This window comes from Salarias fasciatus, chromosome 18 (assembly GCF_902148845.1).
Source record: "Salarias fasciatus chromosome 18, fSalaFa1.1, whole genome shotgun sequence".
In the NCBI taxonomy this organism is placed as follows: Eukaryota; Metazoa; Chordata; class Actinopteri; order Blenniiformes; family Blenniidae; genus Salarias; species Salarias fasciatus.
The window spans coordinates 30,051,191-30,194,240 of record NC_043762.1 but is presented as its reverse complement, the minus strand read 5'-3'; the positions used below and the strand labels follow the sequence as shown (position 1 = coordinate 30,194,240).

Here is a 143,050-nt window from a genome sequence, read left to right as displayed (position 1 = left end):
AAGATTAAGATTTGGAGTAAGATTTGGATTTGGGTTAAGATTTGGTAAAGCTTGGGTGAAAACAGCATTGAATGGGGGCACCGCCGCAGCTGCTGCTACATCGAGATTACCCCTTCGTGGGTTTGGGGGCAACCTGTCATTACGGTCAGTGGAGCGACGATGTAGATTCGACCGCAAAGGTCTGGATTGGAGTGAGAATTCAGGATCGGTGTTCGTAGCAAGAGGTGTTTTACGGGGTGGGGGAGCTGGCCCTACGCCCAACCCTGCAAGAGGGTTGCTATTTGACCCATAGCTGGGGGCACGAGGAGTTAAATTTAACTGGCGCACCTCACTCGCCAGTAAGCCTCAGTCCTTCGCATTACCCAGGGGGGACCACGAGGAGGTGGACTGTCGCCTGTTGATCCTTACCGGACATATGTAACCTTTTAAGTGGGAGATGAGCTGCCATACTCATGGCCCAGTTACACCCGTATAGACGGATCTTCCCCCCTTACAGACGGATCTTCCACAGGTCTGAAACCAATAAAAACTAACAGAGTGTGTTCGTGCTTAACCCTAAATAATATATAACAGCCTGAAAAGTACAACTGAAAAAAGCAGGACATTACCAACTGACAGAGGTGTTCAACAGCATGTCTGTTACTGTGACTGTGCATCAGTGCATAATGATGGATAATCAATGCAATGTGCTCTCTGTGCCCTGGGAAATGTGTCTGGAATGTGTGTTTCAACCAAAAAGACAAGGGGGAGTATGTCCCAATGAAAGAGACGCAGACTCTGCAAGAACTGAAGAGCAAATCTGAAAGAACTACAAAGGAAAAGATGACTGTTCAGGAATTGATTGAAGGGCAGGAGGAGGATATTCTCAAACTTCAGGACCATTGGAGCCCGTGTAATTAACTTTTCTGTCCATGCACACTGTTTGGTGCGCCCTCTTCAGTGATTGCACCCTGGGCGCTAGCCCACATAGCCCATAGCAAAAACCACCCCAGGCTGCAAGAATAGCTGTATAGCTACAAGCATTAGCCCCCATTGTAGTAAATGGCCATATTTCCACTGGAGGCTTGTGTTGGTGGCTTGACCCACCCGGCTGCTGCCGTCACAAATGATCCAACAGCAAGTGTCCGCATACGGCAGTCAACACGCAAAGGATTGGACTGAAGATGACAGACTCAAAATGCCACGAATGACCGGATGCTGGTCCTCCAAAATGAAAATTCCTCCTTGCACTCTGCAACGCATACGCACTTGGTGGGAATGGCAAAACCTCCACTGCAGATCTCCGGATCCACTTGGTTCCACTTAATTCTTGTAGCCATATATCTGTTCCTTTAGCTACTGCCACGAGGCGTAATGTTCCGCTCACCCTCACCATGTTCTGTTCTGTTCAGCGTTCTGTCTCCAGTGTAGAATGGGCTTCAGGCTGTTGATGCTTTCCCATTGTTTATTTGTAGGGTTGATGCAAATTTGAAGGTTCCACCTGATGAATGTGTTTTCCAGTAAAGTGAAATACACTGTAAATGCCAATTAGTTGGCATTACCTAAAAAAGCATGAAACTCGCTGCCTTGAAATAATCAAGTTATGTGTACTAAGTAGTTTAAAGTTGTATAAACCACTGCCCTATTTGGTATAGTATACTTACATTTGAGTTTAATGAACTTAATAACTACTGTACAGTTTACTTCAAAATTTAAGATGTACTTTTGACTTATTGCTGACGACTTCGGATTACTATTACAAATAACTATGTAATTTCATTCGCTGTATACTGCATGTGTATTTGAAACAACTTATGTATTTAAGTAGGTCTAACTAATGCGACATGTACAGCAACTAGCTGGCAGCAATTGGCAAGCAAGTGATTCATTGTACAGCATGCTTACCGTAAATTAAAGCACTGTGTTGTAACAGCTATTTCCACAGTACTGCATGACTCTGAGTAAACTTGAACGTGTTCTTCATGACCTTGTGACAGTCCAAATGAAGGGCTGACTCCCCAAGCAAGAGACAAAGTGCCTGAGATAAGTTTTCAATGTCATCCACCTCCATGTTTCCTTCCAGAATGACAGCAGTCTGCTCTGGTTCAAGGTATCATCCATGGCAGTTCTTTTCCACTGCACATGCTTGGAGCCAAACTTCTTCTTCCTCTCCTTTCCAGTAGACGAAGCCCACATTAGTGTAATGCTGCCTCCCACTGGCAAAGTGAATGTTGCTTTTTGAAGCTTTGAGTCAAGTGGATCATTCGCTACATGTGACCTAAAAAAAATTCATAAGACGTGTCCATTGTTGCGATCAAACAGACAGATTATGTATTTAAGTCAAGGAACCTATTTGCCTTTACAGTGTCGTTTGACGTGTGTGAAAATGGTAATCTGATGTGGTAAATTATCTGTAATAAATATAATCAATACTTTCTCATGAATGTTTTTTTTCTGTTTTATGTGTTTGACTTTTAGATTTCTCATAAAACAGTGAATGCATTTAGAATAAGCGCCACCCTAAATTATAAAGATCATGAAACTGTGGCAACGAGCGATAGGATTAATTATTGTTTAAAAATGTATTGAGGAGCACAACAACGGCACTCTGGGAATTTCAGCCACACCATTATTTAAAGCAAGAAGGCTCACTTATTTGTTGCTCAGTAGAAAGGCTCGAGACGTGGTTCGGAATGTAAAAATTAGGGATGTTCGATACCACTTTTTTTCAGACCGATACCAAGTACGAGTACTTCATCTTCAGTACTCACCAATAATGATACTCATACCGATACTTTTGATACATAAAATTTAAAATAATGCAATGACAGACCATTTTTGAAAAATGACTTTTATTTCTAAAAAAAATCGCAGCACAGCCACGATGTTTAAGTCCAAAATAATAGTCTGAAAAATAAAACAAACAACTCTGAGTTTTACATTCTTTTAAATGAAATTAAGTGCAAGAGAAAACAATTTCTCTGAGTTTTAAGTTTTTTTTTTAATGAAGTACAGGATGTAAATAAACAACTCTAAATTATACACTTTTTTAAATGAACTTATTTTAACGTTTTCGAAATGAACTAAAGTGCAAGATAAAACAGTTTTCTCTGAGTTTTACACTTTACATGAACTTAAAGGTGCTGTAGGCAGGATTTTGCTAGTCAATGCTATTTTTTCTGTGTTTTCTTTGGATTAAATGTTAGAGTATCCATTGATAATCCTTTAGGAGTGCAGCATAACTGCACTACCGCGAGGGCGCAGCGTTTCCATCTGTCTCTGTTCTGAGCTGAAAAGGAATCTCGACCGCTCCCGGTATCTTTGACCAATCAGAAGAGCCCCTGAGGCTCTATCCTGATTGGTCGAGGGGGCGCCGCTTTAAAGCTCTGTTTCTTGTGAACGCACACGAGGAAGTCCAGGCCCGCATATTTACCTGCTTCATCGGACATAACATCATCAAAACTCCCCGGAGGACACCGTCTGTTTCTACTGTAGTTCTTAAAAAAAGGCTTTGACCCCAGGCCCGCCGTGAAAAGGTCACAGGTGAATCAACCCGCCGGCACAGGCGGCCGTGACACTGCCGGCACCGCTCGGCACCCCGAGGTGGGCACAACTCCGGGTTTCAAATCGCCATCTTGGATGGGTCAAATCGCCATCTTGCGAAGGTAATCCTGCCTACAGCACCTTTAAGTTTTTAAAATTTACTAATTTTAATGATTTTTTATGAACTAAAGTCAAAGATAGAACAACCCCTGAGTTTTAAGAGTTGCTGGTGTTCTCTGTGCTGCTCTCGGATCGCTGCTCTTCAGTTTCTCGGTCTTCTGCAGAGTTTGCCGTCGAGTTGCTGCAGGAGTTTTTTTTTCCAGCACAACAGTGTCAGACTGTTGTCCACATGCTTTGTCCTGAGGTGTTTCAACAAATTACTAGTGGTAAACTAACAACATCGCCACCTCCTCTAGCAACTTTAGCATTGCAGAGTTTGCATTCTGCAAAGCTCGGCTCGCTTTCACTTATATAAAAGAATTCCCACACCGGCGAAGTTTTGGTGAGACGAGCAGCCGTTCTGGATTCATCCTGTTGTCTCTGCTCTGGATGTGACTCATGGAGAAGTCAATCCGCTGAAGTACAGCACTAAGTGCCTGTCAGCACCAACTCCCAGAGAGCAGGGCTTCTTCCTCTTTCGTGTTTAACAGCAGCTTGCATCCTATTCGGTTGCACTACCGCCATCTGCTGGTGAGGAGGGCTTACTACGTGTGGGATTTTCTTGCCTTGAGTATCGGCGGCTGGTATCGGTAGCCTTCATGAGTACCCGATACTTTGAAATAAGGCCAGTATCGGCCCGATATCGATACCTGGTATCGGTACTCGCACATCCCTAGTAAAAATACAGATTTTATTAAACAAATAGGTTTAAAATAAATATCACACATGCATTAAAACTTGGTCGGGGGGAAAAGGAAGATTTTCTCTGGCTGAGGCCTAGTGAATGGGTCCGAGCCAGTGCAGGGGAGAGACCTTCCAAAAGAAAAATAAATAACCAAACCCGAGGCAAACACACACAAGGAAATACCCCCACCACCTGGTGGCCTCCACCAGGCCACCAGCACCACCACACCGGCCTCCAGCCACTACGAGAGGAGAGAAATGAAACACCTGGTGGGGCTGCAATCAAAGCAACAAACTAGGGGTGTCCCGATCCGATATTGATATCGGATATTAGTCCGATATCAGCCAAAAAAACCTGTACCGGATTTTATCAGATTGCATCTAAAATCTCCAATATAAGTGCTCTGTTAAAGGAGCTGTTATAGTAGTTTATTTTTGGCGCAAAGGAAAAGTCATTTTGTGTGAAATAAAAGATTTTCTGGGGCTAATTCTGAAACCCGGAAGAGAAAACGCTCTGTTTCACTGAAAATCCCGCCTCTCCCACTGTGGACTTTGACTGACAGCGTACTTCAGCCAATCAGAGCTTCAAAACAAATACGCCATGCATTAGCTTCTCCAAGGGTTAGCTTTAGCTCTTTAGCTCTGGCTTCTCTACACGCAAAGACACATGAAAACGTCTTTTCCTGTGAGAAACTCACCAAGCGCAGACCCTTCAGACTCTTCAGACCCTTCAGACTCTTGCTCTTGCTTGATTGTTGCTTTCAGACGATGGTTAAAGTTTATCTCCGTAATCAGAGATACAAAAAGCGGCGAAAAAAACGCTTTGGGGTGTTTTTGATGAATACATCACTATATAACAAGGTTAAAACATACAAAAAGTGAATTTGCATGATACAGCCCCTTTAAGTATTGCATTTTTCGCTCCAACACTTCTGTCCATAGGTGACTCTGGTTCACACTCTCAACACAGTAGGTGGCAGTAATGCACCTTCACGTTGGTGCCAAAAAAGAAGAGCACCCGGATCCATCCAATAGAACGTCTCTGATCCAGCATGTGGCCCACGTGATGTGTGGCTACAGTGGAGAAGAGATGTCGGATGTTTGGCAATATTTTAACATAAACTCAGACAAAGACGTTGCAGCTGAGTGCAACACTTGTCATGCACAAGTCTCCCGTGGTGGAACAGAGCCGGGAAAGTTTCATATGACCAACCTCATCGCACATTTGAAGCAGCTTCAAAAAACCCAGCATGACGACCACAGAGGCGAAGAAACAAACGTACATGACTGACAGCTGAAGAGAACAACACCCTGCAGTCAGCCCGGCCGTTAGAGAAGACCTCAAAGCTTCTGACCCCCTTTGAAGAGCCAACGACTCTGGTCAGCACTGCCTCTGCTACCACAGCTGGTTTCGACCCTCTGTCCAGTCATCGCTACGGTTTCTCGGTAAGGACAGTGAATCAGGGGATCCCAGCTATGAAAGCTACCCTTCTGGATGCAGTCCAGACGGTTCAGGCACCGTGGCAACACTGCTGGATCCACTATGTAAAGACAAGTGAGGGAATTTATTTTAAATCTTTCCATTTATTTAGCCTAATCTGGTGTATATGAGAAAGACTGTACTGTTTACAGTGTTGGTTGTAGCCTCTGAGACTGTGTTGTGGCTGCAGAAGATAAGATTACAGGTTACAGAATCACTGTTTACATTATTGTGACTGTGTGACTGTTTATTTCTGTGAGCATGAATGTGTGGGGACTGGGTTTGAAAAACTCTAAAATATACATTATTACATTATTACCTCCGCCAGGAAGTTATGTAGTCATGTTGGTTTGTTGGTTGGTTGGTTGGTTGGTTGGTTGATTGGTTTGTTAGCAAGATCCTGGAAAAAGTAATGGACAGATTGCAATGAAACTTAGTGGAAAGGTGGGTCTTGGGCTAACTTAGAATTGATAAAATTTTGGTGATGATCCGGATCACTGTCTGGATCCAGGAATTTTTTAAAGGATTCTTTATCATTGAGAGATAGGGAGTCTTTCACATGGTTGGGCAGGCCCGCCGACAGGGGGGACAAACGCCTGGTTCACAGGACGCGCCGCTTCCGAAGCAGAAGTGGAAGCGCCGCGCACCGACTGTCAGATCGGCGCCCCTGTTAACCTCTCTGACGGTTCATACAGGAGGCCAGGAGGACAGCGCCGCGTGCGTAGCGGCTCGCGCCGTGGACCGCCAATTGGCAGAGCAGATCGCACCACACAGGAAGTCGGGAACGGAAAATACGAGAGAATCCGGTCAATTTTCAAATTAAAATGAAGTAAAATAACATAAATTATGTTGCTTTTCGGTTTTCCTTTTCAGATAAACACACACACACACACACACACACACACAGGGAGAGAGGGCAAGAGAGAGAGGCACCGCACGCTGCAGCGCTCTGCTCCGATCACACCCCCCCGATCACAATGTTGTGTGATTATATATGGTGTTCTTATGGTTGTTGGTGACTGATTTGAGCTGTGGAGGAGGTCTGCGCTCTGAGTGCCAATTTCTAGTTTTATATAGTTTACATTTATGCCACAAATGTGAAAAACCTGGGACATGCAAAAGCAGCATTAAAGGCAGCAGTGTGTACAGTAGAAGAAGAGCTGAAGGCCACGCCTCCATCTGGTGAAACTGTCCGAGCCACTGAACAAGACTCCACGGACCCCTCGGCAGCATCTTCAATGAGCTACTGGAGGAGAGCGGCACGGCAGCAGGTCCTTCTGGGCAGACCACCCCAGCAGACCGGCTGTTCAGCACAGCGTCAGTTATCACTGAGGAGCACAGGAGCAGGCTGACAGCAGAGCAGGCCGAAATGCTTCTCTTCTTAAAAAAAATCTCCACATCATGCTCGGACTGCAGAGTGGAGATGGAGGAGTCGTAAGGCTTGTCAGCGGTTTAGGTAACTGATTTATTATCTGTTTTCTGCTCTTATTAGAGTGATGTTTATTTTGTTCACACAAATTTTTTAGTGAAGACTAAGAGCCAGTCAGTGAAGCTGGAGCTGTGAACTGTTAGCTTTGAGCAGTTGGACAGTGGACAATATTGTGTTGTTGCTTTTGTTGTTTTCGTCCTCGCCGTCAGTTGTTCCACCATACAGACAGTAAAGAATAACTGAAGTGAACTGAAATTGTTTGAACTTTAAAAGTAGAATTTATTTTTATTGGATTTATTTAGGTTATTTTTCAGGGTCTTCTAATTTATTTTTCATTTATTTTAGTTAACTGTAGAACTCTGCAGGTTTTATGTTGAAGGTTAAAATGTATCTAACCAATCGGTTCGTAATGAACGATCAGTTTTTCTCATACCTACTGTTGCTGACTATTTTTGTTTGTGTAACATCACTTGAGCAAGCCTTTCCCAACATTTCACACCACAAAATAAGTAATAAAGTATGTATGATTCGTGCTGATATCGTATCGGACCAATATCAGCATCGGCCAAAACTCAAGGCTGCAATATCGGTATCGTATCGGAAGTGAAAAAGTTGTATCAGGACATCCATATAACAAACCAAAACTGAACAAAAACATATGAATAAGCATCAGCCATATGGTGATACACAACCCACACAGCTTTCACACAGCCATTCAATCATTCCTACTAAAAAGCGACAGAGCCCCGGTTTAGGACGGCTCCCCGGCCTGGAGCTGCAGCTGCAACACGGCCTGCACACGACCAGGTCATCGCTATGTAGCGTATGAAGTGTCGGATCATCGCAGCCGCACTGGCTACCGTTAAGATTGGAGGTGGTGGAGACAAGTGGCTGGAGACAAAATCCAGCTGGAGACAAAGCAGCTGAAGCTGCACTTTTCCCTTTTTAAATCCCAGCAGGCTCGGAAAGCTGTGCAGCTGGAGTCTCCTCATGCCCCCCCCCCCTGGACACACCCACTTTCTACCATAAATGGTCACTGCAAAGTACTACTGAATGTTGTGCTTGCTGATCGATGGATTTTCCTATCAGTTGTGGCCAAGAAGACACAGAAACTGTAACGGAGAGGGAAACAGAAGAGGTTGTGTTGTAGAAGAAGGCAGGACAATATATCTGCTGGTGAATCACGAATAAAAGAAAACCGAGTGAACAGCCACGAGCGACGGGCAGATGAGGCCTCGTGAACCACTGTTCATATTTTCTGAGGCCACTAGATGGTGCCATCTGGTCAAGAAATGTTTGAGAGCAGGTTTCATTGTCAGTCCTTCAGCCTCTGCTTTAAAACCAAGACTGTCATCTAGTGGCTTCAGGAAATAGACAGTAAGTAAAATGTATTCATATGCCGCTTTTTGTAGATCAGCAGTCACAAAGTGCTTCACAAGGTAGAAAAACATCAAATAAAGATCAGAAATGTAAAAATAACAGTGGTTGATGAGACCTCATCATCAGTCATGATGTTTGTCCAAGTATTGACACAGTGAATTAAGAAATGGTAAAGTAATACCTGGTGAAATTATTTTTCAAGAGGTAGTAACTAGTAATCTCATTAATATTTACTGAATGAAAGTAAGGAGAAACTACCAACTAATTACTTTTTTGAATAACTATCCCAACCCTGCTTGTCGGTGATTTGCATATTAATGCAAACCATTTAACAAATTCAGAATGAATCAAACAATGCCAGAGGCATTTGTTTGAAATAACACTTGAGGTATTGAAGTCGGTGACATGCCCAACAAGAAACCAAAATTTCATTTACACTTTCTGAATCAGCGAGAATTTATCTCATTTTGATAAATGAAGCTCTTGTCCCAGTAACACAAAATAAAATTAGTAGTTACTAAACGTAACTCCAGTTCTATGAGTGTGTGCGTGCCCACCTACGGGCTTCGCTATTGGTACTCCCCTCTGGCACCAGCCAATCACTGAGACAAATCCAAAACCGACACGCCAGTCCCCTACACACGCTGGCACACTGCCGCGCCCCTCACCAGGAGGATATAATCAGCGTGGGTATAATCAGCTTCCTTCTTCTGAAACAGCCATAGAAAAGGAAGCAAGACAGCTGGGCCTGCAGTTAGGCGGGCACGCACACACTCGTAGAACTGGAGTTACGTTTAGTAACTACTAATTCTACTTCTTGTGGTGCTGAGCCCACCTACGGGCTTCGCTATTGGTACTCAAAAAGACGGAGGCCGTAGGGATGAATGTACTCTCAGCTGGCGTGCTGACAGGATCGGCGCGGAAAATGGAAGAAAACAGGCCGTACGCCCAGAACAGCCACATCAACCTCCAAGACAAAAGCGGCAGAGAGCCTCGCGCTTCAGGCGCCGCCCGCAGACGTGTCCAAGCACCGTAACAACGGCAAGCAACGCCGGACGAGACAAAAGTCATAACGGCGGGCAGGAAACCACACCCGGTCTGCATCGCCCCCGGGGAAGCAGAAGCTGGACTGGATGAGAGACAACACAGTTAAGCGACAGAACTCGTGTTCTCGCTGAAAACCGACATGGCCACACTGTCTGTGCACATATCCATCAGATATGAACGCACAAAGGTGGACGCGGACGCCCAGGAAGCAGCCTGGCAGATGTCACCCACCGTGACCCCTCTGCACAGGGCCGCAGAGGCAGCCATGCTCTGTGTGAAATGAGCGCGAATCACTGCCGGCGGCGGGCGATTCAGCACCTCGTAGGCAGCTGCAATAGCGCCCCTGACCAGTGGGCGAGACGCTGGGAGGACAGCGGGGCTCCACGCCCCCTGGTCCCGAACCTCATAAACAGCTTGTCTGTAGTGCAAAACGTAGTGTGAGCTCAACATAGCAACGCTGAGCCCTGACCGGGCACAGCAGCTGCAGCTGAGGGTCGTCCCTTGACAAGTCAGGCAGGGAGCCAAGCGTCCTGATCCAGACCACTCTTGACCGGAAGTCCGCAGTGATCACCTTGGGATGAAAAGTGGGGTTAGGCCAAAGGTGCACTAAACCCACATCCTGACTGAACACTATGCAGGAGGGATGGACTGACAGGGCGCAGAGATCCCCAACTCTCTTGGCGGATGCCAGCGCTAACAGGAGAGCAGCCTTGAAGGAGAGAAAGCGGTCCTCCGCATGCTCCAAAGGCTCGAAGGGGGGTCCCTTAAGAGCCTCCAACACCGTGTGGAGGTCCCATGGGAAAACCACATGCCTTGGGGGGTGGCCTCCGACCACATGCCCCACGCAGAAACCGCTTCACCAGCGGAAGACTGCGCGCAGAAAAGTGGACGAAGCTGCCATGGCCCGCCGCAATGGCCGATGCAAAAACTGCGAGAGTGGATGCAGCGTGACCGCTGTCCAGCAGGGCCTGTAGAAACTCCAGCACCCCACCGATGGCGCAGGAGACCGGGTCCAAACCCCTCTCCAAGCACCATGACGTGAAGCGATGCCACCGAGACCTGTAGGCCTTGCCAGTAGAGGGGGCCCTGGTGCTCTGGATGGTGGAAACCACCGCCGAGGGGAGATCTAGTCCAACTAGTCTCACCCTCTCAGCTTCCAAACTAAGAGTCTCCTGCCCAGGACAGGGCGGGATTGGAGGGCGCCCCCTGCCTGCAGTAAAGCGTCGGGCCCGTTGGGAATCGGCCACGGGTCTCCGACTGCCAGCTGGACCAGGTCCGGGAACCACCGGGCGCTTGGGGTGTCCGGGGCCACCATAATCACATGGAGCCCCTGCACCCTCACCCTGCGTAGCAACAGGGCCAAGAGGCGGGTCGGAGGAAACGCATACAGGAGGCCCAGAGGCCAGACCCTGTGCGCGAAGACGTCCACCACGAGATGGGGTCCGTCTGACGACCTGAGCGAGAACCAGAGTGGGCACTGTGCGTTCTCTGCACTGGTGAAAAGGTCTGCCACCGGGTGGCCGAACCTGTGCCAGAGTCGGCCTGCCACCCAAGGAGACAGGCCCCACTCCTCGTGAAGCGAAAATCTCCGGGACATCCTGTCCACGCCGATGTTGAGAGCCCCGGGCACGTGTCGTGCTCTCAGAGAGGACAGGCGCCAGTCTGCCCACAGTAGGGTCTCTGCCTCCTTGTGATGTAGGGAGGGAGACCGCATCCCCCCCTGCCTGTTCAGGTACGCCACCACTGTGGTGTTGTCTGACCTGACGAACACATGGCTGTACCGCAGCCTGGCTTGGAAATGGAGCAGGACCCGCTGCACGGCCATCATTTCCAGCACATTGATGCGAATGGGCCCCGCCCACCGCGAGGTGGCCTAAGGTGCCTCCCCAACCTGTGAGACGCATCCGTGAACACCTCAACGTGATGCGACACGCAGCCCATGGGGACTCCTTGCAGAAGAAGAGCAGGATCCATCCAGAAGAGGAGATCCTGGCGCGCCTGGGGTGGGATCGAGACCTTTCTGCATCCGTCCCGTTTCCCCAAGCAGCGGAGGCGACTGAACCACCATTGGAGCCTGCGCATGTGCAGAAGGCCCAAGCGAACTACAGAGTGGGCTGCGGCCATCAGTCCCAGAGTGGTCCTGATCAGGTGGACCTGGGCTACGGGCACCTCTATCAGGGACCTCAGGGTTGACAGGAGAGACACGGCTCTCCTCGGAGAGGCGGGCCGTCATGGTGAGAGATCCAGCTCCAAGTCCAGATAGGCCATCTGCTGAGCTGGGGTGAGTGCGCTCTTGTCCCGGTTCACCACAAACTCCAGGAGCTCGATGTGGTGCAGGACCTGGGCCGTGTGCTACACAGCCTCCTGATATGAGGGCGCCAGTATCAGCCAGTCGTTGATGTAGGTGAGGATCTTCAGACCACGATGACGGAGGGGCTCCAGCGCGGCTTCTACACACTTGGTGAAGGTGCGCTTAGTGAGGGAATAGCCGAAATGGAGCCGGTTGTATTGAAAATACCGGTCTCCCACGGCGAATCTGAGGAAGCTCCTGTGTCTCCTCAGAATGGGGATGTGAAAGTAGGCGTCCGTGAGGTCGACTGACGTCATCCAGTCCTCGGGACGGCTGCTCTCCAGGAGGTGTTTGACCGTCACCATACGGAACCTCCTTGTGGCCACATGAGCATTCAGGAGCCGCAGGTCCAGAATGGGTCTCATCCCACGACTCTTCTTGGGGACCAAGAAGTAGGGGGAGTAAAAGCCTGAGTAAAAGCCTGAGTGTGCCTCCTCCGCCCTCAGCTCCGTAACCCCGCCTCGGCGTAGGAGTGAGGACACTTCAGCGAAGCTCCGCAGGGCGTCGTCGCTGAAGGTGGGGGGCAAGCTGCTGAGAGCCTCGGGCCGCCTCCTCCAGACGCTCGATGATGACCTGTATGTCAGGGCCGAAGAGAGAAGAGGTGGACAGGGGGAGCCCCAGGACTCCCCGCTGGCCCCACTCTGCGAGGGAGGAGAGGCCAAGCCACAGGTGCCTCATGGCAAGCTGGGCACTGGCCATGGTGCGGCCCCCGTTGATGGCGGTGGCACGGAACACGACCTCGGCCGTGTTCTGGATCTCCTCGATGTCCTCCGGTGACAGCTCAGATCACTCGTGGCAGTTCTTATCGATGGAGCCTAGGAGAAAGGTGACTGTAGCAGGAGGAGGCCCTCTCCTGGCTTGTAATAATTAACCAATCCCGGCAGGGGGAGCCGTGTATAAAAGTAGCTCATGCTCACTGGTGCAGCGCTGCCACTGAGTCTGGAGTAGACCCCGCCCCTGGGCTTCCTCACTTCCTGGTGTGAGCTGTGTGAGCCGTGCGAGCTGTGTTGTCTGCCTGGCTGCGTTTAGGGTCATTTCCCCCATTCATCTGTGAGTCAACTTACTTCTAAATGAGTGGCTGTCGCGAGGTCACAGACTCCCCACCTCTCCTACTGGGTGTGTTAATTAGATGATTTTTGGCCAGGAGTGGCTGATCAAGCTGCAGTGGAACCTGCCAGCTGTTTTGTCCTTCCAGGTTGCTGCCACGACCAGTGTTGGCACACGTAATTACGCCTGGTCTGCCTCTGCTCGGTGGAGTCGGCCGTCTGCAGTTTGCTGCACTCCAATCCACTGGCTGACCTCCTGAACAGAGCTTGAACGCTTGTGGAACGCCAGGCAGAGGACAGAAGCGATCTCTTTGCTTTATTATCTTTTCTTTCTGCTTTGATTAATTTTGTTTAAGACAAGCGTTGGTATATTTTGTTGTTTTTGTTATTTTTCATTTACTTTTGTTTTGTTTGGGTGTGGCACTTACAGGTTTGCATTTATTTATTTTACTTGTGAGTTGTGACTGCCCTCCCACTTGTGTTTAGTTGTTAATTATTTTCTTTTTTTGAATGCATGAATGTGAGGGAAAAACCTTTTTTTTTAACTCCCCGTGTCTTTTCCCTCCCATCCAGAAGCTGAGCACGACGGTGGTGGCATCGGTGTCCCTGGGTGGTGGGTCTCCCTCCCGTGTGATGTGCTACGCACCCCTTTTTGTTTGAGTGTGTTCACCTTTATTTTCAGCGAGTGAGAGTGTCCTCGTGTGTCGGGGGTGATCCCTCCGAGGCTTTCATTCCCCCTACTACCCGTGTCCCTCCGGTAAGCCTCAGCTTCTGATTGGGCTCCCCCCTCTTCCCCTTCTTTTAAGAGGAGTGAATGTGTTTTTGAAATTTAATATTTAATAAAGATATTTTTCTGTTGGCCAGAACCCACGTCTCCTGCTTCTTAAGTCACGAACCTGAGTGTCCTCATTTTTAGCTATTTCCTTGGGTGCAATTCCCAAGGTGGCGTTGTCTGGCTTCCTTTCATTTGATTCATCTCGCCACATCATGATGTTAGCTAATGCAAAGACCTGATTGCCATTAGCATAACCATGATCCAGGAAGCCCGCCATGCATCTGTCTCTCTCAGACGGCAGCATGGTTTTCTCGCTGGGCCAAGCAGAGGATGTGGGTAGCAGGCAGAGTCTCACGGAGTCCTCTATCACTGGGACTCCGGAGACCGGCGGCCAGTCGTCCACGCAGCAGTGCTCACGGTAGCCCTTCACCGCCCCCTTGGCGGTGAGCGGCGCACACCAGTCACGCTGCACGTTGGCCTGGAATGACGGCACGGCAGGACGCAGCACCGCAGTCCGGGACCGAGTCCATGACTGGGTTGCCAGCCCGAGTGTGAAGTCGCGCTGCGCCGGCTCCGGAGGCTGCGGCGAGAGCACTAGGCCGGTGCGCTCGGCGGCATAAGTGAAGAGCCCCGCGAGGTGTTCCACAGGCTCACGGGGGGCGCTACGACGGCTGGTTCTGGAGAAGCTGGAGAGAGAATCGTCGCCCGGAGCGAAAGTCGGTGAGGCGGCGCCCATGAATGCCGCTCACCGCTCGGATTCCTCGAGCGGCAGGGTGAGGCGAGCAGGGCAGGATGGCCGCTGGCGCTGATGCTGCCAGCCCAGGCAGGTGAAGCAGCGCTCGTGGTGGTCTTGCTCCAGGAGCGCTGCGCCGCAGCCGCGGCAGGAGAACGGCACAACGCCGGATGGCGACTTTTCGTGGGCCGGCTTGTGAACTTGCAATGTTGCATCTTCGTCTTGAATTGGCTTCGTAAGTCTCAAGGGCTGAGAAAGAAGAAGGAAGTTGAGCGCGCGCTGGTTATATCCTCTTGGTGAGGGGCGTGGCAGTGTGCCAGCGCGCACAGGGGATTGGCGCGTCAGTTTCGGATTTGTCTCAGCGATTGGCTGGCGCCAGAGGGGAGTACCAATAGCGAAGTCCGTAGGTGGGCGAAGCACCACATGAAGTAGAACAGAAAAACCGCAAAGCTCTTCATCAGGCGCTTCAGAAAACCAAAGTCAGCCATGTGGTTTTTTTAAGGCTATTAAAATGTCAAACAAGTAAAACATTAACACTGTTATGTGACATTTATTTACAACAAAACTTCTATAAAATAATTATTTGATTTATAGCTTGTGTCTCCATGGGAGATGTCTCCGATAGGCAGCAAATTCCCGATTCGGTGCTTCGAGTTTAACGTGTTGGCAACGCAAGTTTCCCCGGAGCAGAGAAAACTTTTCAGAGGCAAAAAACACAAGAAGTTTAAAGCAGAAAGGTTATCTTTCTGGAGAAAACATCTGAACACTGAAACACTGAGTCAAAGCTGTAGTGCCATAAATCAGGACACTTAGTTGCTTCAGGAAATTTTCTTATTAGAAAAAATAAAGATGAGATAACTTTTTACATTTTAATTTTTCTTTTATTTATAACGCCAGAAAGCACAGTGAATCAAAATCTAAACTGCCTGAAAGTCTGAACCAACACTCACTCAATACAGATATGAACAATTAAATAGAACGCTCAAGAGCTCTGCAGCACAACAGCTCCGATCATCAAGTTTCTCACCTGTTTCACAGGTTTTGATGCCCACAAATACAGCTTCAACAACCAAAAAAAATATGATGAAAACTAGGAAAAAAAAAATTTTACTTCACCACTGTGAAAACAGGACAATTCAATTAAAAACAACTTTCCCCTCCAGCATACACAAACATTTCAGGAAACCAACAGGTTCCTGCATGTTCATTACCAACAGTGACAAAACAAAAATTTTATAAATGATCAAATGACAAGGTGTGTGTGTTGTTCCACTCAGATCAGTAAAATCAGTGTGAAGCAGCATTTCTGCTGCTCCAGAGGAGGCTCAACACCAGGTCAGACTAGCCGAGCCTCGGGGAACGTTCTCTTGGTAGGTTGTTACAATTCGAACACATTCCCCCGAGGACCGGAGACGGACGCTCCAGTGGAACAGGAGCTTTGGCGCAGAGCCGCTTCTTCACACGCTTTACTGACCTTCTGCCAACAGATGAAATCCAAAACCCAACTCTCCATTTTTTAAAAACACCTTCATCTTGAAATGTTTCCACTTTGTTTCTTTTGGAGGGTGGTTTGTGTTGCCTTTCTTTACATTATGTCAAACAGTACAGTGAGAGAAAGGCCTTATGTACAAGCATGAAGCACATGTGAAACACTGAGAGGTTTGTCTTCAGGTCTGGTACTCTGGACCTCAGCAGCAGGGTTCTGTAACAACGATTCAGCTCCTCACGTCTCTCCAGCTGCCACATCAAGTGCTCGGGTGTAACCAGAACAAAATAAATATAAAATTAAGTTGCAAAAACGTACAAATGAAACACAAAGCTCAGGTTCTTAATTCAAGCTTCAGAACCGACTAGTCGTCTTTTGCAGACCGTCATGAGAACACTAGAGAGGAGTTAGATGGTCCCAACGCGATGAAGTGGAGGAGATGAAGGGAATAAATGTAACGGAAGTCGACCATGGAAGGTAGTTTGTCACATTATTGAACAGTTGACACATTTGGAAGAAAATTTACTTACAAAAAAAAAAAAAAAAAGCCAGAAAATTATTACAGTGCAACACAAACACTGCTGGTTTGGCTCAAAACGAGGGATCTGCTGGGCATTTCCCATCATGAGCATTATTTCTAACGTGTTTTATTTCTAAAGAAAAGCTGCCAAAGAAAAAAAACAAACAAAATACGACTAAAGCTTGAAAAAAATGCAACATCTGAACTTCAATGTGAGAAAGGAGACTGAGAACACATCTCGTCACCGAGACGACTTTAAACACCGAAACTCCTGTGCAGCATGTGAACGCAGAAAGTAAGGTGAAAACAGGGGATTTATCAAAAAACCTTCATTTCATGACCACAAACAACCTCGGGGCTTCCGACAAACTGAAAGACTCCAGATGAAATTTGGGTCAGATCCACGCTCACTGCAGCCACAGCCTCCTCCTCCAACACCAGAACAATAAATTAACACAAAGACGTTCGCAGAATTCCTGCTTTCAAAGCCGTGACAGGGGAAACGGCGGGTTTCGAGTTGCTCCAGGTTCATCAGTGAAAGTCGTGCAAATTTCTTCTTACAGCAACACAAGATTTCCCCTCCCTCTCTGTTTTTAAGTTTCTAGTCTTCAAGTTTTCTTTTCCCCTCTGCCACCACTTTGGTGTAAATCATTAAAGGTGCTTATCTGGCCGTCACGCTCCTGTGCGCCTTCTCAAAGTGATAGACTATTAGTTTGATTCCATTTTTTAAACCCATAAACTGCTGACAACTAAAAAAAAAGCATCTATCATCTGCTGCGTCACCTCATAGCGCCCACTGTGCGTTGGAGCCAATCACGGCCCAGCATAAATAAAGACAGACAACCAGACACATCCACGCCCTCTGGCAACGCAGACTCCAGCCGGACTCAAACCGTTAACCCTCACAACAACACCAGGCTCTGTATGGGTTTCTCGGTCTGGCTGAATTGGGGATTGCTTCACAGACGGACAGCAGCTATTCCTCTTCCATCCAGAACGCAGCGCGCCCGGTTATTAAGGCTTGAATCGGTTTAAATAAGTGTGCCAAGCAAGTTTGCCTCTGCCGACACGGACAAATAACACATTCTCTCCACAGCCACACGAGCAGCTGGCCGCGAGCCCACAAAGCATTAGTGCATCAGTCACAATCAAGCTCTCACTTTAAACGCTTCTGAAAGGCTAAACTCGTTTCTTTCCATGTCAGTTATTTAGCGCGATGGCTTGATCGATATCGTTCAGTCTGAAGAGTTCTGCTCATTTTATGGCATCAGAGAGATCATTATGAGCTGCAACTAACCGGCCTCCCTGTGCTTCTTCTTTACTTCATTTTCTAAATTAATAATATGCAATATAGTTGCTAGATTTCATTCTTCTGAGGCGGTTTTGAGGATTGAGTGAGGGTTGTGTCAGGAATATAACTTGCGCTAAGCTAAACATGCGGAGAACAACAAAAACTATTCTCAGACCGAGGCGAAGAAGCTGAAGCGATCCTGGATGGACTCTACACGTTCTGCTGCGGTGTAGCCATAGAAAACAAAACAGAAGATCAAAAAAAAAACACTACTCTGGTTCAGTTTAACATCTAACTTGACCCAAGCCTCATCTATGTAAACGTGAGTGAAGGTCCCGAGTCCCAGTCACCTGGATCCTCTGGCAACACGAGCAAATACAAACAAACTAACAACCTCGGTGACTGGAGCCGACTAAACAAATATAAACATTAAGACGGAGACGCTGGAATGTCGAAGAGCTCCACACTTCTCTCTCTCCCCTCAGAATCCGAGGTCCAGCTGGATTCTGTGCTCGAAGACGGCGATCAGCAGCATGATGCAGAAGCCCAGCAGGATGCCGGCGTTCTGCAGCAGGAAGTAGCCCCAGTGGCTGACGCCGTGGTCCCCGGCGTCGTTGTGCAGCATCTCGGGCACCTGAGGGCAGACAGGAAATGAACACGTGTTCAGACAGGAAGTGTTCTCCCGCCGGTCCTCTGGGCGGCAGTACAGCCGAGCGGCCACAGGGGGGCAGCAGAGGTTTTCCAGGGTCCCTGAGCAGCAGCTGTTCAGGACAGACCCCTCTCCGGCCTGTCTTCAGGGACAGGCGGTGTGACAAGAGGACAAGAGGCCATCTGGCTCTGAGGGCTGCGGGTCAAACAGCGACAGATGCTGCTGATGGACCAGGAGCCCCGTCCTCTGGTCCTCTGGCCCCCCGGTCCCCCGGTCCTCTGGCCCCCCGGTCCCCCGGTCCTCTGGTCCCCTGGTCCTCTGGTCCCCCGGTCCCAGACCGGTCCCTCTTTCTGAGTCACGCTCTCGGTGACGGACTTCAGAACCGAATGGACCAAACACTGAGCCTGAACCACAGCGGACTGAGGAGGCAGCCTGACTCACCATGTCCACCAGGGCCACGTACATGAAGAGCCCGGCCGTCAGCGCGAAGATCCACATGGACACGTTCTCGGCGTAGTGGCCGATCAGAATGCCCGTCACCATGCCCAGGTACGCCATCATGGCCGACAGCACGTTGTACAGGATGGCCTGGCGCACCGTCATGCCCGCCTTCAGCAGCACCGCAAAGTCACCTGATGCACACGGCGAGCAGACGTTTAGTAATTATTACACACCATCACACACACACACACACACACACACACACACACACACACACTACGGTCATTATCGTCAGCGGTCGGCAGGACAACACTCCAGTGAAGAAGTACAAGCTCAAACACAGAGAGGGAAAAACAATTTTATGGAAAAAACACTTATTCTAAAACCTTTTTCTTACTTATGACTTAAAAAAAAAAAAAAAAAAAAAAAAAAATGCAGCCCTTGTTTCTTACAAAGTCAGCAAAAAGTAAAAATGCATTTAGCCGGTGCATTTGATAAATGAAATCTGCCTAAACTGAGAATTCAACCTCCCTGTTGAAGATAATGGAGCATGTGGTTTAATCAGATTGAGGATAACCTTTAACAAAAGCATATTTTAGGCTACAATGATCTCAAAAGTTCAACACCGAGTCTTTTGTTTAGCATTCAGAACATCTCAATATGTAAAAAAAGATCAGAATAAAAGTCGACTGGTGTTTTTGATCATATAAAAAAGTTAACTTTGGTCCATAAAAGACATACAGCGGCGGTGTGTGTGCTCAGAGTGTGTTACTCTTCAGCATCGTGGCTGAGGCTCGCTAGTTTTAATCAATGCTCCTCGAGCTCAACTTAGAAGATGAAGGAGAATCCTTAAAGTGACACTAAGGAACTTTTCAACCTTAATAAAACATTTTAATATCTTTTGTGATGATACATCAACTTACAGCAGCTGAATGACCCTCTGTCAGCCTGAGGGCGTCAGTGTTGCTTCACTTGTTCTGAGCAGCTGTGAGGAGGGTGGTAGGAACCCTGCTCACTGAAACACTCCACATGTGCGGACTGCTTTATGGCATGCGTCACATCACGATAGAACATTGTTTATCCATTAGATTCATTACCTCGTCGCTATCCGTCCTTCACACAGCCACCGGAAACAAATGAAGGCGAGTTCAGTCCGACAGCACGCCACCGGGAGCAGCATGTTACCACGCCACGCGCTAGGCCTCATGGGAACTGTAGTATTCCTTCAGGCAAAACACTACCGCTTTGTCCACTGGCGCCGCCAAAATCAACGAAAACTGAAAGTTCCTTAGTGTCGCTTTAATGAGAGCAAACTGTGAGCCTGGAGCAGTGAAGCCTGTTACACACACATCTGCTCTCGCCGTCTGCATTTTACACACAGCTCCAAATCATCATGACCACTCGGTGCTGCCAGGTCAGTGAGCGATACGGACACTGCGGGCCCAGGAGGACGGTCTTACCCAGCTCATGCGGCAGCTCGTGGCAGAACACAGCCACGGACGTGCTGAGCCCACTGGACAGGCCCTCGGTGAAGGCAGCGCCTAAACACAGAGAGACGGCACTGAAAAACAGACTCCAGCGTCTAACCGTGAAGAAGAGCCACGTCTAAACCAGACATGAAGAAGTGCAGCAGAAGTTCCCAAAAGGAAAAGACAGGAGGAGATTCTATTTCCAGCTGTTCTGACCGGCAGAGCTAAAGACTAAAGACTGGTCCCCGGCTCACCGATGGCCAGGCCGTCGCTGAAGTTGTGCAGGCCGTCCCCCATGATGACCATCCAGGCCAGCGCGGCCACGCCGGCCTGCTGGAAGTGCTGCTCGGAGTAGGAGTGGGCGTGGCTGTGCGGGTGGTGGTTCTGGGAGTGGTGGTGGTGCAGGATGTGGTGGTAGTCGTGGTGGTGGTGGTGCATGCTGTCGGCCTGGCCCACCGTGTCGTGGAAGTGGGAGTGGCACTTGTTCTCGCAGTCCTCGTCGGTGTAGGCGGCGGCGGCGTAGCCCTGCGGCGAGACCAGCGACAGCTGCGGCGCCAGCATCACCTGCTCCTCCTCCGCCACGCCGCCGCCGTGCAGGCTGCCGGAGTGGTCGCCGAACGCCCCGGCGCCGTTCGGCTCAGCGTCTGGGGACAGAAAATACTCTCTGAACGCGCACAAGACTAACAATGGACGTCCGTCTGCAGATCTCCACTCCAACACAGCAGCTTCCTGGTTTGGCGTCAAACTGTTTACTGGCACAGAGAGCAGCGTCAGCAGGACGGCGCGTCTGATTACTGTTTACTATTACTGTTGACAGCAGACATGGAGAAAGTCCAGCCTAGAAATATCCTAAACAAGGATAATGGCCAGGTCCACTGCCGGTGGCTTCACTGGTCAGTGTGCCGGAGTCTGCAGATCCCGTCTCTCACCTTCGCTGGGCTTCAGGTCGTTCTCCTGCAGAGCGGGCTGCTTCTCCGGGTCCATGCTGTCGTTCTGCTCCCACTTCTTCTGGATCTGTGGACACACCAACCACCTGTGATTCCAGAGAAGCTCATCGCCTCAGCACTGGACGGACGCCTCAGCACCTCACAGCTTAATGGAAACACTCCTCACCAATTCTGTTTTCAATTGAGAAAATCATGAAGTATCAAACATACATATATAAAGTACGACTCTCCCCTCACAGCGAGAAGGCTGTGGGTTCAAATCTCAGTTTTCACTGACCCGCATTTGGAGGAGCGGATTGACCTCTGACCTTCTGCTTCTTGTCTTTGTACATCTTCCCGAGCGTCAGGAAGTGTTCGATCAGAAACATGAAGTAGACTCCGCCCAGAGCCGTCAGGCCCTTCCACACGGCGTCCAGGTCCTCCTCCTGCTCGTGGTGGTGGTGGTGGCCCTCGGCGCCGGCGTCCTCGTGGTGGTGGTGGTGGTGATGGCCGCCCTGGGACTGCCGGGGGGAGGGGGAAGCTTATCGCAAAAACACTCCAGCAGGGAATCTGAATCCGCCCCGTGAGGCCCTCAGAGGGACTCACGTGAGGGATGAGGTGCAGGAAGGCGTCGCCGCTCAGCGTGCCCACGGCCAGCGCCACCAGGAAGCTGAGCAGGAACTTGAAGAAAACCCTGTTCATGAGAGGGATGAGGACGACGCCCAGCAGCGACAGCAGGCTGATGATGGAGATGGAGATGAAGCCGCCGGCCCACGCTGCAACGCGACAACACGGGTTCTTCAAGACCGGCGCCGAGAACCGGGAACACAGAACTCCACCGCCAGCCGGGCCACCTTACCTGTGGAGATGTTTCTGCCGCTCTCCCCGGCGTTGCGCTCGGTGTGGTCGTGGTCGTGGTCGTGGTCATGGTCGTGGTCGTGGTGGTCATGGTCGGAGTGGTTGTGGTCGCCATGGTGATCGTGAGCACGTTTGTGGTGTTTATGTCCTGAGAGCAAAAGACCCAGCCTGAGTGAGCGACGGTTACGGACCGCTCCCCGGGACGGCTCAAAGAGCCGAGAGGCCGAGCGTCCCGGAGTCCTGGTCTCCACGGCGTCTCACCTCTGTCCTCGTGGACGATGCACGCTCCTCTGTCCAGCTGGTTGAGGAGCGCCGTGCACAGGAAGCTGAAGTCTCCCAGGGTGACGCCCACATCCTGCGACATGCCGTGCGAGGACAGGATGGTGGACGCGTTGAGGCACTGAGAAGAGACACGGCAACTTTACACACATGTCCAACCAGATCGGCAGGTCCACACAGCAGGGAGCCCAGTCTGGTACCTCCGCCGTGTCCACGCTGCGGTTCTGCAGCTGATCCTCATTCGTATGGTCATGGCTGTGGTCGTCATGATGGTCGTGACCGTGGTCGTCATGGTGACCGTGGTCGTGGTCATCATGGTGCTCGTGGTCGTCATGGTGACCGTGGTCATGGTCGTCATGGTGCTCGTGGTCGTCATGGTGACCGTGGTCATGGTCGTCATGGTGCTCGTGGTCGTCATGGTGACCGTGGTCATGATCATCATGGTGCTCGTGGTCGTCATGGTGACCGTGGTCATGATCGTCATGGTGCTCGTGGTCGCCATGGTGATCGTGCTCGTCCTGCGCCTGGCCCTCCCTGACCAAACCGGCCACGGTTGTCGCGGCGGGTTCCTCTCCGGCGGGACTGGGCCGGACGGAGCCGCTGCTCTCCGACGGCTTGACCAGCCGCTGGGCGCTGTAAACGACCGTGGCGTCCACCCTCTGAGCCGCGTCCACCGCGGCCGCGGTCTTCTTGTCGTACGGGTTGAGGCGGCTCTCGGAGTCGCCGCTTTTCTTCCCGGGCGGGTCGTCCTCCTTCTCCGGGCTCTTGGGAAACTTGTGCGGCGCGGCTGAGTGGGCGTGTTTCTGGTGGTGCGAGTCGTTGTCATCGTGGTCATGGTGGTGGTGATGGTGGTCATGGTCGTGGTCGTGGTGGCCCGGCTGCTCGTGGTGCTGCACCATAACGTTCCTGATGCGATCCAACCCCACGTTCTGCAAGAGGCGCTTCAACCCGGCCAGAGAGATGGTGCCATTTTCACCATACCTGCCGGATTTAATACAAAAAGAGAAGAAATCCTTACATGGCCCATTTCTACAGGTCGTTTTGATGGAAATATTAACCGACAGTGGCACACACAAGGGATTTCTGTAGATTGACAAACATCCAGCAACAAGAGCTTCACTGAATCCACTCAATGAAAATTAAAAAAAAAAAAAAAAAAAATCACTGCCCCCTAAAGTCATCCTTCTTTGCTGCCACAAGAGGGCGCCAATGTGCAGACAACCCAAACCACCCTAATTATACCAATACTGTACAGATCACCAAATCAGCACTCATGTTTCAGGGTTGAGTTAGAAGTCATGCATAAAAATGATGATATGGCCAAAATACCCACTCGCCTAATGATACTGCAAACAGTGCATGTTTTTATTGTTTGAAGGCAGGTTCTCTTTCATAGTCAAATGTTTAACCTGTTAGATCAGCTGCTGCAAAACTGGAAAGAAACAAAAAGACCAAAAAGAAACTAGAGAAATACAAACAAAGCAACACCGACCTGCTGAACAGCGCCTCCAGGTGCTGCCTCTGGCTCTGCTGGGCCCTCTGGGCGTCGATCACGGCGGACAGCAGATGCACACCGGTGCTGGCCTCCGGCGGGGACGGCGTGCACTCCGGACCGGCCGAGCAGCCGCTCGCCGCCAAGAGGAGCATCAGCGCCAGGAGAGCCGCGCTCATCTCCTCGTTCCTCATCTCTGCAGGGCAAACAGAAGGACATCACTGGCATTCCCCAATTATCTTTGTCAACTGTGAAAGCTAAGATTCTGATAAAAGTGTTGAAGAAAGTCTGACAAGCACTGTGAGACTGTTCTGCCAAGCGAAAAAAAAACCCTGAGATTATTATTGTTATTTGATGAAAGAATGTAGTTAAGCTGTGCTCTCCTGCACAGCTGCCGTGATTACATTGTTCACTGCGTTCTGCCATAAAGTTCTGCTGACCATGAAAAGTAACGAAGCTGATAAGAGGCTTTGTGCCTCGCTGCCTCCCAGCAGGCCTCTTCCCACCTCGGTCTCGAGATATGAAGTCCTGTGAACTGAGATATGCGACCTGCCTCTCTCAAACGACCCTGCCGCCTCCGCACGTGTCAAGAAACCACCGCTCGCCAAAGGGAAAATTTTCCTGACGCAGGTGGTTCTGATGTTGATGAATCACATCCTTGAAATAATCAACACTGAGTAATTCCTGAATTTCCAAATCATGACGACATCTTGATGACTGTCTGACCACAGAAGCTCTGAAGAAATAGCGGTCGAAAAACTGCCTAAAACCAGGTTAGTTTTTCCCTGTGATTGAACAGAAGATGGCTCAACCCAACATCCCACAGATGCTTCAGTTTACAGCAGTGAAAACAAACTGCATGGCTGTTTAATCTCATTTTAGCTATTCCTAACCGGTCCACACTGAACTGAGTGATGCTTCATAAAAAACACGTTTTACAATACGTTTTGTTTTATCTATAACACACAAGGAAAATTATTTTGTAGATTTGGCACATTAGTAGTGTTCATTGGAAGTTTGGGTTCATTAATTTTGAAAAGGACCATCACACATACTTCAATCACCTACACAAACGCAGTTAGGCAAAACAGATTATTTCGATTGAAGACTAATGATTCAAGGGGCTGTAATGAAGTTAAACCGGATCATTAGAGGAACGACTGAATGAATGAATGAACACTTCCTGCCCGGTGAGCATGCTGATGGACACAAAGGGAATAGGAGCTCATAGGACATAAATGGACATTTACTGTGTTTTGAGTCCAGCCGAATGTCAGAGCAGCTCACAACAGGTCGGTCCGTCCTAAACTCAGAGCAGTGTTCAGCACTCAGAGGAAGAAATGATAAAAATCATGGTTTTTTGAACGGAGTCTGGCGTGTCGTCCCAGACGGTACACGCGCGTCGAAAACGTCTGTTTCTAGAAAGGACGCTGAGCACGTGCGGTGGTTCAGGGTTACAGGAAACCCCCGAAGACGCTGGCCCGGCCGCTCACCGGCCGCTCACCGGGGACTTAGCCCGGCTAGCCGGCGTGCTGGCTGCGGTCTTTCGGTGAAGTCGCTTCGGGATGCTGACGGCCGGAGTCAGCCGGGTGGCCGCGGCCCGGGCCGCGTGGTGCCGCCAGAGCTCCGCCTGAAGGCGCCGGTAAAAGGATAAATCACACCGCGAGAGTCCGTCAAGCCGCCGTGTGGCTGTGTGTTCGTCCCGTGTGGCCGTGTGTTCGTCCACGGCCACGCCGTGTGTGTTGGGGCAGAAATGGAAGTAAACAGAACCACGTTGAGCCTCTGCGCTCAGCACTACAGCCCGGTGCCGGGTGCACAAAGGCGGCCAACGCGGAAACTGCACCCGGCCCCTGCCGCCGCCGTGTGGAGAGGACCGGGGAGGACCCGGGAGGACCGGAGATGGCACGGCGCGAGCCGGAGAGGACAAAAAACAAATTAGACGGCGTGGAAATAACTTACAGAACGGACGAGTGCTGCGTTCGGTTCGGCGCCGCGATGCTGTGGTCCTGGTCCGGACCGCCGCTGGCGAGGATGTGGCTGTGACGCCTTCAAGGACAGCCGGAAATATCAGCGCCGACACGAGACGCGGAAGGAGCCGCGGCCAACGAGCGGGCCTGAAGAGATGAATAATTCAAGATGTTTCTGTTTCTCACGGCCTTATATAAGAGAGGGGCAGAAGGGTCTGCATGAGGGGCAAATGCTGTGAGAGAGGTAATTCATACAGGATGCGTGTTTCTCTTTTCCTAATGTGAAGGAGACAGAAGGGTCTGGAAGACAAACAGATGGTCTCATTAAAGACAACGATTGGACAACGTTTCAATGTTTTCTTCTTGTGTGATCATAAAGAGTTCACAGATTATCCAGGTTGAAAGTGTTTCCACATTTTGCTTGCTTTGCCGTCTGTCACATGTTTGGTTTTCTGTCTTTGTTTGGTATTTTAATAAAATCCACGCTGCTGTTGTTTTTAGACCAGTGGTCAGTGGGGTCAGTTAGGAGGTCTGTGATTGCACTGGTAAAAATAGATGTAACATTTGTTGTCTCTTGCTCGTGCAGCCTCAGATTGAGAAGAGGTTTGCTGATTTCTCCCACACTGGCTCATTGTTATCAGGATGGTTATTAGGGGAAGTGGAGAATGTCATTCTTTATGTTTTGCCTCTGAAAGTTGTTCCTTTCAACTCGAATGGTGCTTTTTTAATGTTTTAAGCTGAAATCTCATAAATCTTCCACCTGAAATGTTTCTCTTCAACTGTCTGCCGTTATATTTATTTTCATTCACATTTTAATTTGTATTCACTGTGTTCGCTCTGCTCTTTTTGTTTGATTAAACTATGAACATGAAAACCAGATGAATGCTATGTGATACACACTAGAAAATATTTGGATGTTTTCTGTTTGTTGTCTATATAAAATGATACCAAGTGAATTTCTTTTAAAGGAAAACGGAAAAGGTGCGTTTTCAAATTGTGATGGCTAAATGATCAGTTCCAAAAATGTGAATATCATCCCCATTACCCACACGGCCCTGAATGCATCAGAGGAGGACCTGGACCTGCTGGAGACAGTGCAGGACATGTGACCGGGCTTTGCAGCACGTGACCATGTCTGCTTCTGATGGGGTGGCGGGAGGATCAGCCAGAGAGGCATAGCTGCCACCGAGTTTTCTCTCTTTCTCCTCCTTCCCTCAGACAGAGATCAGCGTGTGAAGGCCTGACTCCGTCAGAGCGGCCCTTCATGGATTAACATGAGACAGATGAATGAACTAATCCCTCTAAACAGCTCTAAACACAGCTCTCATGGCCTCTGAGGAGCAGGTGAAGGCCTGAGAAACCCCACCAGGGACTGGAACTGCCTGCTTCTGGCCATTCAGCGGGGTTGTGTCTCTTCCAGTGGATCTTTTTGTCTCTTTCCTGTTGTGGTCGTGTTGCATCTCCATGCAGTCAGTGCTTAAAGTTGGGTTAATTTCACACCTATCTCATTTGGAGTATCTTGTAGTTATACTGAGTTTCTCTTTATCTTTCTTTGGCTTTGCATTCAAATTTCTTCTGATCGACTTCTGATGTGGATTTCTTGGAGACTGGCAGAGGTGGGAGATTGGAGCCTGATCAGGTCATCTCCATGCCATGTTTTTGCTCTGACCATGTATCACACCAGGTGAATCTAATCAACCCTGCTCCTCAGCTTGTCTGTGGTACATGGTGAGGGCAAAAACGTGGCATGGAGATGACTTGATCAGGCTCCAATCTCCCACCTGGCTGTTACTGAAGCCGTCCTGTTGGGTAACCTCTGTGGCGTCAGGTGAGAAAAGCCCACCTCCTCCGTGGCTCACACAGAAACATGCAGAAATGATGGGATCGGCTTGTGAAACACACACCCTTGAAATAACAAGCAGGAAAGTGAGAATGGATGGATCTAAATAAATAACCAGCTGCCACCCAGGGCTAGGGCCCAACACACCCAGAAAACAAACATTCTCCTGCCTCCCTCTGATCTCTGTGTTGTCTTTTCTGCGTTCAAGCAGAAGTTCTCATTAGAGGAGGAATTCATCTCTTCAGTATATGACAGATTTCACAAAGTCAAATATATTTACAGACCAGTGCTTTACAAAGAAATTAAAAAATACATTAAATTTTTCTAAAGATATGCATTAAAACAAGCAAATAAGAATCTTAATAATATAACAGTTTAAAACTTCTCGTGTTCTCTCACACACTCTCATCCTCATCCGACTCATCTCATCCTTTATCATCCTTTAAACTGAAGCCTTAACAAAAGAAATGCCATTTGAATCAGTTTTCCAGGAAAATCAGCCTTCAGAAGAAAAGAAAATACGAGTAAAACAAATCCGATGCTTCTCTAATACGATAGTATTAATTCATGGATCTCACCAATACTCCTCCCATTACGATCATTAACAATGACGAGAACATGTCTGAGAAGTTCGTATTTCCATAACTCTGCTCAAATGTATTTCTATAGCACTTGAAAAACGGCTACAGCTGAACCAGAGTGCTGTACATTAACAGACGTGAAACATGAAGTGCAAGATAAATGAAATAGAAAGATCAAAACCGGTAAAAACAGGAGCAGAGTCTCAGACTCGGTGAAAAGACACCACAGACTTACAGCGTGACAGTTTTTCATATATTTTTTTTTTCAAAGATCAACAATAACTTTATATGCATTAAAGCAAAAATTAACTTTTTGTGTAGGGAAAGATGATCGTAGACACAGACGTGGACAAAATAGTTGGTCCCCTTCGTTTAATGAAAGAAAAATTCACAGTGGTCAGAGAAATAACTTGAATCTGATGAAAGTAATAATAAAAAAAATTCTAGGAAATGTAACTAATGAAAGTCAGCCATCAGTTTTCAGCCAGGCTTCAACAGAATTATTTAAAAAAAAAAAAAAAAAAAAACTCATGTCACAGGCCTGGACAAAAATGCTGGTCCCCCTAGAAAAGACTGACATGATGTGACCAGAGGGACATGTCAGTCCCAGGTGTGTCCACTAACGAGCCTCACAGGTGTCTCCAGTCTTGTAATGAGTCAGTGGCTCATATAGAGGGCGCCAGGGAGCCACAGGAAGTGGACCACACTCAACGTGGACCAGAGCAAGCAAAGGACAGAGTGTCTCAGGAGACTAGAAAGAACCTTCTAGACCAGCCCGTTAAAGGGGACAGCTGTAGACCGTCTCCAGCAGGCTGAGGTTCCTGTGACTACAGCTGCTCTTTATTCAGAAATTCAAGCCATGGGACTTTAGCCAGCCTTCCTGGACGCGGCCGCAGGAGGACAACTGAGGACAAATCAAAGAGACGGAAAATACGAGCGGTAACAAAAGACCCAGAAACACTTCTAAAGAGATTAAAGGAGAACTTCAAGCTGAAGAACGTCGGTGTCAGATCGACCGTCCATCCCTGTTTGGACCAAAGTGCACTTCATGGAGACGACCAAGGAGGACACCACTGTTAAAGACAAACCATAAAAAAGCCAGAATACATGTTGACAAGCCACAAAGCTTCTGGGAGAATGTCCTCTGGACAGATGAGACAAACATGAACGTTTCTGCCAAGGCTCATCAGCTCTATGTCCACAGACGGAGAAATGAAGCATAATATGAAGAACAGAAGACTGTCCCTGCTGTGAGACATGGAGGACGCTCTGTAGACTGTCCCTGCTGTGAGACATGGAGGACGCTCTGTAGACTGTCCCTGCTGTGAGACATGGAGGACGCTCTGTAGACTGTCCCTGCTGTGAGACATGGAGGACGCTCTGTTGACTGTCCCTGCTGTGAGACATGGAGGACGCTCTGTTGACTGTCCCTGCTGTGAGACATGGAGGACGCTCTGTTGACTGTCCCTGCTGTGAGACATGGAGGACGCTCTGTAGACTGTCCCTGCTGTGAGACATGGAGGACGCTCTGTAGACTGTCCCTGCTGTGAGACATGGAGGACGCTCTGTTGACTGTCCCTGCTGTGAGACATGGAGGACGCTCTGTAGACTGTCCCTGCTGTGAGACATGGAGGACGCTCTGCTCGGTTCTGGGTCTGGCACAGGCGGTCTGGAATCTGTGCAGCGTCCAATGAAATCTCAAGACTATCAAGGGGTTCTAGAGAAATGTGCTGCCAGGGTCAGGAAGCTTGGTCTCAGTCCAGGTCCTGGTCTTCAACAGGACCACGACCCAGAACACACAGCTGAACCCAGGACGGCTCAGAGGACACACTGGACTGTCCTCAGTGGCCTTCTGTGACCCCTGACCTCAACCCTGCCCAGCATCTGTGGAAGGAGCTGAAACCTGCCATCTGGAGAAGGACCTGGAGCAGTTTGCTCATGAGCACTGGGGCAGAACACCTGCTGGAAGCTGCAGGAGCTCAGTGACAGTTACAGGAATGGTTTGACTGCAGTGGTTGCCTCAAAAGGTTGTGCAACTGAATATTAAGCTAAGGGCACCATCATTTTTGTCCAGGCCTGATTCATGAGTTTATTTTTTTTAAATAATTCTGTTGAAGCCTGGTTGAAAAGCAGTGCCTGACTATCATTGGTTAAATTTCCTAGAATTTTTATTTATTACTATTTTTGTCAGATTGAAGTTGTTTCTCTGACCACTGTGAATTTTTCTTTCATTAAACGAAAGGTATTAACAATTTTGTCCAGAATCAGAAAAGATTTATTGGCCAGGTTTGACAACAAACTAGGAACCACGTCTGGACGTTAGAACTGTGGCTACTGTGGCAGACAATAAGGTTTGTGAAGAAGGTATTCTGGAAACAGATTTTCGGACCTTGTAACAAATCAAATTGCTCCTCGGAGCACTCCGGATAACAGCAGAAGCTCCTCCTCTGCCTCTAAAGGCAAAAACAATCTGCCACCCAGCCCAGAAGGAAAACAGTGGCCCTGGCCTCCACGGAGGCTGCCTGCTGGCTGGGTGTGTTTCTGTTGTTGTTGGAGTTCTCTGGGATGAAGTGACTGTTTGCCCCTGATTGATCCGACATCCTGCTGCTGGTGTTTGTTAGAGCAGTCACCTCCTCAAAAACTCTGCTGCAAAGGGGGGCTGTCTTGCAAAAAGTGGAAAAATCTTCGTCATCTCACTGAATTTATTTTGCTGTGCATCACTCTGAATGCCTGTTTACTGACGGAGCATCATCCAGACACCAGGCAGGCTCAGGCGGTTTGAAAGGCCTTGAACATTCAAATAAAAGATGGAAACCTGCCTGCTTCAGATGGCCTGAGAGGCCCGGGGGCCTGGTAGACCCTTTGTGGCTCAAGGTATAACTGTGACTCCACAGATGGTCCTGTTTTGGGTTCAGAGAAACATTCATCCGAGTTCGGGTGGATTTAGTCAGGGCTGCTTTCAGATCATAAAGCAGGTTTAAGCGGTGGTCCAGCACATTCAGATAGATTCAGGGTAAAGGGTGTGTTCCCATGGTTAAGCTGTTATCTGAGCTTTTCGCACCAGGCTTTCCCACTGCGAACATAAGCCTCTTGGCTGAAACTTCCAAGAAAAAGGTCAGAACACTTTCTACGAAAGACTGGCAAGAGAAAAAAAATGCCCTGGCTGACTTAAAAGAGTTTGACCTTCTCAGAAGTTAAAGCAGGTTGATAAGTGTGTGAACAGCCTCTTCACATGTCGATCACATGTCCCTTCAGCTTTAAAACATTCACACACGGGAAGCTTTCATCCTCACACAATAACACATCTACAGCAGAGGAGGCAAATCCACGATCTGACTGAACCCTGAAGACGTAACAAAAGAGCAGTGTGATCGGGAAGAAAAAACCCCTTCAGCTCCAACCGAACCACATCTCTCCACGTCAGCAGCACAGGGCCTGCTGGCGTGTGACTGGAGCGAGCAGCATTCCTGAATACATGACTGCAGTTCCTTCACATTAAGGAAAAAGTTATAATCGGGGGGGAAATGTATAATAAGAAACAATAGGCTATAAAGATCATTAATATTAATGGTTATGATCAAAATGTCTTGCAAATAATGTCAATTATCACTGAAGCATCAACCTTTTAGATTCCTGATCTGAGACTTTCAGACACTAAGAAAATGAACTGGCAGCTCTGACAGTTTGTGATGTGATTCTCGACATGGCCACTAGAGGGCGACCCCGGACAACAGAACTTTCAGTTGCCCCATTTCTGCACAAACCCTCTGGTTTGGCTCTTATCTGAACTCTGTGATCAAGTGATGGTTTCAATTCATTTTTGTCTGAATGTTAAATCTTTATTCACTCAATTCAATTATTTAAGATAAAACTTTTATTCTCTTTTATTATGTCAGAAATGAATTTTTCTGAGATTTTTTTTTTTCTTTTCTATTAGTGAGGAAATTAGCTGAATAAAAAAGCAAACAACACACTAGTCTATATTCCCACCTGATGGTCCCGGTTGGACCAGATTCTAATGAACAGAGCAAATAGAGCCACCACACACACACACACACACAGTCTTGTATTTCTATCCTTGTGGGGACCGTCCATTGACTCCCATTCATGTCTAGCCCCTAACCCTGACCCTTACCCTAACCCTAACCCACACCACAACAAAGCCTAACCCTAAAGAAATGTTTTTGCACTTTTACTTTTTTCAGTAACAACAACATGGTCAAGAAAACACTGTTTCTCCTACTTAGGACCGGAAAAAGGTCCCCACAAGGCACGTCGTTCCACGTTTTGCTATCCTTGTGGGGACATTTGGCCCCAACAAGGATAGAAATACGAGAACACACACACACACACACACACACACACACACACTCAAATTACTACCTCCGCCAGGAGGTTATGTAATCATGTCGGTTTGTTGGTTGGTTTGTTAGCAAGATCACGGAAAAAGTAATGGACGTATTGCAATGAAACTTAGTGGAAAGGTGGGTCTTGGGCTAACTTAGAATCCAATAAATTTTGGTGATGATCCGGATCACTGTCTGGATCCAGGAAGTTTTTAAAGGATTCTTTATCATTGAGATAGGGAGTCTTTGACATAGTTGGGGAGGCCCGCCGACAGGGGGGATGAACGCCTGGTTCACAGGACGCGCCGCTTCCGACGCGGAAGTGGAAGCGCCGCGCACCGACTGTCAGATCGGCGCCCCTGTTAACCTCTCTGACGGCTCATACAGGAGGCGTAGCGGCTCGCGCCGTGGACCGCCAGCTGTAGAGCTGGACAGAGCAGATCACACCACACAGGAAGTCAGGAACGGAAAATACGAGAGAATCCGGTCAATTTTCAACTTAAAATGAAGTAAAATAACATAAATTATGTTGCTTTTCGGTTTTCCTTTTCAGATAAACACACACACACACACACACACACACACACACACACACACACACACACACACACAGGGAGAGAGGGCGAGAGAGAGAGGCGCTGCAGCGCTCCGCTCCGATCACACCCCCGATCACAAAGTTTGATTACCGTATACATGGTGTTCTTCTGGTTGTTGGTGACTGATTTGAGCTGTGGCGGAGGTTTGCCTCTCTGAGGGCCAATTTCTAGTTACAATTTAGAATCACCAAGTAATTGTAAATGTCTGATTTTGGGCTGTGGATTGTAAACAGAAAGAACATGGAAACTCCCCTCAGAAAGGCCTCAGGCCCGAACCTGCACCAGAGATACGAGAGCAAACCACAGCCTGAAGCATCGAATGATGGAACCTGTGATCATCTGTGTGAAACTAGAAATACTGTCAGTCTGAACAGAGCCTGAGAGTCAACACAAATTCATGAATCACAAATAAATGATCGTGTCTTGTGACTGCAGTCATGAAAGTTGAGCTCCTAACCTCACTGTTCCTCCACTCATGAGCCTGTGGTTGCTTTCCTCCCCCTGCTTGTAGACTACAGGGAACCCTGTTTTTGTGAAGGACCACAGACTGAGGCTTGGACGTGCTGATCCAAAGAAAAGAAAGAAAAAGACAGAAAAAAGCCAGATTTTTTTCGACTGGATTGCTGAAGTCTTCTTTCAGCTCCTTCTCAGCTTCTGTCTGGACTGAGACCCGCAGGCCGAGGACGAGGCTAATTCGATTATGTATATAAAAGGGAATACTTAGAGAAATGCGAATCTCCTCCGTTAACTTTGATTTCTCAAACCTTTCAGTGTGATTCACTCCGATGCAGAGTGACCCAGTTATGGCGGAAAGGCGGCGGATTGCAGGCCCACTGCCATCGCACGGCGAAGAAGGTCTTACAGAATGTCTAAGAGTTTCATCAACTTCCTCTCTGAAGCCTTTAATGTGATGGATGTGATGAAATTCGTATGACAGGAAGTGATGAAAGCATTTTCTGCTCCAGATGTCTATTTTAGTGCCTTTTCTCCGTCTGAAGGAGCGGTGTCAAGCACCGCCGCCTCGTCTGTGGCGGTGCTGAGTGCTGCTTTGTGTTTCCCACTTCCTGTCAGACTCGTCAGCGGCTCATGAGAGACGCATGCATCGGCACAAGACTTCAAACGGGACTTCTCCTTCCTCTTACCTCGGATCAAAGAGGCCAAAGTGGAGGGTTTCTTTCTTTTTTCCAGCCCACAGCAGATCTGATGACTATAATATATTTATGGACAGAGCCCGGTTCAGCCGGTGGGTTTGACTCAGAGCTGTCCTGCTTTTCCAAATCAGGCCCTCAGTTAAAGAAGCTCAGTCCCTTTCCAGAAGGTTGATTTAGTCGGACGGTCTCTCCAGGGAATCAGGAAACAACAGGTCTGCTGTCAAAACGCCGCCTCTTGAAGGAGTCACAAAAGAAGTTGCTTCAACTTCTGCTTTCTGCCACTGATTTCAAACGGGGACGTTTCCCGTCATCTAGAAGGGTGAGCACACTTAATAATGTGTGGCGTCCTGGAGGCAGGAGGATGTCTCCATCTCCGTCCAGGTGAGCCTCAGCCGCTCCCAGACGCCACAGCTGCATGGCGGCGGCGCTCCAGAAGCTTCTCCCCGCCTGAATCAAGCAGAGGCTTCTCTGAACTGCAGCTGCCGGCAGGTCGTTCCGCCTCGACCGGAGAAACAGATGTTTATAAACCGGTTGTTCTCGGTCGGTGGTTTGACAAGTGTTCAGTTTCAGTTAAAAGAAAGAAAGAGCTGATGAAGTTCACAGTGTGTGATGGATGAAACTGCAGGAATCGATCGGGCTTTTGTTTTTATGTTGCTCAGGATTTTGTTGAATTGCTCAAAAACTGCACTGAAGAACACTTTCAAGAATAAGTTTCAGACTGTAAATGATTAACTGAATGGTGCATTCCTTTTTTTAAAAAAACATTTCCAGGATGTCCTGGTGTTTTCTGGCTCTGAACCTGCAGGAAAACCTGGTTCCTGGTCTGACCAGTAATCAGGCTCTGAATCACACGGAGTTTGACACTCAAGTTCAAGACAGCCTAATTTTATTTTTTAATGTGTGTGTGTGTGTGTGTGTGTGTGTGTGTGTGTGTGTGTGTGTGTGTGTGTGTGTGTGTGTGAATCAGTGAAACAGCATGAATTCTCTCAAAGCGAACGGCTTTCAAAATGTCACATTAAAACTAATGTAGAAGTTGAAACTCTGATGTTAGGTTTTGTGTTTTAATTTCTTTTGTTTGCTCCAGGAAACGACTTCGACTCAGACGCTTGGCTTCAATGAGAAGCTTTAAAGGTTTTGCTACAAACCAACTCAAAGTCAATCAATAATAATCAATCAACAATAATCAATAATCAGCTGGAAGAGCAGAAGAAGAAGAGACGCAGCAGCATGGTGCAGACTGAAGAGAGCAGACGGCGTGTTGGACCAACAGAAACAGTAAAGTCGTTTCAACAATGTGCTGGACGCTTCGTTTGAACGCAGAGGGAGGGGAGGATGGGCTCAGTGAAACGGAGTAGCTTACACCGCCCAGATTTTCTTAAGTAGATTCTGAAGGAATCCACCTTCTGTTATTTCTCCCGCTGCCGCCGTCTCAGTGGGGTTCAGCTCTGGAGTGAAGCAGCAGGTCTTTCTTCCGTCCCTCCGTTAGCTCTTCCAACAACCTGCAGCAGGTCTTCTGTTTTTCACCACGAGCCCAACGCCACGTTTTCCCTGCTCGGTCTCTTCCACGGTGTTTCCAGCGGGAGTTTAGCGGTCCTCCAGAGTCTGGAGGACTGTACTGTCTGAGTTTTAGCCTGTGAGGTCCATTTCTTCACATTCAGACCTGGAGGCCTCGTGGCAAACACTGATGGCTCAGGTCAAACGTCTGGCTGCTGAATGGCTTTAGTGGTGGCTCCACTTCCACGGCGGACTCCAACGTACGTTCAGAAACAGTTTCCTCCTGTACTTATGTAATGTCAGTTTAAGTCCAAACTTCTCATCTTAAAAAAGTAGAACAGTTTATTATGAGCTCAGATCGACCGATGGAGAAGCATCGGTGCTCTTTTGTATCTGCAGAAGCAAACTCAGAGTCTGGGAACTGGTGGCTGAAGCCATCAGTTTAGATTTCCATGTTTCAGTAGCGGGGAAGATCTGAGTCGACGTCATCCTCTCCTGCCGAGCCGACCCGCTCTGGTGACCGCCGCCTCCGTTTACCCGGCTGTACCGGTGACGGCCTCGCCGTGTCGCTCACTCCTCGTTATTCAGATCCGGCCTGGCTTCCCGTCATCGGCTGTACCGGCTCAGGCGTTCGAGGGGAACATGCTCATTATGCATGTGAGAGACGCCACAATGGCTTTTAGCTGAAATTGTCCGCCCACGCGAGCTGTTTTGGATTTCTCCCTCTCCGTGTTCCTGAGAAATGCACTCAATATGTAAACGAGTCTGACGCTCAGACAATTACTCAACTCAGTGGTTCAGTGAAATGTCGTGGCGTTCAGTGTCACATTCAAGCTCGTTCGTGTCTCTTTCTGTTTTTTTGGGTAATGTGGGTAGTTTTATTCCAAAACATCGAGACGAAACAGTCAGAGATCTGTGACAGTTGGTGAGGAACACACCGCGCTGCACACTGCCTCTCTGTGAACAAGATTTGTGTTTGTTGTCATGTTTTTGTCGACAGTGGAAACCTTCCATGAGGGTCTGCTTCCTGTTGCTCCGAGCAGCTGCAGCGCCGAGCGCACGAGAATGTTTCCATATAACCCAGGAACTGTTTGCATATCTTATCAGTGCAGTAGATATGGACTGACTGCTGCCAGCTGCAGCGACAGGAGCCACACAGATTTATGGCCGAGTGAGTGTGAAGGAAAAAACACGAGGAAACAAGTTCCTACCGCCAAAGAACAAAACCCCAAAACAAACCAAGATCACATCATTCCACCGTGACAGGGACGGGCGCTCCGAACAAACAGAGGCCTCAGACGGAGCCGCCGTCTTCCTGCTGCCACCTCGCAAGGTTACAAATTACTTATGGAAAAAGCCGTGATTAAATCCAGCTCTGAGCTGAACCGGCGGCGCCCTGCCCCGCTCTGTTTTCTCTCCACCGCGATAATGAAACACCGGGTCGGCAGCAGTCACGGCCAAGTCCTTGAGCAGCTGATGAGCGGCGACACAGCAGCTGCCATTACCGTTTAGCCTGATGGTGACTGACTGAACAGACTCCCAGCAGCCTCTCTGGTCGGAAAGCAGCAGCACCGACGGCACGGTGAGCTCGGACCGCGCTCTGGTGTGTGTGTGTGTGTGTGTGTGTACGTTTATTTAATCACACAGTGAGTGCTCTAATGAGACACTTCCAGCTCTTATCTTTCTCTGTCCTTATCATTTCTCTTTGGAGGAATGTAAAGTGGATTCCTCGCTTCCTTACAGACACTGTATTACCTCTGAGAGAATTCAGAGGCTTGTTTAGGAATCCAAAACAAATCAAAGACATATTTACATGGAATCAAATCAGCTCCTAATATCCCAGAAGGCCTGTCTTAACGTGTTTTTGGAAAAGTTTGCTATGCATAAACAGAAGAAGCCATTTTACTGCCTAACTGAGAAACAACTGGAGCCAACTGGTCTTTTGGCGGCGGCTCATAATCCAGGCTCAGTGGAGCCAGTATTTGTAAGAATTTCTGTTCCTCTTTGTTGAACATTCTGAATCAAAGCTGTGTTGTATCTTCTGTCTTTATTAAACGTTCAACAGAATGACTGCTGGGCTGCAGATCTCAGATGATACGAACATCAAAAAGCAGCTGTCGCTCTTGTTTTTCAAGAAATTTGTTCTGAAAAATGCCACGTATTTGTTTTTCCTTTAGATTGGAACCTGATGAAGTGTAGACTGTTCCTGAATTTCACTGTCGGGCAGCAGTGAGAGCTTCTGAAGCTCTTCGGAGGCTGTTTTCATCTCGCCGTGACTCAGTTTACTTAACCTGAAGGTCGATGGGAGTTCCACTCAGAAAGAGTTGCGGTATATTTTCAGGCGTTGCTTATCACTAAGTCGCAGCACTGGGAGTTTTCTAAGCCCCGACGCCGCTCTCCAACCATGTTATTACCTTTCCTTATCTGTCTCTGATCCGTGATTGCAGTGTGGGCGTTTTGTTTCTTACAGGTCAAGACTGAGTTGACTTCATAACATGCTGGCTGGTGGGTCAAATCAATACCAGCTGCTCTGGTAATCTGGCTCTGTGATCGGCGGCGTGGCTCGATCGATGGTCACCAGGAGGAGGGTGGAGGTGGAGGTGATATGACGACCCTTCAAAACAGCCGGCGTGCTTCTGGCGTCCGTCGATCGTCTCCCGGCCGTATGGAAGGATTAACGGCTCCAGCAGGCCCACTCCATTAACACATCGACGGTCCGATCGAGCTCTGAGCCCCGATGATGATCAATGAAGCAGAGGGACGGGGGCAGCAGTGGCTGATGGGAAACAGGCTTCAACATCTTCCCTCAGTTATCAGCATCACAGACTGAAAAGCAAAACACCTGCCTGAAGAAGCTAATGCTACGTCAGCTTCTGCTTTCGCAGGATGAATTCCTGCACCGGTCCTACTTCATGACTCTCATGTGTGGAATAAAGAAAAGCGCTCAAAGCTTAAAATCGTCCCAACAAATGGACAGTTCTCTGAGAGACGTTCTCGTTGGAAGGGCGAGTCTCAGAGAACTGGTCTGCTGGTAGATCTGGTAATCTGAGGGGTTTATTCTTTACCCCTCCTTCAATCAATCAATCAAGCTTTATTTATATAGCACTTTTCATACAAATAAAAATTGCAACACAAAGTGCTTCACAGTGGGTGGAGCAAACCCGCTCCACCCACTCCACTCACCACTCCGCCTTCCCCAAACCAAAGATACAGCACAAGAACACAGACCATCCCTCAGCCCCCCTTCCTCCACCGTAAACTAGTGAAGTGAGTATTAAAATAGAATATAAGGCTGGGCACAGATCAGTTAGAAGAGGAAACACACCCAGGAGCCGTCTACATCCAGAGCAGCGGGTCGCCCATGGCAACCAGGGCTCCAGCACAGGACACCCAGAGGAGACGGGGGAGATCCCCAGATCTCCACCAAGACCCCCAGCGAGCCCCGCCCCCGATGCAGAGGGTCCCTCAGAGGAAACGCTTGAAAATAACAACAGGTAAAAACATGAAAACTTCAGACTAAAAAGGCTAAATGAGGCTAAAATATAGAATAGAAATAAATACAACATAAACAAGATAAATAAAACAAATGAATAAGAAAGAAATGATACCAAATCAAGACCAAACTAAAAATAAATATCAGTTAAATATCAGTTCCATCGTTTACAGCCCCTCTGGTTTTGCATGAGTGTGTATCTATGTCTGTCAATGTTCGTCTCTCTGTGTGTGTGTGTGTGTGTGTGTGTGTGTGTGTGTGTGTGTGTGTGTGTGTGTGTGTGTGTGTGTGGTCTGAAAAAGAGGGAATAACCATTGGATCACAAAATGCTCCAAGCATTAGAGCAGTCAAATCAATTAACGGTTCAATACTCTTCCATGAACCAATCACATCACAGTCACAGTAACAAGCCAAGCTGCAGTAAGACAATCAGTAAAATCACAACCAGCACTTTAAATGTGGCTGCAGAACTAAAAAAATTAAAGGTAGTGCTAACTTATACTGAAACAGGACAACTTAACAGGTCAACATACTTCCACATAACATCTGTCCATGAAACAGCACACAGTGGAATAGCCCTAAAGTCATCCATCAGGGAAAGGTGGAAAACAACTTACGTTTCCTCAAGAACGCACAGAAAGGCGGGAAAACACAGAAAGACGCACAGGTTGGTCCACTCCAGTCTCCTGCAGACCAGGCTGGACATGTCCGGACTAGTTCAGGCTGCATCTACCGGGTCGCCAGCAGGTGGTGCTGTTGGACCTCTACCTGTAGGGCTTCCTCACAATTATCATAACCCTTGATTTTTTTTAATTTATTTATTTATTTATTTTTTTATTATTTTTTGCATTCACAAGCATATAACTAATCATCATATGGTTTATGGCCATTTTGTCTACTCCCATTTCATCTACTATGAAATTCCCATTTCATCTACACCAAAACTCCCATTTCGTCTACCCCCAGTTCGTCTACTACCTTTGTGGCAAACATTCCCATTTCGTCTACTTTTGTCTACTTGAACATTAGACCACCAAAATAACATTAATTGTGAAAGAAACAGGATATTTATTATGAACACTGCTACAACAGCTATTTATTTCCCTAACCCTAACCCTAACCCTTTCAATGCCCTAACCCTAACCCCTGAAGTTTGGTATTGAAAAGGGTAAGCATAGGTCAAAATATAGTATTACAGCAAAACCTGTGGAAAAGCAGTGAAACATGTGGGAAAAATACACAGTAGACGAAATGGACGTTACCCATCAGATGAGCTGGATTCACAGCTTTCAGGAGCTACAGAGTAGTTTTCTCTCTCTTCATCGATTCAACCCGCAGCTTTAACAAGACCTGAAAATGTTTTCTTATTCAGTTAATTTGCTGTTCAGGAAGCTTGAGGAGGAGCAGGGCCTCGCTGATACTGAACCAACTCAGCAACACGTGTGGTTGATGTTAGCTTGAATCCACAATGCCAGTGACTCCTGGGCAACCTTCAAGAAAATGTTAGTGTTCACAGGATTTTGTGAAACTTTTATTTAACCATGATTCTGATGTGATAATTAAATAAACAAAACCAAAAATTAGAAATGGAGAGACAGGCTACATATTCATAATCAAGTGAAACACCTCTCATAGAAATAACCCCTGAACTGAAGAATGGAAAGGCGTCTTCCTCGGGTTAGCGCTGGGTTTCGCACCGCGGCAGGCGGTCGTCTTGAATGCAGCATTCATTGTTGTGAGTTTTATTCAGTTTTTTGAAATTCATCAAGAGCAGACAGTAATCTTTGTGATTAAAGCCTGAGTGTTACAGAGAAGTTTAATTTGGATGTCATGGCAGCCTTTAATTATCGATGAGGGCGTGAAACGAGAGCGCAGGTTCCCGGCTCCGGACGTCCTCACACACTTATCTTCATTTAACTTTTCAGAAAGGCTTTAATCAGCTATTGTGGCTGGACAGGTTGTGTCAGAATTGAAATGTGGTTTTTCTTTTGAATAGATTCATGCTTTCAACTTTCAATTAGCGCAGCAGCGCAGTGACAGACGGAGGGAAAAAAAATCAATTTTCTTTTCAAGCTCTGATGTGAGCAAAGGAGGAACGAGGCTCGGGGCAAACGAATCCAACCTGAAGCTGAATGATCGTTTCTGAAATCTTGAGGCGAGCTCGCTTCGGCCTGATGTTCCTGATGTCAGGGTTTATTCTGAGAGGCCATGGTGCAGATCGGAGAATCCATGCACATCTTTTACATGAATCATTTGACATTTCTACCTTCTTTTTCTGTAAATCGGGTTTGAGCAAATCTTCCTGTTTCAGCAAAAGTTCTGCTTCAGCGGGAAGTTAAAGCTCGTGTCCGGAGTTTTTCAATTTTCATTCATTTTTCAACAGAGCTTCAATGTGTCAGTCTGGTTCGATACTACAATATAATATCAGCATAAAGCAATATAAAAACGTATTTATGAGCCCCGCCTTCGTCTCACAGACCCCCATGTTATCCGAAAAAGCGCCGGTCAGCTTCAGCCAATAGATTTCGAGCTTCCTCATTCTCCTGCTGTGAATCAAAGTGTGGAGCAGCCAGAGAGCACGTCGCTCGCCCAGCAGAGGAGAGTTAGCTCTGCAGCAGATATATCCACTGTCTGCTGAACATCCACCGTAAACAGCTCAACATGGAGGATGCTGCAGGACTCAGAGGCTCTCATTTTCACCCGACAGATAATAGCGTGCACAATTAAAGGGGCGTGGCTTGGTCGCTCATGGAAGCAGAGGGAGGGCGGAACCTGAGACGTTGGATTAAAGAAAACCTCTCTTTCAAAACTCCGGACACGAGCTTTAAATGTTCTTCTGGAGCCTGCTGCGACCTTTCAGCTGCAGTTTGACCCCTGACCCTACCAGTGCATTTCCCTCATGGAGACCGCCTCCCGAAGCGTTTCCCTCCCGACAGACGGTTTTCTGCTCCTCCAGCTTCTCCAGCCAGCAGAGAATTTCCTCCAGATGAACGACCTCTGACCCCTCCACTCACAGCCACATGCTGATCATTTGACGTATTTATTCTCTTTTAAACCAAGAGTGGGCATCTTTCACACATTTGGGTATTTATTTTGTTCTGATCGTGTTATTTTTTCTGTCAGTCTGACAGCTTACGAACCAACCATCAGATCGTCGCTGTAAAAGTTACGATTTTTTCCATGAGAAATATGAAAGCAAAAAAACTGTAAAGACACATTAAAAGCTCCATAAGTAATGAAGTTTGATTTCTTCACGCTGAACCTAATTTCTCCTGAAAGCAAATAAATCTCATTTTCTAATCCCTTGTTTTGAAAGACGACCCTCTATCTGCCACATAAAAGAGGATTTATACGGTTTAAGTCATATAGTTTTATGATAAGGACATTTTATGGACGGTTTATAGTCGTCTTTGGGGGGAAGACAGGGTCGGCTTATTAAAACATTATGACACTCATTAATTATGTAAAACCAGGTCCGCTGCACAGGAAGAGGACTCTACAGTTACCTCTCCTGGCCGGGGTGGATGCATGGAGGGCGGCGCTGCAGACACAGGGATCTCCTTACAATACTCACACACACACACACACACACACACACACACACACACACACACACACACACTCAGTCAGGCTGTTCGCTGTTTCTGCACAGATAATGTAAAGACGTCAACAGCTGATCCATAGTTCTGACGACGCCGGCGTGCTGCATGCTCTTTCATGGAGGATTCTGGTCATGAACAGTGTGGTTGGTGCAGAGGCTGTGGCTTCACGCGTCTCATCAGGGAATCAGGGAAGCTCCTGTAGACAATATGAGGCTGGAAGTTCACTGTACTGATGATAACATGCAGTTAAAGTAGGAACAAATGTCTTGGTGTTTGGTGCAGGTGTAGTTTTTACATAAAAGACGAAGATGGAAACATTTATATTGAAAAATCACAAGATTTCACAGTAAGTATATATACAGTATATACTCAACTCTGCTCATTTCACAAATGCAGATTCTTCAAAAATGACGTGATGCTATTTAAAAAGAGAATAAATGTGCTTTCCAACAACGTCTGTCACCATGAAGCTTTATTAGAACAAAGGAATAACACACCGAATACACACTGTTTGTGCTATGGTTGTATTTTTCCTGGTTTAACTTCTATTTTTATAAATATATATAATGTTGATATGTTTGCTAGATGAAAAAGAAAGCCCTGACTTGAATTATTGATGTGGAAACTGTTGATTCCAGGGTGTTTTCCTTCCGCTATTGTTTCATAATATGCATAACAGAAAACAGCCATATGGTGATGGATATTAATACAGGGAATACAACTTGAACCGAATGTATCAACATTTTAAAAACGCATGAATTGCCTTTTTAGCTGCAAAACTGAAAAAGCAGAAATATTCACTGTATAGCAGAGTTACTGTTGTCTATTAATGTCCAGATTATATTCAAGCATATCCCATTTAGGCTTCATTCATTTACTGCACTGAAATACATAATGACAGCATTCTAACCCGAAAAACCAGAGTCACTACTATAAACCAGGTCATACCGGAAACAGGAAGCTGTCAGATATGAAGATTAGTGACGTGCTCCACTGAAAGAGGGTTTCAAGGTTTGAAGGCCTTTTGAAGTCAGATCTTCACTTTGCAGAAAAGCTTTTCAAGAAAACATTTATTTTGAACATGATCAAGGTGAACTGTGCAGCAGAGATTCGTGCATTCAGAACCGTAAAAACACAAAGCTACCATGTCTGTATGAGGAACGTTCACATGGTCCTGCTAACCAGCTACCGGAGTCAGGCCCGGACGGAGGCCTCGACCTCCGAGTCCTCGACCTCCGAGTCCTCGACCTCCGAGTCCTCGACCTCCGAGTCCTCGACCTCCGAGTCCTCGACCTCTGAGTCCTCGACCTCCGAGTCCTCGGCGCTTCGGCTGCATCCTTCACTTCCTCAGAACCCGGGTCTGATCGCGCAGATTAAATGGCTCGTTAAGACCCTATCCCCATTACTGCAGGGATGTGTGGCGATTAGCAGGGGTAACCCCCCCCCCACTCCTGCATGGCCCTGCAGGACTGCTTGGATTAACCCCCCCTCCCCGCCACCACCACCCTTCTCCACCCTCCTCCATGCTCTGAGCAGCAGAGGGGCGGCCGACACTACAGATGGTGGAGGAAATTAGAGTCTGCACGCCATGATCAGGATCACAGCTAAGACCCCGAAACAGCCGGGCTCTCCTCAGGTGGAGGCTTCTGATCATCCGGGATTCAGAGGTTTTTTTTTTTTCCTGCTCATTTTACTTTTTTCCCTTCATTCCTCCGTGGCTTCGCCATGTCTTGGCGGTGGAGGAGTTTTACCATCAGAACCTGTTGCATTAGTTCCAGTAGTATCAGAGTGCTTCCTCTTGAACTATCTTAACACAAGACGTCCTCTCAGGGACGCCGCTGCGAGACAACACAATCCCAGCGTCTGCCGGGCTACAACCAACGCCGTAAGCCAATTAGAGATAACTATCATGAACTTAATCGAATTACCTTTGCTGATTTGCCATCCCTCTTTTTCCATTTAGGCCCCAGAGATTTGGCCCAGCCAGATTTATTGCTGAACCGCCTCCTATTCCTGAAGATGAGACAAAGCCCACCCAATTTGGTTAAAACAACCCAAAGCAGAGAAGCTCAAGTAGCTTCCATGAAAAATGCTTTTTAGTGTCGATTAACACTGATTCAAAACAGAAAACTCAACATTCACCAGCTGCTGAAGCTAAATAATGCACCGCCATTGTGGCGGAGTTTAACTTCATCAACCTGAAATGAGCCGCGTGACTCTATTCCTCAGGATTTCATTTGTTTCTAGAAGATCTACGCTGGAACGAAGCAGCTCCCGAATAAAAAATGTGATTTGTCCAAATTGAGGGTTTTACTGCTTTATCGAAATACGTCAGTTCAGACATTATGATTACATCGTTCCAAGATAAACACATTTGCATGAATATATTTTGCATGTATGATTTGCCACGGTGACATGAAATTAAGAAATGCAGAAGAAATCCACCTTTAAACATGAGAATTTTGAATTATCATTTGATAGAAATCTGTTGCATGCCCTTCAGTTGCCATAGTAGACCTATCAGGGTCTACAGTTAACAGTTTTATTCTAAAATCTGACATGACCTTTTTTTATCCTAATCAGTGGCCTGACCCTACTTTAGGAAGTACTAAAACCGCGTGGCCCATCAGACGAGCTGAATATGTGACAACAGGAACTGTCTGTACTGGAAGCATATGGCTGGAGGAATAATCTGAGGACCGCCGAGCTTCAGGTTTAAACCCCAAACAGGCGACCAAAGCTGATGAAGCTTAGGAGGAAATTAAGACAAACCTTCCAGCAAGAACATGGTTCCACTCGGCCTTCACTGAGAATGAAGCAGATCATCTTCATTCATTCATTCATTAGAAATGTTTCAGCCACCTGCTCATTAAAGCTGTTCTGATTGTAGAGACTGTTTAGTGTTTCCTGTGAAGGTCCTCATGTCTGCGGTGGTCGTGACTCTGGTCGGTACCGGTCTGCTGAATGTGGGCCAATGTGCTCAAACTGCATGTGCTGGAGCGGAGCAGTCGCTTGTGTTGGTGTTGTGGTGTTGTGTTGCTGTCCACAGACTGAATGTGAGTGTGAATGTGTGTGTGATCGGCGTTGGCCGCGCCGCGGTCCACTGACCACCGCTTCCTAATGAACCCTGCCCATCAGAGACGGATTGCCCTGCATTGTGGGTGAATGTGCTCAGAGTCTGGGCTGTGAGGCTTCAGGCTCTCTGCTCTGGAACAAGCTAACCCTCATGTCTCTTCATCTTTCTCTGAGGCTGAGACATCAGAACCCCCCCCTACCTGACATCCACCTGCTGAGCTGAGCTGGTGGCTGCTGCGCTCATTATCATGAGGCTGATTTCAGCCTTTCCGGGTGTTTCGTCCTGAAGCTTTGGTTCGGCAGCAGGCTGAAGAGGAAGTAAATCAGGAGGACTTCTTTATCTCTGCTCCGGTCTCTCCTCGCACACTGCCGGGTCTTTAACCTCAGTCCAGAAGCTAATCAGCAGAGCTGGGAGTGATTTAGAACGGGCTGGAGCCACGCCGCTGTCTGGCAGACAGCGATAGCGCCCGGGAGAGCCGGAGCCGCCGGCGTGAAACCGAGCATGTCCAACAGCACCGCCGAGGGCCGGCCGCCGCCGCCACTGCTGCTGCCGCCACCGTACATATATATAGAAAGAAAAAAACTCTGAGCATGACGGAGAGGCGACCAGCAGCTGGATGAGAAGGCCGCCTGCCAAACGGTCCGTCCTGGTGAGGCGCCAGCAGCAGCTGGAATCGAGCCGTCAGCCAAACTGAGCTGAGCAAATATTAATCCAGTCAACACGGAGAGTTTAATGAGTCGTGTCGGGTCCTGTTTGTACAGCCGGCTCAGGTATCGCCCACACAGCCACACGGCCCTGATAAGACTCGGTCAGATGTCCGCTCTGAATGTTTCCACAGGAAAAAGCTTTAATGGACCTGAAATGATTCAAGATTTCAGTCAGAAACGGATTTGGTTCAGAATCAACCATACTGGTTTCCTCTTTTGAATCTTACATTAAAATCTCATACATATCACACAATAAGACGTCAAACGTTATTTTAATGGAATCATGATGCCTTTTGCAAATATATCTCAGAATTAGACCTGAATACAGATGAGCGACCGCAGAGAGATGCCAACAATGTTTATTGGATGGACAGACTTGTTAAAAGGACACAAAAGAGATACAGGATATACAAAGACATAAAGCAACCACAAATTCACAAAGACATTATAGAGAAGAAAGGTGAAGCCAAATTTTCATGTCAATGCAACAACCTGAAGCCCTGTAAAGAGTGGAAATCAGTTCTGATGTGAAACAGAACATATTCTATCACTAAAGGTAAGGTTCACCAAAACAAACTCAGTCCATCACAGAGACGGACAGAAGACAGCCAGAGCTCACAGAATACCAAAAAGGATTAAATCTGGTGAAGAAAGATCCAGAATGAGCGGGAATGAATGAGAACCATTGTGTTTGAGAACATAAGTGTTTGTTGTTGTTGTTTTTCTTCTAAAGCCTGGCCCAGCGGCCCCTGGTTTACAACCAGCCTACTGCTTTCTCTCACATTGTCAATCATCGTCACAGATTTTGGGGAAAAGCTGAACAGACTCTGTCTGGATCATTGTCACGTGCTGTGAGTCTGTTTCTCAGGAAGGAGCTTCTCGTCCTGACAGGAGCTGCACTCCTTATGTTTCCCATCCACCGTGTCGCCTCTGCTCGGCTGCTTTTGTGTCTCTAGGTGTGCGTGCGTGTACACGCGTGTGCGTGCGTGCGCGTTCGGGGCGTGGAGGTGGAGGGGAGTGTTGCATCCTCTCACGTGACCGCTTGTCTGTCCTCTCCTCTCCTCTCCTCAGTCTCTCTCCATCTCTTTGTTGTGGCTGCAGCTGCTCTCTTTACGCACCGGCCGCCTGCACCGCCTGCACCGCCTCCACCCCCCGCAGCGCCCCGCAGCGCCCCGCAGCGCCCCGCAGCTCCTCCCGGGATCCGGGACGTGCAGGATCGCTGCGCTGAAGTCCGTCTGTCCGCTGAAGACAAGAGAGGAGCGCAGTCGCGGTTGCGGAGGAAGGACGGAGGAGAGGATGCTGCGGCTGCCCGCATCCCGGAGAACCCGGCCCGCCTCCGCCTTCTGAAGGAGTCCGGCGCCTGTCCTGCTCCTCCCGCTCCTCCTCCCCCTGCTCAGACCCTCTCCCCGCGGCGGAGGGAGCCGGGCGTTGACCGCAGACCTCCGCGCGCATCGCGTCTCACCTGCTCCGCGATCCGGCGGGTCGTCGCCGGAACCAGCGCCTCCAGCATGCGGCCCGGGCCCGGGAGGGGCGACGGGCGCCGCGGCGGGTTCGTCCGGTGCCTGGTGTCCGCCTGCCTCTTCTCGCTGCTCCTGCACCTGCCGGAGGCTCGCTCGTCCTACTACCCCCAGAGCGGGGAGTGCAAAGGCAAAGGCAAGGACTGCACAGGTAAGGCACGCGCCCGCCGCGGCTCCGCGTGCGTCTGCCGCGCCGCGCACGGCGATAGAAAAGGAGCAGTAAATTGGTATTTGGGCTTGGAGGAGCAGCTCCCAGCTCCCAGTGCTGCAGAGGAATCAGGCGGTCCCTGCTGGGTCTTCTCTTTGAATCCCGGGATCCTGGATCCTCCGCTGGCGTCTCGCGCGTCCGCTGCGCGCGGGTTTGGTTTGCATCGGAGAAGGGTCAGGGAGGTTTCTAATGCCAGCTCATTTAATGTGCGATCGGCCAACTGGTGCTTTTGTGATTGTATTATTGGTTTCCAGGTGAATGAAAGATATGAAATCGCAGTAATATGGAAGGTATCGGAGCAGGATCGATGATGCTGCCTGAGTGTGTGTCGGAGCTGGGCTGTGTGTGACTGGTCTGCTGTTCACACAGATGGGTGAAGTGGTTTCAACTCCAATTAGCTGTTTTCATACGGCAGGACATGAACATGAAGAACATGATTTTTTTTTTTTTTAATTCATGTAGTTTGCAACCTTCACTGTCTCTTTAAGTTTTTTCATTTACAAAACGGAAAAAAATATGCTTGTAGCATTAAATCAAATAGTATCTTCAGACGAATCAGGTTTAGTATGTTTATTTCCCCTGTTTAGAGTGGGACCAGTCAAAAGTTTCAGTTTCTTCAAAAGCAGAACATTAGTCTCATTCGAACTCCAAACAACACTGTTTATCTGTTTATTAGTGTTTAGACATGCAAAAAACAACATTAAACATAAAGAAATAAGGTGGATATAAAAGACAATTATATACCACAACTGCCTGAAAAAATGGAGGCCTGATGTTCTCACAACTCTTCATCCCTCCGTCTTTGATCAGGAGAGAGAAATGTTGTTATAAACGTCCAGCTGATCTCAGGGGTCACAGCAAGTGACACATATTTACCTCCACAGCCGTCATCAAGGCCAGATGCATGTTTTTACATTGTGGCAGGAAACTGGAGCATCCACAAGAAAGCCATGATGCTCAGGGTGAACATGCAGACTCACTAAAGGCCTTTAAACCTGAACTCAAGCCAGCAGTGTTCTGTCTGTACGGCAACGAGTCCAAACCACGTCACCACGTCACCACTTCATCACTTCACCACGTCACCACGTCACCACTTCACCACGTCACCACCCCACAAAGCGACCCCACAGCTGAGCCTGCATTAAGAAGGAGCTCAGAACCTGGAGCCACGGCTCCCAGTGTGAATATGCTCTCTGTTAATATCAAGAACAAGCGGAAATGTCTTTTTCAGTTCAGTCTGATTGTGTTCTCCGGCTGCGTTGGGTTGGACGATGCTGCAGCCTCCATCAGCTCAAGCCTTCACTCACTCTACAGAAACCTGGTGAGAGCATCTAACGGACTGCAACCCCCCACCTGGCCACCGTGCAGTGGAGACGGGGAAACAGGACGGCGGATTGATGGAAGCAGGTGGTGGAAGCCGCGTCTGTGCGGGAAATCTGCTTTAAATGAGGAAAGTCTGCATTCATACACACTGCTCCTGCAGACGAGTGTTGTCTTTATGTTGTCATGCACGTCTGTGAAACTCAGTAAATATTTAGATGAAGGATAGCTGGCTCTGGGTGTCGAGCAGCCCGGAGTGGATTTTGAAGTCGTTCTTCAGGAGGTTTGCAGCCGGCAGCTCTGAGTGTCGCCCGGTCGGTGGTTTGGGTTATTGGCTGCCTGCTGGCTTTCTGCTTCCAGCCGTTGGACTGGGTGGTGTCTGTCAGGCCTCAGCAGCGGATGCTGCAGGTAGCATCCTTAAAACACGCTGCATTTTCTGAAATGGGAATATGGAAGCTGTCTGCTCTGATCATGGCTGTTCTGAACTGGGTTTGAGATTTTGATGATACTGAAATCAGAAGTCAGTGCTTTTAATTACTGTGATGTTTTATTTTTAATGAGATTTTCTTGTCAAATATAATAGGATTTTGTAATCATTCATGTCTTTTTCTTTTTTTAACTTGCGTTTGGAGAGGATAAGCATCAGAAGCGTTTGTGCCTTCACTTGAACCCTCCATTCCTCTGAACGTATCGCCGGCGTGTTTCTGGATCGCAGTCCGCCCTGACAGGCATCACGTTAGCATCCTGCTCCGTCAATGTCCGATATTCATCAACTCATCTCGCTGTTCTGCTGTTCCTCTGCCATTAAAGATTCAGAGGGACAGAACGTGGTGTGAATGAGCAGGAGCCTCAGCCATGTTGCTGGATCGCTGGGCTCTGCCGCTCGCGGTGTTTACACTGAGAAACTGAGCGTTCTCCTCATTACAGCACAACGTCCTGTTCGGCAGGGCGAGGGACACATGTTCCAAGTCGCTGAACAAGCTGAGCACCGCCATCCTTTCTTCTTTTCTTCTCTGCAACACAGGAAGTGTGATTCGCTTCTCGCGTGGCGATAACCTGCGTCACACGGTGACGAGTCCTGTTATCCGAGAACAACCGCTGCTCGGCTGTTTGTCTGAGAAAAGGAAAGCTTTCGTTGTTGCAGGACGAAAGGAATGAAAAGGCTTTGGGCGCTGTGCTGCGTTCAGGGAACCGCTCTGGAGGAGCGTCAGATCGTCAGCGGCGTCGTTGCTGCTGAGCAGCGCGGCTAAAATGTGTTGGTTTGAATCCTCCTGTGGTTCAGTACATGGTCCTGTTTATCACAGCCTTCAGTTAGTCCTGCTGGTTGTTGTGACACAGTTCATGATGTTTCTTTTGGTTTGAATAAACTGCAATACAGATATAAATCAGTGTGTAATGAGGTCCATGGTTCCCATTTGTTTCCTTCCAGAAACCCTCCGGTGTGACTGGAAGAGGTTCTGGTTCTCCTGCCTTGGTCCTGGTCTGCCGCGGCCTTAGAATAAAGCTGGCAGACTGTCTCAGGAACCTTAAAACTGCAGTAACTGAATTATGATGGATTTCTCTGGAATGTGCCCAATGGTTCAGGTGACCTCGGAGCAGACGGACCCTTTAGAGCAGGGGTCCTCAAATACAAATCTTGAAAGTCCATACAAGCATGGGTCTGGGCTTCAGCGCCCTGTGGGACGGGGGCGGGGGGGCGGGGGGGGGGGGGGGGACATTGAGCGATGCCGAGCGATGCCGGGCAGCGCCGAGCAGTCTAGTTGGCCCATGCCTGGGACCGGCCCTGGGACCGGCCCTGGGACCGGCCCTGGGACCGGCCCTGGGACCGGCCCTGGGACCGGCTCCGGGACCGGCCCTGGGACCGGCCCCGGGACCGGCCGTGGGACCGGCCGTGGGACCGGCCGTGGGACCGGCCGTGGGACCGGCCCTGGGACCGGCCCAGGGACCGGCCCTGGGACCGGCCGTGGGACCGGCCGTGGGACCGGCCGTGGGACCGGCCGTGGGACCGGCCCTGGGACCGGCCCAGGGACCGGCCCTGGGACCGGCCGTGGGACCGGCCGTGGGACCGGCCGTGGGACCGGCCCTGGGACCGGCCCTGGGACCGGCCCTGGGACCGGCCCTGGGACCGGCCCTGGGACCGGCCCTGGGACCGGCCCTGGGACCGGCCCAGGGACCGGCCCTGGGACCGGCCCTGGGACCGGCCCCGGGACCGGCCCTGGGACCGGCCCCGGGACCGGCCCTGGTCCTGTACGAGGCAGGTCGAAGGTGCTGCCCGTCCCGTCTTGCTAGCAGCATGCACGCTCTCTCAGCCAATCAGCGCATCGTTGTCATAGAGATGACAGCCCATAATATCCTGTCACCCAGGCAACAGCCATTCAGCGCTGTCTCCCTCTTCTCTCAAACACACACATGCATGCACGTACACACACGCACACACACAGCACGCAGGGCGCTGAGCATGCAGTGACTGAACACAACAGAAGTGGGGACATGAGAGAGATTTAATAAAAATGAAACAAAAATCAGCGATAGAATAGCAGCGCATAGCGATAGATTGGTGATTAATAAAAATGATATATGTTTAAAGAAAGATTTTTTTCCTTTTTTTTTTTTTTTTTTTTTTTTTTTTTGTGGAAAAGTGCCATTTGCCCTGGGTCCGCAGCAAGGTGTGCCGCGGTCCGGTCGTGGACCGCGGTCCGCTAATTGAGGAACCCGGCTTCAGAGGCTTCCAGGCCCCAGGAGGAGGCCTGTCCTGTTTCTATAATCACAATAAGTGTTCCGGGTTCACAGAGCATGAATTATTCCTGATGCCTCTAGCTTCACATGAGCGCTCCTCGCCGCCGTCTGCCTCCTGAAACGTCTGAGACGCTCAGACTGAGGCGGTGGACGGGAAAGAGACGGTGTGGACGTCCATCCTGTCCGCCGCTCTGTTGGTCCTGGAAGAAGAGCAGCGAGGACAGACCAGACCAACGAGTCGTCATGTGACCATGAACTGGACCATTTAATCCTCTGCTGCTACTGCTGAGGTGGCTTAGGCCCACCCCGACACCCCCCCCCCCCCCCCCCCCCCCCCCCACCCCCCGTCCATCCTCTGCTGTAAATCCTCGTCCAGGTGTTTCAAGTGTAAATGAGCTGCTGAGATCTGAGAATCGGTCTTTTCTGGCTTTGATTTCTCACTCCGACTCATGTAGAGCTACGCCGTTCTCACGTCCAGGATCTTCCTGCCGGGATTCCTCTGGTTCAGATAAACTCTAACTAGTAGAGACATCCCATCAGCCACTGGAAACACTGCTCTTCCTCTAAATGCTGAGCTGTTAGAGGCCGAGGCTTCTCTTCACTGCAGTCAGGAATGCCGCTCACTCCATCCTTCCTGCCGCCACGGCGGCTCGTTTTACGGCTCCTCTGGTCCTCGTCTCTCTGGACGGGGCTGAATGTGAGCAGAGATGTGGGGAAGCAGCTGGAGAGGGGAAGTTAATGTTAAATAAACCTAATTCACTGTTTCCACCCTGAATCGTGTCTCCGCCATAAACCTGGTTCTGGCTTCCCTCCTGAAGACCACGGTGAAGAGGAGGGTCTTCAGTTTACCAGACGAGCGACCGTTCACGTTGCCTCCAGAGTCAGTGACAGCCGGGAATTTAAACAGACGTCTATCTTTATTTTTAAAGATTTCTGGTGTCTCCCAGTCCAGCTGAACTCTGGCCTGCTGGGTGTTGCTGCTGGTTTTTTAGGAGAGGAGAGAAGAACAATTGTTCAAAGATAAACACAGCGCGGAAATGTGGACATTTACTTCACACACACCATAAATCCGCATTAGCTTCTCGCTAGCAGCAGCAGCAGCACGGCGTTTAGAACCCGTGGCTCAGAACAGGTACGGCGCCGGGCAGCAGCCTTCCTGAGGATTATTCAGGCTCTGCTGTTCGCTCTTTAGGTACACCGCTGCAGCTTTTCTTTAGATAAATCTCAGGGAATGGCAGGTCCTCATGAAGCAGACTGCTGCGTTCTGAGTGTTTAATGAGCGTTTTATCCTCGTAATGAACCAAAAACAAACACATGATAAACGACAAGATGCTCCCTCTGCGTTCTGTCCGTCCCTGGAAGAAGGAAGAAGAAAGAACCATCCTGGATGTCGGTTCATCCACAGCCGGCGGGAAACAGCATCCATCATGCTTCTGGCTCTCACTCCCTCCTCCTCCAGGACGGACCCGGCGCTGTCAGGGATTCCATGCAGATCAGCTGATTGCCGACATCTCTGCTGTTTGAGCAGCAGCGGTGGGAGCTCCTCCGCCTTGTCAAATGTTTGTGAAAACTGAGACTCAGTTGATAATTATTTGTTCCTCGTCGCTCTAAAGACACTCAGTACTGACACTGCAGTGGGATTTCCACTGCTTCTGTTTTAATACGTTGATATGATAGATATGTCTACAGATGCAGGTTATTTTTAACTACTAAAAACTACTTTCCCTAAAATATTTACTATTTTCACAAAGCTATTATTTTCCTTTTTTTTACAGAGGCTCCTGAACTGCTCTGACTTTATATTCCTTGTATTTTTGTCTTTTTTTAAACTTTTGCCCATGTAAGAAAGAGTAATGTAAACTTTATTTGTTTGACCCATTGCTCTCGTAGCAGCTGAAGGTTTTTACTTAAAACTCTGGAAAAGTTGCATCCTGGCTTTTAAATGTCAGGATTGACACAGGCGACTGAGAAACAACTACGAACAGAGCAGCTCTGAGTAAACCAGAGCCACGAGTTGAAAAGACTCTCAAAGAGGAAACGCTTTGTTGAAAAATCCTTGAAATTTAAAGCTCCTAAACGGCATGACCGATTTTTACCAAACCTGGTAAGTGTGACCCTAATTTGTCACAAATGATGTGTTGTTACCAGGGACAGCAGGGCTGAGTCCTCCCAGCACAGAAACACAGCGAACACAAAAAAGATAAGAAAATTATTTTCTAAATAACTCACAACAGATTGTTTTAAGTTTAGATAAAACCAAAGGCAGCAGCACCAATCAGTCCAAAGGAAAACGTAGAATCTCTCTAAATGGGCTGATTTCTTACAGCCCAGCAGATACATTCATTTCCTTCTTGTCAGTGATTGACAGGTGTCATGTCCCGCCCCCGTGGTTTACTGAGCATTGTGGGCTAGCTTCAGTTAGCCCACAGCCGCTGACTTTTGACCAACAGCAGCGAGTTAACGCAGCGGGGCTGCTACTGGTGCCAGGGTTGGAAGGAGGGAGGAAAAGTTCAGCTATGGCGGCGTCAGCATGAAGGATTATTTGCTTTGGATAATTCATTAATAATTCATTAATGATTAATTTGATTGAATGCACTTGCCACGCTGTCTATCGAGATGGACTTCATCCAAAAACGACCAGACTTCAGCGACATGGTGGTTAACCTGTTTGCATCCCAGAAAGGCGTCGATGTGAGCTTCTTTTCAGATAAGGTCGGCCCACGTCGACCTGTTGAAGGACGTGACGCCTGGTTTTAGCTGAGGTCAGCTGCTGGACTGAAGACGTCTGGCTACATGTCACCAAGCAGCTGCAGCAGGCTGTCTGTGGGCAGTCGTTGAAGTTGGGTTGGAACACATCTGTAGAGCGTGTGTGCGTGTGACAGAGAGAGAGAAAGAGAGAGAGAGAGAGAGAGGGAGAGAGAGAGAGAGAGAGGGAGGGTTCATGTAGAGCACTAAAAAAGTATAGTGTACCTGTAATTGATGTAACTATGTATCGTAGGTGATGTTGCTTTTGCAGCTCTGTTAATTATTTAATCTGGATTATGCAAGCATTTCTAACATCCCCCCCCCCGCCCCCCCCCCAACACATTTCACCACCAGCCGCCACTGGTTGTTACTATTGCAACAACACATCATCAGTAGGGTAAAACTAACCTGTCTCACGACGGTCTGTCAGACAGGAGTCACATCCAACAGCAGCCTGTCCCGGGGGGTCAAGTCCTGTTTGTCTTGCATTGTGTTGGTTTTGCATATTTGTTATGCAGAGAAACTGACTGGTGAGCGTCATAAAACAGATTAAACTGCATTATTTCTGAAGTACAAGAGTACAAATACAGACGTAAAAACTCATTTTTATTTGACACAAAGCCTTCATGGTGGTGAAGAGGACATCATCTGCCGACTGAAGATCCAGTTATAGAACTTATTGTAGAACTGGACTCATTTAAAGTACAGATAGTGTCTTTAGGTTGAAGCTGTTCAGGATTTTAATAGTGTCAAAAATTAAAATGTTAATTTATGTGTTGCAGAATGTGGCGAGTCAGAATAAAAAATAAGAAAAAAATCCAACACAGTCATTTAGATTTACTTCACAAATGATGAAAAGGCTCACCCGGAATTTGTTTTAATACATTTCTTAACAACAGAGAGTTGCAAATTCTACAATGTTGTTGGCACGCGCACGCACACACACACACACACACACACACACACACACACACACACACACACACACACACACACACACACACACACACACACACACACACACACACACACACACACACACACACACACACACACACACACACACACACACACACACACACAGAGTGTATCTCCAGTATTTTTGTTTGATTGATTGATCCCAGTGAAACACAATCTGAACAGAAGGTGCTCTTGAAAGTTTGACCGCCTGCCCTCTCCTGTCTTTTTCTGTCTTTCCTCCGTCTGACCCAAAACATGAAATGCCGGGACGGATTATATTAGTGAAGGACAGATCGACTGTCCCCGGGTCTGTCATCGACGCCGGCTGTCCCTCCTCCGGCGCCGCTCCTCTCCACCGAGGACGAATTATCCAGCAATCAGTTTTGCCGGCTGCGTTTCGGGGCAAACCAATTATCTGCAGCGCCACAGGGTGACAGACGCCTTTAATTGTCTTTCACGAGGTAATAAAAGGTGTTTGTCAACCGCCTGGATGTGGACTTTTTAAAGCTGCTGTGGCTCCTGGAGTTTAATTAAGCCTGGAGGAGGAGAATGTGCTCTGAAGTCAAGGTGAGAGCGCCGCTGTCCGTCCGTCCGTCTGCAGCTCCTCCAGCATCACAGCCGCTCTTTCTCAACTTATTCCTAAACATGATAACCATACGCTGCCATCCTCATCCGTTATTCAGTAAATACAGTCGTTAACCTTGGAAATTAAATACATTTCTCAGCTTTCTCTGACATACGGAGAGTGATTCCCAGAAGAAATATGCATGATTGACTGGTAGTTTTTGAAATCAGTAAAGTCCATGTCTTGAGATATCTGCATTCATTCTATATGAGGACATTTCTCTGTTGTGGAGACAGAAACCTGCAGCTCCCAGCCGGCGGCCTTCAGCAGACGGCTTCAGTAACTCCCAGTCCTTCAGTCGTCACTGCTTGTTTTTTGCTCATGACCTTGTGAGGGGTCAAACCAATGTTTATTTTCTGTGCTCAGTATTTAAACGGAGCTGAAAAAGTCGAACTGACACAGATATCTGCAGCCTCTGGCTGGATGCATAAAAACCTACTGTCAGACTGGAGTGGACGGCCAAGTCTGCTCAGTGTGGAAATATCTCAGTGTGTTCTCGGGGTTGTAGTGCAGAGTCCGACAGCTGGAGGTCTTTCATCGGTGTGGCTTCATTCAGCTTTTCCTGCAGCTCAGAGTAACATTCAGACCCAGTGCAGGAGCCGCCGGAGCCTTTCTCTGCAGCTGCTGTTTCTGAGGTGACTTTGAAACGGTTCTGTTGAGCTGGAGATGCTATGTGTGTGCAAACCGGAAACCGCCGAGCCCCCGGGGAGGTCAGAGGTCATGGGAACGGGGTTCGTCCGTCAGACACTGAGCGTGAGACGATCCGTCGCCCGGCGCTGAGTTCACTCAGATCCAGTCTCAGATCCGGTTCGCCACTAGAATGTAAATCTTCCCGCCGTCTGAGCGGCGAGCGCCTTTGATCTCGCTCTCGTTAGCTCGGATCATTTTCACGATGATGGTGCTGCTCAAACACGACGCAGCTCTTCCTGCGCATCGTTTCATCTTTTTTTTCAGCCCACCATCACATCCACCACTGTCAGGTCAGGGGTCAAAGGTCGGCGTCTGTAGCAGATGAGCATCTTGCTGCTTGAATACACTTCCTGCAACACTAAAAAGCTGAAATGTTTACGTGACGATGGACACATTGGCTCAGTAAAGAAGTGAGCCATTTAAATAGCAGGTTAGTAGAGAAGTCGGTGTTTTTCACGATTGAATCCAGCTCAAGCTGAACAGGACGGCTGTAGTTGGAGTGATTGGATGGACTTGTGTCTTTATAAAAATCCATCATAATCATGATTATGTTCTTTTTTCTAAAGGGAAACTTCATTTGCGTAGATGTAATAAAAAAAGACACTAACAAGATTTTATTCATGGAAAATAAAATGAAACAAAGCTAAAGAAAGAAGTCTGGAGAATGGGGAAAATACATGAGATCTGGTTGAGAAATGGGTCGTAAACTGAGTTTAATGCTGCAGTTCTCTGAGGTTCTTCGAGCTTCCGGCTGGAGCTCAGGGAGTCTCTGCTCTTCGCATTAGAGCTGGCTCTTATGAGTGAAAACAGAACTGTGCTTGTTTTCTGTCACTGAAAACGCCGCTGTTTGGAAACAACTCCCAAGGCGGAAAGTTTCCGAAAATGCTATGGCTCTGTTGTGGTATAGACGGGCGAAAACGCCACTTTCTGAAAGCGCTCGGGTCCCGTGTTGAAACGCCGCAGACCGGGCCTCTCTTCAGGCTCACCTACACAAGCAGCACTTGTTAATCTTTTCCCAGCGTCTGGGCATCAAACCAAAGGAACAATTAAGACCTGGCGGCGCCTTCCTCTCTGCTCGCTGAGAAAATGAAAATGATTTCTGACATTGGCTTAATGCGTGGGCCGTCAGTTACGCGGGGCAGTGCTGCATGGCGCTGCAGATCGGGCTGAATGGCGGCTTTATGAAGCCAGAGGCCTCGTTCGTCAGTCTGCATTCTGCTGCTCTCCCCGGCGCTCTCTGGCTGCTGAAAAGAAGAAGAGCTCATCAAGGAAAAGAAGTTTTAGTTTTGGTTTTAACGCTGGGATCATGTCCTGATCATCAGTCCTTTCTCCTCATGGACAAATTCTTATACTTTGCACTGTAAAATAGCAGAACTGCTTTAGATGACCACCTGTCTTCACCCGAACAAGCAGAATCGTTTTCTTTCTGAGTGAGAGGCTGAACGTTGGGTCTTCATGCAGGTGGACCGAACCTGACCTGGAAACACCAGACAGGCTCTGAAAGCCACTGAACGTTATTCAGCTTCTCCATCATCAGAGCCTCCATCACAGGTTTCCCTGCGTCCCATGCTCACCGTGAATCACCTGTCCTCAACGTCCTCTCTACTTCATCCCTTTGTTATGCCCACATTTTGCACCTTTATGCTCATTCTGAGCTTTTGCAGCTCTCTGTGCTGGATCATGTCTCTTGGCTAATGCTGCTGTCTCTCTGATTGATTGATCGACTGCTCTAGTGATCCACGGCTCGCTGTCTGGATGTCTGGAAATGGTTTTTTGGCTGACAGGGATGGAAGGTGATGTATTTCCAGTGGGTTCATTGATGGTCTTATTGAGCTTCCCATCGTTCAGTTGGTACAGTCCGTCACTGACTAGACATGTTGGTTTTTAGGCTCTGTTAATGGATCGTATTGGTAAAACCTGCAGAGAGACATCCCAGGTTTTTGATTTATCAGAATGACCTGATGAAGCTGTGCTCGTCAGACACTGTGATGGAGTCACTCTGCCAGACCTGGACGACAGTGTATTTGAAGGGGGCATTAAAGGTTTTCAAAAATCAAGGCCTCGAAGGCGATTTGAGAAACAACTGGTGTTGAGCAAACAGGATGCTGAGAGTCTAAATGTGGGTGACTTGTGGAAGGTACCTGACAATATTGCAGAGTTACAGAGGCAGGATGTAACTTTGAAACCCTGTTTTTAAAAGATTGGTACTAAAGAAAATGTAAATGCCAATGTCACGGGTAAAGAGCAGTTCATTGTGGTGGGTGATGTGTTGTATGTCTGTATCAACGATCAGAAATGAACAGTTGTCCCTGCATCTTGCCGACAGTTGGTCATGCACCTCGCACACACACTCCCATGGGCGGGGCATTTTGGGCGCCATAAGACCTATCTGCGTGTGAGTTCTCGTTTTTACTGGCCCGGCATGTATAATGACATTCACACATACTGCGCCACATGCCCTACATGTCAAAAGATGGCACCAACACGCAAATCTGACAGGGCTCTCCTTCATCCACTCCCAGTCATTACCACTCCATTCCGCAGGATAGCAATGGACATTGTTGGGCCGTTGGTCAAGAGTGGGCGAGGTCATCAGTACATCCTCGTACTCTGTGACTACGCCACCCGATACCCTGAGGCTTTCCCATTGCACACCATCACTGGTCCTGCTGTTCTCTGTGCCTTGGTTCAGTTTTTCTCCAGAGTCGGGATCCCAGACGAAATCCTCATTGATCAGGGAACTAATTTCACTTCTCGGCTGTTGCAGATGTTTCACAAGCAGCTGGGGATCACAGCCTTGCGAACGACACCGTATCATCCACAAACCGATGGTCTGGTAGAAAGGTTCAACCAGACGCTAAAGAGGATGCTACAGAAGTTTGTGAGTGACACTGGAAGAGACTGGGACAGATGGCTGCCCTTTGTTCTCTTCGCTTATCGAGAAGTACCCCAGGCTTCGACTGGATTTTCACCCTTCGAGCTCCTGTATGGTTGGGATGTGCAAGGACCATTGGACTTGTTGAACAAAGCATGGACAGCAGAAGAACCCAGGTCCAGTGAGCAGGAGGTTGTCCAGTACGTGCTGCAAATGAGGGACCGCTTATCCAGATACCAAGAGGAAGCTAAGGAGAACCTGAAGGAAGCTCAGAAGAAGCAGAAGACCTGGTATGATCAGCAGGCCAGACAAAGAGAGTTCCAGCCTGGCCAGAAAGTTCTGCTACTGCTTCCATCCTCCAGCAGCAAGTTGTTGGCCAAGTGGCAGGGCCCGTACACCATCACCAGACGGATGGGGCCGGTCACTTATGAGGTGCAGCAACCGGACAAGAAGAAGTCCAAGCAGATTTATCACGTGACACTCTTGAAGGAGTGGAAAGAGGTTCCACGGAATACGCTGGATGCGGCATTGCTGGTGAGGAAGGTTGAAGAGGGAGAGGAGGATCCCGGTGTTCCTGTAGTGACCGAAGCCTCAGAACCTCTTGTGACCCATCTTCCAGCCGACCAGACTGCTGACCTTTTGAAGGTTTTCCGGGAGATGCCTGCACTCTTCAAAACAGAACCTGGGAGAACCACCCTCACTGAGCATGTGATCAGGCTGAAGGTCCACACTCCCATTCGCCAACATCCGTACCATGTCCCTCAACAGGTTGTGGCGCAGCTCAGGAAAGAGGTGGAATCAATGCTGGAACTTGGAGTCATCGAGCCGTCAACTTCAGAGTGGTGTAGTCCAGTTGTCATCGTCTACAAGAAGGATGGGTCCCTGTGCATTTGTATTGACTTCTGCAAGCTCAATGCCATCTCAGAGTTTGATGCATACACAATGCCCAGGGTGGATGACCTCCTCGACCGGATTGGCTCGGCTTCATTCATCACCACGCTGGATCTGTGCAAGGGTTACTGCCAGGTACCACTGGAGGCTTCCAGTCGGCCCTACACAGCCTTTCGCACACCTGCGGGATTGTTCCAGTTTACAGTGATGCCATTTGGACTGCATGGAGCTCCCGCAACCTTCCAGTACCTGATGGACAAAGTGCTTCAGGGCTGCGAAGCTTTCAGTGCAGCTTACATCGATGACGTGGTGATTTTCAGTGGCACAAGGGAGGAGCACATTCAACACCTAAGACTTGTGCTGGGAAAGATACAAGTGGCTGGCCTAACCCTGAATGTGGCGAAATGTGCGTGGGCCCACCATGAGACTCGGTACCTTGGCTATCAGCTGGGAAAAGGAGAGGTACGACCTCAAGTGGATAAGGTGGAAGCTATCGAGAAGTGTCCTCGTCCTTGAACCAAGAAGGAGGTGCTTGGTTCAAGGGCCTGGCTTAACCCTCAAGGTTCAAGGTCCTTCCTGGGCCTGGCTGGATGGTATCGACGGTTTGTCCCACAATTCGCCACAATTGCAGCACCACTCACTGCACTGACCACGAAGCATCAGAAGAATCCTGTGACCTGGACCAAGGAGTGTGAAACGGTTTTCAGCACTTTGAAAGTGCTCCTCTGTTCCTCTCCAGTGTTGCGTAGCCCAGACTTCAACCGCCGGTTCCTGGTGCAAGTGGATGCCTCGGTAGTGGGCCTTGGGGCTGTCCTTGCCCAAGGGGAGCAAGGAGCTGAGCAGCCTGTCCTGTACCTAAGCCGCAAGTTACTCCACCGAGAGTCCAGATACTCGGTTGTGGAGAAGGAAGGACTTGCGATAAAGTGGGCCCTGGAGAGCCTGAGGTACTACCTACTTGGCAGGGAGTTTGATCTGTAGACGGATCACCGGGCCCTCACCTGGATCAACTCGATGAAGGACCACAACAGTCCACTGACGCGTTGGTACCTTTCACTGCAACCATTTAAATTTGTGATACGGCACCGATCAGGAAGGAGTAAGTAACCTGGTCGCAGATTATCTGTCCAGGTTGCCAAAACTTTGTCAACCTCCGGGAGGAAGGGGATGATCTGACGGGGGTCCACAGCGCAGCGCAGGCACTCATTAAAATGCACATTACCACTCACGTGTGTTTTTTCCTGTTTGTCTGCTCCGTTCCCCGCATATTTGGACATTGTTATTCACCGCAGTAGTCGTGGGTGCACACTCGACCACTGCCAAATCATCCTCCTGCCATAATCTTATCACCCTGCAAACTTTTCACTAGTATTCACGTCCCATTCACGTCCTCCCACTGGCAGACCAAGCGCCATGTTCACTTCCTGTTTATAGCCCGTCAGATGGGAAACCCGGAAGTGACGTCATGATGACGTCACCGAAAGGTGCCGATTTCGGCATGAAAATAATTTATTTTCATTACTGACGTACTGGGAGATGCAGTAGTATGACTGTTTGTTTCTGTATATTTTTGAACAAATTATCCTGAATTTATTATAGGATTTATTATGTTTTGTGGGAGAGAACGCTGATTTTCATTGTTAATTACCTGGAGGGGAGGGGCCTGTGGTGTTAAAAGGAGGCCAACCTCCACCTGTGGGAGAGTCAGACTTCCCTCTGACTGAGAGAGAGTGGCAGCCTGCAAGCGTTGACTTTTGATTTGTTACACTGGAGGTAACAAAAGCCCAATATCTTTATGAGAATTTTCTTTTTTCTTCCTATTCTTTTTGTAAATACTGTAAAATAGTTTTGAGCTCGTCATTTTGTTTCCTCACTTTGGGATTACGCTCTGGGAAAATAAAAGAACCCTCAACACCATCTACCTTCGGCTGTGCCATCATTTTAACAACAAACAAGGATCCACATCACAGACACTCACATCTGACGTGAGTCTTCGGTTCACTCAGACAAAACCAGCCACACATTTCGAAGCAGCAGGAGCTGTGATCAGACTAAAGAGTGGAAAATGCCACACAGGAGCACCGAATGTGAATCGAACAAACACAGCTGCTGTCTGCAGTAAACACACCCAGAGCTGTACACCTCCTCCGGGGATTCTGGAGGTCTGAGAGTAAACAGAGCGTCACATCAGCTGGTCGGATGATAAAACGTTTCCTCCTCCTCCGCCGCTCGCTCCATCTGCCTCCCAGGGAAACTTCAGTCTGGAGAAATCAGCATTAAACACCTCCAGGTTTCCTATGCATCTCTGCAACAGCATTACCTGACCGATTACTGTTTACAGTCACACCAGCTGAATTCTGCAGCGAGTGTTTAAATCCAGCAGATCTGAATGTAAAGTTCAGCAATCTCCCTAATTGAGCTAATTTCCCTCATCTTCACGACTCATGAGACGTCGTCAAAGCACAAACACAGACTTGAAGATAGTGGTTTTCCTCCCATGTTTCTGCTTCGTAGTGCAGCGACTTCAAAACCCACAGTAATAACTCTGCCTCCACGAGAGTGACGAGCCCAGTGCGAGCCTCTGGAGCACCGTCACAGCATCACGGACCGGAGAGAACGGCCACACCGTGCAGTAGGGCTGTCGCGGTAAACTGGTATTGACGATAATCGTGGTATTAAAAAAATGAAATTTCAGTATCGGGTTCAAAATGCGCACATGATAATATCGTAAAGAGGATCTAGAGCCGCTTGAAACGTGTTGAAGTGTATTTTCAAAATCTGCTCCTGTTCTTCCGCCCTGCTTCGTCTCCCTCCTGCAGCCCCCCCCCCACATATAAATGCAGCGGTAGCAGCACGGCTCCTAGCTAGCGTGACTCCCAGTTAGCGAGCGTCACGAGTGAACTAAACATGTCGGCGGTGGCCGACAACGACAGAGAGACGCTCTATCCTAACCCAAAAAAAGTGTGTTTAGCAACACTGACTGCACGTTGAAGCTAGCCGGGTAGCAGTGGGGCCCCATTAGGTAGGTTCCAGACGTGTCACTGTAATGTGTCCGGGGGGTTTCAAGTTGTGTCGCTGATATCCGCTGTCTTCTCCGCCGGCCCCCTTCCAGCAACTAACCGGTGAGTCCTCAGAAAAGGGCCCCATGCGGGGGATTTTCGACACATTGTCGTTGCAGCGTCTAGTGTAGCGCCTTAAATTTGTCATTGAAATTGACTGATATCAGCCGTCCCTCGGGGCCCCCTTCAGCTCGGGGCCCTAGCCAGTAGCGGCGCCTCTGGCTGGAGAGAAGCAGCTGCTGCTCATTCTGCCTCCGATTTAAACAAACAAACAAACATAAATTCTCGGCAGTGTGGTGGTGGTACAGGATTTCACCCCAACAGGGTCCGAGGGTTTTCATAACCCACCAACCCGACGTAAATGACGCCTCTGCTGTGGATCCTCTGTTAATCAGTTCATCAGATTTTAATTAGTTGAGTGTAACTACACTTTTGGTTTGCAGTTGTACAGTTACTGTTCTCATATTGTTTCAACGCCTCATTTGACAGGTATTCTGACTGTAATTCATCTGGGAAAAGAGAGAAAACAAACAAAAATAAAATTAAAGATGAATCTGAATGTTTGTACCATTATTAGTTACATTTTTGCTGATATCGTGATAATATCCTTATCGTGATATTTTTTGCCCATGATAATCGTGAAGAGAAAATTTGATATCGTGACAGCCCCACCGTGCAGATTACCCCCCGCTGGGAGGAGTTCTGCTCTTCTGTTGTCTGTTTCTGTCACGTTGTGTGTGGATATTAAAAACCACGATCGATGAACGTGAAGAGAAAGTCACAGAAAAGGCCGGATCCATTCATACTGGATGTGTTTTTTTCATGTTACAGACAATATTCTAAGTATTTCTTCATCTTAATTCTAACACAGGCCAGTTACTGCCTTGCAAAACAAAACTGCGGAACAAAAATTGAATAAACTTGGTGCCAGACTATTAAATCGGCGCCCCTTCGAGCAGCAGCTCTGTAATCAAAGCCCGCCATGCCCGCCCGGCTCCTCGCCACACTGAGCCTTCAGCCCCGGGTCAGTTAGCCACACTCGGTTAATGTTTAGCGCTGCAGCTCGGAACGCTTCCTGCTCCCTGTGAAGCCTCTCCTCCCCGATCAGGCGGTGAAAGGCCTGTTTGTTTCCTGAAGACAATAAGAAAGACTCTGTCCTCATGGCACTGCTCACTGAACGCTCTCCTCGAAATGGTTTCCACAAAAAAAAAACCAACCTTTTCTGAGCTGTTAACTGACTGGGTTATGCTTGTTATGCAGGATGATGAAATTACTCTTTATGTGCTGATAAAGTTAAACACGTCTTTTGGTTTGATAGTAAAATCCATTAAGGTTCAAATAAAACACAGTTGGGTCTTCCAGGAGTTTCTCCCTCGTCAGTGGTTCTCAGATGTCATGCTGTTTCCGAAAATCTGTTGACATTCATTTAATACCTAAAAACTGTGTTTTCCATTTTCCTGAAACAGCCATTAAGAAAGCTGCCGTGATGCCACAAAACTAAAGGTTACCATAATTTTCAAGTCTACGGTCTCCATAACAAGATCCAAGACGTGCTACTGAATTATCCTTAACAAATGAATTAATGTCTTTTGTGATTTATGTTGAGCAGGAAAGGAATTCTGACTTCAAGGAGCCAGTTTCACGTTTATTTCACCTAAAGAACAAATAGTTATTGATTTTGATCCCATTTATTATGAAATCAATAAACTCAGTGCTATAATGACATTTAAAACCCGTTTGCTGCTTCAGCAGTCTGAAGTGGTTTAATCGGACCTCCTCTGGTGGACTCTAATCTGTTAAAAAGCCTTAAACAACATCTGGTCTCTCACGCCCTAAATTAGATTTGCTCCAAATTTATATTAATTTTCCTCTTAAAAACCATGAAATACCGACATAACTTCAAAGAAGGAGCTGTGGTTAGAATGAGGTGGTGAATTATCCTCCTCCAAGCCACTAAACCACAGACAGAACCATTAACACAGTAATAGATTATAAATCATTCATTACTTTTTCACTTACATCTCATGCAGAGGCTTCAGTACTTTACTTTTTTGAGGTTTTAGTTCTGCTGTACTTTTTTCCAGACGATTCCTTGAGTTAAAGGTCAAAACATTTTATCAAAGTTCAGCATGCAGATATGCTGTGTATAAACCTGTTTCTACGACTGATGATAGCAGAAGAGCTGCACAGCGATGGCATGGTCAAATTCACCTCTTTATTCTCTTATCATTACTTTGTGTGGAGACAGCATCATAAACAGTCTCCACATGGAAGTAATCAAGTATTTCTACTCTATTTTTTAAGAAATTCACAAATTCTCTTCAGTGAAAAAGCAGAAAATCATCAATGTGAGCTGCAAATTAAATCAATGGTAACACTTTACTTGAAGAACCGGTATAACACATTATAAGTAGTTATAAAGACTCATAAATGATCACAATGCTTTATAACCCACTATACAGCATAGGGTCAGGGTTAAGGTTAGGGTTAGGGTTCGGCCCTGGCACTGTGATCATTTATTAGTGTTTATAACTATAGCTACACGCGCTATAATGGTCTCATACTGCTTTATAAATGTACTTAGAACGTGTTATACTGGGTGCTTCAAGTAAAGTGTTACCGTCTTCAGAAAGAAATGAAGCTCTCAGCTTCATCTTCGTCACATGGACGCCGAGGTCTGAGCCAGCGTCCGGACAGATTTATATGAGGAGGCGTTCCAGCCGGGCTGCGGCGCCCTCCCCCTCCCCCTCCCCCTCCCCCTCCCCCTCCGCTCTGAATGGATTCGCCCAGAGAGTTGGCCAAGCGAGACTAATCAGGTCCCATTCCGATTCCGGGCACAGCCGGGGACAGCAGACCCAGTCCCCCAGTCCCCCGGCACCCCAGTCCCCCAGCCCCCCAGTCCCCCAGCCCCCCAGTCCCCCGGCCCCCAGTCCCCTGGCCCCCCGGCCCCCCGGCCCCTAGTCCCCCGGCCCCCTGGGCTCACACAGTAAACCAGCAGGTGATTTGCACTTGATGCATTTTAATTGGTGCACAAAGAGTTGCTGAACTGTGTGTGTGTGTGTGTGTGTGTGTGTGTGTGTGTGTGTGTGTGTGTGTGTGTGTGTGTGTGTGTGTGGGTGTGTGTGTTTGGGACTGTGAAACACACGCACACACACACACACACACACCCAGCCTGCCTGGCTGGCGGTAACGGGAGCCCTGGGATGGGGCTCGGGGTTTCCAGAAGCCGGTTGAAGCTGGAGGCTCTTTGTATGTTGCGATCAATGGCGAGGGAAGCTAACCCCGAGCGCCGCGGCGGCTAATGGCTGCGGAGAATATGAGCCGCGAGGCTGGCGGTGACAAAAGGCCAAGGAGGCGGCAGGAAAGGCCAGATAGCTGCAGACACACATACCGACGCACCGCCGGCTGGGGGGGTTGGGGGGGGGGGGGGGGTATTATGGCTGCAGAATTAAAAACGCAGCGGCACTGAATTATGAATCACCTCTGGCATGGAAATATTGTTCCAATCAATTCCAGTAGAATAAATAAATGTATGAACAGGCCTCGGCGGGTTGCTCTGTCATGTAGAATTCATCACCATCAGCCAGGAGCTGCTGCTTATCCTCCAGCTGATAACCAGACCCACGCTCGGCTTTATTTACCGTCGCGGGGTGTTTTCATCAGGAGGCAGCCAGATCAGACCCGGCAGGTCAGACAGAACTGCTCACAGTGGAGAACTATGTCTCTTCAGCTGTGCTCTGAACGGTCCCGGTCTGACCTGTCGGCGATGGACGCTCGCCTTCTGTTTCTTCTCTGCACTGTTTTCAGTGGTGGCTGCAGGAAGCTGAGAACTCTTTGGAGGAACGCGGCTGTTGTCAGTCAGAGCTCTTGTTTATTGATAGCGAGCTCACGATCATGAAACAGCAGTGACGTTTAAGATGTTTTGCTTATTGATCAGCGTCGGGACGCCACCGAGGCCGTCTGATGTGGGATAATTGTCTTCTCCCTGCTGGGTTCTACCAGCTGGATCGCGGTGACAGTTTTGTCCGTTCGTATCACTCCATCACTTTCCCCGTCATTCAGATCCTCTCTCCTGTCTCCTGGTGAGACGAGGACGGGCTTAAAGCACCTTGATGAAGTGTATGCTTGTGACGGAGCTCCAGCTTCCTCCAGACCACTCCTCTCAGCTAGTTCCACTTCCTCAAAGCTGAACCTTTGGTCCAGTATTTGTAGTGTTCTGAACTGTGGAGCTGCATGTGTGTGTCTTCAGCCTGAACCCTGCTGCTCTGGGCGCATGCGGCGTCTCAGGATTCATTAAAAGCTACAGAAACATAATGAAATGGAGAGTACTCTTGTGAGGCGAGCCACAGGACAGGCTGCCTTCGCTCAGGCGGTGGGTTTGGAAATGGGATTTTCTTCCTTGTGGGACTGGATGTGGATTCCTTGCTTAGCTTCAGCTCTTTGTTCTGGCTGTTTCCTCTTCAGCGTGCCGATGGCGGTGTTTCAGCTCGAACGCGGCCTCGCCACCTTCAGCAACCACTCACTCAGAAAACCAAGCGTCCACTTCTCCGTGAGGAGCCGTGAGTTGGAGGGGACTCATTGTAAGGTTGTGTGTTTTAATCTCATCCTGACGGGAGCGGGACCCCCCTGGCGGCCGCTCCGTGCGGTTAGCCTGCAGTGAATCTGTTTCTCGGTGATGGTTTCCGGGGAGGCTGTTCAGAGCGTCTGCAGGCCGAGCCAGCAGCCCCTCAGAGGGGCTTTTGTCCTCCTCGGGGCATTTCTCACAGACTGTTCACAGCCTCTCTGCATGCTGGGACTGTTTATGAGCCTGGGACGCTTCAGTCAGGGCGCCACGGGCTCGAACCGGCCGCCGGACAAAGGCTCATTCAGTCACACGGCAGACGGGACACACTGGAGAACCCTGACTAGAACATTGATAACCTGAAAGAGGGAGCTGACTGGCGACTTTCTAGACCGGCAGCGTTTTCCATTTTCAGATTGCTGCTCCCGGCGTGTTTTAATGCAGCAGCGTTAGGCCTTCTGACCGCCTGTCAGGATCCGTCTTCCGCCTGCCTCTCGGTCTCTAACCCCGTCCTCTCCCGGCCCGACCAATCACATCAATCTCGCAGCCGGCGTGTTAACGGCGCCACGGAGAGCGAGCATTTCTCGCCCCGGTATTGATTGTGAAGCAGCGGTGCGAGCTTCGGCTGGACGCTTCGCTCCATCTGTCGAAGACAACAAAGAGGTTCAGCTGTGAGACGCTCGAGAGGAAAGTCTCCCCACGGGAAGGAAGAACCTGGAGAGAAGAAGCTGGACGAGTGATAAACAAGTGGTTGAGATGCAAACCCGGGAAAAAGCACAGAGAGGAGCTCCAGCAGCTCCATGAGAGCCCTCCATCAGCCAGACGTCCAGCAGCTCCGTCAGAGCCGAGGGCTCCACACTAACACCGCTGCAGATACTGAGCAGCAACACAAGCCTTACTTTCTCTCTTCATGCAAAACAAATAGACTTCATGACCTCTGAGCGTCTGCAGTGTTGTGCACATCTTTCTGTTGGTTTTAACCTTTAATTAAATAGAGCTGAAATGAACAAACATAAAACTAGAAGTAATCGGAATGAAGTTGCTGATTTTCTTTTATGAACATTCCAATAATGTCAGTTTCACCCCTCTGGTCAACAACATTACATATTTAGTTTGTAATACATATCTGAACACCCACACACACACACACACACACACACACACACACACAAACTAACATTTACACAATTGCGTTATTGCCAAAAATACCAATTCAAGTAGAGCCATACACCTCATGTCAAACCTCCGCCCTTCTGGAGGGTAGATGGAGGCTCTGAACTCTCCAGGTCTTCCTGCAGGGAGCGAGTCTCACTGGGAGTCGGAGTTGCTCCTCCACAGTCCTGGTTCTCTCACCACCTCACCTGGAGGCAACACGGTGCAAAGGTTCAGCTTTCTGAGAGTTTAACAGTTTTCATAATTGAAAAAAGAGCCGAAAAGCCCTAGGCCATACTTATTGAAATAAAAAGTATAATCGTGTTCTTTGTTGTCACAGTCAGCTGAGTGGCTGCTTCAGTCCCACATATACGACTGTAAAGACCAGGCGCAGCGTCTGAAGCCTCACGGTGAGACGAGACGTCCGCCAGATTCTTCTGGAAGGAAACTAGTGATTGAAAGGTACAGCCGTAAACCTCATGCGTTCTGTATTTACTCAGACCTGATCGTTAACTTGTGGAAGCACAGCCTGTGCTCAGTGTGGAATTATGGGAAGCTGAAGTTAGAACGCAAAAATCAGTTTGAACTGAATGATGTTTGCAGAGCAGATCAAGTTAATGATATGCAGCTTTTTGTGCAGTTTTCCATGTTTATTCAGTAAGAGGTGGAGAATGAGCGTCCCTGATGGCGAGCTCTCTGGGTGGAAGAGTTACAAACATTACAGGAATCTAAGCTACATTCACATTACTTCTCATATATGAGAGAAATTATTCTGCAACTAAATTATTTCAGTGTATTTAAAACACCTCATCCTCCTGTTGTGTTCATTTATATATTACAGAACTAATAACCGGTTCAGTGCACGTTCACTCTGAAATACTTGCTTTTAGTAGCAGAATTTTCAGTTGATATTTGTCCATCTGGAGTTGGCGTCCGTCCTGTCCTGCTTGATCTCCGGCTCAGACCTAGATTTTACTCCTCCTTTGTTGAACCGCTGTTAGTAATGAGCAGTTTGGGTTTCTGGTGGGATGCTGATCGTCCTCAGCAGATTAATGTCGCTGTCGCTTCATGGTACAGCCGCTCTGCAGGTAGAGGAACAAATACAACCCGTTTGGCGGCAGACGGAGAATTACTACTCTTTATTCAGATTTGAGATAGAAGTGAGAGCGGCTTGGAGAAATGAAGCCACAGAGTGTCTCCACAGTACAATTCTTCACGCCTCCGGACTGCGAGCAGCACTTGTTTCCGTGTTAATTCGCCAGCCGTCATCCCGTTGAGACAGATTATTCAGTATGAAGTGGCGGGGCTGTGATTATGCAGATGAGACGGTGGTTTGCGTGGGCGGAGGCCGTGGAGGAGGCCGACACGGGAACCGGTTCAGAGCGACGAGGACGACGAGGAAGGCTGCTGCAAGCGCCGGAAACATCTGGAGGACGGACCGCCACAGGAGGAGCAGCAAGGGACAGGAGGACGGACCGCCAGAGGAGGAGCGGCGAGGGACAGGAGGACGGACCGCCAGAGGACGACGGACCGCCAGAGGAGGAGCGGCGAGGGACAGGAGGACGGACCGCCACAGGAGGAGCAGCAAGGGACAGGAGGACGGACCGCCAGAGGACGACGGACCGCCAGAGGAGGAGCGGCAAGGGACAGGAGGACGGACCGCCAGAGGACGACGGACCGCCAGAGGACGACGGACCACCAGAGGAGGAGCAGCAAGGGACAGGAGGACGGACCGCCAGAGGAGGAACAGCAAGGGACAGGAGGACAGACCGCCAGAGGACGACGGACCGCCAGAGGAGGAGCGGCGAGGGACAGGAGGACGGACCGCCAGAGGAGGAACAGCAAGGGACAGGAGGACGGACCGCCAGAGGAGGAACAGCAAGGGACAGGAGGACAGACCGCCAGAGGACGACGGACCGCCAGAGGAGGAGCGGCAAGGGACAGGAGGACGGACCGCCAGAGGACGACGGACCGCCAGAGGAGGAGCGGCGAGGGACAGGAGGACGGACCGCCAGAGGACGACGGACCGCCAGAGGACGACGGACCACCAGAGGACGACGGACCACCAGAGGAGGAGCAGCAAGGGACAGGAGGACGGACCGCCAGAGGAGGAACAGCAAGGGACAGGAGGACAGACCGCCAGAGGACGACGGACCGCCAGAGGAGGAGCGGCGAGGGACAGGAGGACGGCGCTGCTGTGGAAACCTGAGGACCTTCCTCTCAGCAGCGGCCGAGCCGGTATCGACTGTATCTGCTCCCAGGTGTTGTTACAGAGCCGATCGCATTCTGGTCCCTCAGCGGTCTGGAGGGAACGGACGCCGTGATTAAAAGTTGATTTATTTAGTTTGGTTTGATCATTCAGCGCCGGCAGGAGGCGCAGTTCTTCTGACTGACGTCCTCACGCTGTTTAAACCAAGGAACCAGCGGCCTCAGCTGTACTGGACGCCTGCTGGACGCCTGCTGGACGTCTGCTGGACGCCTGCTGGACGTCTGCTGGACGTCTGCTGGACGTCTGCTGGACGTCTGCTGGATGCCTGCTGGACGTCTGCTGGACGTCTGCTGGACGTCTGCTGGACGCCTGCTGGACGCCAGCTGGACGCCTGCTGGACGTGTGATGGCTGTTTTCATGTTGCTTTTCTGTTCAGTTTGAGGACAGTATTATACTTGGATACTTTCAGTCATATTAATGCTTCATTTCCATGATGCTGTCGATATAAACAGCATGAACATTACGGCCTTGAACCCTCCGGGTCTCCAGGAAACCTTCTGACGGCCAGTTTCTCAGTTTGTCCATAAAATCCTCCAACATAGAGCCCTCAGTTTGCTTTACTTGCCTCGCTTCTGCTGCTGTCCATAAACATATGGAATGGAAGGCGTTCGCTGTCCTCCGGGCTGATCCCCGTGACTTGCTGACATGGCGGTTTGTTTGTTCTCGCCGTCTGCGGCACTCACAGCTCCGTGTGTGGAGGACTCCGTCTCTGCATGTCCAGAACTGTCCCTTTCACAGAATTACCTCTTTAAAAACCTGAGCTGTGAGAGGTTCTGAGGATTCACGTCCAACAGTAGTTACTGGGGATTTGACCGACTGAATTTCTCCTCCAGAGTCAGATGAGACGACGGGTTTGATCGCTTTGCTCGGCATGCTGGGATTCTTTGGCTGTTCGTCACTTTTCAGTCCTGTTGTTTTTGTTGGTCTGATTTTAAAGAGGCAGAGGCCTGGAGCTGCAGTCTGTGTCCGTCCTCAGTCACACAGCGTCTACACACACACACACACACACACACACACACACACACACACACACACACACACACACACACACACACACACACACACACACACACACACTAAATTAAAGAGCCTCTGCTTCTTCCAAGCCTTTTGGCCTCAACCTCTTTTGTTGTGTATTTGTTTTGTCGACCTGAGTGCTTCTTCTCCCATGGCGGCGGGAGGGGAGGGGTGTGTGTGTGTGTGTGTGTGTGTGTGCGTGCGTGTGTGTGTGGGAAGAGGGGGTCAGGCAGCATCTCAGGACGCTGCTGGGTCACATCAGGAGCAGAGAGCAGGAGGCTTCTCCAGACAGCAGCCAGAAAAATAAACTGCAGTCCAACAAGGAGTGTAGTCCAGAAAACACTCTCTGAAGGAGAAGGCTGTCTGATAATCACTTCTTCTTCACAAGCAACAAATATTTTTATTCTGAAAACCTGTTTGAGCATTCTCTTATTTTGACAAAGACAGGAAGGATTAAATGGCTGAATTTAGATTCATGTCAGAATACAGACTTCTGCTTTAATTAAAGAGACGAGGGTTGAGCGAGGAGCGGCTACCACTGAGAAAACACTTCAGAAACCTTTTCTAGCGTTCATTTCCTGGACATTAATTTAATGTCCTGAGCTGGTTTAACTGAGCCGTCGCTCTCTGTTTTGATATTCAGTATTTTGTATTTCCACAAATACATTGTAAAGTTCATGAGATGACACAGTGCTGTACATAGTTATCAAAACCAATATTACAACCTCGAATAATGACTTCTTAGCTCGATCTGGTAATTCTGGCTCTGGGGATGTAAAACTGACGCTTTTGTACAGTTTGATCACATTTATTTCATGGCTCTTGTCTTTATTTCACCTAATTTATTCCAAATTTATATCCAGTCTTAAAAACTAAGAACTACTATATATATTCATTCCCAGGAAAGGTTTTTAATGTTTCTGCAAAATTGAGAGAAATAAAAAAAGTGAGCGTTTTTTCCACTTTTATTATGTTCACGATAATAAAACACACAGAGAAGACTTCTGTTGAGTACTGCTCACTCTTATTTTCCTCATAAAATCACTCATTCCTAAAAAATAATCTGTAACTGACAACAGAATAATACTTTTGACTCCATCAATATTAAGCTATTGAAATTCACCACAGTGAAGAAACCCGTTGCTTTTATGAGCATTTATTCATTTAACTGCAATACTGCACCTGTGAGCAGATAACAGAATGGAGTGATGTATGGCCTGAGCCAGCAGCTAAAGCTTCTTACGCCTAATGGTTCTTTATGGTGTTGTCGTTTTGCAGCTGCGTTCATGGGCGAAGCTGTTGATGGCGTTATTAATGCCTATAGTTATGTTTTAGTGGTGCTATAAACATTTTAAATGCTGGTCTGCAGCAGCAGACGCCCGTTCGGGCCACTGAAAGCAAGGCGTTACTGTGGAGCCGCTTTATGGCGGCAGATGTCCATGAATCCGTCAAATCATATTTTTGTTTTGCTCCGGGACATTTTGCACCTCTGCATTATTCATGCTGTGGTCAAACTGATTTCTGACACCTCGGCTGAAACCTCGCCAGACGGAGCCGAGAGGCGGCGTCCATCACCACAGAGGACCTTCTCTGTCTTCATACAGCAGGTCCCGCTGCCCGGCCGTCCTGCTGTCCTGCAGCTCTTACTGCACATCATGGGTGTCGGCATAATGGCAGCGCGAGTCGGGCCAAAGCAGAATAAAATCCATCCATCCATCCATTTTCTACCGCTTATCCACGGCCGGGTCTCAGGGGCAGCAGTCTCAGCAGGGATGCCCAGACTTCCCTGTCCCCAGACACTTCCTCCAGCTCTTCCTGGAGGATTCGAAGGCGTTCCCAGGCCAGCTGAGGGACATAGTCTCTCCAGCGTGTCCTGGGTCTTCCCCGGAGTCTCCTCCCAGTGGGACATGCCCATAACTCCTCCCCAAGGAGGCGTCCAGGAGGCATCCTAACCAGATGCCCGAGCCTCCTCAGCTGGTTCCTCTCAATGTGGAGGAGTAGCGGCTCTACTCCGAGCTCCTCCCTGGTGACGTAGCTCCTCCCCCTGTCTCTAAGGGAGCCCAGCCACCCTACAGAGGAAGCTCATTTCAGCCGCTTGTATCCGGGATCTTGTTCTTTCGGTCATGACCCAAAGCTCATGACCATAGGTGAGGGTGGGAACGTAGATTGACCGGTAAGTCAAGAGCTTCGCCTTTCAACTCAGCTCCTTCTTCACCACAACGGACCGATACAACGACTGATCACTACAGCCGCTGCACCGATCCGCCTGTCAATCTCTCCTCCATCCGTCCCTCACTGTGAACAAGACCCCAAGATACTTAAACTTCTCTACTTGCGCCAGAGTCTCCCCACTGACCTGGAGAGGGCAGACCACCTTCTTCTGGTCGAGGACCATGGCCCCCGATTTGGAGGTGCTGATCCTCATCCCTGTCGCTTCACACTAGACTGCGAACCACCCCAGTGCATGCTGTAGGTCCAGGTTCGATGAAGCCAACAGGACAACATCATCTGCAAAAAGCAGAGATGAAATCCTGTGGTTCCCAAAATGGACCCCCTCCGGCCCCTGGCTGCACTTAGAAATTCTACGGTCATACAGAGACCGTACGGCCCTTAACAAGGGGCCCCGGACTCCGTATTCCTGGAGCACCCCCCACAAGACACCACGAGGGACGCGGTCGAACACCTTCTCCACCTTCTCTGCAGTTTGCTTGGCCTGCCGGTACCTGTCAGCTGCTTCTGGAGTCCCATGAGCCACCAGGGCTCGATAGGACTCCTTCTTCAGCTTGACGGCAGCCCTTACTTCCGGTGTCCACCACCGGGTTCGGGGGTTGCCGCCACGAGGCACCGGAGACCTTACGACCACAGCTCCGAGCAGCTGCTTCAACAATGGAGGTAGAGAACATAGTCCACTTGGACTCCATGTCCCCAGCCTCCCTCGGGACATGAGAGAAGCTCTCCCGGAGGTGGGAGTTGAAAACCCTGCTGACAGAGGGTTCCGCCAGACGTTCCCAGCAGACCCTCACAACACGTTTGGGTCTGCCAAGTCTGTCCAGTTTCCTCCTCCGCCAGCGAATCCAACTCACCACCAGGCGGTCATCGGTAGACAGCTCTGCCCCTCTCTTCTCTCGAATGCCCAAAACACGAGGTCAGAGGTCAGATGACACGACAACAAAGTCGGTCATCGACCTCCGACCTAGAGTGTCCTGGTGCCAAGTGCACTTATGGACCCCCCTGTGCTCGAACATGGTGTTTGTTATGGACAAAGCGTGACTAGCACAGAAGTCCAATAACAGAACACCACTGGGGTTCAGATCAGGGAGGCCGTGCGATCCAATCACCCTCTTCCAGGTCTCACTGTCGCTGCCCACGTGGGCGTTGAAGTCCCCCAGCAGAACAATGGAGTCCCCAGTCAGAGCACTGTCCAGCACCCCTCCCAGGGACTCCAAGAAGGCCGGGTACTCTGCCTCCCACCACAGGCAACACCAGAGAAGTGGAGAGTCCAGCCCTTCTTGAGAGGTTGGGTTCCAGAGCCCAGGCTGTATGGAGGTGAGCCCGACTATATCTAGCCGGTACCTCTCAACCTCCCTCACGAACTCGGGCTCCTTCCCCCCAATGAGGTGACAGTCCATGTCCCTAGAGCTAGTCTCTGTGTCTGAGGATCGGGTCGCCGGGCACCCTGCCGTTGGCTGCCACCCAATCCACATTGCACCGGGCCCCTACGGTTCCCTCGGTGGGTGGTGAGCCCACCGGAGGTCAGGCCCACTTCGTCCAATGGGGCTGAGCCCGGCCGGGCCCCGTGGGCAACGACCCGGCCACCATACACTCGCTTACGAGCCCCTCTCAGTCTGGCCCGTCACCCAGGACCAGTTTGCCATGGGAGACCCTACTAGGGGGCATAAAGACCCCCTGCAACAGAGCTCCTGGGATCATGCGGGCTCTCAAACTCCCCCACCACGATAAGGTGGCAGTTCTAGAGGGAGAGAATAATAAAATCCGTTCAGATTTATAGATGGAAATGCTTTACATCTGCAAATAGCTTTTCCATTAACCGAAACAACAAAACACTGAGCAGTGAATCAGCAGAGCACCAGCACCGAGAGGACGTCTCTTTTTATTTCCCCGCCACTTCTTCCCCCCCCCACCCCACCCCAAAGTGCGGCGTTTTAAAATGGAGCTCTGGAAGCATTAAAAGGCTTTTGGAAAATGCCTTAAATGAAGCGGAAGTGAATAGAAGCAATTTGACTGCTTGTGTCGGCACTTTTGTACGAGTCTGTTGAAAGACGTGTCCTCAAAGACAGATGCGGCGCCGCCAGTCCTGTGATTAAAACTCAGTTTGTCTCCGTATTAATAAGCGCGGTGACGAGCGCTGTTAGCTTGATGAATAAAAAAAGCGTCGGCTGTCGGGGAAAAGCTTTTGCAGAGATGCCAGGTTTGAGACGAGGCGTGATTACAGCGCCGTCAGGAAGCGTTTCCTGAGCGCCGCCGGCCCGGGGTGGCCACGAGGGATGCAGGACGCAAAGAAAGCTCATTTCACCAAGGAGAACGCTCAGTCAGTCCGGCGGGTTTGGAGTCCCGCCACACCACCGCTTCACACAGATACAGTAACGACCAGAGATCATCTCCCGGAGAGGAAATCCTGCAGCCAAGAGGAATCCTGGTTCTCCTGAGCTACCAGGTCCAGGCCCTGGGCCGTTCCACCACAGTGAAACTTTACAGCCTGAGGCCTTGTTGTCCTGAGAGCTTCCAGGAGAGAACGCCCAATCAGGCTGGCAGCATCTCCACGCACCTCCGTGAACCATAAACCCATCACATGTATGAAGCTTCAGCAGCATAGAAAGAAAGATAAAAAGAGGAATGGAGCAGACAGCCAGGGTTTGATTCAGCATCAGGACCTTCATCCTGCAGCTCTCTGCAGTCCTGTAGCTCTGCCTACAGTCTGTCTCAGCGTTTTCCTTTCAGCGGCTGCCACAGCAGATCGGCACTCCGCCCCACTTCCTCCGTCCTCACACCAGCCTCCTGCATGTCCTCGTCCATCAGCCTTCTCTCGGGACATCCTCTCTTCCTCTTCTCTGGCGGCTCCATCCTCATCCTCCTTTCCCCCCATAGAGCTATAATCTCTCCTCCATGCATGACCGTCCCTCTACGTTTCCCAGAGCTGAGTGGAATCATCGTCCATCCATCCATCCATCATCCCACCCTCAGTCCATCCATCCCTCCATCCATCCCTCCATCCATCCAAAATAAATCACAGTCTTGAGACCCTGTGATGATTCAGTACTGGTCCTTCCCAGATTTTCTCATATGCACTCCAAGCCCGAGACTAACCTGGCAGAAGCCATATTGACCTGTGCAGCAACGAAGTGCTTCTCATGTCAATCTGGGATTTCACCCGGCAAATCCGTTCGGGGAAGGAGGGCCTTGCTGTAGAACTCTTTGTGTTCATTGGACGGAAGGACACAGTGCGCCGCCTGACCATGTTTGGTTTCAGCCAATCACTGCAAAGAAAAATCCTCTTGCTGATCGTTTTTCAAAGACGCAATAGAGGATTCATCCAAAACAGGTTTAATCGCTGTCGAGATATCCATTGTTTTCGCTAGCCATGCTAATATTATTAGCAGTCCGTCACTTCCTGTTTCCGTCAAAACTTGATGTCCCGCCCTAAAGGACGCGTGATTGGTCCGACCGAAAAAAGTCGGATCCCGAGCACATAGGCACGAGCGGTACAAGATGGATTCTCGTGGTGTGTGAGAACAAATACCGTGAGAATTCAGCTTGCCGACAAGGTTAGCCCGAGACACCATTTGTGTGAAAAGTGTAAACTTCCTGTGCATGTGCAGCGATGTGAGGTTTAATTGTCTTGTTAGTGGCGAGCGGAGCAGCGCCGGCCCCGTGACCCCGCTCGTTACAGAGATTTCCCCAGGAGGTCAATTACTTCCTGCTCTCCTCTTCCTCAGACTCCTGAATGAGCCTGGAAGGAGACGCTGTGTCGCTGGGATCTGTTGGACATGAATAAAACATCAAAGCCGTTATCTCCACGCCGCACCCTCTGCTTCCCAGGTGAAGATGAGTCTGTGGCGGCGGCGGCGGCTGATGGAGCTGAGCGAGCACAGCGCCTGCCGGCCCTCCGGGCCGCTCGCCACCGTCACACACTGACCCGCCTTCCCAGGAGCAGACGCACCAAACCAGACAAATTAGGAGAGGAGGAAGAGGAGGAGGAGGCAGGACTGCAGCAGATTCTCCATGTGACTGTCAAGGTCGCAGGTTCAAATCCCCTTGACCTCGTTTACTGGTTTGGTGGTTTCCTGCAGCAGTTCTGGCCTCACTTACTGGACTTTGATAGAACACATATTTCTAACTCTGAACCCTGGAGCTGTAAACATATTCAGTTCTGTTCATTTATAGATTCATTTATATCCACTGTCTAAATGACAGCCGTGTGGTGTTGCAGCGAGACCAGGTGGACTCAGTGGACTCGGTGGACTCAGTGGACTAATTCTTGGACGGGTTTGGGTTCGAGTTAGGGAACTAGTGAACTCAGTGAAGCTGTCTGGGCGTCCTGCCCACTGAACGCCAGTAGTGAGAGTAACGAAACACTCAACATTTCACAGCCAGGTAGAAAAAGCCCTCTTCATATTGATATCTAAGCGTATTGCTTTAAATCCAGTCACAACTCCACAAATTCAGTTACTGAAGTACCGTGTAAAAATATTCATCAGCTAGAAGAAGTGATATTCTACAAAGACAGTATACCAGGCGCCACAGCGCCCTGGGTTCGCCCCGCAGATGTCATTCATTTTTAAATCACATTCCGTCACACGCTGGTGTGGAGGTGGGAACGGTCAGACTCCATGCTGCAGTCTCACAAACCAGTTTGTTCGCCGCTCGGTCATTTCTTTGTTTTCACAAAAAGAAGACATCTGAATATTACTTCAGGGAGACATCTGGACACTCTATCAGTTTGAGCTAGATTTCAAAGCTCAGATGTCAGGAAACTTTCTTCCCTCTGGAGGATCTCCTGCTGGAGGCGGCGGCCACAGCCTGAACGGCGTCACGCCGGTTTCTGCCTCATAATAGAGAGTTCAGATACATGATGGCACTGGGTCGATACGGGCCGCGAAGGCAGGGGGGTCCAACATGAGGCCTGTGGGCCAAAGCAGGCCCACAGGAAGTGTTGATCTGTCTGGCTGGATGACCCTGCAAAGAAACATACTGATCACTGTTTAAACCGACGATGGAACTGCAGTTTTCAGTCAAGGTAACTGCTGTTAGTATTTTCCCATCAGTCATAGTGAGAATTCATAATCTAACCCAAACCCTTAGAGATTCTTTGTAAAATATGTAAAATTATTTTTTTTTATGAACTTCAGAGTTGTCGGGCAGATAAATGTTCTTATTCTATTTGTCTGACCCAACTGAGGTCTAATTAAACTCTCGCGGCCCTGTACTGAAATTAATTTGACACATCTGCTCTAATGAAGGTTTCATCTTCTTTTGGAATCTATTCAATAATAACAGCCTTCCTGGTACGCTGGAAATGTGTGCCTCACAACATGGGCTGTGAGCGAATCCTTAAAAACCAAACACATTCGCATTCAGCGTCCTCCTGTTGCCCCGGGCAACCATGGAGGAAGAGCAGGAGGAGGAGGAGGCAGCCAGGGCTTTTCATGTTTTATTCAGACAGCGGAGGAAGTACAGAGAAAAGCTCTCCATCCAGCTGCTGCCGTCACAAAGATCCAGGAACAAACAGCAGCAGGAGCAGAGCAGTTAGTCCGAACACAGCCTCTCGCTTTACCCACATGGACGCTGGAAATGACTTCAGCTCCACTGCTCTGCAAAAGCAGGAATTTTCTTTTCAGCCAATAAAAATGCAGCCTGAATATCCTTCCTTTGTTTTCCATTGAGACGTCTCTTCCACATGTAGTGCAACAGTTTGGCAAAACAAAATAAGAAACTATGTGCATGTTTTGACAAAAGGAAAGTTCCAGAATCATTAGTGTGAAAGCTCTGATTGTCTTTGAATCATACGGTGTGTTTGTGTGTTTATTCTGGGATGGACTGACCGTCTTCCTGTAGATGTGAGACACCTTCAGCTCTCTGCAGCCCTGCGTTGGACGAAGCGGTGAAGATGGAGAGTTAGAGTGTTAGTCGTCAGAAAAATGGTGGAGAGTGTGAGTGAGTTAGAAAGAACCAAGCGTGTCCTCTGAGGCAGCTGTCAGCATCTGTCCAGGAAAACCAGCTAAGCTCCGGTCGGGTGACGGACGATCGAGGCTCATCACTGCAGCCTCTCCCACTGTCCAGCTTCCAGGACCTGAAGGATCCGCTGCTGGCGTCTGTTTTCCAGACAGCGTTTTCCATTCTACACACTGGCCTTCTGAGCAGGTCATCCTCCCATAGATCCATCTGCTATACTGCCTCATCCAGTACGGGGTCCTGACCTCAGATTATTACCATTTATCTAAGTACAGCCAGACGTGATGCTCAGCTGGACCTTACAGGGAGGAACACGCAGTATTTCACCCTGACAGGATGCTGATGGTTCAGAGACAGAGCTTTTATTCCATGTTGTTCTGGGCGGGGCCCGACAGATAAGGCTGGACTTTGTTCACAATTGGACAGTTTGGTGTTGATGTCAGCTGCCAACCCAGAGCTGACATCCTTATCAAATGTGTTTGGAACACTAGTGTGTGTGTGTGTTGTTATCTCTGGAACATGTGGGTGTGTTTACACTTTAGCAGAACGTCTTATAACCTTGGTGTACTTGTCCCAGGAACAAGTGTCCCAGTGGCCTGATGTGCCGTTAATGCAGCTGTTCCCTTTACTTCATCATGGCAGTCGTGGTAATAAAGTATATACTCAACACTGTTTCAGAATCACCTCATCAGACTGTTGCTGTTTTTATGCTAAATGAATCTGGAGTCACAGGAATGACATTTGCTCCCTGATGGAATGGGCTCAGGGTTTTTTCTCTTCTCCTGATAATTCTGTTTACTGTCCTTGAAGATGTGAGCAGTGTTTGAAAACGATGTTGTTCCAGCAGTGTTTGCCTTCATTGATCTGTCTGCTGAACGATTCAGGGAGCTCAGATTAAATACTATAATCTCTGCTGCTGTTTCCCTTTGTTTCTGTCATTGACTCTGGATTTGTTATCAAACTCACTTTTACCTCCACAGAGACGCTAAACTTCTGAAAGTTGACTGATGTTAACTGATTTATCCATGGATTGAATGAGTTACATACTCTTAGCAATATCATCTGTAAGGTGTTAGAGAAAGTCCATCTCCAGGCGATAAACAAAAAACACCACAGATCAACCCCACACAAATACACACAAATACCAGCCAAGAACACTGTCTTTTCCCATGCAGCCCAACTCACGGAGTGTCCATAAGGCATCGCCTGTCCTTCAGGACCAGTCTGACCCTCCTGGAATCACAGCATCCGTCCCTGAAGTTAACCAGTGCTGAGTTTTCGCTGCAGCCGGGGGGAATTATCCTCCAGCCATTAAACCAAAATGCGACCATGCAATAACTTCAGCCGCTGCAAAGCAGGAACATGGTTCACCAGAGGAATCAGAGAGGAAGTAGCTCTCCCCGCTGACCCACAGATTCCCTCGACGCTCCTCAACACTTTCCGCTTTACCGAACCAACAGAAAGCAGCGATATTTTAAAGCAGCCAGACGTTTCAGTCCTGACTGCGTCTTCCTGAGTTCAGTCCGCGGCAGTGACTGCAGAGCTCTCATGAGGTCCAGCGTTTCTCAGTCAAGGAAGTCGCTACTGGCCGTGTGAGAAGCCACGGAACAGAGTGAACTGGCCGATGGAGACAGTGTTTGGCCTTGAGATGAACACTGTAGGGAAAGAGGTGAAAGCAGCAGCCGTGTCTGGCTGCTGCTTCGTTGGCGGTTCAGCCTGGGCGGCGAGCGAGCGTCTCCGGCTGCGTGAGGAATGGGCGTCCTGCCACTGCTCTGGGGTTTCAGACCCGCTGCTCGCTGACATGAGCGAACATGACGACACGTCCCTGAACGTCTGCTGTGACACCAGCAGAAGCTGCTCAGCTGTCTGTAGTCGCTGTTGACAGAAAACTTCACTAGAGGAATCAGATGATCATCAGAATCAGCCAGAAATTCACGAACCTGCAATGTTATGTTGAACTGAGTGAGCACTGCCACAGCGCCACCTGCTGTAAGGCGTGATTCTGCCAGTCCAGCCTCAGTGAAAAGAACTGCATCCCGCCAGGTGAACAGTCTGCTTTTACCAACCACTTTTTCACCAATTTTTCTCAAAAACTACAATAAAGAAGACTCCACAACGGAGTTGGAGTGCAGTGTCAGGAAAATTCAAAGGAGCACGGCGCGATCCAACAGTCGTAGTGGAATGTCCTCCTGCTGAGGTAAAGGCTCTCAGAGGACTGCCAGCGTCCTCATGTTCTCACCCTGTACACACCGCAGCCCGTCTGTCCACCTGCAGCTCCGGGTTGATTCCTGGAGAGAGAACGCTCCCGACAGGTGGCGTCCGACCGCCTTCGCCGGGCTTCCTGGTGAACGCTGAGCCAAAGAGGAAACATATTCGGCAACACAGCCTCTGTCTGGCGGTGTTTACCCGAACTCCTTGATTCTGAGGTCGTCTGGCACGATGTGTGGAAATGATGCTTTCATTAGAACAGCAGACTCTTCAAAGGTTGAATATTCTCCGTGTCACAGTACATCAGGCCTCGGCGAGCGCTTTAGAACCACAGACACGGCCGTCACACACTGCTGCTGGTGTTGATGCTTCGTCCGGTCAGCACTGAGAGCTGGAGCGAGGTGGATGTGAGGCCCCATCATGCATCACACGGCGTTATTCTGTATGAATGTCACGCCGAAACACTCGGCCGGTCCGTGTCTGCACTGAGGATAACTCCTCTGCTTTTAGAAAACCAAATCGATACGTCACAGTAGTCCTTGAGAAGGTTTCACTTCACTGTGAAATGAAAATCTCTCTCTGGAGATGTGTGTGTGTGTGTGTGTGTGTGTGTGTGTGTGTGTGTGTGTGTGTGTGTGTCTGTGCAGGAGGAGTGTTAGTCCAAATGTTTCTTGCGGGTGTCAGAGTACCAAGGCCATGCTTCTTGGAATTGATCTGTGATCTGCAGGACGAATGAGGGAAGATTAGTGAATGAATGTTTTCTGAGAGAGCCGTGTGGAGGTGGGAGCGTCTGAGGAGGAGAAGGAAGCTGAAGTGAAACATCGTTGGAAGCATTTTCAATTTTGCACATTAGATTTTATTTTCCAGCGGTCAGAGTTCAGAGAACAGCAGGCTTTAAAGAGGAGACTGTCAGAGCAGGAGGACAGAGAGCCTTGACTGCTCAGTGTGACACGAGAACCAGTCCAGATCAACGGCCTCGGAGACCGAGGGCACTGTGGCTGGTTCCCCATGACGCACTGTGGCTGGTTCCCCATGATGCACTGTGGCTGGTTCCCCATGATGCTCTGTGGCCCGGAGTGCCACAAGATGAAGTATTGACGTGCTGGAGTCAGGGAGGAGGAGGAGGAGGTTAGATAACCAGACCGGCGGAGCAGTGGCGACTCGGTGGCCATGGCGACCGGGGCTGGCTCCAGGGGTTTGGGAGGTGGATGTGCCTCCGGGCGGCGGTCTGCCGCCACGCTCCGTCAGCTTCTTTAGTCCTGCTCTGGTCCAGAGGAGGGAATTATGTGCATTTCAAATCCCTGCTTCTCTTGTAAAATGCATGAGGCGCAGGAACCCGAACGCAGCGCAGCCCGGGTCTCTACAAACACTCGCATCGTATCGGCCGCCGCAGGAGCGGCTGCTCAGATAACACGGCGTGGACACACACACACACACACACACACACACACACACACACACACACACACACACACACACACACTTCAGACAGGAAGCCTTGGCTTTGAGAGACGCCTTCATTTGCATCCGCCCGTGTCGCCGGCCGGAGGTTTAAAGGCTTCTGCTTGTCGCTCACCCTAATCCCAAATTGTCTCGGTATTGAATATGTGGAAACCTGCAAACAGAAAACACCACACACTTGTCTCTCTGACACACACACACACACACACACACACACACACACACACACACACACACGCTGTGCGGCGGCGGGCTGCTGATGGATGCTGCTGCTGTTTGGACCTAATTAGCCGTGAACAGAGTGCAGATTGACACAGGGCTGCTGAGCAGGACGCTGCGGCCGCCGAGTCGCCGCCGAGCTGCATGGTTCAACACCCGAGGTAGAGCCGGGAATCAGACCCTACTGGAGAGACGTGGGCCGTCAGGACGCCACGTTCACCGAGGTTTACCCCTCAGGGTGGATGAAGACGTTTTATTTTCTCTCTCTTCTTTGACACGTTTGATCCAACATCTCTTCTCTCTGAGTATTTCCATTGTCACCTTGACACCATAGTGCTCTGGTTAAACCTGGACTGAGTGCTGGACCCAGTTAACCAACAGTCCTGACACGGAGCTCAGGCTGCATTCAGAGTGAAGCCGGCAGCCTCAGCAGGGCAGGAAGTGGGTGAATGCGGGGAGATTTCAATGCTCCTCCTCCTCCTCCTCCACCTCCACCTCCTCCTCCTCCTCCTCCTCCTCCTCCTTCTCCTCCTCCTCATCCTCCTCCTCGTCCTCCACCTCCTCCTCCTCCTCCTCCTCCTCCCAGGAGGTCTGCACTCCTAACGTCGTCCGAACTGACGTCGTTCTTGTTTTTGGGGCGCGGGTCCAGAGGTCATCCCACACAGGCTGAGATGGAGAAGTCTTTGAGCTCCCTCTTCAAAACGTCGCCTCCGTCTGAATGGGCTTTAACTTCCAGCAGCTGCCTCCATCTCCGCCGCTTCTGGTTCTGAAGCTGGGCGGCTTCAGGCGTGTTGAACATGAAGCAGGCCCGGGAAGCATCCACCTAGAGAGAGAAGGAGACAAAAAGGTGTTGAAAACAGAAATAACATTTCCATGAGTGAAAGCAGCCGACCTCTGCCCCGCTCGGTGCCTGAACCCAGATGGAGAACCGGCTCCCTCCAATAAACACCGGCCTAAACATAGATTACACCGACGCAGATGTTTGGTTGTCTTTCTTTTCCTTTTCAACTTACAAACTGTGAGAAGCAAATTGCAGAAACTGAGGCGGCGGTCATTCTCAGAAAATGTGCCTGTAAATACGGTTTGAATGAATGCAGCAGCAGCTTCTCTTTAAAGAAACTGAACATGAAGCGCAGCTGAAGCATGACCGTGAGCGGTGAAAACACAGCATAGCCGTCAGTTTGGGGATTTTTTAAGTTTGATTGCAGCTGGAATGTGTGTTCTGTCTGAATTGTTGTCATCCCTCCAGTTTCAGGGTTCCATTTTCCTCTTCTTTTACACCCGAGCGTCGCCGGTTGTGTTTCCAGACCCCACTCGGAGGTTCGGGTCTCCGCCCCGGAACCTGGCCTTCACCGCTGGTGGCTGCTGTGAGCAGCGGCGAGCGTTTTCAGGCGTGGTGGCGGTCTGAGGACAGTAATTACAGCCACTCCGGGCCCTCAGAGCCACTCAGCACTCTGCACCACCACATGGATCATTTAAGTTCGCCGCACATTTCTGATCTGCAGAAGCCTGTTATTATCCATCAGGACGCCACTCTCGTAAGACGCCTCAGTGTGTGCGAGCGTGTGTGTGTGTGTGTGTGTGTGTGTGTGTGTGTGTGTGTGTGGCGTTTTAAAGATTGCATCCTTCACTTTGCTCCGCCAGATAAGAAAATGATCATCAGTAAGTCCGATGTTGACATTTTATGAACTGATCAGTTGTGCTTTAAAGGGCAGAGTGGATTGAAGACAGAGTTAGAGACGAGGAGATCAGCAGGGCCTGAAGCACAGCGCTGACATTTAGGAGTGTTTGTTCCCCCGAGCCTCTCAATTAGCCTCTCAGTGTTTCTTTAAATGCACGTTCAAGATTTAGTGTTTGTCGTTGTGAGTTGGACAGCGGGGACGGAGCTGACTGAGACTGGGTTGAACTGAGCATGAAGGGTTGTGCTGGTTCAGTTGGAGCCTGATCAGGACTTGCTCAGGCCTGTTTGGTGTATTTCAGACTTTGTTTGGGAATCGAACCAGGGTTTTTCTGTTTGTGAGTCACCACGTGCCTTCAGTCGGTCGTCGTGCTCCTGGCTGTGGAATCAGAGCAGTTGGCGGTGTTTCTGAGCAGACTGGCTGCAGAGCGGCGCTGGTCCCAGCAGCTCGCTCCAACGCCACGTCCCAGACTGCCCTGCTCCGAGCGCCTGTTATTTCCCAGGTGAGCTGGCTCCCCTCCGGAGCAGGTGTCTGCGGCGCCAGGCCTGATTGCCTCTTCTGAGTCGGCGTCCCTCCTCGCCGCTCGGCTCTCCGGCTGCGTCCATCGTTCATAAACTCATAAACCCGTCTGGCTTCATCCAGCGTGTGATCGGAGTGGAGTGGGCGGGATTTACCGGCTTTAGTTCTGATTGGCCGTATTGATCCGCTGGTGTCTGACCCTCTGCCTCTGTTTGTCTGCAGATCTGTCGGAGAAGAAGAGCGACCTGAGGGTCTGCGACGAGTCCACCTGCCGCTTCGGAGGCGTCTGCAGGGACGACGGCGCTCAGCTGAAATGCGTCTGCCAGTTCCAGGTAGATGAAATCCGTCTTCTGCTTCTCGCTGCCTCTGGTTCAGAGACTCTGTGTTCTGCTGGGGCGCTTGGCTCCGCCCCCACACTGAAGGAAAGCATGGAGCCGGGCTTTGTTTCATTGATCCTGTGTTTTCCAGTTGAATGAAAGGGCAGCAATCGCTGAAAGGAGTTATTTAAAAGAATTGCCAGCATCTTTGTTCTGTTTAGGAGTCGACTCTAATTTCCTTTGTGACGATGGAAAATGTCAAATGGTGCTGCAGAAAATATTCCCTGACATGAACTTTAGTAGTTCTCTCCTTCTTCTTCTCTTGTTCTTTGAATTTAAATGAAGAGCTGCTGACCAGTTAGTCGAGGTGCAGCTCAAATGATGAGGAGCTGCTCAGTTTAATGACAGATGGGCATTTTTCATGTATTTCAAATTAGAAAATGAAATCTAAAGACAAAAAGATGAGTAAAGAGTGGGAATTATGTCAACTTAAAAGTGACTTTAAAGGAATACTCCGAAGATTTTGGACCCACGCCCTATCCCTATCATTTACAAAGTTAGACAAGCTCATAAATACCTTTTTTGTGTCTCTGCGTCCAGTGGCTGGATCCCAGCTGTTAGCATCGTAGTTAGCTTAGCTCAGCTGCTGGAGGTGAAGAGGAGACAGAGCCGGACTGACGAAAGTGGACAAAATACTCCCTCCAGTGGTCCAGGGGACGGCGTGAAGTAAATCTGAATGGTTATAAAACGTTTTTAAAAGACATGTTTTCTTTTCAATCCGTTCAAAAAACATTTTGATACACAGACCTGCACATGCGCAGCGCTCTGTGGAAGGAGCCATAGACTCAGCCGCTGTGCGCCGGTATATCCTTCCGCAGAGCACTATGCTTACAAAGGTATTTATGAGCTTATCTCACTTTGTAAATGATAGCGATAGGGCGTGGGTCCAGAATCTTCAGAGTATTCCTTTAAAGCACTGTGAGCGTGTTTTTGAGGACAGCTGTTTCTTCTACAGGTAACACAGCGCGCATTGTGTTTTTTTTCCAGTGAAATTCAGGAGGCAGGGTTGAGTTATTGTGACATTTCTTCTCCGGTCCACATCCCTAACAGTGTCTGTGAGGTTTGCAGCATAAGCTTCCACAGAAACTAGAACCAGAACCGTGTGGAGTCATGGAGTACAGAGAACATCCAGCAGGAGGGGAGGCAGAGCGCTAACCTGAAAATGAACTCTTTTCTCTCACTCTTTCTCAATTTATGAGCAGAAACAAAGAAAAAACCCATGAAACTCCCTCCGACACATGAGGCAGCGCGGCCGCCTGCTGCGAGCTCCTCTGATGAAAAACAAAATATAATTACTCTCCAGTCAGCCCGTTGTGTTCGCCGCGCTCCGGTCGAACAGAGTGACAGAATAAGAGCGGCGTGAAGGACGGCTTCTGGAAGACGGATTCAACACGGAGCCGCTGAGAGCCGGCCGTCACGCTCCCTTATCTGAAGGAAAAGCTCGCATTCATGCTCACAAGAGGGGGCCGAGCGCCGGGCGCCGGGCGCGAGCGGCCGAGGTTCACAGCTGCCCGAGCCACGGAGACGGGCCCACGTCTGGTTCAGAACGCCGCACGACGACCGCCACGAGGAGAGGATGGCTTAATGTAAAGGGTTCAGTGATCAGTGCCTGACCATGAGGACCAAAAGAAGGAGCTGCACTGTGAAGCCATTTGCCATCCAGCTGTTATGAAATTCATCTACAGCTATAAATCCCTGATGCAGAAAATGATGGTGCACTCGCTCCTCAAAGCACTCTTTCCCCAACTTCTTCACTCATGAGCACTTTATTTTATATTTTAGATTGAAATTTCACTTTTTAAAGGCCTTAAGCTCCACTCTAGGGTCTCTTGACTTTTGGGTTTTGGTCATGTTTCACCTTCTGGCTCGTCCCGGGTTCAGGGTCAGCTGGAAGTGTGATCCAGGTGTTGAAGTCTTCCAGGTGTCCAGTCGTCTCCTCTCAGCTGAGACACGTCGTTTGAATGTGGACTGTGTTTCTGGAGACTGCACACCAGGAAACTGAGGCCTGGAATGATATTTTTCCCATTTCAGACATACTTCATGATAATGACGGCGATTTTCTCAACAGCGTTTCTTTTTCTCTCTTTCTTTTTCCAGCAGTGTGGAAGTAAAAGGCATCTGAGAGCTGAAGTGGCCGCTTTAATGCAGACAGATAAATCTGACTCTCCAGCACCAGTCAGCAGTTTTCAGCAGATTTATCTCCCGCGGTGCCTGAAATAGCTTCAAACTATCAAAATGTTACACTGCCGATTTGCAGGTGTGTGTGTGTGTGTGTGTGTGTGTGTGTGTGTGTGTGTGTGTGTGTGTGTGTGTGTGTGTGAAATGCAAATTAGACTGAGTTTTTACATCACAAACACTGTTCTGGGTTTGTCTTGTTTCCTTTTTGAGAGGAGAAAGTCTCATTAAAATAATAGAACTCTCTGATCTCGCGGGACGGGCTTCACTCTCAGGATATAAAAAGTACAAAGACATAGTTATTCTGTGTGTCGGGCTCCCATGAGGCTCTGGGTGTGTGTGTGTGTGATGAAGGGATGATCTGCAGGGTGTGTCCTGCAGGGAGCAGCTCCAGCCTCACCAGATGAAGACAGACTGATGGAAACTGTTCAGAGACCAGACGGACGGATGGAATCCCTCCATCTCAAGGACGAACCTGTCAGATTCACAGCTGAATAAAGCATCTCTTCCCACTGAGCCAACTGGGAACCATTACTTCTGTGAATGCTAAGAAAAAAGAGCTTTGGTCACCACAAAGGAACAAAGAAGCTCAGACTTGCTGAAAATGAGCTGCAACAAATAAGGAGGCAGAAAACGGATCACGACAGAACCGTTAATTCAAAATGCTGATGAGGCGAAGCCAGAAGAGGAAACTGCTGTCAGCTCCAGCCGTGCAGGAAAAACTCGCTCTGATTCCGGCTGGCAGAGCTTCCTCTGAGCTCCTGATCTGGATCCACCAGCTGATCACTGATGAATTGTTTTTTATCTCTGTTTCCTGCAAGAAGCAGCTGCGGTGCTTGTTTTTTTGGCCCAATATGAGCCTCAACAGTTGGTAGAGAGAGCGCCGGGGGTGTCAGGGGTCAGGGCTGCGGGGAATCCTCCTAAATGATTGATGGCTTTGCGTTAATAGAGTATGGATCGCTGTGTGCTGATGCACAGCCGGCTGCAGAGGTGAGCTGCCTTCATGCACAATGAATGAAACTTTGTTAGTGGTCAGAAACTGGCCTCATATCTGATGCTCACTGATGGCAGGTGAAACAACGAGCAGCGAGCCGGCTGCTGCTGGAGACGTGGCTGCAGGCCGCGTGTGTGTGTGTGTGTGTGTGTGTGTGTGTGTGTGTGTGTGTGTGTGTGTGTGTGTGTGTGTGTGTGTGTGTGTGTGTGTGTGTGTGAATTGTTATGTTAATGTAATGTTCAGTGCCATGAGATCAATCTCTCATATTTGGTGCTAAATGTAAATGCAATACAAAATATTGTAAAAAATAATATCCAACAGGATGGAGTGAAAAAAAAAAACAGTTTTAGAGAGGAAATATTTTGAAAAAAAGAAGAATTAAGAAATTTGCTGATCACAAAACAGAATATTATGTAAAAATTACAGAAATAACCTGATTCTCAGCACTCATTGACCTCATCCTAAACCATGACCTAGATTTATCTTCTAGTCCAAACAATCAGTCCAGAATCATCATTCATTGAGAGCGTCTACATGTTTTGGGTCCAGCCTCTAAACGTTCTTCAGAAATCGATGGTTTCTGCAGCTCTCTGCTCCTGGAAGAGCCTGTTACTGTTCCTCCTCTGAGCAGTCGTCACTTTGAACCCAAATTAACGTCTTGATTGTGTTTTCTTTCCAGTGCCACAAGAACTACATCCCCGTGTGCGGCTCCAACGGCGACACCTACCAGAACGAGTGCTACCGGCGGCTGGCGTCCTGCAAGCAGCAGAGGCTCATCTCGCGGGTGTCCGACGGGCCCTGCTCTGCTGGTGAGTCGGCGCCGGCAGATCCAGCAGAGGAAAACCTGAATTAGCCGATCGGATGGCCTGGAGTGGGTGTCGGTCAGAAGAGTGAATTATAGCGCTTCGTTTATAGATATTGGACGACGGGAGTGAAGGTCAGCGTTTAAAGTGTCGTCTGAGGGGATAATTCATGGCCTCGTCCTCATCTCGTCTCATCAGTCATGTTGTAACGACTCTCTTTGGGCGGCCGAGACAGAGTTATGAAGTGAGACTGTCACCACGAGTCTTTGCTTTTGATCAGGCGTGAGTTATGTTCTGGGTTTAATGAAAGGGCCCGAATTATAAAGGAATTACCGCGGACCCGGAGCAGCAGCGGCTCGACCCGTCACCTCCCAGCACGGTTTGAATCCCAACCAAGTTTCCATCTTCTTCCTGTAGACTGACTGGGAGTCAGGAACCTGTTAAAAAGACTTTTACACTGTGATCTGTCCCGTGCTTCGGTTTCCATTTACTCAGTTAACGTGGGACAGACTCCACCTCTGGCATTCCTAATGTAGACTCAGATCCGAGCAGGGAGAGTGGCCCTTAGCGTCCGATAGCATTAAGGCTGAGAACACCGAATTTGAACAAAAAACCCAAACATCCATCCACCTGTGTCTACAAACACTTTTATACAACTCAGAAGCACCAGACAGCCACACACACTGACTAACACACCTTCAGATAAGGTAATGTAAAGACACAGAGAAATACAATTCATTCTCAGGAAGAACATGCTAACTCAGTCCATCCCCAACCTCAACTACTGATTTTGGTGTTGATTCCAGAAACAAAGCTAAAATGTTACCTGTTGGTGTGATAATTCCACATAACTTGATCGTGGTTGCAGCTCAGTCTGATGGGAACGTGCTGGGATCCACACAGCTGTGAGCAGTTACATTAATTCAACATCACCTGATGATGGCTTGGTGCCTGAGATGAGAAAAACCGGGACTCAAAACCAGAATATTCCCTGCAAAAAACTGGCAGAAATGCTTTGAGAAAACCCATTTATTTCTCTGACCAAAAAAAAAAGTTAAGTGAAAAGAAAGGGAGTTGTTTTATTGAATTTACTGCAGGTGAAGTTCAGACTAACGCTTTAACTGCACTCCGTTTTGTCCTCCAGTTTTTTTTTTTTGTTTTTTTTTTAGTGCTGTGCTGATATTTTTAATGACACTGTCACGGTCAGCCTCGCGCCGAGACTTCTCCGTGGCCTTTAAGTTCACCATCATTATATTTTTTAATTGACTGAACATCAAAACGCTGAGAGCCTGGCGTCGATTTCTCCTCTCGACTCTGCAGAGCGTCATCAGCCGGATTGATTCCGGGGGAACGAGCCAGTTAATCAGCCGCAGATCAATTTTAATTAGAAGCTGTGGATGTGAGTCGTTAAAATCCTCCCAAAGCCGAGCGCTTCTCTGAGTTTGGGTCCCGTCGGAGGGTCCCGGGCTGGAAGAGGACTCCTGTGGTTTCACTCATTCTTCTTCCAATCAGCCAGAGACTCATAAACAAGCCCTGTTTTAATGAATATTCACCAACAGTCAGAGCAGCTCTGAGGCAGGGAGGCTGGATGGTGTCATGGTGGCTGGATGGCGGCTAGATGGTGTCATGGTGGCTGGATGGTGTCATGGTGGCTAGATGGTGTCATGGCGGCTGGATGGTGTCATGGTGGCTAGATGGTGTCATGGTGGCTGGATGGTGTCATGGTGGCTGGATGGTGTCATGGCAGCTGGATGGTGTCATGGCAGCTGGATGGTGTCATGGCGGCTGGATGATGTCATGGCGGCTGGATGATGTCATGGCGGCTGGATGGTGTCATGGCAGCTGGATGGTGTCATGGCAGCTGGATGGTGTCATGGCAGCTGGATGGTGTCATGGCGGCTGGATGATGTCATGGCGGCTGGATGATGTCATGGCGGCTGGATGGTGTCATGGCAGCTGGATGGTGTCATGGCGGCTGGATGGTGTCATGGCAGCTGGATGGTGTCATGGTGGCTGGATGGTGTCATGGCAGCTGGATGGCGGCTAGATGGTGTCATGGTGGCTGGATGGTGTCATGGCGGCTGGATGGTGGCTGGATGGTGTCATGGTGGCTGGATGGTGTCATGGTGGCTAGATGGTGTCATGGCGGCTGGATGGTGTCATGGTGGCTAGATGGTGTCATGGTGGCTGGATGGTGTCATGGTGGCTGGATGGTGTCATGGCAGCTGGATGGTGTCATGGCAGCTGGATGGTGTCATGGCGGCTGGATGATGTCATGGCGGCTGGATGATGTCATGGCGGCTGGATGGTGTCATGGCAGCTGGATGGTGTCATGGCAGCTGGATGGCGGCTAGATGGTGTCATGGTGGCTGGATGGTGTCATGGCGGCTGGATGGCGGCTAGATGGTGTCATGGTGGCTGGATGGTGTCATGGTGGCTAGATGGTGTCATGGCGGCTGGATGGTGTCATGGTGGCTAGATGGTGTCATGGTGGCTGGATGGTGTCATGGTGGCTGGATGGTGTCATGGCAGCTGGATGGTGTCATGGCGGCTGGATGGTGTCATGGCGGCTGGATGATGTCATGGCGGCTGGATGATGTCATGGCGGCTGGATGGTGTCATGGCAGCTGGATGGTGTCATGGCAGCTGGATGGTGTCATGGCAGCTGGATGGTGTCATGGCGGCTGGATGATGTCATGGCGGCTGGATGATGTCATGGCGGCTGGATGGTGTCATGGCAGCTGGATGGTGTCATGGCGGCTGGATGGTGTCATGGCAGCTGGATGGTGTCATGGTGGCTGGATGGTGTCATGGCAGCTGGATGGCGGCTAGATGGTGTCATGGTGGCTGGATGGTGTCATGGCGGCTGGATGGTGGCTGGATGGTGTCATGGTGGCTGGATGGTGTCATGGTGGCTAGATGGTGTCATGGCGGCTGGATGGTGTCATGGTGGCTAGATGGTGTCATGGTGGCTGGATGGTGTCATGGCAGCTGGATGGTGTCATGGTGGCTGGATGGTGTCATGGCGGCTGGATGGCGGCTGGATGGTGTCATGGCGGCTGGATGGTGGCTGGATGGTGTCATGGCGGCTGGATGGTGGCTGGATGGTGTCATGGTGACTGGATGGTGTCATGGCGGCTGGATGGCGGCTGGATGGTGTCATGGCGGCTGGGCGCTGTCTCGCTGGATGACCTTCACCTCCAGTGTCTTCCTGTCAGTCGAAGACATGCCGGCGGCTGCTGGCCATGCTCAGGCCGGTTGGACGTGGTTCAAGCTCTGGCCCCGCCCCGTCTGAAGCGATAAGAGCTCATTATGACACTGACCTCGCAGGAACTGCTTCAACTTCGCTTGGCTGAAGATGTACAGGCTTCAGGACGTTACTGTGACACACTGAGACCTTCAGAGTCCGGCTCACAGCGCTCCTGACTTCAGCGGCATTACAGATCGTGATAAAGGCCTCGGATGGCTCCTCTGGCTCAGTATACGATGAGGACGATGTTTAAAACACTGAGCTGGGAGTCCTGTTAAGTTGTGAAGGCTGTCTGTGTCTGAGGAAGACGCCGGGCCGTCAGACGCCACGTGGTCGTCGCCGCTGCTCGGTTCCTCACAGCGAGGAAGCGGCAGTAAAGAACATTCGCCAGCCTCGCTGTGCTGAGACGATATCCTCCAGACTCCTGCTTGTGAGGCAAAAAGAACCAAACATGAGTTTAGACTGAGGGAGCGAAGCGATTGGAGTTCAATCCTAATGAAAACCATTCGTCTCAATCATTGCAGTTTCATCTTTCTTCAACCTTAACTGATTCCAGAGCAGCGAAGCCAGACAGACTCTCTGCAGGAGCATGTTTCCAGTCAACATTCAACTAAAAATCCCATTTTACTGACACAAGGTTCAACATATCCACTTCTCTTAAATAAACCTGTGGAACACGCCGGCCTGCCTCCTCTGAAACAGCCGCTCAGCTGTCTGCTGTGAGGAACCCTTCAAACCCACAGCCTTCACATCTCATCTCAGTCAGCAGCGCTGTGAATCAGGTTGGTTTTTTTTAGTCTGAAAACCCTGTTTGTGATGAATTGGAATCCGTCACTGCTGTAGTCTGCCATCAGTGAGCCATCAATCCTCTTCCCCGCTTCGGCCCAGCGAGGCCCAGGAAGCTTTCTCCTGCTAACACTGAAAATCCTGGACCCTTCTGGGGCCCTCCGGGCCAGGCAGTCAGCCGGTCCTGGGCTGACCTCCGGGCCAGGTACACCTCCAGTGGGACGCCATCAGCAGACTTTCTAATCAGATGGATGAACCACCTTAATCACATCTTTAAATGTGATGCAGAGAAGCTGGAATAGTATAAATAAAGCACCAAAGTGCGGCTGAACCACACACATTATTATTTGAATGATCCTCACGTAACCCGATTAATGCACAACCCTTATTATTTGAATTTAAATTGTCATCAAGCTACTTGACATGCTGAACAGGTGTAGTGTGTTGAACTGGAACAATTAGTATGTTAAAGGCCTTAATAACGTGAGAATGATCTCAGGAACCGTAGCTTTCCCAGCAGTTTTCCACTGATGCTTCAGAATAGACCTAAACTGTGCTTTGCATGCCAGACCGCCAGTCTGCGTCTTTTTAATGCGTGTGCATGCAGGCGATGGTGAAATGTCAATATTCAGAGTCCCTGTTGGTCTCCTGGATCCTCTGAGGACGTGAGGCCTGCCTCCCACTGCTCCAGACAACCGTGCAGTGATGAGAAGTCAAAGTAGACTTTGTTGAAGAAACAGTTAAATTCCAAAGAGTGAAGCTTCACAGTCCACCACGGTTCGTCTTAATAGCTGTGACTGAGCAGAAACAGCTGTTATTTTTTCCCATTCTTTTGTTGTCACTTGAAAATGTGTAAACTTCTCAGGACCTCATGGTGGAGCGGGAAGCCAGAAGTTCCCCGGTAGGAAACAGCCGGTGGGGTTCCCCCTCCGCTGGCCCGCCGTCCAGAGAGACTGGATTGTTGACGTGGCTGGTGTGTGACGGAGTGTGGAGGAGACAATTACAAATCTGACCACAACTTTTTCAATGCTTTGATCCCAGTGTGTGTCTGGGTAAATGGACTAAATGGACTACACTTATATAGCGCTTTTTCATCTGCATTAGCAGAGACCAAAGCGCTTTACACTGCATTATCACATTCACCCATTCACACACACATTCACACACCGGTGGAGGCGGCTGCCATGCAAGGCGCTCAGTCCGTCCACCGGGGGCGATTCAGGGGTGAGGCCAGAGGGGTTTCCTCAGAGCTGCAGGGTTTCTGCTTCACAGCCGTCAGTGGGACTCATGCTAGAGCGCTAACAGCTTAGCATTTTCCCATCAGGCACCCTGCTCTCTGAGTCAGGGCTCTCTGCAGGCTGGACAGGCTCTATGTTTTCATCGCACTCTTGAGAAATGAGTCCAGGGAAACTTGTAGCGATGGTGCAGCGGCGGCGGCGGCACTGCTGGTGGCGGTCAGCTCCATCTGCAGGAGCAGTGCCCTGATTTCCCAGGAGGCGCCGCTCTGATTACCCGGTACACCGGGGATCCGGTGCCGCTACACGCCCTCCACTACCCTCGCCTCCCGCCTGTCCTTCTGCAATTTCCCCTGGCGGAGATTTATGCTTCCTGTAATTGAGGCGTTCGGCGGCTGTGAGCTGAGGAGACGCCGCCGAGTTTATTTCCCCGAGCAGGGCGAAGGCAGGTGGAGGCGGGGCCAGGAGGGACGGCGGGCTCCTCGCTGGGAGCTGATCCCAGACCAGCAGCGGGCGCCGCTGCAGAGCCCAAGGCCTGGACCTCACACCAGGAGTGTCACTCTTTACAGCTCCTGCTGCCAGCTCTCTGACGCTACGAGGCAGGATGAGGGGATGGGAGGGGGCCGAGGGGACTTCAGCCGCCCTGCAGCCTCAGGAGTCGAAAACTCTGAGTTTCACAAACCATGGAGAAGGATTTACTCCATATGAACAGAATAAATACAGCTTGGTGTTGCTGATTAGTATGCAGGTGAGGACAGCGGCTCTGGGACAGATCGATGCTGTCGAGCTCTTCATGTTCATGTGAGCAGCAGACAGAGCGATGCTGCAGCTGCAGTCAGATTCTAGAGGTCTGTTCACACACACACACACACACACACACACACACACACACACACACGGCGTCATTGTACCTCAAGATGAGTTTGGTGCTCGGTTTCTTGCCTTTGAACTCTTTGGCTTATGGACAAGCAGAACCAGGGATCGAACTACCAACCTGCCCACCTGGAGCTGGATCCACCTGACAGTGTTCTTGCTCTGAGGCACAAGTGCAGATCACTACATGAGGCCCAAATGTTTTCACCACTTGATGAAACTGTTTTCTGATTTTGAAGTTGAAATGCTGAAGTGAACTCTGGGCTGGATTCTGGTTCCCTCTTCAGAACGGGGCTGCGAGATTAAAGGAAGGATTCCTGCTGTTAGTCAGCTGCTGCCGTGTTTCTTCTCTCATTAAGGCTCCTGAGCCTTGAATCGCTCTGAGAGACGGAATAAACCAGAGACCAAGGCTGTTTTGTTAAATCTTCCCACTTAGGGGTGATTTGATTTATTGTTTTTGTTAAATCAAGGCAGAACACAGTTTTTATTCATGAGTGAAACACACATAAAGTTGGTTCAATAAAAGAGATTTTATTTTCCTGTGTCGACAAGTGAAAACAGAATAAAAGTCTTTATGTAAATCGGTCCTGCAGGGCTTTCTGGAAAGATAACTGGATGTAAACTGGGTTACATGCGGTTTGTGTGCTCCAGTCATTTTATTTTTGTATTTGTTGGTGAAATAAATGGCCACGCCTGCCTCCTCTTATCGCCGTCGGCGTGGCGGAGAGGCGTTTCTGCTGTGAGCGGCGGTCCGTCCTGTCAGGCCTGGTTTTGCTGAAGCTTTGTGGACGTTTAGAGTGTTAGAAACAGACTGATTTACAGATGTGGGCTGCTGCAGAGGAGGCGGGGGCCGCTTCATTAAGCACAGGGTCAGCCATGTTTAATTTCCTCAGCAGGTTTTATCGACTCTCTGCTGCAGCGCCTGACTCTTCAGCCGAGTTTAAATCTGCAGGAGTTAATGTGTCCACGCCGTTAATGAGCGGCTTGTTGCAGAAAAACACTGCTCACATCATAATTCTTTCAGCATTTATATCTTATCGATCAGGGAACGAGTGAGACAGACGCGCCTGCTGGCTTTTCTACACTTCTGTACAGAAGTTTCAGTTTTCACAGCTGAATCACTTTTTTTAAATCCAGAAACTCTTTGAAGCTGATTGATCAGAAAGAGTCTTTGCAGTCCAGTTCTCTCTCTTATCAGCTGGATCAAATTAAATATGGAGCAGCTCAACCTTTGATATTCTCAGACTTTTTTCCCTCATTTGTGACTGCTGGAAATCCAAATGATTCAGGTTTATTTTTATCAGATTTAAACTGTAATTTGTTACATCAAAGTTTCCAATAGCTTCAGATGTAATCTCACCTCGGGCTTGTTTGAAAAGGTGACTCCTCTGCATGCCTGTCTGAAACCACATCCTCCCATCAGGCTTCCAGTCAAACAGCAGCGCTCGCTCCATATTCTGTGACAGGTTCAACTGTAAAAACGTTGTTTCCCTTTTACCCAGCTACTCGCCGTCTGTTGATGCCTAATTGTGATCCGTTCACTTCTGTCTCTGTCTATAGCTGCTAATTTCACATTTTCTGACCTACATCTTCTTCTACGCTCATCACTGCCGTCGCCCACGCTCTGCTTCATTAACTAATGTTCTGCTATCTGATCTATACCAGCGCTTTCCAAATTACTCTTCTAACATGAATACTGCCTACGCTGTCTCCCTCTCTTCACTGGCTCCCTCCAACAGTCAAAAACATTATTTTAGGTAAATTGGAGTCTGAATTTTCTGTCGCTGAATGTTTGTGCATCCCTGAGAAAATTAGCTTCACCTTGTATAGAATATTTCACTCAGACGGCCAAATGTAGTCTTTCCTAATTTAAACCAGGCATCTGCACAAATACAGCATTTCAATGTGGTCAAAATAGAGTCAATGGTTTTGGTCCTCCCGCAGTCTCAGGGAGAACATGCAAACACACACACACACACACACACACACACACACACACACACACGACACCCAGTCCGGATTAGACTGCGTTTGTGAGGCGGCAGTGCGAAACGCTGCAGGATCAGTAGACGTGTGTGATGTTTCATTGAGCTTGCTGCGGCTCAGATATCTGTCTTGATAGAAAGTGTCAGGCTTTGATTCTCCTCCCATTCAGCTCCACCAAACCTCTGTAAATGACGACGTCTGTTAAATGTCTGCCTCATTGCTACAGGATCATCACAAACACTCAGATCCTTTTACACTCTGTGTCATAAAACTCCCTATCACAGGTTAACTGTCCCTCTCACTGGCCAGCGACTCTTCTGAGAGTGCTAGAGCTTCACTGGAGACGCTTTCATCTGAGTGAAGGAAGAGTCATCCGGCAAGATTATGACTGAAACTCTCCTGAACCTCTGACGCATTTCTGAGAAACACGAAGCTCCACCTGCAGTTTCAAAACAATACAACCAAATACGCAGCACTAAGTCGACGCTTTTGGCACCACTTCCTTCTCTTTTTCCACAAAATCCATCCCATCATGACTTTGTGAAGAACTGCAGCAGCGAAAGGTGAAACTTCTGGAGTCCATTTCTTAATGCAGCAGCCGCTGCCAGAGCCTCCCAGCGCAGCGTCCATTTCTTAATTTGAGGCGGCCGCCAAGCCTGGTCCCGGACGTGAGTTTCCTGACGGCGCCGGCTCCAGCTGGCTGCTCCAGGCCAACACATCTGCATGTAGAAATATTTAGGAGAATAAATCTCTGGGGCACTTCTGTTAAAAGGCTGAAGTCTTCTGCACTCCGGTAAATGTGATCCTTGTCTCCCCGTCACCGAGGCTGAATGCAGATGAAGTGCAGTGCAGAGCGTTAGCGTCGTCACAGGCCGGCTTTCTGAGCAGGAGTCTGGACAAATGGACATCAGGTCAACCAGATGAAGGAAGCACACTGAGTGTGTTCACTGGGTTCAGCCGGCGTCCTTCTGGGGGCCTCGGCCCCGCCTGCAGAACCGCCGGGTTCTGTTCTCCTGGGCACTGGAGGATCATGGATGTGGAGCTGCAGGCGTTCTCCACGTCTCCAGCACAGGAAGCACCGACGACTCAGGAGGAGTCAGTAGATCCACCAGTCCCTCAAGGACCGTCCCTGACAGCCGTGTCTCTTGTGTCTTCACAGATCCTGGGTCTGGATCCGGAGATGGAGATGGTGAGTAGGGCTTCATTTTCTCCTCCTAATATTCTTTTCCCTGTTGAGCTTCATGTTCAGGATGTGTTTATTCTGCCTGGCCGGTCTCTTTGTGTCCGTCCCCCCACTCCTGTAAAGGCTGGGAGGGGGGAGGGGGGAGGAGAGATGGGGGAGGAGGAGGTTCCTCGCCGCTGCCTCAGTTGATATTTTCCGTCCTGGGGGAGTCGTGCTGCCAGATTTGGCATCAGAGACATGTTGCAGCCATCTGCGAGCTCCGGCCACACTGTGCTGTTTAAATTGGCTGCTGGGTGGAGGGGGGGTTATTGGTACCGGAACCCCCCCCCCCCCCCCCCCCCCCCCCCACAGCTGGGTCACTCTGTAAAGCCGTTCACGCCGCATCACCTGTCCAGCTGTTGCTCTTGAGCGTTCAGTAGTGTTGAAGCGGCCAGAGCTCGGTCCTGACCCTGCAGTCTGCTGAAGCTCGGGTCGGAGCTCGGTCCGGCTCCGGGTGGATCCACCTGGAAGCTCCGTCTTCCCAGACAGCGCTAATGATGGAGGAGTCGGGGTCATGACAAGCACAGCAGCAGATCTCGTTAGCAGAAACATGACGCGCTCACATAATCTCCAAATGTGTTTTTTTTTTTTTTTCCTGTCTGAAGTCTGAAAGTGAAATGCGAGTGTGTGCAGTGGACTGCCGCCGGGTCAGCTCCAGCGCCCCAAATAGGATCAATTAGTAAACAGCCTCACTTCATTGATTTTTGAGTCCAGTAGAAACATGAAAAATATATCAGAAGATGTTGATTTGTAATGACGAGGAGTCAATCCCACGATAAACAAAGCTTTACTTCATAGAATTCACATTAATATATGAGGAATATCTTCTCAGCTCTCCTTTGTCTTAACATCTTGTGAATATTGTCATTTTAAAACTGAAAATCATTTAGTTTTAGACCATTATAATGACAAACCTCCAGCTGATGAGTTTAGAATCACATTAACACACATAATGAGAAGGTAGTGTCTTCTTTTTTTAATTCTTGCGATCAACAGGCCGCTGTTCTCACAGGATTTCACAGGAGTGAGAGGAACATCTGGAGCGCCTGGTAACACGAGGCCTGGCGTTCACCAGCAGCTACAAACACGTCGCTCAACAAGCTGTGGATTATTTATCCAGTGAATTATGTCTTTCAGAGAAATTACCAAGGTGCTGATTCAGTCGGGTCAGGAAGCGGCTTTAAAAAACAGTGAATTATTTTCATCTGGTTTACCTTTTCAGCATGTTTTCCCCTCCAGAGCTCATAAATAACATCTTAAGCAAATGCTGGCCGATGTTTTTCCTCAGTAATGTATTATTCATTCAGAATATTCTGATATAACAACTTCACTCGCTGCTGCTGGAGCCTCCGCCTGTTTCCACATCTGCATCTCTTGTTATGGCTGAGTGTTAAAGCTCACCCAGCCGGTGTGTGTGTGTGTGTGTGTGTGTGTGTGGACCTCGGAGGTGCAGCGGTGCCCCGCCTCCACGGATCCATCCAGCCGCTCTCAGCTGTCGGCCTGATCCTTTAACCTTTTCAGCTGACGTCTAATTAGCCTCCTTCCTCCATCATGTGAAGCGTGTGTGTGTGTGTGTGTGTGTGTGTGCAGGTGTTGGATGTGGAGATGAGATCCCTCAGCTGAGCCTGATGATTTGTTCCCTGAGTGGCTCCTCTCCCAAAAACACATTTGTACCTCATAAAAAGCCATCCCATAATAATATTTAAGAAGGTGAATTAATTACCTTCTTTTTTTTTTACTGCTCTGGGATGATGATTAAACAAGCAGCTGTTTTTCTTTTTTCCTTGGTAATGGAATGTCTTCATGGTTCCCGTTGGGAGGAGGCTGGAAGCCACCATCAGAGTCACTGCGGCCGCCGTGGAGACGGCGGCGCTGTGCTTCTCCACCTCCGCACACTCGGCTCTCCATCAGCGATCCAAAGTCAGAGTCACAAACAAATCCCTGAATGAGACCATTAATGCAAGTAAGGCTACTTTTTAAAATCCACTTGAGAAAACCCTGTACAGCCCAAAATAAACAGACTGCTGTCCGTCAGACATGGCTGTGATTAAAGCTGCAGGGCCTTAAAGAGCAAAGAGTTAACGGGAGGCGGAGGGGAGCCGGGCTCCTCCTCAACCGTGGAACCGCTGACAAGGAACAGTCATTCAGCAACAGGCGGGACTGACCCGACTGCTAAAGACTGAACAGTGTGGGAAAGCAGATGTGGAGAGAGCTGGGTGTGTGTGGGTGGAGCTGTGTGTGGGTGGAGGTGTGTGTGGGTGGAGCTGTGTGTGTGGGTGGAGCTGTGTGTGGGTGGAGCTGTGTGTGGGTGGAGCTGTGTGTGTGGTTGTAGGTGTGTGTGGGTGGAGGTGTGTGTGGGTGGAGGTGGTTGTAGGTGTGTGTGGGTGGAGCTGTGTGTGGGTGGAGCTGTGTGTGTGGGTGGAGCTGTGTGTGGGTGGAGCTGTGTGTGGGTGGAGGCGCAGGGGCATCCTGCCGTCAGCGGCGTCCGGTGGAAACAAAGGCGCCTCTCTGCGGCGGACCCTCGTCCATCGATCAGCAGCCTGCAGCTCCAGCTGGGCTCTGCCAGGTCAATACATCCACACACAGCGGGCCGGTCTGTCAGCCAGCAGGCACACACACACACACACACACACACACACACACACACACACACACACACACACACACACACACACACACGTGCGCGCGCAGTGGGGTTTCTATGACTCCAGAGGACGTTACATCAATTTACATTTATTTTGTGAAAGACCACCTTAAACCTCTCCCTCCTCGAGACCCTCGGCCACCCTGTGGTTTATGCTTCCTTTAAATTCATTAAATCTTTTTTTATAGAAATAAGAAATAAATGTGTATCAGAGGTTGGATTCCTGCGGCGCCACCCGGCGGTCCCTCTGGGAGCTGCAGCTGTTCAGCACCTCTCGGATGGCTGTGCTGCCGGGGTTTCAGGGAGGGGGGCTGTATCTGCAGACGTCCAGAACACCATAAGGAGAAGTACGAAGACTTCATTTGATTTCTGACGGCAGATCATCAACGCCTGCTGTGTCGGTTCTGAACGCAGCGTTTGGACGTGCCGGTGCCGGGCCGGAACCCTGGAGACGTTCTGATGAAAGCTTTTGTTTTGAAATCAGATGTAAAGTTCAGGAAGCTGCCACAGTGCTCCTGTGTTTGACTCTTGATTCTCTTCCTGCCACAACCAGGACTTCAACCTCTGACTCCAGGAATCATAACAGTTTTTATCAAGCATTCCGTAGAAAATCCTTCAGGCATTTTCTCTTGTCAGGTGTTCTCCTCCGTCCTCTGAGTCCGGTCAGCACCGGTCCGTAGCGCCGGCAGCAGGCGTCGTCTCACCTTTCCAAGATTCTCATAACTCCCCTTAAAGAACACAAGCTTCTGGACGGCTGTTACATTTCCTGTGGATTCATTTCCTCCTCTTGATGGCGCCGAGCTTTCCCTCCTATTACACGACAGAATTACAGCTGATGAATCATGGGAACGGCTCCCTGGATGAACGGCGGCCGTGAGCGATCCCCGCCGCGCTTTCATATTGGATGTTGTGGTAGTTGGCGCCTCGTCTGCTCTGAACTCGCTCTGAACGGCGCCGTCAGGCGAGGTGGCGCTGAACGCATCCCCTGTAATGAGGATAATAATATCATGAGATGATAACGCCTCGTCTCCGTTTCCATTTGGCCGATCAGCTCCTCACACACCCTCTGACTGATGGGACAGTGTGTGATCCGTGTCGCACGGCGTCGACGCTGCGTGGCTGCTCTGGGACGGGCGGTGTGGATATGAGACACTCCTGTGAATCAGGAGTAGTTTGTCCACATCTCAGTCCAGTTCTCCTTGCTTTGTGTCTCTCAGACGACGAAGGCTCCGGGTCCGAGGCGGGGAAGAAGTTCACCAAGTGCAGCACCTGCAAATACGGCGCCGAGTGCGACGAAGACTCGGAGGACGTCTGGTGAGTCTGGCTGCCGCTCCAGCTGCTCTTTAGTTCATGTCTTCCTGTTAAAGCGCTCTTTGAGGAGCGCCTTTGTTCTTCAGACACGAGCTGTTTTGTGCTTCACTAATGAGTTATTTAATGACTTTCAGTAAAGATGAAGGAGAGCGCCGTCGACAGCTGAGAGCAGAACTTCCTCCAGTCCCAGACTGCCTCTGGAATGTCACAGAAACTTCTGTCCACAGGATTAAATGTGTTTCTTTGAATGTGCAGACAGGAGATTAATGAGCCGTGTCTTCATGTCTCCGTTTCTCTGGCTCATGATTCCGGGCCGCCGCACGCCGGGCGCCACGCGGGCCTTCCGGCCGCCGCACGCCGGGCGCCACGCGGGCCTTCCGGCCGCCGCACGCCGGGCGCCACGCGGGCCTTCCAGCCACACACTCCTTCATCCTGCTGCCGTCTCTCCACAGGTGCATCTGCAACATCGACTGCAGCGGACACAACGAGAACCCGGTGTGCGCCACCGACGGCAACTCCTACAACAACCCCTGCCTGGTGCGCGAGGCGTCGTGCATGAAGCAGGAGCAGATCGACGTCAAGCACCTGGGCCGCTGCCCCGGTAAGAGGGCCTGGCGGCGGCGAAGTGTCAGTCTTATAGATAGAGCTGTAGAGGTTCTGGAGCCGGCCGCCCTCGGTGTTCTTGAGGAAGACTCCGGCCCGTCGCTCTGACTGTCTGCCGGTTAAAGAGGGCGGAGCTCTGCGGGAAACACACTCAGCGTCCTGTCAGCCCGGCGCCGCTCCGGAGTGAGATTTCTGGCTGTGGGCGTCAGTGTGAGGAGGCGTAGCGGGGAATCGGGACGCTGCTGATCCACCGCTCTGCCAGGTCTCCGCCGGTGGAGTATCTGTCATGTCAGGGCGGCGCCGGGCGCCACGGCCTGTTCTGCTGCTGCAGGAACGGGAAGTGAACACCAACAACGCCGTGCGAGGGACTGGAATGTGTCCTGTAGTGCCAGTAGTTTATCAGAGTGTGTGCGCAGTGTGTGTGTGTGTGGTCAGAACAAGGCCCGCCTCTCCTCAGAGACGAGCTGTAACCGCCGCCATCGCACTCTGGATGAATTAGTTACAGGAGAGGAATGAATAGATGGCGTGGACGGAAGAAGCGTTCTGGCCGAGCCGCAGTAATTCGATCTCACCAGGAGAGGAAACCCGCCTCTCCGCCTGCAGCGCCTCGCCTGCTGCCAGACCGCCGCACGCCGCCGCACGCCGCCGCACGCCGCCGCACCCCGCCGCACCCCGCCGCACCCCGCCGCCAGCCGCCACCAGCCGCCGCCAGCCGCCGCCAGCCGCCGCCAGCTCCAGCTGGACGAACTTTACAAACTACACTTTCCATGAGGGCTCCCAGTGTTTATATTTGTTTGCGAAGTGCAACTGAAGAAACATGGTGAAGGATGTGCAGCAGGCTGTCACATGGCGGTGTGGGGGGCGGGGCCGGGGTGGAGGCGGTGTGGGGGGCGGGGCCAGGGTGGAGGTGGTGTGGGGGGCGGGGCCGGGGTGGAGGCGGCGTGGTGTGGGGGGCGGAGCCGGGGGTGGAGGTGGTGTGGGGGGCGGGGCCGGGGGTGGAGGCGGTGTGGGGGGCGGGGCCGGGGTGGAGGCGGTGTGGGGGGCGGGGCCAGGGTGGAGGTGGTGTGGGGGGCGGGGCCGGGGTGGAGGCGGCGTGGTGTGGGGGGCGGAGCCGGGGGTGGAGGTGGTGTGGGGGGCGGGGCCGGGGGTGGAGGCGGCGTGGGGGGCGGGGCCGGGGGTGGAGGCATTGTGGGGCCGGGGCTGGGGGTGGAGGCAGTGTGGGGGCGGGGCCGGGGGTGGAGGTGGTGTGGGGGGCGGGGCTGGGGGTGGAGGTGGTGTGGGGGGCGGGGCCGGGGGTGGAGGTGGTGGGGGGGGCGGGGCCGGGGGTGGAGGCGGCGTGGGGCCGGGGGTGGAGGCGGTGTGGGGGCGGGGCCAGGGGTGGAGGCGGTGTGGGGGGCGGGGCTGGGGGTGGAGGCGGTGTGGGGCTCTGTGGCAGCCAGGCTGAAGCACCGCGGTGAGTATCTGATCCCAGCAGGTTCGGGCAGTGAGGAATGTGAAGTGGAAGGTGGCCGTGGGGAGGTGGGGGTGTCGGGGATTAATGGCTCTTCTTTGCTGCTGAACGCAGAAATCTGATTCCATCCAGTCACTGCGGAGTCTCTCATTTCTTTGCGTTCTGAAGTGTTAATCTTCATCGAGACCTGGCCTGCAGGTTCATCCTGCATATGAGGCTTTTCATGCTTTATGTTTGAGTCAGAGCTAAGATACCCACTGTTAGAAAAACAGAAACACAAGTCGAGCTTTATCTGCATTAGAGGACCAAACAGAGTCAGTGTCCGTTATGTTTTTTTTTATTTATGTTTTTTTGCCACATTTTTTAGGGGAGCAGTTTATTGTGGTAATTTTGTATTGATCATAATCTATCAATAGAATTAGAATGTGGCACTCAGACAGCGCAGACCTCCGCCACAGCTCAAATCAGTCACCAACAACAATAACGCCAGGAACGCACGTCTCGGCGCCGGCGCTCGGCTGTTCGCACTGGAGGCGTATCTGCTGCCGGCGCTCTCCGCTGGTCACACATCCACGGCACTCGGCTGGTCCGCCTGCTCTCGGTTCTCCTCTGTCTCGCTCTGCCAGGATGGATGTGTGTGTTCTGGTGACCTGTGGAGAGGCTTTCTCCTCCTGTCCTCTTCTTTTCTGCATCACGCGAATCGCTGTCGCTGAGTGTGTGTGTGTGTGTGTGTGTGTGTGTGTGTGTGTGTGTGTGTGTGTATTTATGTGTTTTTGTTTGTCTGACTGGGTGCGCACGTGCGTACGTCTTTGTGTGTGTGTCCATCTCCCTTGTGATTAGACCCAAGTGACAGACGGACGAGCAACACCGTCCATAACTAATCATCGTTTAATTTATTTTATTTTGAAAATTGACCGGACTCTGTTGCCTTTTCTGCTTCTGATTTCCTGTCTGGTCCGATCTGGTTGATCCAGCTTGACAAATGGCGCTCTCGGCGCTCGCAGCTCGCGAGAAAAATAGAGCGTAGCGGGCGCTGCCGAGCGCGAGCCGCGGCGTCCGCCTGCGCGTTGTGTGCGGCCAGTCAGATAGGTTAACGTGGGAGGCCATCAGAAACTCCGTGCGCGGCGCTTCCGGGTCGGCACTTCCGCGTCCAGTGCGTTCCCCCCTGGGCCCGGCACAACAGACCCGTTTGTCCCCCCCATCAGCGGGCCTGCCCAACCGTGTCAAAGACTGCCCTATTTCTCAATGATGAAGAATCCTTTAAAACATTCCTGGATCCAGACAGTGATCCGGATCATCACCAAAATGTAATGGATTCTAAGTTGCCCAAGACCCTCCTTTCCACTAAGTTTCATTGCAATCCGTCCATTACTTTTTCCATAATGTTGCTAACAAACCAACAAACAGACGTGACTACATAACCTCCTTGGTGAAGGTAATTAAACCATTTGATGATCCATGGTAATGACTGAACAGGAGCCAGTGAGATTCTGGAGAGTGGTTGGTTTTCTCCGCTCCGTCCACGCCGACCCCCGTCCTCCCCAGCGAGGGTCCCGGCCCGCCGTCGGCCCCGTCGGGCTGCATTCAGGCAGATAAATCTGCCGCTGATGCCTCCATCGCGCTTTGATTGAATCCATATTGGAAAATCCCATCAGCTGGACTGAGAACCGCAGCCTGGTAAATCATGACAAAGACCCGGTCCTCCCGGAACACCGCCCTGAAGGGACGGCTCCGGTGGAGAACAGGACCAGGACCAGTCTGTGGTTTATTTCCTGCTTCTCTTCATCCACCGTTTGTTGTTTGAAACTGAAATTCCACTGCGTATTTCTTCCTACCATGTAAATCTAATTGATGCTTCTTATTTAATGTCTTTAAACATTCCGCCGTGCTGCAGATCAGGTCATTATTCCACATTAGCTTGCTGGTGCAGTGGAAAGCGGGACTGGTGGCGTCCCGCCTCCGGTGAGCGCCGCTGACTGAGACCGCTTCATAAATCAGCCTCCTTATTGAAACTGTGTCGGACAAATTAATGCGCCTAATAACTGCTGTTTTCAATTAAGGCACAAACCAAGCGTAGCGCGAGCTCGGCTCAGATTCCACCTGAAAGTAATCCATAGCTTGTTAACGTTCTGCGATAATCTGACTCCCACCCTCTGAGGGTTGTTTTGGTTTTTTTCAGTTTTAGTTTCAGCCTCCTGAAGACAGGTTTTTTTCTTCTTTTTCAGTTGGAAGCTGAATGGTTCACAACAACTTGAGTCTCTCACCTAAAAATCAGCCGCTTGCTGCCGTTAAACGACCTGTTGCCGTCAGATTGCTGTAAAGCTGCGAATGCCGCGTTGCCGTCCCCAGAGAGCGCTGACAGGCGTGTGCTCGCATCTATACCTCCGAGAAACATGAAATTATCATCAGGACGCAACGTCAACTGTTTGTTCCCCTGAATGATTCATGAGGAGGGAGAAGCTGCAGCTCTGCAGTGTCATAAAGACGCTCTCTGCTAAACACACAGTGGAACACACACACTTCTGTCGCCTCCTTTACGGTTTGGATGTGTGACAGGCAGTGCAGTACCACTGCTGACCTGGAGGGGCAGTATCCTGCAGTAACCAGAGGAATCATTTTTTAACTCCTTGATATCAGCAAACTTCTCGATTCAAGCATATTTACATTAAAAATTAATCATTTCTTTAAATTTATTTTTAAAGCGTCTACACAAAGGGACGCTTTAAAGTGAGCAGCAGGAGAAAACAGGACAATGTGTCCTCCTGAAAACACTGATTAATCCGTCAAGAAGAATGAAGCCATAGAATATGGCAGGTAGTGAGCAGGATTACTACTGATGCACATCATCAGCAGGGTGAAGCTAACCTGTCTCACCACGGTCTAACCAGCTCACGTTCCCTGTTAGTGGAGAACAATCCAACGCCTGGTGGATTCTGCTTCACAATGACAGGAAGAGCCGACATCCAAGGATCAAACTTCGGTTAAAAATCCAACTTTTTATTTATCTATAGCAAACGATTACTTGGTGAGTCTCAAAGTCTCAAGTCTCAGTGTTAAAACGACCACGTCAGAGGACAGAGTAGAGTGTTGACCAGCTTCTCCACGCAGGCCCGGTTATCCTGCTCGGAACCTGGAGAGGCGTTAGTAGAAAGGCTTCTCCGTTTCACTCTTGAATATGCAGAACCAGTTCTAACGAGGAAGATGAGAGCAGCGATGATCCGCTGAGTGCTTCCCCCTCCGAGGTGTCGGTGTTCGCCATCAGCCTCATCTGCAGTCACCGCTGTGCCAACACCCGGAGCTCCTCCAGCCCCCGGGGCTCCTGGTTTGTGTTGATGGACTCACCCTGAATCTCAATGCGTCGTCCCGCCGGAGACGCTCCCTCTGTCGCTTTATGATTCCTGGAGGTTCTGGCTTTAGGAGCAGGCCTGGCTAAAGGGCGTGAGGCGGGGCTGCTGGGTAGCTGCCACCCCGCCGTCTCCTCGGGGCGTCGGGCCGAATCCCACAAACCAGCTCCAGAGGCTGGAATCAGTCATGGGTGTGGCTTCTCTGCTGAAGGGACCAGCAGGAATAGACCGCGTGGAACATGAAACTCATGGATTTTTCTTTTCCTTCAAATGGAAACTAAAGACTCGGTGCATGAGCTCCCGTCCATGATATGTCAATACATGCAGTCCCAACAAAATACAAACAATACATCTATGTAAAAAGTGTTCATCTCATCAAACTGTAAAATAATATTCCTCACTAACTGAGACGACATTTGACCTGGTTTGATGTCTAATGCTCACATCCACCGATGCAGCCAGTCAGTCTACTGAGACGTGAGAGAAGACCTGCTGTCCGACAGAGGAGGCTTCATTCCTCCTCGGTTCCTTTGGTTTTGTTTCCTCGGCCGTAGCGTGGGTAAACCGGTGAGCGCCGGGCTGCGGGAATCCAGGCCGATGCTCTGAATGTTTCATTGTGCTGCTTCAGGCTGAATTCCAGGTGTGTGAAGCATCAATACATACTGATACTCCACCTGTTCATCAGATTCATGAATGAGTCCACAGAGGCTGCTCAGCTCTGCAGCGAGCTCAGCCGTCCAACAACACGGTGGCTTGTTTCACTGCTCTGGACCCGTCCTGCAGGACTCTCCTCTGGGTGTATTTTGGTTTGAAGAGAGAAGGACTGGTGCTGGAGGCCCAGCAGGGGGGCTGGAGGGAGGAGGAGGCAGCAGACCGAGGACCAGAGCCGGAGGTCTGTCCATATTTCCTCAGCAAGGAGGAGCATTAAAAATGAATGTGTGTGTGTAGGTGTGTGTGGGTGTGTATCTTTGTTGAATTTGAAGGGTTTTGAGAATCCTGAGCTGGCTGTAGGAGGGTCCGGCTGTTGGAAACACCGTGTTCTGTGTGTGCGATCACACACTGATGTACAGACGTGTGTGTTCATGTCTGCGTCACACACACTGCTGTGGCCTCAGAAAGCAGAGGACACACTGTGTTAGTGGACTCTGTGTGTGTGTGTGTGTGTGTGTGTGTGTGTGTGTGTGTGTGTGTGTGTGTGTGTGTGTGTGTGTGAGTGTGTGTGTGTGTGTGTGTGTGTGTGTGTGTGTGTGTGTGTGTGAGTGTGTGTGTGTGTGTGTGTGTGTGTGTGTGTGTGTGTGTGTGTGTGTGTGAACATTCTCTTGCAGACAGCATGAAGACATGAAGCCTGTCAACAGGAAGATAAGCACAACGCAGCAAACCAAAGCCCGCTGATTCTTTGTTTGTTGGCATCTACTCCTGTCTGACACACACACACACACACACACACACACACACACACACACACACACACACACACACACACACACACTCTGTCAGGGCTCGAATTGACCCTTCACCATCTCGACTTTGACAAACAGACCGAGACTCACACTGCGAGTAAACATCCCCAGACATCCTGCACTTCCTTCAGCCTGTTCTGAAACAGTAAACAACACACACACACACACACACACACACACACACACTCGAACACAGATACACAGTTTTGAAAAAGCAGCGGACAAGAAGTGAAGGAAACCAAATCCAGAAAGTACAAATTTCAGAATGATCTGATAGAAGGGTCTGAAACTGACAGCTGGAATATATTCATCGTTTTTGTGTTTGTAGGGAAGAAAAACTGTTCATGTGGATAAAGTAACTTCATCTCTGTGTTCTCCACAGCCGATAAAGAAAAGCTGGGCAAGAAGGACGACAGCAGCCCGTTTAAAGTGAACGACTTCGGTAAGGAGCGATGCTGTCGGTCCTCTCCGCTCTGCTCTGAGATGCATCCTGATGCCTGCAGTGTGTTCTGCAGTGTGTCTATTGTGTGTCTGAGTGGTGTTTACAGCTCATCTCATTTCCATTGCAGAGCTGTGGGATAAAGAATAGTTGCAGGAAATGCCTATTTGGAGACAGAAGCCACAGTTTCAGAGAGATTCACAGTCCTTCAACGCCACTACAGCTTCATTTCTCATTTTTCTGAATCCCTCTGAAAGGGCAACTCTGTTTTTCTGACACCTGGACCTTATTTCTAGGTGTGTCATGCGCTTATACTCACTCAGACAGACATGGTGCAGCTCGGAGTCCTTCAGAAGTTATTTAGATCCAACCGATGTAACGGGGGCCACGGCAAGGGAGCTTCAGCGCGGGACATCATCTCTGCAAAATCGCTCACTTCGGCTGTATTTCTTCATCCATCACCAGTGTCATCATAAAGTCAGCTCGTCTACCATCTTCAGGTGGGTCAGCTGACAGTTTTCGCTTACTTAGCAACAATTAGCTCGGATGGGAACGTTGGAGCTCCTCTCCCCAGCAGAGAGGCCCTCTGAGTCGACTCTGCTCTGCTCTGATGGGATCTGCTGCGCTTCGCTCTTCTCTGACAGCGTGCTAACTTAGCCACAATTAGCTCGGACGCTGGAGCCTCTCCCGTCAGCCGCCCCGCGGGCCACGCACAGCGCTCCTCGCCCGGCTTGGAGACCTCCAGAGACTCTCAGTGAGGAGAGACTTCCAGGAGCCCGCACGCAGTGCGCCTCCGCTGGGCACCGGAGCTCCGCAGCCTCCCGGCGAGTCAGACGCCCGGGCGCCGTGACAGCCGAGGCCGACTCAGAGCGCCTTTCTGCTGGGGAGAGGAGCTCCGCGACGTTCCCATCCGAGCTAATTGTGGCTAAGTTAGCACGGTGTCAGAGAAGAGCGAAGCGCAGCAGATCCCATCAGAGCAGAGCAGAGTCGACTCTGAGGGCCTCTCTGCTGGGGAGAGGAGCTCCAACGTTCCCATCCGAGCTAATTGTGGCTAAGTTAGCGAAAACTGTCAGCTGACTCACCTGAAGATGGTAGACGTGCTGACTTTATGATGACACTGGCGATGGATGAAGAAATATAGCGGAAATGAGTGATTTTGCAGAGATTATGTCCCACGCTGAAGCTCCCCTGCCGTGGCCCCCGCTAAGTGCGGCTAAATCGGTCGGATCTAAATAACTTCTGAAGGACTCCGAGCTGCACCACGTCTGTCTGAGTGAGTATAAGAGCATGACACACCTAGAAATAAGGTCCAGGTGTCAAAAAACCAGAGTTGCCCTTTAACAGTGGATATATACAGATTGGCTCCTTTACCAACTTGTTTTTATTATATCGTCACAGAAATGAACATTTAAAATCCTGACTGAATGAGTTTCTGTCTGCTTTGATATTGAGGAAAGTTAAAACACGAAACATGATGTTTTTTAATCTCATTGAGTTTCTAATGCAAATCAGCATCTGAAACATGAGCAGGGGTCAGGAAAGAGTCCAGTAGCTTCTCTGAATCTTCATGTTTCTCTCTGGTCTTATTTAAATGACAAACAGGCAACAAAATGTCAGCTGTGAAGTCCCGGCGAACAGAGCGCTGCCGAAGCTTCTTTTGTTTACTTTAATGATTTATTGAGTTCAGTGGGATAAGCTGAAGGTCAGTGTCTCTATGAAATGACTTCTTTTGGGAAATAATACACTCTTTTGGCCGTCGGTGTCGATTCTGAAATGGCTCGCTATGCTTCCACATTTAACAGTGAACTTCCTGTCAGCTGGGATAAAATGCTGCGATCAGATCCTCCGCTTCAGACGCATCACAGAACTGTCAGCCACATCGTGTTCCCAGATAAAAAACTCTGCGGCTTTATTCCAGCGGTGAATATCGGCACCGCAAATGTCCGCAAATCAGAGCAGATGAAAGAGACTGGAGGGTTTCGTTCTCTGCCCCGCCTCCTCGGCGTCCAGATCACAGACCCAAACCAGTTTTCGCTGGGACTCGGCCGGACAATGGAAGGACGGGATTAGACAGCCGCATTGTCAACATCTCAGACAGTGAAGGACGCAGCGGCACATTTCTGCCCGTGATAAAGCGAAACAGAGCAGATCTGGTCTATCCCGGTTCCTCAGGTGCCTGCCTCCCTTCATCACAGCAACATCTGTCGAGCAAACCGGGCAGACCCTGTGGCGACTGAACGGAGCTCGCCTTCCTCAGCCTTCAGCAAATACTGTAATCAGTCCAGATTCCCACAGAGAGCGGATCACACACTCGTGCCAACAAGATTTCACTCAGAATGGATGAAAAGCATCAGCTGAAATTGAGTTTTTTGTTTTTTTTTACAGCACAGTGCACAACTGTGTTTTACTCAAGAAGAGCTCATGAGTGTTACAGTTCAGAAAATAAAGAAGAAAACATGCTGTTGTTTAAAGCTTGGTTTTTGTAGTTGTTCATTTTTGTTAACTTGAATTAGTCTCTTATTGTGGCTCAGAAAGCAAATCTTTCTCCAGATAAAGCCGAATGTGTTTCCCAAAGCAGAGCTGACACCAGAAATATGCATTTAAAATAGCCCCGATCAAGTCATTACAATCGACTGATGGAGTGTTTGTCAATAAAATCTCTTAAATTGCACGTCGCACAGCGAAAAGTGGCAACTTCTTCCACTCGTCATGAGCTGTGATCAAACAACACTTTGGGTCTTATTTACTCGACTCCCTCTAGAAGTGTGCTCAGTCACGTGGTCATGCAGCTGGAGCGGGCTCTCCTTGCGTTCTGCTGCTGGAGGTTGGAATAGAGTGATTAGAAATGGAAATGTCCTTCTGCGGTTTGAAATTATTGGTAGAGGAAGTTAGCAGATAAATCTGAATTCAAGAGGGCGAAAAAAGGAAATTTCAAAACAGGAAATGATCTGTCGCAAAGTCAAGAAGAGCAAAAACAGATTCAGAAAAATGTGCAGGTTTGCAAGACTTAAAGCGATACTTCAACATTTTGGCAAATTGGCCCATCTAGGGCAATTCAGTAGTCATTTAGAACAGCCTACTTACTTTTTTTGTGAGGGCGAGCTGTTGTTTATTCAGCGGTGGGTCTGAGGAGAGCTTCACAGCGGACATAATGGAAGTGGACGGTACAGTTGCTTCCCTCGTCAAACTCATCAAATACACAATCCAACAACCCCAAAAACACTTTGGTGGACACGTTATAATGCACACATTCACTACACTGTGGAATATTAATGCAAAATTACGAGATTGAGCGTTTTTTGCGAAGATTGCTAAAACGGAACTACTTACTAAACATGGCGTCTGGGCGTAGTGATCTCAAAAGAAAAAGTAGTTCCCAGTATTTGCTTCAATGTCGTAACGCTACAATATTATTTGTTGGTGTTCCACAGCGTAGTGAATGTGTGGATTATAACGTGTCCACCAAAGTGTTTTGGGGTTGTTGGATTGTGTATTTGATGAGTTTGACGAGGGAAGCAACTGTACCGTCCACTTCCATTATGTCCGCCGTGAAGCTCTCCTCAGACCCACCGCTGAATGAACAACAGCTCGCCCTCACAAAAAAAGTAAGTAGGCTGTTCTAAATGACTAGGGAATTGCCCTAGATGGACCAATTTGCCAAAATGTTGAAGTATCGCTTTAAGAAAGAAATGAATCTTGAAATAAAGTCCTCAGATGAAAGTCATGGAGGGCCAGCTGGAGAAACGCTTCGTTTCACAATAAGAGCAGCATTTCTGAGGATAAGTCGGTTTAAGCTAACGTTTCAAAGATTCCAAACAACACGAAGGTATTTCAGCTTAATAACTCTATCAGCATCCAACACACACCCTGTGTTACACTTCTGTGAAGGAGCATACAACACGTTACAGTTTTTACATTCACAAACCTTTATTAGATCTGGCTCATGGGGTTGATTTTCAACTCTTGGAGATACTGTCTTTTATGATAGAACAAAAAAAAAGCCTCATTGTGTGATAAAAACCGTTAAACCCCAAAACCTTCAAACATCCCCACGCTTTGATGTCTTTGATTCTCCATAATAATCTCTTTCTGATGGTTTGACACTTCCAGAGGTTTGATCCAGAAGCTCTCCAGCACATTTTAAGGCTTGTAAATCCCACAGACGTCCCGGCTGCAGCCGTACATGTGCAGCTCTTGAGCCGCGGCGCTCGGGGTTTTGTTATTAAGAGCTGCCTTTATGTTCATGTGGATTTGGCTCAGTCCTTTTAATGAGCAGCGCTTATCACTTTGTAGGCCATTTCTTCAACACGCAGCGGATTTCAGAGGCGAGGGAGATCTTTGAAGACCCCCCCGTATTCCTATTTTATGATCCGTGCACACGCACGCTGCTGTGGAGTGAAAGCTGAATCCTCCACGTAGCAACATATTTCATCTTTATTCTCACAAATGAATATATCCCTGAACTGTATGAGTATTATTAGCTTTCCAAACTATATTAAATGTTTCAACCCCCCAAAAAAATTAAGTTTACAAACTAGAAATATTACACCGTGTCCTATTTAGTCCTGAAAATGCACAACATGAATTCTACCGTTAAAGACAATTTCATAAGATCCATTAAACAAACGTTGGTTATTTTCTCAGCTGTACAGATGAACTGTCACTTTATGCAGTGGCCTGACAATGAATGAGTGCCTGCAGCAGTGGTAACCGCTGGGTGTGTGTGTGTGTGTGTGTGTGTGTGTGTGTGTGTGTGTGTGTGTGTGTGTGTCCTCTGTTGGACTCCTCCAGAGACCCCGGGGCTGAGCCACGGTGACGGGTTCTACGCCGGGATGCCGATCCCCTGCACCGACAGCGCCGCCGGATTCTGCGTTCACGGAAAATGTGAGATCAAGTACAGCATGGCCACCTGCAGGTGTGTATCGCTCAGAACGCTCGTCCTGGAAGTTTAATCTCTCTCTTTCTACTTTTACTGTCAATAATTCATCAGTGGTGGAGAAGTACTCTAATGCTGCTGCGTAGTAGATGAAGATATTCATGAGGACTTCTCTTTATGTTCGCTTTATATTAGGATCTTAGTTAATATGTATTTCGAAACGTTATTTTGATCTGTGGTTCCCAAGCTGGGGTCCTGGACCCCCCGTGGAGGACGAGCGATTGCAGGGATGCGGTCTGCTCTGAGGTTCTGAAGTAGATCTCTGCATGTGAAGATCAGAAAATCAGAGATCAGAGAGAGTTTTCTCAGACTTTCAAAGGAAACCGGGGAGAGATTCCTCTGCTGAGGCCGGGTTCAGGACACCAGCTGCATTTTGATGCTGCAGCGAGTTCAGACTGGGAATTAAACAATTAAACCGTCACAGCATTGTGCAGCAGTGTGAAGCTCGGGGGGCCCACACAGCGCAGACTGATCTCTGATGGGCCAGGCCAACTTATCATAAAATATAAATCCATCCATCCATCCATTTTCTACCACTTATCCGGGTCGGGTCGCAGGGGCAGCAGTCTCAGCAGGGATGCCTGTCCCCAGACACTTCCTCCAGCTCTTCCTGGAGGATCCCAAGGCGTTCCCAGGCCAGCCGAGAGACATAGTCTCTCCAGCGTGTCCTAGTCTTCCCCGGGGTCTCCTCCCAGTGGGACATGTCTGGAACTCCTCCCCAGGGAGGCGTCCAGGAGGCATCCTAACCAGATGCCCGAGCCTCCTCAGCTGCTCCTCTCGATGTGGAGGAGTAGCGGCTCTACTCCGACCTCCTCCCTGGTGACTGAGCTCCTCCCCCTGTCTCTAAGGGAGTTCCGCCCCCCTACGGAGGAAGCTCATTTCAGCTGCTTGTATCAGGGATCTTGTCCTTTCGGTCATGACCTAAAGCTCATGACCATAGGTGAGGGGGGGAACATAGATTGACCTGTAAATCGAGTGCTTCGCCTTTCAGCTCAGCTCCTTCTTCACCACAACGGACCGATAAAACGACAGCATCACTGCAGCCGCTGCGCCGATACACCTGTCAATCTCACCTCCATCCGTCCCCCACTGTGAACAAACCCCAAGATACTTAAACTCCTCCACTTGGGCCAGAGTCTCTCCACCGACCTGGAGAGGGCAGACCACCTTCTTCCGGTCGAGAACCATGGCCTCGGATTTGGAGGTGCTGATCCTCATCCCTGTCGCTTCACACTCGGCTGTGAACCGCCCCAGTGCATGCTGTAGGTCCGGGTTCGATGAAGCCAACAGGACAACATCATCTGCAAAAAGCAGAGATGAAATCCTGTGGTTCCCGAACCGGACCCCCTCCGGCCCCTGGTCCCTGAACCGGACCCCCTCCGGCCCCTGGCTGCACCTAGAAATTCTGTCTATAAAGATTATGAACAGAACCGGTGACAAAGTTCAGCCCTGCTGGAGTCCAACATGCACCGGGAACAGGTCCGACTTACTGCCAGCAATGCGGACCAGACTCCTATTCCCATCATACAGAGACCGGATGGCCCTTAAAAAGGGGCCCCGGACTCGGTATTCCTGGAGCGCCCCCCACAAGACACCACGAGGGACGCGGTCGAACGCCCTCTCCAAGTCCACAAAACACATGTGGACTGGTTGGGCGAACTCCCACGAGCCCTCGAGCCCCTATGGAGGGTCTAGAGCTGGTCTACTGTTCCACGACCAGGACGAAAACCGCATTGATCCTCCTGAATCCGAGGTTCGACTATTGGCCAGATCCTCCTCTTCAATACCCCGGAATAGACTTTCCCAGGGAGGCTGAGGAGTGTGATCCCCCTATAGTTGGAGCACACCCTCCGGTCCCCTTTTTTAAACAGGGGGACCACCACCCCGGTCTGCCAATCCAGAGGCACTGTCCCCGACCGCCACGCGGTGTTGCAGAGACGTGTCAACCAAGACAGTCCCTGCACATCCAGAGACTTAAGTTACTCAGGGCCAATCTCATCCACCCCCGGTGCCTTGCCACTGAGGAGCTGACCAACCACCTCGGTGACTTCGACTTGGTGATGGACGAGTCCACCTCTGAGACCTCAGTCTCTGCTTCCTCCACGGAAGACGTGGCGATGGGATTGAGGAGGTCCTCGAAGTATTCCTTCCACCGTCCTATGATGTCCCCAGTTGAGATCAGCAGCTCCTCCTCCACTGTAAACAGTGTTGGCGGAGACCTGCTTTCCCCTCCTGAGGCGCCGGACAGTTTGCCAGAATTTCTTCGAGGCCGACCGATAGTCCTCCTCCATGGCCTCCTGAACTCCTCCCAGACCCGAGTTTTTGCCTCCACAACCAATCGGGCTGTAGTTTGCTTGGCCTTTCGGTACCTGTCAGCTGCTTCGGGAGTCCCATGAGCCACCAGGGCTCGATAGGACTCCTTCTTCAGCTTGACGGCAGCCCTTACTTCCGGTGTCCACCACCGGGTTCGGGGGTTGCCGCCATGACAGGCACCGGAGACCTTACCACCACAGCTTCGAGCAGCTGCTTCAACAATGGAGGTAGAGAACATGGTCCATTGGACTCAATGTCCCCAGCCTCCCTCGGGACATGAGAGAAGCTCTCCCGCAGGTGGGAGTTGAAAACCCTGCTGACAGAGGGTTCCACCAGACGTTCCCAGCAGACCCTCACAACACGTTTGGGTCTGCCAAGTCTGTCCGGTTTCCTCCTCCGCCAGCGAATCCAACTCACCACCAGGTGGTGATCGGTAGACAGCTCTGCTTCTCTCTTCACCCGAGTGTCCAAAACACGAGGTCAGAGGTCAGATGACACGACAACAAAGTCGATCATCGACCTCCGACCTAGGGTGTCCTGGTGCCAAGTGCACTTATGGACCCCCCTGTGCTCGAACATGGTGTTTGTTATGGACAAACTGTGACTAGGACAGAAGTCCAATAACAGAACACCACTGGGGTTCAGATCAGGGAGGCCGTGCGATCCAATCACCCCCTTCCAGGTCTCACTGTTGCTGCCCACGTGGGCGTTGAAGTCCCCCAGTAGAACAATGGAGTCCCCAGATGGAGCACTGTCCAGCACCCCTCCCAGGGACTTCAAGAAGGCCGGGTACTCTGCACTGCTGTTCGGCCCGTAAGCCGAGACAACAGTGAGGCACCTGTCCCCGACCCGAAGGACCAGGGATGCGACCCTCTCGTTCACTGGGTGAACTCCAACACATGGCGGCTGAGCTGTGGGGCTATAAGCAAACCCACACCAGCCCGCCGCCTCTCACCACGGGCAACGCCAGAGAAGTGGAGAGTCCAGCCCTTCTTGAGAGGTTGGGTTCCAGAGTCCAGGCTGTGTGGAGGTGAGCCCGACTATATCTAGCCGGTACCTCTCAACCTCCCTCACAAGCTTGGCCTCCTTCCCCCCCAACGAGGTGACAGTCCATGTCCCTAGAGCTAGTCTCTGCGTCTGAGGATCGGGTCGCCGGGCACCCTGCCGTCGGCTGCCACCCAATCCACACTGCACCCGGCCCCTACGGTTCCTGGGTCCACCGGAGGTCATGCCCACGTCGTCCCTTGGGGCTGAGCCCGGCCGGGCCCCGTGGGCAACGACCCGGCCACCAGACGCTCGCTTACGAGTCCCATCCCCAGGCCTGGCTCCAGGGTGGGGCCCCGGCTGTGCCATACCGGGCGACGTAACTACCTTTGTTCTTTTTCTACTCATATAGGCTTTTGAACTGCTCTCAGTCTGGCCCGTCACCCAGGACCTGTTTGCCATGGAAGACCCTACTAGGGGGCATGAAGCCTAGCTCCTGGGATCATGCGGGCTCTCAAACTCCCCCACCACGAAAAGGTGGCAGTTCTAGAGGGAGAGGCAGTTCTATGCTGTTGTTTTTGGGGGATTAATGTAGTGTTAAATTCACATTTTCTGAAATTTCAATCAACCAGTATTCACTCAATCACCAGTTCCATATTTGCTTTACAGCTTCCAGATCGCAATAAATCTTTTTTACCCTATTTACATCGTTAAAGGTGGAAAACATTTTAGTCACAGGCAGCTGGAACTGAAAAACATGTGAGGCGAGTTCATGTGAATAACACGTCAGCATCTAGAAATCCTCTTCACCACGGTGCGCCCCCGGTGGTCAAATGAATCCACTGCAGTTCGTGTCATAATTTCTCACAGCTGGCAGGTCTCCCCCTGTGGATCCGGACTGGAGTCTGTCCAGAACCGGCTCCGGCCGGGATCTGTTCCGTGACACTATGATCCTCTCTGTGGCTTCAGGTGCGACGCCGGCTACAAAGGGCCTCAGTGCGACGAGCCGCAGGACTTCAACATCCTGTACGTGGTCCCCAGCGGCCAGAAGCTGCACTACGTGCTGATCGCCGCCATCATCGGCGCCGTGCAGATTGCCATCATTGTTGCCGTGGTGATGTGCATCACGAGGTAACCGGGTTCCAGCTTCATTCAAACATATCAGTAGTTTCAGTCATATCTGTTTGGAACATTTTTTTTTTTTATTTCAAGCAAATTTACTGTGAATAAGAAAATTGTTTTTCTGTCTTTTTCTTTCTTCTTCTTTGAAGGAAATGTCCAAAGAACAACAGAGGTCGACGGCAAAAGCAAAACCTGGGACACTTTTCTTCAGACACTAACTCCAGAATGGTATAGCCGCGAGCCGCTGCTTCTTTTTGATAAGTTTTTCGTACAGCGTGGGAATACCATTTTTTAACTGTAGACGTGGTTACAATTTTTTTTCTCTCCTGGGAAACCATATAATGAAAGATTACTTATTCATTTAAGGGGCCTTATTTTCCCACCTTTTGGTTTTTTGTTTCGGATGGATTGTTTTGAGCATCATTTGGCCAAGACGGAGGAGGAGGAGCCGTCCTGTTCCGCCGTCCTGACTCCTTCCAAACAGGCGCCGTGTGGTGAACTGGCTAACAGACTGACGCCTGCCCCTCTTGAATGTGCTATTTATTGAATATTATATGGGTTTGTCCCCCTCTGTTTCACTTTTTACTAATAATGTGCAGCTGATCACCAAATGCAGATGTTTTTTTAATGTTTTTGAGCAGGAGGTGGGGGGGCAGCCAGCCAGGTATGGAAATGTTTACACTTATTCTTTGGTACGAACGCCCATGTAAAGACTTCACTGTGTTTAAACGACTAATTTATTGTTATTATTATTATTACAGACGGGATTTTCTTGGAGTAGTTTTTACTCTAGTTTTTTTTTTGTTTACTTTTATTCTAAATCCTAGTTCCTGTATATTCGCATGACTCGTGAAAACTGTGTATCGTGGTGTACTTTTAACTTTTGAAGAGGAAATGCTGTCTGCCCCGCTGCCGCCGCCCTCTGATGGTGGTGGGAGACGCAGGGACTCAGACTGGTGAACCAAGGGGGGGGTTGTTCATTTATAATGCATTAAAAAGAGGAATGTGTAAAATGGAGGCTGGAGGACCGGAAAGGGGAGGGAAAAGAAGAAGAAGTTATCAGAGTGACCAAACGCCGCTGGACTGATTGTACGGCTCTCGACGGGAATGTTCCAGACTGAGTTTGACTTCTAACAGTGTTTTCATGTAAACGGGGGACGTCGAGTTTACGGAGATGGATATGATCAAAGGCACTTTTTTTATTGTTTCGAATGTGAACAAGATGATCTTGTCTTTTGTTTTACTTTTACATTCTCTGCAAGCACAAAGGGTCTGGCTCACGCATCCATAAGACATGTACAGACATGATCCTGATCAAACACGTGAAGTGAGTCTCTCACATCCTCACGTCGGCTCGTGTTCTTTGGTGTCCACATGTACGATAGAACTCTAGACTCTTTCAAAATCAGCAAGTTATTTTTTTATGACATTGCCACACTCTCCTCATCCTCATATAATCTGAGTTGCAGAGCGTTACTGGGGTCTGCAGCCGTCAGAAGTATTGACGGCCACCAGACTGCAGAAGCACACTCCTGTTTGCAAACCTCTGTCACCGTACCAGGACTTTATTTTTATTTTAATATTTTTATGGTCCTTCAGTCAAATTTCTCAGTAATTCTGTTTGTACACTAAATTATTTGGCAACCTTAACTGAAATCAAATGAATGGAAGCTTGTTGAAGCTCATTATGTAACATGATGGATTTGAATCTATTTAGGACCTTAGAGAATGATCCCAGAACTGTTAGCTGTGATATTCTGACATCCTGCCTTGCAGTTAATTCTAAGTTTAAATTTTGAATTACTTATTTAACAATTCTACAAAATTGGTGTCTGTCTGGAAATACCAGGCATGATGTCTCAGAGCGTTTTTTGTCCATTTTAACTACCGGGCTTCTATATCATTCTTATTTATTGCTAACTTTTGTTTCTAGCTTCTTTTTTAATCAGCTGCTAAATAGTACAGTAGTTGATGAGAGAGAGATAGAAACCACCTGCCTCTTCAGAGCGACGTGGTTTGATTTCTGCTTTTCTTCACAAACTTGTGTTTTTGTTTGTTTGTTTGTTGAATTATGGAGAAACGTCCAGATGAAGAGCGCCGGAGCAGACGTGACATTTTAAGGCTGCTGAGGTTTAAAAAAAAAAAAATTCAGGGAGGTTTGTCTTCTCTGTGTGTTTTTAATTTAAAGGAGTTTTTCTGTACCGTCCTAGTCTGCAGGGGTCATAGGTCATAGGTCAGCCCCCGCCCCCACCCCTCCGCTGAGAAACGTGTTTCTACTTGTTGTCGCCCATCGCAGCCGTGACTTCTCTCAATGTGACTAGAATGTGTTTGACATGTTAATATTCTGCATGTAGACTCTCCAGGGGCTGCTTTTGGTCTCCAACTCAATAAAAAAAGGAAAGTTTTTTTTAACGTACTCCGTGGTGCAGACTGTCCTTTGACTGAAACGCTGCTTCATGAGGAGCGTCTTCAGTCAGAAGCCTGTTGAATCTCTCGTATTCACCGGTTCACCCCTCAGAGTTCAGGCCTCCATCTCAGCTTGCTGTGGCAAAGAAATACGGCTCCAAGGTCACGACCTCTCGGCCTCCAGGGTGTTTGCTCTCCGGTCCGGCCGCTGTGCACCGTATGGTTCTGCTGGGTAATTATTTCATCCTGTAACTACCAGCTGCGTTGATATAAAGCTGTGGGAGTCTGGTTTGAGGCTGAACGTGGCCCCCGGCCGTCACTATCCGACCCGCCCACCTGTCAGAGGACGGAACACATCATTAACCGTCTCATTAAACGCTGCTCGTCTGCAGGAGCTGGAGCAGGGGTCGCGGCCTCATCGCATGAAAATAAACCAGCCGCGCATTTCTGCCAGGGGCGGGGCTTCAGGAACGCTGCCGGGGTAAATATAGCGGGTGGGGAGGGGGGACGTGGGGACAGGAGCAGCTGCTGCTTCAGTCCGACTGATTCAGCAGGCAGAGCGCTCTGCAGGGGGGCTGCAGGGGGCTGCAGTCCTGCCCTACGGGGTTTCCTCTGAAGGCGGGGTCCATCCTCCATAGGTCAGCGGTCCATCGGGAGCGAGGCCGTCACACACTCCGTCAGTCGCACCCGTTTAGAGCCGTCCTTTAGCCTCCTTCACCAGGTTTGGCTCAGTTTCCTGAAACAGGAGCAACGGGAGGGGCTGATGCTGGACCGTCTTTCTTCTTCCAGAGGAGTTTCACTGTTCTTGAGTGTGATGGAGGAGTTCTTGATCTCTTTTGACTCCTTTGTACATTTTGTGAGCACTTTGTGGAATCCACCAAAGATCAAATTAACAAAACACACAGCATCATTTTGTTTTGTTTTCCTATAATTAATTCTTGGGAGGAAAAACGCCTGTAAAATATACATATGTGAGATAAACTGATTACATTCATTAACCGTCTTCAGCTAGCTTCTGTAATCATCTGGAAATTCATAGTTAGATATAACCAAGAAGTGGTAATTCTAATAAGTCGGGTCCTTGGTTTAAAGCAGACGATTATACATTCATCTAATTAATTCAAACAAATAACACTGCAGAGACTCTGCTCTTTTGAAAAAAAAAACGGGATCATTTTAATTTGACTTGACTTATGCAGAAAATAATCAAAGTACTTTGCACTGTGATTCAAATGGAGACGGCCAATCTGCAAGTATCTCGCCTGAGGACCGCTCAGCATATGGACTGGAAAAAAGAGTCGATGGCCCCGCCCACCCAGGATCAGAGGTCGGCCCGCTCTACAGTCGTTTCATCAGACGACACGAGACTACAACCGTTTTCAACACATTATGTTGAGTTCACATCCTCGGCCTCACTCGCCGAAGAGCAGTGAGCGCCGCACAGCAGCAGACTCGTGTGCACGTGGAGCGCTCCTCAAACTCCACAAATCCCCGTGAGGTGGGAGTTCAGAGGAGCGGCGCTGAAAACAGCGGCGCTCTGAAACTCCTCCTCACGCTCTGGAACTGTCAGTCATCTCCATAAAGAGCTTCAGCTCTCAGTCTCTGTCAATGCTTGGACTCCACCACTCAGGGGGAGTTAAGGGGGGGCAGAGTTTCAGCGATTAATCCCCTGAAAACATTCCCGCAGTGTGTAATCAGAGCAGACGCCTCGCCTCCAGCTGTTGTTGACGTACAGGCTTCACAGCTGCCAGCAGTGAGCCGGCTGGACGCAGCAGGACGTCACCTGGATGCAGGTTTTCATCGTCTCCTGCTTCCCAAAATGTCAGAGTGTCGCCTTTCAAAAAGCGTTTTTATTTTTAGCAGAGGGTTGGTGGATGTTCGTGCGAGCGCTGCCGCTCCCCCCCGGATTTATCGCCTGGATCTGGTCCCGACGGGGGCTGACTTCAGGTCCCATTTGGATTCTGAGGCCTTTTTTAAAAGGGGTAGGTGGAGTTTCTGGTCTCTCCTGTCTCCAGACCTGAGCTCGGGCCGCTACGGTTGGGTGTTGCCCCCTTCTCCGGTCTCCCTGCTGGTAGCCCCGCCAGTCCAGTCCACCTCACCACAAACCAGGACGAAAGCTAAGACCCGGCTCCCCGAACCCCCGCCATGGATCAGCACAAGTACCGCACGGCCGGCGTCCAGGAGAAGCTGGAGATCGTGGGTGTGGAGGACGAGGCCGGGAACCCCATCAGCGCCCTGACCATCCTGTCCCTGCTGGAGCGCGTCGCCGGCATCATCGACAACGTCCAGTCCTGCCAGCAGCGCATGGAGGAGCGGCAGCTGGAGCTGGAGAGCAACATCAAGAGCATCCAGGGCGACGTGCTGAAGCTGGCCAAGGACCACACCGACACCAGCGGCACGGTGGACAAGCTGCTGCAGAAGACCCGCAAGGTCAGCGCCAACGTCAAGGAGGTCCGCGCCCGCGTGGAGAAGCAGAACGTCCGGGTCAAGAAGGTGGAGACGACGCAGGACGAGCTGCTCACGCGCAACAAGTTCCGGGTCGTCATCTACCAGGTGAGCACACGTCCAGACTTCATACTAGATAAACCAGGCCAGCAGTAACCGTAACAGAGTGTCAGCAGTCCCTTTCTAGAGCTCTCCGCTGAAATGTCTGGCTGAGTCAGGAAAGGAAGTGAATCATCCAAAGATTTCCAGCAGTAAAGGTCAGAGGTCATCCAGATTTAGAAGGATAAATGGACAAAGTGTCTTTTTATAGGTCAAAGTTAATCAATGTGAAATGATTCCTTAATATGCTGCCAAATTAGGGAAACCCTTTTCTATTCATAATTCAAAGTACCAAGGTCTCTGGAACATAAAAACCATGAATCTTGAAAAAAATGCGTGTTTATCTGAGGATTTCTGGAAACTCTGAAAAAAATGAATGATAATTTTCTATTTCGAAGGTTCTTTGAGGTTGAGCACAACAAGGTTTCTGTTTCTAAAGCATCATTACGAGAAGAGAAGGCGAGCAGAGATCTTATCCCAGAAGAACCGGGACTGGGTTCATTAAGCAGCGGCTGCAGTGAGAGGGCGAGGCGGCGATGTGAGGAAATGAAGGGCGGCTGAAGTTCAAACTCTTCAGCGCCGCACTGGCAGTTTGCAGGAGAGCAGCCTCATTATGCTGAAGGGCCACGGGTTCAGTGACGTGTTAATCGGGTCACCTCCAATGCAAGAAAACAAGGCGATTGACTTCCGAGCTCTCGCTGTAATCCAAAACACTCAGACTAATTCTTTAATTCGGAGAGATTTCAGGAATTCAAGTCACACAAGCGCCTAATCGAACCCAGTCACGTTACAGCGCCGGAACAACAAACCCCAGACATGCATTCTGTTTCCAAGAGGTCCAGTGCTGGGATGCACTTGTAGTGACCGAGGACACGACTGCTGGTGGAAAGATGGACAGACTGTATAATACTACTGAATAGGGATTTTCTGTGGAAGCAGCCGATGGAGAAAAACGAGGTTTTTCTGAGCTGAAGGATTTTTAACGCTGATCAAAGACGCTGGGCTGGTCGCTCCGGGCTGTATGAGTTCAGCTCTGGTCAGACAAGAGGAGGCGATGTCAGATTATGAATATCAATAGAAGGCATCGGCGTGTCGGGCTTCTTACCTCGTGTTGGCTCATCTCTACTTGTTTAAATGTTTTTGAGCGTGATGGAGCATGTCTTCTTTGATATGAATCTGGTATTGAAATAAATGTGCTCATCTCACTTCAGTCACCTGTACATGATCAATGTGTACAGAGGACAGGTAAAGCCACTATTAGAGCCATTTAACACTGAAGGGACTCAATACGCCACCTTGTGGTTCAAAGTGGTATTACAACCTCTTGTTTGTATTAATCACTCTGTCCTCTTTCCACTCCATGGAAATTATTTTTTCATCTTTTCTCACATGGTTAAAAGCCAAACGTCATTGACAGAGCAAAGAGTAACAGTTGTTTGATTTATTGTTAGTCTTGATTGTTAAAAAATGAAACACAAGAGTGACTCAATGCACCATGTAGTGGTAAAAGGTGGTATTACATGTCTGGATGAAGTGGTCATAGTTGGTCCACATGTTGATATTATTACATTTCTCTGCATCGATGTTTTTAAGTTCACATTACTGTGATTACCTTAGTTTAGTTAGTCTTAACATCATGTCAGGTGCTTCTGGAAGGATTTCTACTGCTGGAATGGGAAGCTAGAGATGAAGTAACTTGTACGTAAATGAACGTTAGAGATAATACATGCATTCGTTTTATTGTTTCAGGTGTTTGTCCGTAAATTGTTCTCAAATTCTATCAGGAGCTATCAGGAGCTTTCTTTGTCTCATATCAGATCATTCACTATTTCACTGCGCTATTAAATGAATAATTTGACCAAAGTAAATCCACCGAAGTGGTATGAAGCCTGAGATCATATTTAGAGGTAGACTCAATCATAAGTGTGGTTTCTGTACATTTATTTAAATTTGAAATATATTAATTTCAAGTTAAGACTTCAAATCATCACGTTTTGATCTCATTGATTGGCACCACTTATGGAAAAGCTACACCGAAGACATAATCTGCAGTAAAATCTGTCTTCCGTTGTGTTTCAGGATTTCAGTTTGGAGTAAATATAAACATGATCATAATGTCCAAAGTGAGACAAACGCTGGTCTCTACATCTCTGCAGCTCCTTTTGGAATGGAGCCTCTGTCCTGAATATCGTAGCGACTGGAGAATAGTAACCGGAGCTGCCTGAGCCGCTAACAGCTGCTGTGGATCCGTGACAGAGAGACCTATTCTGGGATGACAGCATTCTCCCTCTGCCAGCGGGGACAGGCCATAAACTGCTGTCAGGCCGCATCAGGCTCCGATATGGCAGCTTATCACAGGGTCAATATGTACCGAGAGGCGGAGTGTCAGTCAGCATGACCTGCTGCCGAAAAACAGCCATCTGCGAGGGTGTGAGGGGAGGACACGTTTAAACCTCACGCCTTTGACCACAGTGAGTGGAAGTAGACCACGGAACGGAAATATCAAGACATTTGATTCACATCAGCGCCTTGCTGGACGGTCGGCGTCAATCCGTGGTCACTCCGTGGTCACTCCGTGGTCAGTGCGTGGTCGGTCCGTGGTCAGCGGGCTCATCAGGCGGACGCTGACGTGTCGCGTCACATCCTATCGAGGCTCCGGGAAAACGTCAGCGCTGACAGAGGAGCCGCTCCTGAAGCCCTGTTTGTCCTTTTCAGTTGAAGGGAAGAAAAAACACTGACAGAACACTGAAAGCAAAGGGCGGTGATTTATGTAGCCGCTTGTATTTCCAGCTGTTGTTTCAGCTGCCACCGGCCACAGAAACATCTGGGCATGCCCTGGAGGGCCAGGAAAACGACTGGAGGTTTACAGATCCGTGGTCAAACCCATGTAAGGTTTCTGCTGCTCTCTGCTGCCAGCGCTGCTTCCCCATACAGCTGGAGGAAACAGCTTCAGGGGTCGTTCGCCTCGGCAGCTTGTTTTGCTCTTTGGATGACTGAACTGCCGTGCACCGCCAAAGTATTTGGAGCTGAATAATGCCTGTATCAGGCATTAATCAACACTTAGTGATTTACAGGCTAATCAGTCAAAACACATGCAAATGCCGAATCTGAACAGCTGCAGAGTCGTCTTTAACCTCCTCATCCCCACCTGCTCCGCTGCAGTAATGCAGCAGATCGCAGCGTACCGCTGCACTGCAGCTCCAGGTTCAGTTCCCCGGTCAGAAGACGGTGGCACGGTGGAGTCTCGTCCTGACGGATGTGCTGTCAGATATTCTGAGGCCTCCGTGCATGTCCTAATATAGAGTCGGCTCTGCGGTCGTTTAGCAGGGAAGCAGCTCTGTTAAAGACGCCGGTCGCCGGCGGCTGAATGATGACGGCCGGACGAGCAGCGGTAATAAGAAAAAGACGAATGGCCGCCGATTTAAACCCGGGGCCGCTCCGTCCCGACTGTTGTTCACGCCGCTGGACATCGGAGGACGAACTGTAATTTCAGGGAAGTTAATGGATCAAGTTTGTGATGTTTCTGCTGCGTGGCAATGAGAGAGGATAAGTGGCGACAGGTCCGGCGTCACACTGCCTGCAGGAAAACGCAATTAAATAAGGGTCACCCAGGAAATGGAGCAATGCTGCATAACATCTGAAACACGGCGTGCGTGTAGACCTGCAGGGCTGCCGATCCATCACCAGCCACGCCGTAAAGTCGACCCGTTAGAATCCAACCAATCCGTGATGAATGTGTCCTATCAACACACACTTATGAAAGAGGCCCCACGATTACAATGTCAACCTCAGCAGCCTTTAACACGCTCCAGACACAAGAACAACGCCAACCAGATTCATTCCTAAACACCCATTTATAACAATGTGTTGCTTTTTTCATATAGTTTCAATGACTTGTTTCCTATTATCTTGTGGTACGAGCGTCAGAACATCGTTTGTTAATCAAAACAGCCGTTTTTCACACATCGGTGCTGATGACCATTAAGGCCACCAAATGTCTAATTCGCCGGCTCTCGGCCTGATATCAGTGTCAGTCCCTCGTTTCCTCATTGCTGCTCCGGTTTATTAAAACACAAATTGCCCCACAGTCCCAGCCGGTGTAATTATTGTGTCATTCACGTTGTCTGGACACGCTCCGGCGACTCCTCCTTGATGAATGCGTGTGATCATCGCAGGTGGCTGCAGCTTAATTAGGATTAATTGGCTTTCACATCCAAAGTCACCTGTAGGGCACAGCGGGCGGAGCAGGCCGGGAGGAGGCTCCTCCAGCAGCCGCCTCGCCTCCGGCCCGTCAGAACATGAGTGGCGCTTCGGGGAAATTAATAATTATTATTTAATGCGTTGAATTCAAAAATTAAAAAGGGGAAAGAGTTTTTTTCTGTTCAATTACAGCCAAGAAATCAAATAAAAGCCGCCTGGTCCAATAATGTATGCCAAAGAAGCTTTTTCTTTTTTAAGAAAGCTTTTGAGGAACTTCCAAATAAACTCTAATTTGAATGCATTTCTCTTTTTTTATTTGTTGGAAAAGGCTGATCGATAGAAAGAGTCATTTCTAAAGCTTCGGCTATAGAGACCACAGGAACCATTTTCTTGCTCCAGCAGTCAAAACATGGCTGTAAGGAGAGGATTTCTGTCTAATTCTCAGATTTCAGCATCATTTCACCACAGTGCTGCAGAAACTGCAGATCAGACGTTTCTTTCTACCGGAGGTCTGATGAGAACCAGTACCGGCTAAAAGTTCTGGGCAGCCATGGCTCAGTTGGTACTGTCCCCCGGTTCAATCCTCCTCCTAATCCTGTCCATGTGCTGAAGTGTCCTTGAGCAAGACACTGAGTGAGCGCCTTGCGTGGCTCCAGTGGTGTCTGAGTGTGTGATCAAATGAACGTTCCGGATCATAGAGAGCGCCGTGAGGCTGCTGAAGTGGTAAACTGTGTTTTAAGTGGGAGTCCGTTCGGCGGCTCCCCCCCAGGCTGGCCGGCCAGATGAGAGACGGCCCGCTGATTATTACTGGCAGTTGTCCCTGCCAGCAGCTTCCTGTCTGAATGAGGCTCAGTTACTCTTCGTCTGTAAAAATAGAAAAAGTTGATCTGATGACGGCGTTGGAGGCAGGAGGCTGCGGGTCAGAGGATCTCAGCAGAATATCATGTTTTCCTGTCTGAGCCTCCATCGGCTCCGTGATCTGCTCAGTGAAACCCCCTTCATGGAGACAGACATGTGTTTCATCTGCACGCAGTATGGATTCGGCCTGTATTTGTGTTTGGCACCAAAACTATTTTTAGTCACAGTTGTTTAAAAACCAACAGCTCAAGAGGGAATAAGAACAATGCCAAACTTTGTTTGTGCTTTTCTCTCTCTATTTTTTTGATGCTCAAAGTTCTCAGCTGTCATTCTATTTGTTTATGGTTACCATGGTTACAGTTGTTATTCTGGTCTGTGGTGAATTTCTAAGGAAAATATGCAGCGTCCACGCCCTGGTCTCGATAGCATCACATATATAGACAGAGAGAAGGCATCAGCATGTGCAGCAGGTTTAGTTCACCAAATGTTTTGATGCCTGTGAGTGTTCACGTGAGCCTCTTGACTGAACAGTGTTTTAACAAAACACTATATTTTAAACATTTAAAGACATCAACACCTGGTGATAAGATCATGAAGAAATACGCGTTGTGATATTGTCTGAAGGGTCTGCACATGAAATCAGCATTCTTCAGCCTGTCTTGTCTTGAAATAGTTTTGCAGTGAATCCAGTGCTGAAAAAAGCAGCAGGACGTGTTAATAAAGGATCAATCCAATGACTCAGGCCTAAAGCGAGCAGCTGTCACTGCTCCCCCCACACCCTCCTCCACAAACTTCTTTATTGTGAGTCTTCATTGGCATCCAACATAGTATAACAACTTCCTAATTCCTTTGCAACGAACTTTTGAAAGTATGGGCAACTGGAGTTCCAAATATTTTGACACCAGAGCAGCAAAACGTGGCCAAGAACTCCAACACAAGGGTATATGACTGAAATGGCTGACAATTTAATGTGAAGTAACTTCCTGCATTTCTTTCTATTCATGGTTAAACCGACCTTCCTCCTCTGATCACTCATGAAAACCAGTAACTTCTTGAAGAAATGACAAGAGAGCTCAATCCACCTCTTTAAAACACATTTCTATCCCTTTGTAACTGAGTCCTCAGTCTGAGGTTTGAAACAGACTTCGGGCCAATCCCAATTCTACCACTTCCCCCCACCCCTCTGCCCTTGGCCCTACCCCTATCACTCTCCTACCCCTTTTAGAACAGGGCTGAGGGCTGGGGCTGTCTTTGCAGCACTATGAACTGGGATACCCCTCGGCCCTCATCAGAAGTCGGGTTTCATCGGGGGTCCCTGTGTCAAACATATTACGTTAAAAACATGATAAAAGATGACGTTAACACAGTGATTAGTGCTCTTCAGAAGTTACAAATTTACAGGGTTTCTGCCAGACCTTTTCAGTCCGGGTGCCCCGCCCGCGCTAAATTCTGCAGCGCCCGGACAATGGACAGGAAAAAAAAGAATAGTAATAGCGCCGCGTTTGCGGCTAATTAGCAGTTGCGCTCAATCGATTGAGCTGGACGGTCCGCTACGAGTGAGCACCGTGGAGCAGCAGCGGCGCGCTATGAGTGAGCGCCGTCGGCATTGCTCGGCATCACTGGGACACGGTCACGCTAGTATATCTATAAATTTCAGTGAAGCAAATGCACTTTTTATAGCTTTTTAAATAATATACAGGAAAAACTTGCTTAAACAATCTTACATCTGTGGTGGGCGCCATGTTGTTTCTTTTTCTGGCCAATGCGAAACTCCGCCTACCCCTATAGAGAATAGGGAGCATCGATGCAGACTTCTCTGAAAGGGGTGAAATAGCCCTCCCCCTCTCCCCTACCCTTATTCAAAAAGTAGAATTGGGATCGCCCTGAAGCCTCGTGAACGCGCATATCATAGGAGTAGGGCTGAGGGGGAGGGGGTAGATTTGGGATTGGCCCTTGTAGGTTCTCCAGCAAGGGTTCCTCACTCTTGTGATATTTGTAACCTAATTTGCAGATGATGTTGCTCTCTTTAGTTCTGTGGTACGGCAAACTGTAATGTCTCCAGTGAATCCAAAGCTACTTTCCATGGGACTGATCCATGTTTTTATCTTCCTCTTGTCTTCAGGGCGAGACAGAGGTCCCGTCCGTGGCGGTCACTAAAGGACCCAAGGCGCCGGGGCTGGAGGGGGTGGAGATCGAGCCTGACTCCTACGACATCCCCGCCGACCTCTCCTCGGATGAGGAGTACCTGAGCGTGGAGGAGGCCGACCCGTCCCGCGCCGCCCGGATCAAGAAGTCCGTCGCCAAGAGCACGGAGACCCTGAAGGCCGCCTTCTCCAAGGAGAGCATGACCAAAACCAAAGACAACCTGGGCTCCAAGTTCCACAACCTGGGCGAGAAGGTCATGCCGCCGGAGCGGAGGGAGAAGATGCACCAGGCCGGCGAGCGGCTGAAGCAGTCCGGCGAGCGGCTGAAGGAGAATATCGCCAAGAAGGCGCCGAGCAAAGAGACCTTCCGCATCAAGCTGAAGAAGGAGCGGGCGGTCGCCGAGGGCCAGGAAGGCGCCGAGGCCGAGGCCGAGGTCCCGGGGAAGGGGGAGGAGTCATCCGGAGGGGCTGTCACCTACACCGAGGTCGCCATGGAAACCAAGAGAGAGGGTCCGGTGGAGGAGGTCGGCGCCACCCGGATACCTGAGTAGGATCGAGGGACGTGTGAGAGCGTTTGGAAAAGAAGGACCACAGGAGAAAACCCAGCCCAGTGGAGAGGAACTGGTCAACATCAGCGATGGGACTTCTCAGCTATTTGGTTATATAGAAATGGAAGAGGTTGGCTCTGACGCCAACTCAGAATATCATCTCACATAAAATCGTTTCAGGCAATAAGTGTCATCTTTGTTGTCTTTTTACAAATTGCTTCATGAATATAAGTTAAAAGGTCCGTTGAGTGTCGGTTGTCTTTGGTGAATTTCAGGGTTCAGAGTCAAAGGGCACATGAGGTCAGGGTGGATTTGTACATGATGGCTAGAGATGGAAAAAGGACCGATAGATACACTGAAAGAAACAAGTTGAAAAGGGTAATGAAAGTGTTTGTTTTTTTTGTTTTTCTCAAAGTACATGTAATGTCATCCATACTACCAGGACTGGGCGGTGAACTTGGCCTCAGCTGGTTTCTGAGAAGCCGGTGACTAAACAGACAAACCGGAGCGAGACTGGTGTTTGTCTGCGATCATCGGAGCAGGACAGGATTCTTCATGGTGCTAGAAAGAAATAATAGTGTTTGATAGACATTAAAGCTGCGCCAAGCAAACTCTTTACCATAAAACTAGTCCTGACCTGACGTGTTGTCCAGGTCCTCACTGAAGCTTTAAAATGTTTACAGAGGAATAAAGATCGAACCTTACCGATATGACAGATTAGTCTGTGATGCTTCTGATGACAATAACTTGAGTTAAACAGTTTTTACTCACTATCTGATGTCTTTGATTTCATCCCCCAGTTATTCTCTGAAGCATCTGGAGGTTTTCCCAGTTCCTACATGCTGGGCGGTCCGTTTGTGCCCAGCTGTACTGTGTCTATGTGAATTATAAGACCAACAAAGCTGTTTGATTGGCCTTGCAGCTCACATCTGCTCAAATGGTGAACTAACGAAAATCATGCATGTACTTTAACTTAGCTTCTGGCTAGTCAATAGTGATGATAGTGATGCAGCTCTGACCGTGGTGGACCTAAAGCGGCCTGAGCTCTGAGTTTAGTGGCTCCAAAGCTTTTTGAGCACTGCTGCTTTTTGGCATATGAATGTTTAATTTTTTTTTGCTGCTTAGTTGTTCTAGTTGCAGCTTCTTCTTCGCGGTTCAGCGTCGACACTGAGCTTATTGTCCTCAAGTGATGACGGAGAACATCTTCATGATGAAGCCTTGCCTCTGTGGCGCTGTTGTTGGACGCGGAGGCAGCGTCTTTTACTTCTTACGCTGATGTTCCTGTGTTGAGGTTGTTGAGTGGATTTATTCTCTGAGGGTGTTTCAGTTGATTTCATGTCTTTTTCCACTCGTGATTACAGCTCAGTTTCCACATGTTTTGTTTTTACAGTCATCAGCACAGAAACTTTACACTGAACCACAGTGGATTGTTGTGTTTGCCTGTACTCACTCTGTTTTTCTATAAATAAAGTTCTCATGAAAACTTCACTCGTTTTGAATTCCATTGATCAAAATTTGACTCATAAAGATGCAGCTGGGTGAAGTTTGCATTAGAGATGAGCAGCTATAGCCTATATACATCAATATAGAATTCATTTCACTGTTTTTTTCTTATCTTTTTTTTTATTAAGCCTGGCCCTCTGACTGTCTTCCTAAAGATTTGCGGTTCTGTGTCAAGCATCTGCCGGGCGGCGGCGGCGGCGCTCTTCATCATCTCTACCCTTCTCGATTTCATCTGTTTGCCACTCAGATTAAATCACCGCCTCGACGTCGGAACACAATCGCTCATCTGAGTCAGCAGAGTGGAGCGGATTCACCCACGTCTCCGGCATCGCCGGCCTCCAAATGAAACGCCAGTCATCCCGCCCCGCCCCGCCCCGGCCCGCCCCGCCCCGCCGGGGATTTACGGCCCGGCTCGTCTCGGCCCGGCCGGAGGTCGCAGCAGTTCATCAACCCAAAATTTATGGCGTTCATTACAAACACCGGGGCCCTTATTTCCTAAACTAGTCCAATCAAACCCAGCGAGCAGCGGGAACGGGAACCCTGGAAAGATGAAAAGCGGTAAAAAAAAGAGCTGAGGAAGGATCCAATTATGTAAAGAAGACAGCATGCTGGCCAGAGCTCCTTTATGAAAGGAAAACTTCATTATTTCATCAATAACAAGACCACCTCCACCACCAAGACATGGCTGGTTGGAAACATATTTATGAGCAGGGTTTAATGAGAATAGGCCACGAAGGCAGAAGAGGAGAACATTTATTCCTGGTTTAGATGAGTCAAACCGGACCGACATCGCCTGTGGAGCCACGTTATCAGGGAAGATGTAGAAACTGGTTCTCACATTGCTGTCAGACACAGAGGGCAGGTCGGAGAAGGCAGCCAAGATCGCTATACATGAAAATACTGCTAAAATATGACAGGAGAAAACCAGATCCACTGAAAACTCAGGACACAGTTTCTGATAGGGATATCTGGGACTTCACTTTTCATAGACTGTCTCACTTATGAGGTGTAGGTGCTTCATGATTATTTTGAGTCTTCTCACAAGAAAATAAATCCTTTAATTTAGAGGAGTTTGTAATGCACTGGGTTCACACAGCTTTTTGACTTTGCAGTTGTCGACTCCTTTTTCAAAGATATCTTTACTTCACTTGAGAAGATACTTAGTTTTCTAACAACTTTCATCAGTGCCTTTGACCATAGCTGTCTGTACTTCCTCCTCCTCGCCCTCTATAAAGTAGCCGGTCGCTTCATTAAATCAGGATAATCAGTTTCCACACTGAAGCTGCAGAAATGATGAAGTTACATAAAAATGTCTGAATGCCTGAATGCCAGACTTCCTGTTTATGGTTCTAAATCCTTCCAGAACAAAGGCAGATTTCAAAATGCTTCACATGTAGTCCATGCAGTTAAGAAGAGAATGTGCTTCCCTACCACCACACAAGTTGAACAGAATGCATTTGTGCATTCAGAACTTCTGTCATCTTTCAAGGTTGAGGGTTTGATGCTGCAGCTATCGGGCTCCTGTCATGTGGAACCAGCTCCCAGTTTCAGCGCTGGAGGCTGACAGTCTCTTCTTCTGTGGTGAGGCTTAAGACCTTTCCATTTAGTACAGTTGCTGTTGGAGCTGCTTCTCCAGGTTAAGACTGCTGGGAGATACTGTCAGGTCTCACTAGAACATGTTGCTATATTCCGTCTCTCCTGTCGTCCTGAGCTTCATGGCTTGAGTTCCTGGTAAAGGGAGTTTTGCTCTCTAAGGTCTGCTATACTTGCTCATGTGGAGTTGTTGGGTTTCCTCTGGTGACTGTGTTGTAATCGATCAAACTGAATAGAATTGAACTGAAGTCCAAGTGTCCTCAAGCAAAACAATCAACACCAAAACAGCCCTAAAGGAGGTGCATACGTGCGCGAGTGCATAACAAAATCAAAGCTGTACCTTCACTTTAAAGGAGCTATCCGAGATTCTGCACAATTCTGAGCCCTGACTTCAGTTTGAAATGTTGGCTCCGCCCCCGAGCTCTCTGACTGGTTCCTCATGTTGAGAAAACCCTCCCACTCCCCCTCCGCTCTGCTCCCGCTCAGCGTGCACGACGCTACATTCATCCCACGTGCACAATCCTCTGGAGGAAACACAGTAGAAGCCACTTCCACTCTTTTTTGTTCAAAATAAATGGCCACTTCGTCTCAGGTAAACCAGATGTGACCTTGTCGCTACATGTTCAATGCAGAAAGTAGCTTGTTGCTCCTTCGGCTTCCATGCTGGTCTGTTTACCGGTGTTGTGCATGCGCTGCAGACGGCCTGGCTCCGGCCCCGCCCCCCCGCTGCCGCGCTGCCAGTGGAGCAGAGAGGTCGTCACGCTAAATCCTCAGGCAGCGCTTTGCGGGGTCAGATATCCAAAACACGCTGAACAATGTGTGATTTTTTTTTTTTTTCACAGAAATGTAGCATGGACTTCGTAGTACATGATGTAAAAAGCATTTTTCTTGTCGTGGTTAAATTAAAATCGCAGATAGCGCCTTTAAACAAGGTCTCTCTTTTCTTAACATATTTTCTTTCATATAGTTACTAGAGTATGAATTTCAATACCTTTGGGACTCAGAGTCATTCAGAGAAGATGAAGTGAAGAGGTGGGTTTTGAACCCTCAGCCAGCAGGTGCAGCCGTTGGGCTGTGGATGGCAGCGGAGTGTAAAGAGACGGTGCTGGATGTGGCGATGAGGCTGTGTGTAAATGAGCGGCAGACTCTGATCGGCTCTCGGCCTGCAGGTCGGCAGCGGCTCCTTCTAATTTCAGCACCGCTGCTTTTTATACCCGGGACAGACTCGGAGAGACGACCCGCCGCCGCCTGCGCCTCCCGCTGGATGGATGTCGGTCATAACCAGGGGGCACCTGCGCCTCGTCTGCTCCCAGGTTGTCAAGGCAACCGTAGCCATCAAAGCTCTGGAAAAAAAGAGGAGTAAAACGGTGTTAATTAATTTCCCCTCATCCAGCCAGATCTGTGACTCGGAGCCAGGCGATATCCGTGCTGCTCTGCGGCGCTCCCAGGCCGACGCCAAAAACCATAATTTTGATTTATTTCAGCGCTTCAGAGAGCGAGAGGCAGGGAAAAGGAGATAGAGACGCCACTCTGCAGTGATTGCATTCAGCTCCATCTGTTTGTTATGCATTAGCTGAGCACAATTGAACTCTTCAAGCAATCTGTTGAAAAGAAACGGCCGCGGGTGAAGAGCTGAGGAAAGAGGAGCTCCATTAAGATGTTTTCATTTTCTCCTTCAGAGAGCGAACACTTTTTCTTTGCCAGAAACACTTGAACAACCTGCAGAGTTTCGCTTGTCTCCGATCGTCTCGTCAGATCTGCTGCCTAACATCTATTCATGCCTGTACGGGAGCATTTACATTCTGTAAAGCAGAGGTGAATCCGGGGAGTTGTGCTGGACTCAGCACTGTTTTTCCATCTCATCTGATGTATCGTGTGAAAAGCTGAAGTCTGGCTACAATGCAGGAAATGTTTCCTTTAGAATATCCTGCGGCTTCTTATTTATTCAGCGTGACAGCTACAAGCACTACAAAGAAGACCGGGCAGCTGGCAGGACCGGCAGAAGTAAAACTTTCTGCAGCTTCAGCAATCTGGAGACAACGACATGCCCCGCACAAAATTACATTTATACAGTCAAGTGGTAATCTGCAGCAGCAGCACCGTCCCGACGCGTTACAGGAGGAGGAAGTGAGCGAGCCTCAGCCTCAGCCTCAACCTCAGCTTTAGCCTCAGCTTCATCCTCAGTTTCAGCCTCAGCTTCATCCTCATCCTCAGCTTCATCCTCATCCTCAGCTTTAGCCTCAGCTTCATCCTCATCCTCAGCCTCGGCCTCAGCTTCATCCTCAGCCTCATCCTCAGCCTCAGCTTCATCCTCAGCCTCAGCTTCATCCTCATCCTCAGCTTCAGCTTCAGCCTCAGCCTCATCCTCATCCTCAGCTTTAGCCTCAGCTTCATCCTCAGCCTCAGCCTCACAGAAAATACTGCTGGAACTCCACAGCATTCATCTGCCGCACAGCAGAAGCTCCAATATAGGCAGCAATATTCACTCTGGAGGATTCCTGAGACAGGTGTGTGTGTGTGTGTGTGTGTGTGTGTGTGTGTGTGTGTGTGTGTGTGTGTGTGTGTTCTTGTATTTCTATCCTTGTCGGGGCCAAATGTCCCCACAAGGATAGCAAAACGTGGAACGACGTGCCTTGTGGGGACCTTTTTCCGGTCCTAAGTAGGAGAAACAGTGTTTTCTTGACCATGTTGTTGTTACTGAAAAAAGTAAAAGTGCAAAAACATTTCTTTAGGGTTAGGCTTTGTTGTGGTGTGGGTTAGGGTTAGGGTAAGGGTCAGGGTTAGGGGCTAGACATGAATGGGAGTCAATGGACGGTCCCCACAAGGATAGAAATACAAGACTGTGTGTGTGTGTGTGTGTGTGTGTGTGTGTGTGTGTGTGTGTGTGTGTGTGTAACTAATTTCAAATTTCAGAGAGAATCATTCCAATTCCATGAGCTTATTTACACAAAAAAATCAGAGTTGATGGTTCCAAATTCTTCCTTTCAGCTCTCTGTGTTCATTTTCAGTAGATAACATGGTATAGATACCAGTCAGCCAATACATTATGACCACCTGACTAAATCATATAGGTACCACATTTGCTGCAAATAAATAAATAAATAAATAAATAAATAAATAAATAAATAAATAAAACAGTTCTTCCCCTGAGTTCAGACTTCTGCTGGACCCCTGCAGCTGTTTGTTAGTGTCTGTTACCACGGCAACAGCTGGCATTCCTGTACAGTCAGGCCTCTAAGGATCTGACTCATTTGGCCAGGTAATCTGATGGACCATCAGTTTGCCTGAGATCGATGGAATTCAACTACCATAAACCACTTCTGAACCATTCCATTAGTGCACTGGCATTTATTTATTCAATTTCAATTTGACTTTGTTTTTACAATGTGGTAACTGCGTGACCCAGGAGCCGAACGTGTTCCAGAAAACTGAAATACCTGAAAACACCTGCTTGAAGCACATCAACTGAATGGTTCTGCTCTGCTGATGTGATTTAACAGATGAAACCTTCACCGTGCATTTAACTACTATGAAAATCATGCATGGTATTATAAGATGTGCTTTTTTTGCTTGTATTTTCAGTATAATTTAAATTGTATTCTTTTTGCTTGGTAGCCGTCAATGCAGTCAATCCCGTGTTTTGAAATATGGACTTTTTTCCTGTGAAGACAAACTGCAGTAGAGAGTGAAAGATTTCTGGTATTAATGCAGACTCCGGGCTGGGATCAGCCAGCGCAGCATCTTTATTTATGTGTTCTGGATTTGATTGTATATTTGATGTATACCTGTTTGATGAATATGTTTATTTTTGTCTGTCCAGCATCTCGGCCTGAGGATTGATGCGATCTGAGACAGATTAATCCATCAGTGACAGGAGGACGATGTGCTTCCTCTGATGTTTGGAGGGAACTGTTGACAGTTTTGGTCGAATCCTTTCAGGTTTGTTAATGAAATGGGAAAATGTGTGACACTGGCAGCTCCAACTACAACAATTAAATATACTCAGATTGAGATCATTAACATTCAGAATGTCAGGTTTGTGCTTTGATTGCTGTGTGCACACTTCAGTTTCTTTTCTTTCTTGTGCCTCCCTGCACAGAAGCCCCGTCCTCAGACCTGCTCTGAAGGAAGGAAGCAGTGTCAGATGTGTAGAGGCTGTTTGAACTCACTGCTCAGTGTGTGGGAACTAATAGCTTCGCCTGTCACTCGGTTTTCGTGGAACATAATGACTCATCAAGCTGTGAAAAAGAGAGCGTTTTCTTTCCGGAATGACAAATCCGCCATTTGAGAGCAGTAACACCTTCTGTTGGGAATGTGGCAGAGGAAGTGGAATATTAATGAGGCTGAGCCATTCTCCTCACATCTGTGCTCACACAACAGCCCTGCTGCTTTAAAGTCACCGCTGACCTTTACCAGTGATCCGCTAGCCGTGCAGACTGTGATTTCACCTGGAGGCATGGCCGGCCGGAGGAACGGCACTTTCTAAATCATTATTCCGCGTTTTCACAGAGTGTCTCAGAAGTCATGCTGGACAGAAAAATGTATTCCTCTTTTGCTTTTATTGCAGTTCCAACTGTTGTCAGGCAAAAACACCCATGAATCAGGGAGCAGATCAAGAACCCACACTCAGGTCAGGGTCCAGACAAAACAGCGGCTACTGAAGTGAGGATTTCTTAGAAAACAAGGAAAGCAGGCCAGAGATATGAACACAGCAACAGCCGATAGAGAAGCATGAAAATACAGAAGCTACACGAGTCCAAGAGCAGAAACAAACACACAGATCGACAGGATGCACACACCGGGAGGACGGACTGAGAAGAACGGGTGGAAGCACTCGAGGCGTCTTCCCAGAGGAGCCCAGCAGGGCGGCGCCACTGCCAGAGGAGGGAAACCACGAAGAGAGCTAGCAGAGCGATTAAAGGAACGAAAAACTGTGGGAAACAAGTTCAGAACGCTCAGAAACACAGAGAAGAAGACAGAACTGAAACAATGGATGAAACCAAATTCTGCTGTGAAACAGGTCTGTTATATAAAGACATTATTTAGACCGATGCCAAGCTGTCAGACCTGATCTCAGCTCTGACTGATTTTTCTTCTCTTTTATAATTTTCTTTATTCATAGTAGCAATATGGAGAGAAGATAACGGCCCAGGTTTCCCATTCAACTGGAACAATCTGCG

General features: G+C 49.4%; 3 protein-coding genes across 4 annotated transcripts; 2 read left to right on the top strand and 1 right to left on the bottom strand.

The window, feature by feature from the left end:
• Positions 1-15,484: 15,484 nt before the first annotated feature.
• slc39a6 (solute carrier family 39 member 6) lies at positions 15,485-26,082 on the bottom strand. 2 transcript variants are annotated; one of them, XM_030115766.1, is made up of 12 exons: positions 25,976-26,082; positions 24,017-24,212; positions 22,725-23,505; positions 22,507-22,645; positions 22,247-22,393; positions 21,994-22,163; positions 21,717-21,908; positions 21,391-21,475; positions 20,716-21,105; positions 20,453-20,533; positions 18,993-19,183; positions 15,485-18,536 (listed from the first exon to the last, which is right to left on the bottom strand). In XM_030115766.1, the coding sequence occupies exons 2-12, from the start codon at positions 24,208-24,210 to the stop codon at positions 18,384-18,386; spliced, it is 2,523 nt and encodes an 840-aa protein (XP_029971626.1). In that variant the 5' UTR covers positions 24,211-24,212; positions 25,976-26,082; the 3' UTR covers positions 15,485-18,383. The 2 variants fall into 2 exon arrangements, with proteins under 2 accessions (XP_029971626.1, XP_029971625.1); XM_030115765.1 differs by lacking the exon at positions 25,976-26,082 and adding an exon at positions 25,267-25,411 and having other exon boundaries at positions 18,384-18,536.
• A 22,224-nt stretch (positions 26,083-48,306) lies between these two features.
• On the top strand, positions 48,307-123,039 carry tmeff1a (transmembrane protein with EGF-like and two follistatin-like domains 1a). The gene is made up of 10 exons (XM_030115857.1): positions 48,307-48,537; positions 87,990-88,099; positions 91,993-92,122; positions 101,406-101,435; positions 105,330-105,426; positions 105,876-106,024; positions 112,663-112,722; positions 117,511-117,634; positions 121,922-122,083; positions 122,224-123,039. The coding sequence occupies exons 1-10, from the start codon at positions 48,378-48,380 to the stop codon at positions 122,306-122,308; spliced, it is 1,107 nt and encodes a 368-aa protein (XP_029971717.1). The 5' UTR covers positions 48,307-48,377; the 3' UTR covers positions 122,309-123,039.
• Positions 123,040-126,393: 3,354 nt separating this feature from the next.
• On the top strand, positions 126,394-136,209 carry cavin4a (caveolae associated protein 4a). The gene is made up of 2 exons (XM_030115220.1): positions 126,394-127,033; positions 134,205-136,209. The coding sequence occupies exons 1-2, from the start codon at positions 126,626-126,628 to the stop codon at positions 134,775-134,777; spliced, it is 981 nt and encodes a 326-aa protein (XP_029971080.1). The 5' UTR covers positions 126,394-126,625; the 3' UTR covers positions 134,778-136,209.
• Positions 136,210-143,050: the final 6,841 nt, after the last annotated feature.

Bases quoted from the DNA above. Each gene is read 5' to 3' on its own strand.
- slc39a6 (XM_030115766.1), bottom strand. From the start codon at position 24,210: ATGAGGAACGAGGAGATGAGCGCGGCTCTCCTGGCGCTGATGCTCCTC. The intron at 21,476-21,716 runs GTCAGAGGTCAA...GTGTGTCCACAG, and splicing joins ACAAAGACAAGAAGCAGAAG to ATCCAGAAGAAGTGGGAGCA. The intron at 19,184-20,452 runs GTAAGACCGTCC...CGTGTGCATCAG, and splicing joins CGAGCTGCCGCATGAGCTGG to GTGACTTTGCGGTGCTGCTG.
- tmeff1a (XM_030115857.1), top strand. From the start codon at position 48,378: ATGCGGCCCGGGCCCGGGAGGGGCGACGGGCGCCGCGGCGGGTTCGTC. The intron at 48,538-87,989 runs GTAAGGCACGCG...GTTTGTCTGCAG, and splicing joins CAAAGGCAAGGACTGCACAG to ATCTGTCGGAGAAGAAGAGC. The intron at 101,436-105,329 runs GTGAGTAGGGCT...TGTGTCTCTCAG, and splicing joins TGGATCCGGAGATGGAGATG to ACGACGAAGGCTCCGGGTCC.
- cavin4a (XM_030115220.1), top strand. From the start codon at position 126,626: ATGGATCAGCACAAGTACCGCACGGCCGGCGTCCAGGAGAAGCTGGAG. The intron at 127,034-134,204 runs GTGAGCACACGT...TCTTGTCTTCAG, and splicing joins TCCGGGTCGTCATCTACCAG to GGCGAGACAGAGGTCCCGTC.